The sequence below is a fragment of the Nicotiana sylvestris genome, chromosome 1, assembly GCF_000393655.2.
Source record: "Nicotiana sylvestris chromosome 1, ASM39365v2, whole genome shotgun sequence".
NCBI classification, from domain to species: domain Eukaryota; kingdom Viridiplantae; phylum Streptophyta; class Magnoliopsida; order Solanales; family Solanaceae; genus Nicotiana; species Nicotiana sylvestris.
The window spans coordinates 127,623,496-127,762,599 of NC_091057.1; the positions used below are offsets into that span (position 1 = coordinate 127,623,496).

Consider the following 139,104-nt stretch of genomic DNA (forward strand, 5'->3'; position numbering starts at 1 on the left):
CTCGGATAGATTTGTTTACAATCGTTGTTGTCGTTTCATTTCCGGTTAGTTGGTTTTTGAATCTCATTTATTGTCCGTAATTTTTGTTCGTTATTTTCGGATCCAAAATCAATAAGTGATTTAATTCTTGTTTGGTTTGTTCGTCGTTGAAATAATTTTCTAGTTTGTTCATGTTGTTTGTTTGAATTAATTTTCAGATTTCAAATGGAAAGTTAATTAGTGGTTCTTCATGTTTATTTCATGTTTGTTTTATTGTTTAAGTAAGAATTTGTTAGTTTGATGTTTGTTAGATTCAAATTGAAATTTAATTAATTGTTTCTTCAATTTGTTTCATGTGTTTATGTATTGTTAGAAATTGTTAATATTGTTAAGTTCAAGTTTAAGTTCATAATTGTTTCTTCGTCGATCTTGTTATTTGTTTAAAGAATTTAGTTGTGTTAGAGAAATATGTTGGTTTAATCGTTTAAATCCATCATGTTTGTTGTTTAAAATAGATTTAATTCATGTTCATACTTTGTTTGATTGTTCTTGAATCCGAAATTTGTATAGCTTGATTTCTTGTTTACCATTTGTGATTATTTCTTGAATTTGTCTCATAAAGTTTAATATAGGAATTGTTGGTTGTAATGTTGTTAGAATTGATTTTAAGTTCAATATGATTGAATTTAGAAATCTAAATATACTTGTTTGTTGTTGTTGTTGAATCCGAAAATAGGATTGTTTGTTGCTAAAATATTGTTCAATCAAATTTTAGTTGTTCTTTGTTGTTCAATTTGTGTTCATGTGATTTGTTGTTGAAATGTTGTTGAAATCATGTTCATGTGCTTTGTTGTTGAAATGTTGAAGAAATCATGTTCATGAAATTTGTTGTTTGAACATTGTTAGAAATTAATCATATTGTCTATATTTTGGTTAAGTTTGATTAAATGATGTGTTATAGCTGATGGGTAGTTTGGTAATTTGTAGTACGTTCAGGGGTAGTTTGGTAATTTCAGTAAGGTCGGAGGGGTAGTTTAGGAATTGTACATTTTGTAATTGTTTATATGAAGCATGGGGGACAAAATGAAATGGGGTGGGTTATGATATGGTTATTTAATATAAAGGGGGGACAAGACAAAATGTAGTGGGGAGAATCTTGTATTATTTTATGTTAGGCATGGGGGACAAAATATAATGGGGTGGTGTGATATGTTTATTTAATGTAATGGGGATGAGTGGGAAGATAATGGGTTGGGTAGAGAAAAAGTATTGATTTTAATTAATTGAAAGATTTATGGGATGAGTTATATATAAGAAGTCTTGAAATCAGAATAAGAAGACAGATAGAGAGAATACAGAGAGATACGTGAGAAAAAACACATATAAGAGAAACGAATCTGAGAAGAAAAATAGAAGAGAGAAAAAAAGGGCTGAACATTTAAGAGAGAGAAAATTCCGAAAAATATTTAAACTTTCAAATAAAAAAAACTAAAAAATATTCTGCTTTCTTTCATTGTTTGAAATCAGAATTAATTGTTGTTTCATCAAAGCTTGAAGCTTTTGTTTTTGGGATTACTGCTCTATTGGTTTGCAAACTCTTTTCCTGGGTTGGTACTGTTGCTGGGTTGTTGCTGCTGTGCTATACTGTTATTACTGTTGCTAATTCTCATCTTCATTTTTTTGCTTCCAATATCAGGTACACAACTGAAAAGCTTGTTATTGTAATCCGAAATATGAAGCATGAATACATATGAAGAATGAAATTTTGAAGTTTTAATTTCGTTTTTCTTTGTTTCCTTTTGTTGATTATATTTAAGCTATTCCATGTATTACTAAATAATAACTGGAATAAGAAAAAAAATAACTTAAGTTAAGTCTTTAATGAATCAGTTCGGCAAAATAGGTTAATTCACTAGTTATGAAGGTTTCAAGATTATCAACAGTAGGTTAATCATGAATAACTAGCTAAATTTAGCTAAGACATGAATTTAAATTAAAACTTCGTAAATTAGGCATTAAGGCATGACTTGAGTTCAAGCAAGACTAGAAGAACGTTTAAGTCTAATAAACTTTCTAATAAGCTTTAGTAATTATGGTTAAATCAAGTTTCAAATGGTTGTGAATAATTAATCTCAATAAATTTTTTTTTAACAATGCTGAGTTTTAATTTAGCTATATTTGATTCTTTTGGATATTAGTTGTTGAGCTTTTATTTTATTTATAATTTCGAAATTAAGAATAAAATTCCTTTTTCATCAATATTTGTATTAATCAAGCAATTAGCATGTCATGTTTTCTTAATAATAATAATAAATAAATAAAAAACGTAATTAATTAGGATTTTCTTTATTCATTTTAGAGACTAATTTTAAATAGCAAAATGTAGTCGCTTTAAGATTTGTCCATTTAAAATAAATGAGACGAGCCTCGCCAAATAAAACACACAAATTGCGGGGCCCTCGATAAAAATTTAATTGATTACTTAAACTTCGGGATGGGCCGTTTAGCAAATTTCACGGTCTTTCCCCAAAGTAATAAAGCGCTAATCGCTTTAGGCGCGATATAATAATAATACATTCTTAAACACGGGTACGCATTTATGCGACCCAAATCCAAATCCCAAAACATTGAATAAAAATATGTTCCGGATCGTGGATGCATTTTATGTAACGCAATCCAAAGACATGTTTTTAAACGATGTTCACATTCTTTAAAAATATAATAATAACAATAAAAGCGGTTAAAAGTTAAAATTGCACTATAGTTTTTGAACATGTATTAAAATCAGATATTTTAGCCATTACAACAGTTTAAGCGACCGTGCTAGAACCACGGGATTCGGGGGTGCCTAACACCTTCCCTCGGGTCAACAGAATTCCTTACTTAGAATTTCTGGTTCGCAGACTTCATTTGGAAAGTCGAATATTTTCCTCGATTCGGGATTAAATTGGTGACTTGGGACACCCTAAATCTCCCAAGTGGCGACTCTGAAATAAATAAACAAATCCCGTTTCGATTGTCCTTTAATTGGAAAAACTCCCTTCACCCCCGCGGGGGCGGAAAAAGGAGGTGCGACAAACCCTAGAGTTTACCGAATTTGGAATCTAGGGCTCAATCTAATCTCAGAACTGGAGTCGAGTTGACCTTTTTGCTCGTCAGGGTTCGAAGCTCGCCTTGACAGAGCACTCTTGTTTGAGGGAGTTCATTAGGGTGAGTTTCCCACCCTTGATGAAGTAGTTCGAGTTGGCAAGTCGATTCACCTCTGTTTCATTTGTTGTGGTTAGTCGTTTCATTTCTTTTGTTTGCATGTTTCTGTCTTCATCCTCTATTCCTCTTCCTCTCTTCTTTTCTTGTTCAAATCCGTATCTGTTGCATGATAGGCCTTTTAATTTAGAGATTGGTTAATTTAATAATTGTAGTTAGCATGTAGTTAATTTCATTCGTTTCTGCCTTGTTCCTTTTCACTTGTTTTTCTTTTAAAATGAGAGAAAGGGTCCGGAACCCCTTGTGAGTCATTGGGAGTCTAGGCTTGCTAGTGGAAGAAGCCCAAAGGTGTTAGAGTATACTAATGCAGAAGCCCAAGAGGCAGGGTGCATATTGGCTCAAAGGCCTATTTTGGTAGTTAGTAAATCTTTAAAGGTTAGTTTAGGAAAATTGGGCAGGGGAATCTTTTGTAACTGCCTAAGGAAGCTGCTAGGAAAGTGGGGGAAGGGATTGGTTTGTCAAACAGGTTAGAAAATCAGGGTTTAAAATGAAAAAATGAAAATTGGGGAAGGGGTAATTGATAAATGGGTAAAATCATTTCTGTTGCCCTAAAGCCCTCTATATAAGGCTTGCCTTCAATGAGAATGGGTAGAGATCAGAGGACCTAGAGCTAGAAATGACTGAAATATCTTCCAACATTACTTTCTTCACCTAGAACACTAAATACACACACATTGAGAGAGCCTCAGGATCAGAAAACGTACAAAAAGGGTCCAGGGGTACTGTTCCATTGGTCGATTTTCTAGGTTTTTTCAAAAGATCTTTCACTGTTTTTGTTGTTTCTGGGTTCCAAACATGGACTGAATTTTTTAACTTGTTGCTGATCTATTATTGCTTACTTCCTCCTAACCTCAGGTTGTTTTCTTGTTGTTTTTGCTGCATTCAGGTACTTCTTAGACCCCCATGAAGGTGTGAAATGCAAGTTTGAAGCTATGTAATCAATTGGAGATTTCGAGATGAACACTAGTTTCCTTTTATTGAATGGTAGCTGTGTCTTGTAGAAGTTTCTGTATTAACTTAGTATATTTATGGTTTATTGTGATTATTCATGCCCTTAGAGTTGTATCTCATCTTAGGGTTGGATTTTGGGCTCTAGGTTATCATTCTGGAATTGTTTTTTTGTCAAAAAACTTCTCTTGTTGAATGCCTAGTCCTTAGCTGTCACGGGCTGATTTTCTTTTGTTTAAAGTTGTTAGGTGTAGTGGTCTTGCTATACTAAGGGATCATGGTATCTATGGACTGTGTTAAGGTCTAAATTGTATGTTAACTTTGTATTTTGGTGAATAAAGTGTTTTGGATTAAACCCTGCTAAGTGTTAATATCATTTAAGGATAGTTTGTATGTAATAGATGCTGAACCATTTTATGATTGGTTAAGCTTGGTTGCATGTGCAAATGTCCAAGCCATTGTTGTTAATATCAGATGTTTAGGTCATTACTGTTAACATCAGCTGGTAATCTGGTTACACATGTGTATTTTTATATATTCGAACTGTTGTGTTATTTGCTGAAGGTGAATTAAAGGGGAAGGAATTAAATCTAAGAGGGCCTTATATTGAAGTTTTCATTTGATTAAGGTTATTGGGCCAACCTTGGCCCAAATCTTGTGATCTGTTGAAATCCTGTTCAAAAAACATTTCATGATTTTCTTTGATTGGCTTTGGGGTCAATCTTGACTCAGGCTGGGCTCATTTGCCACAGTTTGTCAAAGTTTGAATGGTGCAAAATGGAAATACACGTATAATTTCTAAAATTTGATTTGGTTCGTTAAATGTGGGCCTGTCATCGGTCCATAAATTCCTTTCAGGTAATCAAGCACTGAGTATGTTGTTTGAGGCCTTCTGCGTCTGAAAATTCCAAGTTAAGCTTTTAATTAGATAAAATCAAACCTCCTCAAACTCACCTCAGTAATTACAATGACTCCTTTAATTGGATTGAGGCATGCCATATCAACAAATCTATAATTTATGGCCCTCAAAAGAGTAGTTCAAACATCCTTTAAGACTAGACTTGAGGTGTGCCATAAACAAAATTAGATAACCCATGGCCCTCGGATAATTAATATTAACTCTTTAAAATCGAGGTGTGCCATCAATTAAACTTTTCATGGCTCTCACAAATGTTATAATTTAGATATTAAAAATGAACTTCTTAGTTGCTTTAGGCGCGTATATTATATAATTATCACGATTATTACTAAAACTTGGGGGTACATTTCATGTGGCCTGGTTCTAATTTCCAACAAGGTTAAATAGAACATGTCGTGAACCGCGGGTGCATTTCATGTGGCGTGTCTTGCGATATATTTTAAGTAACCTTGAATTAACTCTTTAAATAAATAAAAGCGGTTTTAAAGTTAAAAATACACATAGGTTTAAAAGTGTTTTAGAATCAGATAATTGAGCCAAAAATAATAGTTGAGCGACCGTGCTAGAACCACGGAACCCGAAAATGCCTAACACCTTCTCCCGGGTTAACAGAATTCCTTACCCAAATTTCTGTGTTCGCGGACTGTAAAACAAAATCAATCTTTTCCTCGATTCGGGATTTGAACCAGTGACTTGGGACACCATAAAATCATCCCAAGTGGCGACTCTAAATAAATAAATAATCTTGTTTCGATTGTCACTTAAATTGAAAAAACTCCCTTATACCCTTTTGGGGGGTGTAAAAAGAAGGTGTGACAACGACTAGTCTGATTTTGGATTGTGACAGTATCTACGGGATGAGATGTTTAGGATTCACCTATGTAAGTGTGAAGTGTTAGCCGCTTCAAGGAGAATTTTGCAAGGCCGGTTCTCTATGCACTTATGAAACCAAGTAGTGTTCATGGCTGAAATGAATATAACAATGAGAACAAAGACAGTTAAGGGTTGGTTGTGTGACTTATGGTTGTCTAGGTATACACCAAAGTTTGACGGTTCAAAGATATAAAATCTACCGATTGATCGAGTATATCCGACATAAGTTTACTACGGAAAGTTCAAAGGAAAAACTACTTATCCATATGCAATTAATCCTTTCTTGCGAATCACACAATTTTTCATGCATATTTCCGTGATATAGTCATTCCCCATTCATGTGGGGAATTGTTGGGTTTTAAGTAATGGTTAAAAGAGGGTGAATGGGAAATGGAGGAAAAATGAAATATTTGAGTTTCATTTGAGATTCTCTTCTTGATGAAGGAACATTGTCCCATATTGGATGAGGAAGAGGTTGTTAATGGGTATATAAGCAATTGCTCTTATTCTAGCTCTTAAAGAGTTGAGAAGAAGGCAAGTCTCGCGCTGTCGTCGCTCGCTCGGCTTCGGCTTCAGAATGGGATTTGGTTTTGGATTTGGTCAAATGATCGATTGATTGATTAATTTTTTGGACCAAATTTGTTTGTTAATAGTAAATATTAATAGAAATGTTATTAAATATTCGTTTTAATAACAAAATATTAATATTAAATCCAAGAATATTAATATTAAAATCCAATCATTTTCATTTTTCCGTTTTTTGTTTTGGTAATAGAAAATTAACTACGCTCTTCAATTTTCCCTCATTATTTTTCCTCTTTATTGTTAAGTAAATAGCCATTTATGTTATGGAACTTATGTTGTGGCCATTTTGCATAAACATCCATTCTGAAGAGTTGTACCTCTTCAGATTTCAGCCCAACGTTGGCTATAAATAGAAGTTCATTCTCTCAGATTTTTCATTCGATTTTCTGAGTTTCTCCTCCTTCTTGTGCATTGTTTTAACTTCAAAGAAAGCAACAATAAGTGTGATTTGCTATCGAACTTTGCCTTCGCTGAAACACTGGGGTTTGAAGTACCACTACACCAGTGTGTAATCCGTTCTATCTTGGGAGGAAATCATTCATAACCTTGGGCACTAGGAGGGGATTAAATTCCTTAAGGAAACACTGTGAATTTAATGGGCTCGGATTAACTTTTGTTTCGTTTATATTTCTGTTTATGTTATTTTATTTTCTCCAGAATTATTTTACAAATACTGTTTACTAATATTTCCAACTCATGTTGATGCACTTTGTCACCAACACCTAATTTTGTTGAAGCACCTGTCTTCAATACATGTTGATGCACTTTGTTACCAACACTTAATTTTGTTGAAACACATAATCAACTTCCAACTTTTTTAAACCTCTCTCCAGCTTTTAGAGAAGAGTTTTTTCATCTTGTGTCATATCTGTTTGCACCTCTTTAAACTTATTTTTTTTCTTGAATCTGTCTTGAAACTTTTCATCAAATAATCTAATTTTGTTGACAACAATCTATAATTTTGTCAACATATTTTTTGGCTAGACGGGCGCCACACGTTGCCTAGCCGTCGCCCGGCCGGCAGCGGAAGCTACTTGATTCTCCCCCAAGATCGTAGAAGCTCTGATACCAATATGAAGAAAAATATTTTATTATAAATTATAAATTTCTAAAAGATATCTATAAGTCTTTATTTTCTCCACACATAAAATAAGCTATCAATACCCCTATTTATAATAGTATGAAACTTATTTCAACTAGAAACATGAAATTTTATTCCTATATTTATTCTAACTGCAAATCCTATTAAGACATGAATTAAATAAATCAAATCCTAAATAATTAAAGTTTTCTACTACAACTTTGAATTAGTTTTCCATGGTTTAAGTATTCAACAATTTGAAGTATAATTTTTTTGTTTTTCTGTTCTTGATTTCCAATTTGATGAGCATTGAGCTTGCTCAGATAGGAGAAATGGTGTTATGTTTTGCCTTTCTGTTTCCAATTTCTCTTTATTGATCCTCTTTCGGCTTCATACATGCATGCCTTTGGTGGTATTACTTCTTTATGTGCTCAGGACCAAGAATGGTAATGTACTAGTTGTTTTGGAACTACATATGCAAAAACTACTGCTATCTTAAAGAAATTCCTGTATTTTATTATTATTATTATTATTATTATTATTATTATTATATTGGGGGGAAAGGGAAGTGGGAAGTGGGAAGTGGTGGAGAATAAAATACGGCAATATGAACCTTCACCAGCATGGTAAAAGGTGTGTAAACTCATCAAGGAAGCTATTAACTTGGAGTTTAAGGATCTTGGAGCCATTGACTCTAAATTCTGAGAGGTTTAGAGTTTTTAATTGTTGACCTGTCATAGCTTTTAAATAGGCTTTTGTGTATGTCGTTCCTCCTAGGAAAACTGTTACTCTCTCTATTCCAGTTTAGTTTATGCGAACCTATTTCCTTTTTGGTCCGTTCCAAAAAGAATGTCCCCTTTCTAAATTTGGTAACAATTTAACTTAAACTTACAATTTTACCCTTAACGAGAAGCTTTTATAGCCATACAAATACTATGGGCCACTTTTTGACGTGTTTAGGACCACAAATTTTAAAAGTATTCATTTTTTCTTAAATTTCATGTCCAGTCAAATATGTTCACATAAATTGGAACGGGGGAGTATCACCTTAATCATGTTTCTTTAGTACCATTATTAGGTTATAGGAATGCAGAATTTGGAGTCCAGAATTTTTTAGCTTTGTCTAGATTGATTTCTTTTCAGGGCAGAGACTCCGGGTTTGGAATTTTACAACTCAACGAGTCATTTGAGTCCACCAATTTAATTTGCTGACAAGTCTGAACTATAATGATACTTGATATAAGCTAAGTTCGGTGTTAGCAATTTCCTTCTTTCCATGTATTGGGATAGGATAGTGGGGGTAGATGGCTCAAAAGTTGAATCTCATTATGTCATGAGGAATCAGTGGTATAAAACTATAAATTACTTGGTCCCCACACTCTACGGCCAGTTTCGTTGCTTACCTTATGCAAGACCAAGATGAAACGGTATGTTCTTGGTTCTTGGTTGAGTAAATGTTAGCAGGTCCTTGTAACACCATAACTTGAAGGTGCTTGAAAGGGAAATGTCAAACCAAAATTTCCCGCCTCAACCACTTTAAACTTCTGGTCCGTGGTGTTGCTATTTATTCTTGGCGTTCTAAGGGAATAGGAGCACAACTTTTCCCAAAAGGAGTTTCGAGGTTGTTGGGACATGGCTCTTATCTTAGTGCTACTATGAATTCTGTTAAGGGATTCTTTTTTCTGGATAAGTTCCACTAATGGATTTTATGGAGAAGAGTACTACTCCCTTTGTTTTTTTGTGTAGAGAAACGTGTCTGTCTCTTTTGTCAATGTAGATGTACTTATGATGTTCTGTGGAATGGCGTTGTTTTTATTTTTAGCTATTGGCTGGTGATTCATTTTTTGGGGGCTTATTGAAAAAAAGGACCAGGTTTGGTATAGTTGGGCTAATCTGAACCAAGTTCAGTAAAAAATATGCTCATATTACGGTTTTAGTTAAGTTACCATTTCATATGATTATCTTGATTGGTAATGGAACTTTCCTTCCTTTTTATCTTTCATTATGATGCAATACGACCCACAGAATTCTGTATACGTATGAGAATATCTTCAGTCTCTATGAGTACATATTTTAATTTGTTCATCTGTCTTTTCATCTACAGGTTTCTGGTCAACAAATGATTCAGACAAAGCAAACACTAACCGTGAGAGTCAAGTAAAGGAAGACAGCGAGTATGTGAGGCTTGTTATAAGAAATGAAAGAACAGCTGAAGTTGAAACTTCACAACCCCAATCACTGTCCAGAAGAGAGTCTATTATATTTTCACTGTCATAATTCTACTAGTTTTCATAAAGTGGGGAACGCCCCTTCTTTTTCAGAAGGTACTCCTGATTTTTCTTTTTGATCATGCTATTATCTATATATATTCCATATGTCCCTATTAGGTCAGTGCTCTTTCATTTTTTTGTCCGATCAAAAAGATTAACACATTTCCATCAAGGTAGGGGTCTATCGGAAACAGCATCTCTATCTTTATAAGGTAGGGGTAAGTTCTGCGTACACACTACCCTTCTCAAACCTCATTTATGGGAGTATACTAGGTTCGTTGTTGTTGTTGTTGTTGTTGTTGTTGTTGTTTCGCTTTAAGGGGTCGTTTGGTAGGGTGCATAAGAATAATGTTGAATATGATATATTAGTAATGCTGGTATTAGTTATGCTTTCATTAGCTATGCTGGTATTAGTTATGCTGAAATATTTCTTATCTATTGTTTGGTTTGATGTATTAAAGCATTGCACAATTTCTAAAAGAATTACTTGTTTACAAAAATACCCTCAAAACCAGTCCATCACTCTAAAACTTTTTAAAAGAAACATATGTTGAGAAATATTTTTATATGAAAAAGTTTAAAAAAATTATTTGATTTGTCTACCTATATTGTAATATAGAACTAAATATTTATTTATAAAAAAGGAAATATGCTAAGTATTTATTTATTTACTAGAGATATAATTTTATTTCTCACTATTTGAATTATTTTAAACTTGCATATATTATAACTAGCATATTTTAATCAAGCATAAATTTTGAAGGACAATTTTGTCTTTAACTAAGCTAATGCATGCATTAAAACCCATTGCATTGCTAATACCATGATTTTCAATGCATTAGTTATGCATAGGATAATAACAAATAGGATGTATAACTAATGCTTGCATAACTAATGTATAAGTTCAAAATGTCTATCAAACAAGGTATTATTAATACACAAAGCTAATGCAAGCATTATTTTATCTAATGCATCCTACCAAACGACCCCTAACATTCCACTTGACATTGATATGACTTGTAGACTCAATGAGTATAAACTAAATTGTTTGGTACAAGGGTATTTTGGTATTTCATGCATATTCAGCCTATGTTTCAAAGGTCTCCGCCTTGTCCTTTTTGCATAATTTTGTATCCAGTCAAACAATGCCAAACAAATTAATATGGTTTTGCTTGAGTTGTAGGCATATATAAACCTCTTCTGTTGATTAAAATGACTGAATGACATGAGATTCTGGGAGATTTGATGTGTGGCTATAATTCATGATTTTTGCACATTTTATGCCTTGCGTTTTACATGCTTTAATGTTAAATTACACTTTGGTTGTGCGTAATGGAGTTTATTTTATGTGTAGGTATATCGGAAATGAAAATAGAGCTAAAGGGATGCTTGAACATCGAAAGTGCACTCGAGAACGGTGAAAAGGAGAAGTTGGCAAAAGCCAGCCAAGTCAGGCGTTACTCAGGCGAGGCCAGCTTAAAGCCAGGCGACGCCTGGCGTTACCCAGGCATTACCCAAGTGTTACCCAGGTGACGCCAGGTCTAAGGCCGGGCCCAGTCCGAGTGTTGTTGGTTTTGAGTGTTTCCTGGTTCGACCAGAAGTTAACCTGCATGTTTAGGGCTTGTCCCAAACATATAAATAGACCAAAAACGCCACTTTGAAGGACTTTTGCAACTAGAGGCAAGAATAGCTCGTGCCACACATACTTTGGAGTTGGATTCATTGATTTCTACATCTCTTTATCTTTACTCTGTAAATTAATTATGCAAATTACTCTGGATATCGTTCCTATGAACATGAGTAGCTAAATACCTAATCTAGGGTTTTGATGAACCTCTTGGAGGATGAATTTCTTGCTATGTTAATATAAATTTGCCTTAATATTTTCTCTATTTGTTCAACTATATTGTGATTGTTGTTGATTGAAGGGCCCTCTATCAGGTGTGCCTATTTAGTATGCATTACTCGGGAGAGAGTGTATATTTAGGTAGTTGTTGAACAACACCACTCCTAACGTATATGAGGGATCAATATGAAGGGTTTAAAGGTGGGATTAGGGATAACGAAACCTTGGGTGCGATCTAAGTGAACTGTAACTAAGGCCAGCTTGCGTAATTTGGGAGAATATATCTAGTATACTGTTGTAATTACTCGGGAGAGAGTTACAACAGTCAAAATGCTCATGATCGATAGAGAATACTTAGGCAAAATTATAGCCAACATAGCAGAAAGGATTCTGACAAGAAGGAAAATCAGAACCTTAGACCATTCTCATTCTTACTTACAACCAGTTTACAGCTAGTTCTTAATTATTGAATTTTTATTACGTAATATTTAGTTAATAAACACCTAATTTGTTAATCTAATATCTCTGAAGATTGAATACGTGAATTTCTGCGAGTCCAATAGCTGTGATTGATAGGTTAATCCCCTGTGGAATTCGACTCCGGACATGTTAACCGGAATATATTTGCAGAGACCGCTTTGTCTTTTTATAAGGCGTAGTTGGGCGTGATCAAATTTTGGCGTTGTTGCCGAGGAATTAGCGGTGTTATTGATTGCAGTTAAAAAGAAGTGTAAAAATTCTTAGTGTAGACAATTTTCTTCAATATAAATTTTTCATTGAAATTCTAGCGTTTGTAGTCTTGGGTGTTACAGGTGCATGCCTAAAAACTCCTCAAGAACTGGTAAATTTTTTGAAGCATTATCAGATCCTGAGAAAGTTTTCAAGGCATTGAATCGAGCAAACATGAAAGGCAATCAACCACAAAACTCATCCGAAAAATTTGAACCAGATATGGGAGACGAAGTAAACAACACGGACACCATGAATGACCCAAACAATAAAAACAACGCAAATGACCCAAATTATCAAGATGTGGCACCTCTTGTGCCAGAAGCAACACTATATGATTGGTCACAACCCAGAGCTGACAACTTAGCAATTGCTATTGTAGTCCCTCAGATGCAAGCAGATTCATTCCAGATCACAAACAACATGCTACATCTATTGCAGAACAAGGGACTATTCTTTGGGTCATACGTTGAAGATCCACAATAGCATCTCAAGAATTTCCTATCAATTTGTGCTACGCAGAGGCAACACAACGTGACACCGGAAGCAATACGCTTGCTGTTATTTCCATTCTTAGTAACAGGAGCAGCTCAAACTTGGCTTAATTCACTCCCCATCAACTCCATCACTACTTGGGAGGAATTAGTTAAACAATATTTGAGCAAATTTCATCCACCCAATAAGACTGCTTGGCAATATTGAGCTTCAAGCAGAAACCAACTGAGACACTACACGAGACGTGGGAGAGATTCAAGGGTCTATTGGTTACGTGTCCACATCATGGTATTCCGGAGCAGATGTTGGGGCAGAGATTTTACATGGATTTGGCAGATAGCTTGAAAGCCAATGTTGATGCTTCAACAGGTGGAGCATTTTTTAGCAAGACATTCAGGGAGAGCAAGATCGTGCTTAACAAGATGGCACTAAACTCAGGATGGACAACAAGGAATGCTCCAATCACTCATGTGGTTCACTCAGTGGCTCTAGATCCAGCTAACTCTATAGCTGAAAATATGGCTACTCTGATGACGTAAATGAGCATCCTCACCAAAAAAGTTGAAGAATCAGGCCATAAGCAGCAGGTACACATAGTTGATGCAACCAATGGGGGTCCATGTACATCATGCATTAATCAACCATATGTATGCTCATGGGGTGCTGAAGGTGAGAATCAACAATATCATGAGAACATGAATTATGTGGCTAACTACGGGGAACCGAGACCAGGTGGTCAGAATTGGGGTCAGCAGAATCAACAATACAGACCAGCTCAGTAGCAGTACAATAACAACAATAATCATGGGGCTATGCGACCACAGGGGCAAATGGCACCTTACTAAAGGCAACAAGGGTATAACCAGCAAAATCAGCAGCAGGCTTATCAACAACCTCCACAGCAACAGATTATGAGATATGAAGATGGGTTTGCTAAACTTGAGGGAATGATGCAACAAGTGATTGGGACCACTGGGAAACTAGCTGACGGAGTAGACTCACATGAGTCAGCAATTAAGAACATTGAGATACAGTTAGGACAGATTTCTATGGCCCTAAATTATCGTCCTCATGGGACGTTACCTGCAAACACCCAAATCAATCCAAAAGAGCAGTGCCCAAAGCAGCTGATGGCAGTGAGTCTCCAAAATAGTAGGGACTTAGATCTGGAGCAAGCAATTGCTCGCGAAAGTAGGCCAACTGAAATACTGGTGTCAGTACCCATTGAGATAGATAATCCAGCAGGTTTAACTGAGGTGACGGTACATAATGCGCAAGAGAACACCAACAAGGAAGATCAGGTTGAGAAAGAGACTGAGGCTACACCGGAACCGACAGTAGAAGCAGTGCCTGAACAAGAGAAAAACCAAATCACAGGGAAAAAGCGACCTCCAGCACCACTCCCATAGAGATTGGCCAAGTATTAGAAAGATGAGCAGTACAAGAAATTTTTGGAGATGTTGAAGCAAATTCAGGTAAATATTCCATTGATTGATGCTTTAAAGAAAATGCCTGGTTATGCAAAGATGATGAAGGACTTGATGTCTTGCAAGTTTGACTTTCAAAACTTGGCCATGGTTACACTAACCCAAACCTGCAGTGCTGTTGTGACGAGACCCATAGCCGAGAAGCTGTCTGATCCAGGGAGTTTTACAATCCCTTACATAATTGACAACTTTGCTTTTACTAAGGCACTGTGTGATCTGGGATCAAGCATAAACCTTATGCCCCTGGCTATCTATAAAAGGCTAGGCATGGGAAGAGCTATACCCATGTCTATGCTACTACAGCTGGCTGATCGAACAGTGAAGAAGCCCTCTGGGATTCTAGATGATGTATTGGTGCAGGTTGGGAAGTTTATGTTCCCAGTAGATTTCATCATCCTTGACTATCGGGTTGACGAGGAAATTTCCATAATTTTGGGAAGACCATTCTTGGACACTGGAAGAGCTTTAATTGATTGTGAAACTGGAGAGCTCAAGATGATATTAAACAATGAAGAGATAACATTCAATGTGCAAAAATCTATGCGGAGACCAAGTGAATATGCTAATTACTCTCTGATAGATGCGGTGGATGTAGTCCTGGAGGAGGAAGATAAGGCACTGAACATTAAAGGCCATCTAACAGCATGTCTCATGAACTTAGATGAAGCTAATGGAGAAGAGTTGGTTTAGTGGGTACTTGCTCTTGAAGGCCAAGGTTTTTGGAAAAGGGAGCTCGAATTTTAGCCTTTACAATTAGAGGAAAGAAAAACTTTTCCAGCTAAGCCATCAATAGAAGAGCCACCAACGCTGGAACTGAAACCACTACCATCTCATCTCAGGTATGCATTCTTGGGCCTCACTCAACTCTACCTGTTATTATCTCATCCAGTTTGTTAGATGTGTAGGCAGAACAGCTTTTGCAGGTACTGACTAAGTGCAAGACTGCAATTGGGTGGACCATTACAGACATCAAGGGGATCAGCCCGGCCTTCTGTATGCATAAGATTCTACTGGAAGATGGGCATAAACCCTCCAGAGAACATCAAAGAAGGTTGAACCCCAACATAAAGGAAGTGGTGAAGAAAGAAGTGATCAAGTGGTTAGATGCGGGAATCATATTCCCCATCTCTGACAACAACTGGGTTAGCCCAGTGCAGTGTGTACCGAAAAAAAGAGGTATGACGGTAGTGAAAACGAGAATAACGAGTTGATCTCTACACGAACAGTCACAGATTGGAGAATCTGTATGGATTACAGGAAGTTGAACTTGGCTACTAGGAAGGACCATTTCCCATTGCCATTCATTGATCAAATGCTAGATAGATTGGCAGGGAGGTCTCACTTTAGCTTCCTGGATGGGTACTCGGGGTATAATTAGATTTTTATTACCCCCGAGGATAGAGAGAAAACATCGTTCACCTACCCTTATGGAATCTATGCATTTCGTCAAATGCCCTTTGTCCTATGCAATGCACACTACATTCCAAAAGTGCATGATGGCCATCTTCAAAGATATGGTAGAGGAGATAATGGAGGTTTTCATGGATGACTTCTCAGTGGTGGGGAATTCATTCGATGATTGCCTTGTGAACCTGAGGCGAGTTTTGAAAAGGTGTATCGAGACTAATCTAGTACTCAACTAGGAAAAGTGCCATTTCATGGTACAGGAAGGTATAGTCTTGGGGCACATAGTGTCAAGTAAAGGTATTGAGGTGGATCGTGCAAAAGTTGATGTGATAGAAAAGCTTCCACCACCCACCTCCGTCAAAGCAATCAGAAGTTTTCTTGGGCATGCCGGTTTCTATAGGAGATTTATAAAAGATTTTTCCAAAATTGCTAACCCCTTGTGTAAATTGCTTGAAAACGATCACCCTTTTGTGTTTCCTGATAACTGTAGGGTAGCTTTTGAGGAATTAAAGAAGAGACTGGTAACATCACCTATCATAATTGCCCCCAACTGGGAGCAACCGTTTGAGATGATATATGATGCTAGTGACTATGTTGTGGGATCAGTTCTTGGGTAGCAAAGAGATAAAATCATGCATCCAATATACTACGCAAGTAGAACGTTGAGTGGAGCCCAGCTAAATTACACCGTGACTGAGAAGGAGATGCTGGCAGTGGTGTTCGCATTTGACAAGTTCAGGTCTTATTTGATAGGCTCAAAGGTAATTGTTTATACTGACCATGTTGCTCTTAGTTACTTAATTGAAAAGAAGGAGTCAAAACCGCACTTGATTCGATGGGTGCTACTGCTACAAGAATTTGATTTAGAGATCTGTGACCGAAAGGGAATGGAGAACCAAGTAGCTAACCATTTATCCAGGCTGGAAGGAGCTGAAAAGAAGGTTGAGGTAGAAGAGATTCTGGAAACCTTTCCAGATGAACAACTACTAACCATGAGTCTTGAGGAAGCGTCATGGTATGCAGACATTGCAAACTACCTAGCGAGTGGTATTGTTCCTTATGACCTTTCCTCTATTCAAAAGATAAAGTTCTTTCGTGATTGTTGTATATATTATTGGGATGAGCCTTATCTATTCAGGATTTGTATTGATAACATGATCTGGAGATGTATCCTCGAGATAGACCAGTCTTCTATTTTGCAGGCTTGTCACGCATCACCATATGGTGGGCACTTTGGGAGAGTGAGGACAGCTGCGAAAGTCTTGGAGTCGGGGTTCTATTGGCCAACATTGTTCAAAGATACACATCTATGGATAAAGGGGTGTGATGAATGCTAACGAACCGGGAACATTTCCCGCAGACATGAGATGCCCATGAACCCAATTCAGGAGGTAGAAGTGTTTGATGTATGGGGAATCGACTTCATGGGGCCGTTCATCAGCTCATATGGCAACAAGTACATACTCGTCACTTTGGACTACATGTTCAAATGGGTAGAAGTTGCAGCACTCCCTACAAATGATGCAAAAGGGGTAATTGCTTTTCTTAGAAAAGATCATTTTCACCCGATTTGGCACCCTTGGGACCCAAGGGCAATAATCAGTAACGGAGGCACTCACTTTTTCAATCAAACCTTTACAAAGTTGTTGGAGAAGTATGATGTATGCCACAAGGTGGCCACCTCATATCATCCACAAACAAGCAGGAAAGTGGAAGTCTCGAATAGAGAAATTAAGAGTGTGCTAACTAAAATGGTGAATGCAACTAGAACAGATTGGGCAAGGAAGTTAGATGATGCACTTTGGGCGCATCGAACCACTTTCAAAACCCCAATTGGCATGTCGCCATACAAGTTGATGTTTGGGAAGTCGTGTTATTTACCCGTAGAGTTGGAGTATAGAGCTTGGTGGGCATTGAGGCAGTTGAATCTTGATATTGAAGCTGCAGGCACAAGTAGAGTAATGAAGTTGCACGAGCATGATAAGTTCAGATATCACACCTTTGAGAGCACAAGATTGTATAAGGAGAGAATGAAGACGATACATGATAGAAATATTATTGAGCTGAATTTTAAACTCAGAGATACGATATTGCTATACAACTCAAGACTAAGGTTATTTCCGGGCAAATTGAAATCACGATGGTCAGGGCCATTTCGTGTGGTTGAAATCCACCCCACGGGTGCCGTAGAGATTGCTGCGAATAATGACTCTCGCACGTTCAGAGTCAATGGGCAAAGATTAAAACATTATGTGGGCATGGATGAAGCAAAGGTAGTGTCAGTGATCCATTTGATCGAGCCTTCGATGTTGAGCGTATTGTGAATGCACGTATCTGCGTCGTTCTACGCGTTAAATCAGGCGCTTTATGGGAGGAAACCCATTGATCTGTTGTATTCATCATGCCGCAATGTTAAATCAGGCACTTTTTGGGAGGCAACCCAATTCGTAGTTGATTTTTAGTGTAGTTAGAATTTTTGTTTTTGTTTTTAGATACTAACAAGTTTGCAGGTGAGTTCGGGCGAGTCATGCAAGATTTAAACATCACGAGAAGTCAGGAAAATGCTAGGGACATCCCGGCCTTAAGCTGGCCTCGCCTGACTAAAGCTAGGGTCAGCCAGGCCTTAGCCTGGCAACGCCTGGCTAACGCCAAGTAAGTGATTTTGCCTTATTTTTTTAAAGTTATAAACGAGCCTTTGGTCGAAAAACTCATTACAAACACACACTCACTTATTAATCTCTTTTCAAAGCAAACCCTAACCTCTCTCCCATCAACGCACACCAATCTCCACAAGAAATTTCACAAGCACACTAACCCATTGCACATATTGATTGTTCAACCACACACAATCACCATTCACATAGAGGTCAAGCTTCATCTTGCTAGCCCTTCACACTCATCCGAATTTCTAAGTCAATCTATTCCTCACAAAGCTTCAAAGGTATAATTTAATCTTGTTTCTTGGTAATTTCGAGTTAGGTACATATGTTGAGTAGTGGGTGTTCTTCATTATTGGTTATGTTTCATTGTTGCTTGTGCCTCATTAAGGGTGGTTGTTCTTCATGGTTTTATGGTGTTTGTGTGACCCAATCCCATAAATCCCTTAGGATTGGTGCTGAGTTTTTGAAAATGTGTGGTAATATGGAACCCCCAAGCCGATTTGGGAGGATGAGGCAATCCCTCAAGTCCACAAGAACTCCTAAAGCATTAGTGCTCGTCAAGTGTTCGATAAAATGCCTCAATTGCATTCCTAGTACCTTTGGAGCCCGAGTCTTCGGGATTGGTAATTTAGTGCTATGTAAAAGTGCACCACATTAACCTCTTAAGTGTGGGGTGGCTCACGAGTAGCCAAAACATTGTTGTGTGACTCTAATATTAAGCAAAATACAAGGTGAAGTCTGAGTAACCTTGGCAAGTTGAGGAAGCTGGTGTGTGTATTGTGTAAAGTAGCATTAACTGACGATTGCTCGCTTGTGCAGGAACGAAGATGCCGCCCAGAAAAGATACAGGCAAGGGAAAGGCCACTTCATCAGCCCAATCTAAAGTAGAGTCAACCTCTGCACCTCCTCCAAAGAAAAGAAATAGGGGAGAGGTTGCTTCAAGTATGACGGGTGCCCAAGCAGTAGCAGTTGTAGCTGCCATGCGCCGACAACCCCCAGGCCAATGGTAATTTGGCATGAACAGCATACCTATGCACACGAGGGATTGGTATAAACGTTAATCATGTCCATCCGAAGGGAGCTATTCAGGAGCGCAGTGTAAAGGCTAAGTATCCGACTATTTGGAAAGAGATTCAGGAGCTGGGGTTAAGCTATGTCTTTCAAAGCACAGGGGACATCAACCTCAACTTAGTAAGGGAATTCTATGTGGGGTTTGATCCTAAGGACACTGAGGAGCTGGTGCCAATCTGGGGTCGCTTGATTGATTTTTCACCCAAGGACATATGCCATTTTTTAGGTGCTCCCAATGTTTCTGTGGAGCCATTGGAACAATTCATTTACAGGCCAACTTATAGAGAGCTAAGGCACACTCTCTGTGGGGTAGACTCTACTGTTGCATGGGTTTGGGACAAGGAAACGAATCGTCACAAGAGGTTCTTTAAGAAGAAAATGAAGGCAGAGGCTCAGGTGGGCTCAGGTTGATAAATGCACGGCTCCTACCGTGCAATCATGACATGCTTATAAGCCGAGTGCGAACCTGTGTGTTATATTTCCTTATGACAGGGCAGAGAGTGAATGTGGGTCACCTGATTTGCCACTAAATGGAACAAGTGTGAATGAGTAAAAGGATTGATCGGATGCATTTCCTAATTTCCTGCCTCGATTCCTACAACATGGGTTGAGGTGGAGCCTGATTTTGACCACACTATCGATCAGTTCATCCGGCAAACAGACACCACGAACTTACGGCTGAAAGGCGAAGCTGGGTCACTGACAGGTGCTGAGCGCAATGTGCGTGATGACAGTCTCATGGCCCATCTTTATGGGATGATAGATTTGCAGCTGAGAATTGGGGGTCACTCGGCCACAGCTGAGGAGAGGGCTGATTTAAAGCATCTATACCCGCTCAATGCTCATGCTCAATAGATGGTTGGCATAGGAAAGGGATGCAAACTCCCCGATGATGAGGATGTCAACACACCAAAGTGCTCTGATGCTGAGCCAATGCATTCGGATGGTGAGGGAGATGGTGACAATGGAGAGGAAGAACATGATGAAGAGTGGAGAGCGTCAGATGATGACGACGCTGCTTGACTAGGGAGTTTTCTTGCACCCTACTCTTTGAATTTTTGTCATGTCTAATTGTGTATGCACTGTGGAAACTGCATGATTTAAGTGCGGGGTGAGAACTTGTAGCTATTGTTGGTTGATAGCATTGGTTTTGTTGTTATTGCTTTTGTGTGTTTTTTTGTAAGTGGTAGAAATTAGTAGTTGTTAGATTGTGTTTATTTTTAGAATTTGCTAAGATTGTTTTGTTTTCTCTCTAAAACAGAAATAGATTGGACTCTTCCGGACGATGGATTTCGTAGGCAGTTTTCTTGAGGGAAGTAAGTCTAAAGAAAATATCAAAAAGAGTTTTTTTTAGGTAGTGTAGTAATTGTCCCTTGGTTTTTCTTTGGGTCGTGGTTCTTTTTCAAGGGTTTTTAGTTGAACCAGGTGTAGGTAGTTTTTAATTTTTAGGAGTAGGAATCACGTGGCTAAGCACTTAATCGCAGCAATATCCCGACCTTGATGATGCCTTGAGAATAATCAGTACTCCGGTTGAGATGCTTAGGCTCAATTTTTGACTCTAGGATAAATACCTTAAATCAAACTCTTAAATTTGCTTAACTGATTTGACTGGAGTGTCGTGATAGAACCAATTCTGAATGAGTTATGTGTCATGTGTTTGTAAGGTTTTGTTGTATTCTGTGCAGTGCAATTGATGTCGAGTACTTGCCCCGTGTGTGCAAAGCGAAATGGAAATCTTGTTCAGTCTGAGAAGTGATATAAGAAGTTCTTTGTTGAGCCAGATATATATAAAGTACCCACCTGAATGTTATGTATCATAGTTAACTTCTTTGAGCTTATAATCATGTTTCTTTGGTAAGCACATTACAAGTCGTACCCTTTTGTTTGAATAAACCGTATATTTGAACCTTGTCACCTCTCGTAAGCACTTGAATTGTGATGAATTATTGAAAAGTTAAAGTGTGGGGTGGTGATTTGGCTTTTGAGTGGAACAATGAAATCAGGAGAAAGGTGCATCGAAAAAAAAAATGTGTCAATAAAAGCCATTTGGATAGAAAAAAATATATTGAAGGTTAAAGAATATTGATGGTGGTGGCTTTGGACATAGTGGTGCTTAAAGAATTAGGGGTAAAATATATTGAAGTTAAGGTGGAATCTTGGTTTGACATAAATAAGGGATTGAAGGTTGAAGTATTTGTATTAAAGTGCTTAAGGGAGGTGTAATCACTTATACCAAATGTATCCTACCCGACCTGCAGCCTATATTACAACCAATGAAAGTCCTATTTGATCTTAGACTGAATGAACTCGATTAGTAAAGTATTACACTAAGGGCAAGTTTATGGTACGTCACTTGGGGCATATGAATGTTATTTCTAAGAGCGAGTGAATTTTTCCTATCTTGAATTCCTACAGTCTTAAAATGCAAGGTGTGTGGAACTAAAGCTCTTTGATTGGGTGAGGGCACATGATTCATAAATGAAAGGTAATGTTGTTGACCTCCTTGTTAGAGTAAGTAAGTGAATTGTGAATAAAGCATGGTATTTGTGAGTCAATTATTGAGGCGAGGATGTCACGCCTTTGTGCTTAAACTATTTTAAAGATTCTTGGTATAATAAGTTAAGGGAATTGCTAAATAGGTGGTGTCCATAAGTGTAACTTGATTGCTCGAGGACGAGCAAATGTTTAAGTGTAGGGTATTGATGTGTGGCTATAATTCATGGTTTTTGCACATTTTATGCCTTGCGTTTTACATGCTTTAATGTTAAATTACACTTTGGTTGAGCGTAATGGAGTTTATTTTATGTGTAGGTATATCAGAAATGAAAATAGAGCTAAAGGAATGCTTGAACATCGAAAGTGCGTTCGAGAACGGTGAAAAGGAGAAGTCGGGCAAAAGCCAGCCAAGCCAGGCGACGCCTGCTTAAAGCCAGGCTTAGCCTGGCATTAGCTAAGCGCTACCCAAGCGACGCCAGGTCTAAGGCTGGGCCCAGTCCGAGTTTTGTTGGTTTTGGGTGTTTTCCGGTTCGACCAGAAATTAACCTACACATTTAGGGCTTGTCCCAAACATATAAATAGACCCAAAAACGTCACTTTGAAGGACTTTTGTAACTGGAGGCAAGAATAGCTCATGTCACACATACTTTGGAGTTGGATTCATTGATTTCTACATCTCTTTATCTTTACTTTGTAATTTAATTATGCAAATTACTTTGGATATCGTTACTATGAACATGAGTAGCTAAATATCTAATCTAGGGTTTTGATGAACCTATTGGAGGATGAATTTCTTGCTATGTTAATATAGATTTGCCTTAATACTTTCTCTATTTGTTCAACTATATTGTGATTGTTGTTGATTGAATGGCCCTCAATCGGCTGTGCCTATTTAGTATGCATTACTTGGGAGAGAGTGTATATTTAGGTAGTTGTTGAACAACACTACTCTTAATGTATATGAGGGATCAATACGAAGGGTTTAAAGGTGGGATTAGGGATAACGAAACTTTGGGTGTGATCTAAGTGAGCTGTAACTAAGGTCAGCTAGCGTAATTCGGGAGAATATGTCTAGTATATTGTTGTAATTACTCGGGAGAGAGTTACAACAGTCAGAGTGCTCATGATCGATAGAGAATACTTAGGCAAAATTATAGCAAACATAACACAAAGGATTCCGACAAAAGGGGAAATAAGAACCTTAGACCATTCTCATTCTTGCTTACAACCAGTTTATAGCTAGTTCTTAATTATTGAATTTTTATTACGTAATATTTAGTTAACAAACACCCAATTTGTTAATCAAATATCTCTGAAGATTGAATACGTGGATTTTTGCGAGTCCAATAGCTGTGATTGATAGCTCAAGATTCTCAGACACGGGACTCCGCCTGTAGCTTACAAGTGGATTACTCTTGCAATGGCTATTTTGTTTTTCTTCTTCTGTTTCTTTTGTGTAGAAGATGCATAAGTAAGGTTTCTTTGTTAATCATTGCATTCTTCAATTTACAGATTCTAATTCCAATCCTACAATGGGAAGCCACTGCATTTGGCCGTCCAGTGCTTGCTCTCGTACTGGTAGCTTCTTTGGCACTGTTTCCGGTATTCCTGATTCCTTCTGGACCATCAATGTGGCTCGCTTGAATGATCTTTGGATATGGTCTTGGATTTGTTATTATAATGGCTGGAACAACAGTTGGGATGACCCTGCCATATTTCGTTGGTTTGCTTTTCCGAGATAGAATTCATGTGAGATACCTTCATGTCTTGTCTAGTTTATTAGTTCATTGGTCTTGTGGACTGGTAATAGTAATTTCCTGTATTGTGCTTCATGCTGTTTAGTTGATTGCATCTGCAGCAATGGTTAAAGAGATGGCCTCACAAGACAGCCATGATTAGACTGGTGGGAGAAGGAGTTGGTTTCATCAATTCCGTGTGGTTGCTGCATTTAGGATTTCGCCATTTCCATACGCAATCTTCAATTATGCAGTGGTAGTGACAAAGATGAGGTTCTGGCCTTATTTTTGTGGATCTATAGCAGGAATGATTCCGGAATCCTTCATTTATATCTACAGGTAAATACCCCACACAGCACCCCTCCCTTCTTTTCTATGTTTATTTGCTTATGTTGTCTTCCTGCAATTTGTATTCAGTGGTCGGCTAATGAGGACATTTGCGGATGTGCAATATAGGAACCATCACCTGACTAGAGTTGAGATTGCCTATAATGTTATTTCATTCATTATAGCGGCATTCACAGTCTATGCCAAGAGGACACTGAGTCAACTTGAAAGTGAAGAAGAAAACAATGGTGAAGGCTCTGCCTCCGACCGTGGGAGGTTAGAAATGGAACCTCTCCCAACTGAAAACTCCAAGCGTCCTAGTTTTTGCTCAACTTTGTAGTAAGAGGAATGTTAACCCTCAACTCTGTCTAGGGAACTAGTGTAAATAATTTGAATTGGAGCGGCATGTTTTATATATCCCTCCATATTTGTATCTAGAAATCGAAAGATGCTTATTGAGAAAAAAACAGTGTTATGTAACTAGAGCTGATGCCTGACTAATTGATCCTGGAAAATGAAGACAACATTTGATTGTGGAGCATGAACATCTCTCCTTCTCTCTCAATGCAAAGACAACCACATATACTTTTAAAAGAATAGTTAATTGTTCATTCTTATTATGCTCATCAGAAATGCTAATAACTGTATAACTAAGGAGTTGTGTGATGATTGTTTAGATAAGAAAGTTCAACAGTTGATGAGATGCCTTCAATTGCAGGTCTCTTGGAAACACAGATGCTTTCTAGTGTTTCCATGGCCATCTTATTTTGGGTTGATGAACCAGCTCTACCACCTGTTGCCCAGAACTTGAGAAGCCCTTCTATTTGCTGATCAAATATTCCTTTCTTAAATCTGCTTCCCATCTGTGTCCATGTCAAATTTGCACAATCACACACAATTCTTATTGAAGAATCATCATCACAACAACAACAAACCCAGTGTAATCCCGCTAGTGGGGTCCGAGGAGGGTAGAGTGTACGCAGACCTTATCCCTACCTTAAGAAGGTAGAGAGGTTGTTTCCGGAAGACCCTCGTCATCATTGTAAATTATATTATATATATCCTTAAAGACATGTAGAAGAACTCTATACCTGTGTGACAAGAGCATATAAGGGCAAAGTACTGTAACTGCAAAGAACTTGGACAATCACCCTGACACAACAAAATGTACATGGTTACTTTAAGCCAAAAACCAATACTAGTGTTTCTTGAAATTAAAAAAAATTACTATGGGATGTGAGGGTTTTACCCAATAACAAGTCTTGGAATGATGAAACCTAATTCTTCCATGATGCATGATTTGAACCCATAAGTACACTGAAGAATTGTCAATTAACATGTTTCATGTTAGAGCACTCAGCTAGGGTGAGACAAGAAGAAAAAAGTGATTGAAGTTAAATAAAGAAAGTGAAGTTACCCAAATCCAGACAAAGAAAGCAATCTCAAAGGAGTTTTGGAACAAAATGAAGTGAATGAGGTAAAGAACTAGAGTTGGACTGTGAAACCAAAACAATTCATCAGAAGGTCTAACTGGTGTGGTTTCATCTACTACTGACGACCTCTCTGCTACTTCTTGAGCCAGTTCTGTTATTATGTGTTCCAATTTTGTTCCCACTAGTAGTAATAGCTGCATATATTTTTACACATGTCATAATATATATTGTTATATAAAGCAACTTGACAATGGCTTGTTTTCTTTTGTTATTGTTTTGTGAATTCTTGACATTAAAAGGGGGTGGGGGAAAGAAAGATTTCTCACTTACAACTAGAGGTAAAAATGATAGCCAAAAGTAAGTGTGCCATCCTGCAAATTTGAACATTTCATTACATTATTAGGAGCAGTTCATTGCTCAAAATTAGATATATAATTCCAGAAATGGGAAGAAAAAAAGAAGCAAGATTAGGACTAAGATCCATAGGCTAGGATAGAAAAATACCTGCAATGTTCATCAACAAAAAGAGAACGACAAAAAGCCACAAGTACCAACTGTTCAAGATCATTTTCCAAAATTTAGCTTGATATTATATATAATTGAATCTAAATTATCATCTTAGCTATAATTAGTATATGTATGCTAATTTACCTGATTCCGACAATCTTTTTGAAATCATGCTCTAGTGTCCGCATCATATATTTGTGAAAATCAAATTTAGGATTGGTTGGACAATGTTCCTATATACATAAACGAACGTATTGTAGTTAAAAAGCTGTAGTTCCAATAAAAACATAGAATTGACACAAATTGATAAATGAAAGATAATGGAAAGAATTACTGCTTACTCTGATAAATGCAGACCGCAAGACAATATAATCTGACTTGGTTACTGAACCATAAAATTGTTTTAAAAATGCCACCTATTATATACACATGAAAAATGTTAACTCTGGTACCAAGAAAAAAAAAAAGTTATGTTTCCACATTTTTCTTCTGAGGAATACTATAAATTTGTGGTATGAGAAAAATATTTTTCGGAAAAAAGTCATCTTGATATTTGGTCGTCAAAATATATTTTCAAGGAACATTTTTTTTTATCAAACCATGGAATTCTCACTTTGTGTGGAAGTCGTTTTCCTTCGCATCATATTATTGCTCCAAGCCTCCAACCAACAATTAAACATTATCATCAATCTTTAATACTATTAAATCTCGTTTGGTTGCACTTAATGAAGATCTGAATCTTAATTATTATTAAGTATGTTTTTTTTTACTTTACAGTCACTTAATGGGTTTGAATAGGTCTGTATAATTAATATCTATAACAAAGACTTAATTTCATTAAGATGATATCATCCACATTCATTACTAACAACCGTCACCGCCTACCATTATCAACTATTACCACCACCATCACTACCATCCTCAACTGTAACCGCCACTACTACCCTCACCCACCATCTCCACCACCATCATCCTCAACCATAACCACATTTTCACCCACCTCAACTACCACAACCAGTCACCCCATCACCATCCGACATTGTCCACCATTATAAACTACCACCACCCACCATTTCCTTCCTCAATCACAACCACCACCCACCATTATTAACTATCACCATCCACCACCACTATCCTCAATCAAAATCGTACATTATCGCTATCAATCACCACTAGTACTACCTAAAACCACCACTATTAGATTAATTAGTATTTTATTCAAATTTTATGTTTACTAATTTTTTTTTAAAAGATAAATTTTATATATTCAGATGTTAAAAAAACACTCAGTCTTAATCATTTATCAGATCTTAATACACATCTTCATATTCAGTTATGTATCCAGATTCAAACGTTTTAATCTTAAATAAACAAATGAGGCCTAAATTTCTTTATTAAAATATTATCCGATTTGCTAATATTATTATCATTATTTAATAAATATATTTTAGAAAAATTATTATTCACTCTCCAACCAAGCATCAAAAAATAATTATCATTCTTTAATAACTTATTTTCTATAAAATATTCTTCAGTACTCTCTAACCAAATACCGATTATTTAAAAAAAAATACTTTTTGAAAAATATTTTCAGTCATTCCAAATACACCAGGTCGATCAACTTACCGTCCAACTCACGACAGTGTATTTCCTCCAACGTCTACCAGCTCTATCCATGAATGATTTAAGATGGATAATATGCACTACACAAAGAGGAGATATCATGGTAATAATTAGTTAAAAATCCTATATTGACTTCAGAAAAATTTAGAAAAATGAATATAAACAAATACCAAATAAATATCAACACAAAGTTTACCATGGTGTGGCCTGGGTTCCCTTTGAATTGAGTGCTCCCAATGTCCCCATTGACGTTGTATCTATTTACACAAAGAAGGAGGTGCTAAGTGGTAAATTTTACATTACGTGGTTGCGTACTAATTATTGAAATATATTGTTACAAATTACAAGTAAATAAAAGGACAACACTAACTTAAGGTCATGATATTAATGAGACAATATAAGCTAAGTTATAAGCTTTTGAATAATATTATCAATTTATCATGCGGCATAATATATCCTTTTTCTACTGTCAATTTGGTATTTGCTCAATATGTTCCCTTCCAGAATTTTTTGAGAAGAAATTAAAGAAGGTTGTAATTTTCTGTCAAAAAGATTTAAAGGACACCTACCTTAGCAACTCCAAGAACCATGGTCGTGGCACAAAAGACCACATGTGTGAGTGCCAACACAAATATGAAAATGTGCAGTTGATGCAATGCCTCCAACGATAAAAGTGGAACTTGTCCCTACACAAAAAAAATCAATAAGATACTTAAAACAATTAGTGTGGATTGTGGATCACACTCTATATATGTATACAAATAGACTTAATTTGAGTCGCGCTAAGCACTATTTAAAAAACTATTTTAGAAATGTAACAACATATATATATACCTTATGACGGCTACAATGGTCTACACCGTTACCTCCAGCTAAAAGATGTCTCCCAGTTGTTGTCGTGAGATGATTAGAAGTACCAGATTCTTTCAACGTACATGGAAGCATTATTATGGATATATTTTTAGGAATGCATAGTTGGCTTACTGGCCCTTGGAACACCGTCAATAATAAGGAAATAAACCCCAAAAGCATCAATTCTGGAAATTCAAGAGCCAAAAGTTTTTTAAAAAAAATTAACTATATAATCGCGTTTTCCTCAAAATATTGTAACGAAAATGTAAGTGTCAAACCTTCTTTTAATTTCTGCAGGGCCTCAAATAATGCATCTTGTTTCTTGTCCCGGAAGAACTGTATGCAACATGGTATCATTAAAACAATAATAATATGATACTAAATGCTTTTAATTTTGCCAAAATGTACAATAAATTAGGCTCCGTTTGTCCATAAAAAAATCCTTTTTTAAATTTATTATTTAAAAAAAATGTGTTGGTCCATGAATTTTAAAAGCTTTTTACAAAATTTCGAAAATAAGTTTTTCAAATATTTCAGAAAAAAAAAAATTCTCCACTTACAAATGTGCAACATTTTTTCAAGTAAAATGCATGCATGTCGAAACATAATTTCAAATTCCAAATAACATTTTTCAACTGAACTCCAAATACCATTTTGTTTTCAAACATTACCATTTTTTATGTCCAAACGCCTACTTAATAAAACAAGTACCTTTCCAAGACGATGAAGGCCACGTTCGGCAAGAAGGGAAATAAGAACAATGACGATACAGACGACGGCGACCACCCATGTTGGTGTATACTCCAGCGACTGTGACTCTTCTTCCGCCATTATATTAATTAATTACTAAAGCTTAATTAATGCACTCATGCCCGCGTGATCTGCAAATCCCTGAACCATTCATTGTATATAAAGGAAAATTAAAGGTAGAGAAACAGCTGCCATGTCTGAAGCTAAGGCAAAGCATAAGTGAGAGAGAGGGAAAGTAAGTAAAGGTGCGCACGCAAAGAACAAATGCTATCACTGTGCTTGTGAGATTTTTCCAATTAAAAAAGACTTAGTATTTGATTAATTGTGACAAGAGGGGTTGCTCTGATGGTAAGCAATCTCCACTTTCAACAAGAGGTTGTGATTCAAGTCTCCCCAAGAGCAAGGTGGAAAGTTCTTGGAGGGAAGGATGCCGAGAGTCTAATTGGAATATACACCAACTAGAGGTGTGTAAAAGTCTCATCAGAAATATATTTTTGTTAATTAAGTATTTTGGAATACTCTCAAAAAATAACTTCTACTAGAAACTAGAGGTATGTAAAACATGTCTTTGCTTTGCACCATATCTTTCTAAGAAATTCTTAATTACTTCTCTAGAAAAAAAAGAAATTCTTAATTACTTCTCTAGAAAAAAGAAATTCAAAAGTACATTGTCCAAATGACACCTTTGTTTTGCTTAAAACAAAAGGCCTAAGGTACTACTCCTGTCATCTCATTTTTGGAACTTTGGGATACTATACCTTGTAAAGGCATATTTTAGAAAGACTGATATCTTCGGATTGATAAACATTCTCAAGATTTGGCATCACACAAAATTCTTGTCGATGGGTCTCGCACTCCTTTGTAGAGCAGTGACAAATGCGCTACAAAGACTCGCTTTCGCTATGGCTCTGGTGGGTTTCATTAACTAAGCCACTGTCTATAAGTCACCGTCTCGTTCTTCAAAAGGCACACGGTCATAGTCTAAGTTAGTAATGCTTTCAAGTTTCAACTATTGGACTTTCGCCATCTAGGGTGCAACATTCGGGTTGCTTCACCTAGTTGCACGACACTTGTATTGCTCTCCGATCCCACAACCCCCATTATTTTCACGGTGTAGGCAGCTCGCATTTCGCCCGCATCTACTACCAGAATCGTTTTTGATTTCTTTTCCTCTGGCTACTAAGATCTTTCAGTTCACCTGGTTCTCTCTTGCATGCCTATGGATCAGCAATCGAAAAGTTGCCCTATTCAGAAATCTCAAGATCTATGGTGACTTTCTAACTCCCCGAAACATTTCGTACTATGTGTGAGTGATAGCGTATGCGTCAAGACTTACTAATCATGGTCTAGCCTAAGCTATCCTCTAGGAACGTTTGTGAGAGACGAAGGGGAAGTCAAAGGGTGAAATGAAGGGGTAAATAGATTTGGGTAATTTATTTTCACATATATATATATATATATATATATATATATATATATATATATAATGAAATAGTTTGTAAAGGAAACCAAAGAAACATGCATATGTTTTAAAGTTTAAACGTTACACCTTAACACCCTCAAACAAGGATGCATAATCAGTGGGTTCTTATCATTGGGTCCCCAACAACACACTATATAAGTCCTACAATAGCCCAGTTAAGGGAATACTTCCTTATCAAAGAACCACACCCAAGGAAATTCGAGGAGATTGTTACTAACGCAAGCTCCTAAAAATATTCAAAACAATAAGGCAATGGATCAACTATAATAACAAAATAAATATAAGTCAAAAAGATAAATTTATCGAATAACTAATTAGAAAGAAAAAAACCTTCACCTAACAAAATTTACAACCAACTAATAATAATTACGATCTATTGATTGATATGAGGGGAAATATTTTTCATAGAAAAAGAATTCTCGAAAGATATTATTTTAGTGTATATAGATGTATGGGAGTTGGACGCGAGCGCATAAATACCAACACTATACACACTATCATATGCAAGAAAGCATATACGAGTCAGTCATGCCAACAAGAGCAATTGCCTATAGTGTCGTGATAAAATGTACTCCAGTTAAGTTCATGGAAAAATGGACAATAATTTTGTGATAAAATATGAGATTATTAATCTCGAATTTGGTTTTTTTTTGCCTCAATATAAATGATTCCAAAACCAATTATAACTTCGCTATTATTTTTATATCACATTCATGTGAAATAATAACCACAATGTCTCTCTTGATTCAAAGTTCTTTAAGAATACCATAATTAAAATTGAAAATAGAAGTTCCGATCCGTTTTTATAGCTCTTCTATAAGAGCGGGCCTTTTTCGAGTCCAATTCTTTTCTATTTTAAGACGACCTCGGGTTCCACTAATCCTGCTCTATCCAGTTTGAAGTCCTATAAACTATCCAAATTTGTATATTATAATTCAAACATATATATTTTTATTATAATCAGTGTATCTTTTTCTTTTTTAAATTTAATGAATCTATCTATCCAAGAATACATCTATTAAATAATCCGATTATTATTTATTTACTAGTAGTTGTACCCGCGTGATGTGCGGTCAATATTATAATTAAATTGTGATCGGGCTTGTTTGACATTAGATCGTATTGCTTTAATAAGTATCAATTGTCAACTTATTTGTTAATATAATATACTCAATAATAAAATCTCTATTAAATTAAAAGAACTTATATAGTCATTGAATAAATTTTTTGCTTTATATTTTCTTTATTAAATTATTCAATATTTAGTATTCTTACATTGTTAATATAAAATATTACTTTATTTAATATTTTGTCATATATTTTATTACTTTTGAAATATATTTTTATTTTGAAGCTAATTCTATTGTTCTTTATTTTTGCAACTTTTTGACTGAGAGCACAGTTAAACGGTTAATTTTTCTTTTCAAAATGACACTCGCTATCCATCTTCATCTCCTTTCTCGCTCGCCGGTCCAAGGCGCCCTTTAATCAGCCCCATAGTTAACCATTTTCACTGAACCGGCCAAACACTCCAACAACCACCAGCACCCGCCGGAAAAGATCCGTCATTATCATCTGAAATTGGGAAGACAGACACTTGGACAAAAAGCGCGATTCAGCACCAAAAAGCACAAAATACATGTACTTATAATCAGATCCATTTCTTAGTTGCTTGCATTTTCATAAAGCATTGGAAAAAATGCTGCGCCTAAGGGCATTTCGTCCGACAAACGATAAGATCGTGAAGATTCATATGCATCCGACGCATCCTTGGCTCGTCACCGCTGATGCATCCGATCACGTCTCCGTTTGGAATTGGGAGCACCGCCAGGTTTGTCTTCTCGTGAAATATTTTCGGTATTATGCTTTCTGTTTGTTGGATTAACAAATAATAGCAAATTGTGTTGCTAGATTATTTATGAACTGAAACCTGGTGGTGTTGATGAGCGGCGTTTGGTTGGTGCTAAACTGGAGAAGCTTGCCGAGGGTGAATCAGGTAGGTCTGCGTGCTTATTAATTTATGCTAATTATTGTTAAATTGGCATTTCAGTAACATTAGCAACATCTGTTACTACGCCTCAGTCGCAGACTACTAGGAGTCGGGTATATGTATCATCTTAAATTGACTAATTTAGGTGGAATTTAGATTGATGTTAATGTTGTATGCAGAGCCTAGAGGGAAACCTACAGAAGCCATACGAGGTGGGAGGTAATTGATTCTTACCTTGGACTTCCATTTTCTTTCAGTTTCTTTAGTGTCTTCGTTGAATCTTAGTATGCCATTCTGGTGCATGGTTCAAGTGTAAAGCAGGTTAGCTTTTACGATGATGATATACGCTTTTGGCAACTCTGGAGGAATCAATCTGCTGCTGCCGAGTCCCCAGCAGCTGCTGGTCATGTCACCTCAACTTTTACTTCTCCTGCTGCATCAACCAAAGGGCGCCATTTTCTTGTGATTTGTTGTGAGAACAAAGCTATCTTCTTAGACTTGGTGACAATGCGTGGCCGCGATGTACCAAAGCAGGAGCTTGACAACAAATCACTTCTATGGCAAGTCTTAAATCCGTCAATATCTTTTTTGTGTTATCTACTTTTTGGGACTTTTTTTGTTCTTAACGAATTAAATCTTTTTGAAGCTGCCTAAAAGCTAAACTATCTTGCTGCACTATTTTTTAGGACTACCATTTCCCTTGGAAATTAAGTTTTCTATGCCACTATTTGATAGAATCAGCGTTGCCAACTACCAGCCAAGTTAAAGCATCTCATGTTTGTCCCACTTAATCAACACTTCACTAAGTGTGCTTGCTATTTCTGACTGCTTTTACTCATTACAACAACCACTCCTCATTCCTTGCTCTCCAGTATACTCCTTTTTTAGTCTGGAAAAAGTAGATTTTTGGGACCAGCATCCAGACGATGCAAAAGCAATACAAAAACAGGTGGATCCTGTACACTCCTTTCACTCCTATCTAAAATTCAAGTGGAGTACAAAATCCAAAAACATTAGAGCATTATTTACATTACAATGGTTACACCAAGCAAAAGGATTCAATAAGCATGCATGAATTGGAGTTGAGACTCCATCAAAAGATTCAAAACACCTCAGGCTCCTCTCCTTCCTAAGGCTCCAATGCAACAAGATGGAACCACTTGCCATGTATTTCTGATGGATTTCCCAATTTTCGCCAGCTAATAAATACTTCCTTCAGCCTCATTGGTACTAACCATTGTACTCCCAAAATGCAGAAAAACATGTCTCACATGTTCTTTGTTATAGGACAATGCAAAAACAGATGATCTATGTTCTCATTCTTTGTCAAGCATAAGTAGAACCTGTTTCAGATTGCTATACCTCTTTTTGTTAAATTGTCTTGAATTAAATAAACCCCCAAATTGCCAACCAGCTAGAGATGCCACTTTTCGTTCCTCACCGCTAGACTTTATACATTGAAGTGAGGAAAAGTCTCAACAACAGTTGGGAAACCGAAAGTGAGGAAAATTACTATGTTTAACAAGCTCTAAGTTGAATTAGGCAGGTATGTCTTCAACACTTCTTTTTGTTTAGGCTAAATGGGATTATGAAATAGTGAGTTGGAAAGAACCTTTCGAGATGACAATGGAGATAACTAAATCATATATCAATGACTTATCACGCAATCACAGTGCAAGCAGAGGGGGGTGAACATGATGTAAACTGGGTTTTAATGGGGTGTATTGACTTGGTACAAGGAAAGACGAAAAATTCTATAGGAAGAGCCGTCTGCGTAAAGAGGGCTTTGGGATTGTTCATGGGTGATCGGTAGAGATCTTTGAATGCTAAATTTACCAAATTCATAAAAGAGTTTGTGGAGATGACACCAGACCTGTCTTTAGTTGATTTGCCTCTTCATGGAGCCAATTTACTTGGTTTAGAGACAATTCTGGCAATAGAGCTTCAAGAATTGAGTCAATAACGATGACTGGGTTCAAGTACATGAAACAGAGAGTTCTTGCCAGAACCATCTCAGATCATTGCCCAATTTTGTTGAAATGCGGACTGGGATAAATCGAGAATGACTTCAAATTTGATAATATGTAGTTGGATGTCAAGGGTTCATTGAATTGGTTGAAAATGGTGGAATTCCTACCAGTTGAATGACAGACCAGATGTTAGAATTGCTAAGAAGCCAAGATTGCTGAAAAAGGATGACTAATTATATAAATAATAGAGTTTAACTTTTACCTTATCAAAAAAAAATTATATAAATAATAGAGTTTGTTGGTTTTTGGTTTGAGCTAAAATGGATACTTCTTTTTCATACTGGTGTTTGGTCTTCTTGCTTACAAAAGTTGTTTTCTGGGTCATGGAAAGTTGAAAGACCATATCTGATTATCTTAATTTGCTTGTTCTTTTGAATCGCTTGCAGTATGGTGTTCCTCTCTAAAACAACTGCTGCTGATGGGCCTCTTGTGGCTTTTGGAGGGCCAGATGGTGTAATTAGAGTTCTTTCAATGATAACATGGAAGGTCTCATTTTAGGATATTTGGTTTCTCAAGTCTTTCTGATATTGTTCCATTCATTGTCAAAATGAGTAGATGAATAAGACTTCTTCTGCAGCTTGCACGAAGATACACAGGAGGTCACAAGGGAGCAATTTCTTGTTTGATGAGTTTCATGGCTGCTTCTGGCGAGGTACTTGTTATGCTTCCAGTGGATGCTTAGATCCTTTTTATCCCCTTACACTATGTAGTGGACTTGAAATTTTGATCCATAACCTAGTATCTCCCATTTATAATTCTAGAGATAGATTGTGTTTGAAAAATCTCTCCTTGATTTATACTTGGCTAAGGCGATGAACATGACTTGGTTAAAGTTGAAAAAAAGAGTATTTGAATTTGAAGTTGAAAAAAAGTTGAAGTTTGTGAGTTGAAACTTAAAATACTCTTGAACGTGTTTTTCAAACTTAAAATTCTCTATTTCAAGTTTGAAGTTGATATAATGGACCAGATTGTTAAAAAAACACTTATTTCAAATATTTGAAATAATATCTAAGCAGCAGATTTTGGTTAAGCTGGTTTCCTTTTTTGATGTGCTTGACATTTTCCTCTTCTCTCTTCTTGAAGAATAGAAGTGTTTTTCGAGAAAGAGATGGTACCATATTATGCCAAGATATGGTGCATCTCTGCAGCTTTCGTATAAGTTAAACCTGCAATTTGTTTGAAATTGATCTTCTGTGTGCGGAGGAATCAGCCAGTAAAGATTGTGAATCACATCAACAATAAAAAAAAATTGTGAATCACTTCTCTTTTAGACTTTGAAGGCTTGCTGGAGCCAAAATAATAATAGATTGATTGTGAAAAGTATGTTTTCCAGTTTTTATGATAAAACACAGAGAGCTTAAAGAGGATTTTCAACCTACAATATAGCTGTACTTCAACTTAAAGAATGGTGTCCTCTCTCTAACAGCTTAAACTTTCTTTTTTGATAAGGAACAACTTAAACTTTAGATTTGGTGGTTCACACAATTCAATAGAAGGTGAACTTAGGTTCTTCTGAAGTATTTCTTGTCTTAGTAATTCATTTACTGTCAGATTGAAAAATCTCAAATGGAGCATATAATTTGTTAGGACAATGTTGGTTTCTCTGTTAGAGAGAAATAAGGGGAAAAAGGGTAACATCGATCTGAGGTTCTTCGCTTGCGTGGTTGTATACCTAGTTCACTTTGTAGTTATACATTGTTAAATGAAACTGGATTACAGAAGTATATATGCTTGTTGTCCATCCATTCCCATCTGAATGTCCCTTGTGTTTCCCTCTCAATATGTTAACTGAGAAAAAGAAACTGAAGTTCCGAAAAGAAAATGAATTGTTGTAATGAAGAACATGGACATTTTACTCTATGAGATTTTTTACTTTAAACAGAACTGCTGTAAGTGTCAATTATGTGTTCTCGTATAATTTACATAAGAAAATTGACTAGGTTCACCAGGCAGAAACTGTTATACTTTTAATATTTTGTCTGTTTGATATCTCATTGCCATTTTCTTTGCTATCATGTGTATGCAGTCTCTTCTAGTTTCTGGTGGTAGTGATGGATTGCTTGTACTTTGGAGTGCAGACAACGCTCTTGATTCGAGAGAGCTTGTTCCTAAGCTCAGCTTAAAAGTATCTTCTTATTCCTTCAGTTTTATCTCCTTTTAAATTTCTATTGCAACTTAATTTCACAGTAAGATTTTCATTTGCCATTGCTAAAAGCAAAAATGAGAACAATTAAGCCCATGGAATGCATCTGGAAAATCACTGATAGATGAAATTTGATAGAACTGCAAGTCCTTACCTGCTTCTATCAAATCCTTGAAGCTTTTCTTCACCTTCCAATGTTATATTTTATAGGCTCATGATGGTGGGGTTGTTGCTATAGAGCTCTCTAGAATGATTGGTAATGCACCACAGCTCATTACTATTGGTGCTGATAAAACATTAGCAATCTGGGACACTGTCTCCTTTAAGGTATTGGTGCAAGATCTCTTTGTTTGTAGCTTTACTACGTGGGGATATATTCTGATAATAATAATTTCAACCCAATTGTAGGAACTGCGTCGAATAAAACCTGTTCCAAAACTAGCTTGTCACAGTGTAGCATCGTGGTGCCATCCACGGGCTCCCAACCTCGATATCTTGACCTGTGTCAAAGATTCCCATATATGGTAGGCGTACTTCACATGCCTCCCTTGGAACATTATTAACACTGCTTAAAGTTTTCCCTCTTCGGACAGAACATGATTTTCTGTTGCAACTTTGCAGGGCAATCGAGCATCCTACCTATTCTGCTCTTACAAGGCCATTGTGTGAACTTTCTGCACTAGTTCCTCCACAATTGCTTGCCTCTCACAAGAAGCTGAAGGTGAAACTACGGATAAATAACGTTTTTTATTTTAATGTTCTTCTTGCTGTATATCTTGTCTTTCAAATTCGACCTATTTTTCCTTATGCAACTTCTTAGGTTTAGGAAGATTGATTATTTGAAATGTTAAATCTACATTATGATGGCTGGAAAAATGAATAACCAATAAGAGTTTAGTGTTTAAGACGAGCAAAGCCTTCGTGTATCAAGTCTGGCAATTGCAATGGGAAAGTAATTTTTATCGTAGTTTCCTTTTTGTAAGAAGAATTTCCACTAGTTTCTTCTGCTAGATAATTTTGAGGATTGTTTACACACTATCATATCGTATAGGGTTAAAATTCTACATTGAGAGGCATCTAGTTATTTGACTTTTTGAAGATGAATTGACTACATCTTTTTCATGTTTTCTCTCTGGTCTTTTAGGTTTATTCTATGGTTGCACACCCTTTACAGCCACACCTTGTAGCTACTGGAACCAATATTGGCATTATTCTGTGTGAATTTGATCAGAAGTCTCTTCCTCCTGTAGCAGCACTGCCAACACCAACAGGAAGTCGTGAACATACTGCTGTCTATGTAGTTGAACGAGAATTGAAGCTGTTGCAATTTCAGTTATCCAACACCACTCCTCCAGCACTCGGAAGTAATGGCTCTTTGAGTGACACAGGAAGGTTCAGAGGAGAGATACCAGAACAACTCTATGTCAAACAAACCAAAAAGCATATTACTACTCCAGCTCCACATGATTCATACTCGGTTCTTTCTGTCAGCAGTTCTGGAAAGTAAGTGGTTCACAGATGCTAGTGATACTCAATCCCCATATCAGCCTTAGTGTAGCAGGCGGCATTTAGTATCTTCAACATTGTCATGATTTGTCTTATTGCCTCATATTGTTAAAAGCCTCATCCATTATCTCTATTATGCCTTTTTTAGGTTGTACCGGACAGTTTTACAAGGTTTGAACTGTAATGTTTTGCAGGTATCTAGCAATCGTATGGCCTGATATTCCTTACTTCTCTATCTACAAGGTCAGCGATTGGTCAGTCGTTGATTCTGGAAGCGCAAGGCTGTTAGCTTGGGATACTTGTCGAGATAGGTTTGCTTTGTTGGAATCTGCACTCCCTCCTAGAATTCCCATAATTCCAAAAGGTTCATCTAGAAAAGCGAAGGAAGCTGCTGCAGCTGCAGCACAGGCAGCAGCTGCTGCTGCTTCTGCTGCTTCTTCTGCTACTGTTCAAGTTCGTATATTGCTGGATGACGGGACATCAAATGTATTAATGAAGTCAGTGGGAAGCCGAAGTGAGCCAGTTATTGGCTTGCATGGAGGGGCATTACTTGGTGTGGCCTATCGAACTTCTCGAAGGGTTAGCCCTGCTGCTGCTACAGCAATCTCAACAATTCAATCTATGCCGTTATCAGGCTTTGGAAGTAGTTCTGTGTCTTCATTTAGCACTATGGAAGACAGTTCTCAAAAATCTGCAGCTGAAGCAGCACCGCAGAACTTCCAATTATACAGCTGGGAAACATTTCAACCAGTGGGTGGTCTTCTTCCTCAACCAGATTGGACCGCGTGGGATCAAACAGTTGAGTATTGTGCTTTTGCTTATCCGCAGCACATTGTCATATGTTCCTTGCGTCCGCAGTTTAGATACTTGGGGGATGTGGCAATTCCTTATGCGACTGGGGCAGTTTGGCAGCGAAGGCAGTTATTTGTTGCTACACCAACTACCGTTGAGTGTGTTTTTGTGGATGCTGGGGTTGCGCCTATTGACATAGAAACAAAAAGAAGAAAAGAGGAAATGAAACTTAAAGAGGCACAGGCAAGAGCTGTTGCTGAACATGGAGAATTAGCATTGATAGCAGTCGACAATCCACAAACAAATCCACAAGAGAGGATAACATTGAGACCCCCAATGCTACAAGTTGTGCGGTTGGCTTCTTTTCAACATGCACCCTCTATTCCTCCATTTCTGTCATTGCCTAGACAGTCAAGAGTTGATGGTGATGCATCGAGTGTGCTCAAGGAGATGGAAGCTCGTAAAACTAATGAGGTGGCAGTTGGTGGTGGTGGGGTTGCAGTAGCTGTCACTCGTTTTCCCGCAGAGCAAACACGACCAGTTGGACCTCTTCTAATTGTAGGTGTTCGAGATGGTGTTCTTTGGCTAATTGATCGATATATGTGCGCTCATGCAATATCCCTCAGCCATCCTGGTATCCGTTGCCGATGTTTGGCAGCTTATGGAGATGCTGTTAGTGCAGTAAAATGGGCCAGTCGACTTGGCCGAGAACATCATGATGATCTAGCGCAATTTATGCTTGGGATGGGTTATGCTACTGAAGCACTTCATTTACCTGGAATATCCAAGAGGTTGGAGTTTGATCTGGCCCTGCAGAGCAATGATTTGAAAAGAGCACTTCAGTGCCTTCTAATAATGAGCAACAGCAGAGATATTGGGCAAGAAACTCTTGGATTGGATCTGAACGATCTTATGAGCATGACAAAGAAGAAGGAAAATGTTGTTGAAGCTGTTCAAGGAGTCGTTAAATTTGCCAAGGAGTTTATGGATCTCATTGATGCTGCAGATGCTACAGCACAAGCTGATATTGCTCGTGAAGCTCTAAAAAGACTAGCAGCTGCTGGTTCCATAAAGGGAGCTCTACGAGGTCAGGAATTAAGAGGTGTTGCTTTACGGCTTGCAAATCATGGGGAGTTAACACGACTCAGTGTATGTCACTTGCTTTCTTTCTGCTTTTGTATCCAACTGGTTTTGCTGACACAACTTGGAGTATGTCACCTGCTTCTTTTCTGCTTTCGTTTCAGATCCTCATATACGTAGAATTTTACGAACTGGCTCTTGGCTGCCTTTATACCTTTGCCATTGATAATAAACCTCCCCAAGTCTGGATTGACCATCTATGTTATCAGATTTAAATTGATTTGACCTTCGGATTAACCATTGATTTACATTTCTACATTATATTCTTTTCCCATGCTTCTGGGTCTGAAGGAATAACGGAAGTAGTCAAACTCTAAGGATACATTCAGTTTTTTTCTGCTTCTAGTATATTTTGTCATCCCCCTTACTCGACTCTACTAACATTATAAGGGTTTTTTGTGAAATTTGAGATCGGTCGAATCAGCTGCATGTCAGGATTCAGAATAACTGATAAATCTTTTGCAGAACTTGGTAAACAATTTGATATCAGTTGGTGCGGGACGGGAGGCTGCATTTGCAGCTGCACTTTTGGGAGACAATGTACTTATGGAGAAAGCATGGCAGGAAACTGGGATGCTTGCTGAGGCTGTACTGCATGCACATGTAAAATTTCATTCTCTAAATGTTGGATTTCAGTCTATTGATTTAGTAATTGTTATTAATGGTCTCATTAATTTCAGGCTCATGGGCGACCTTCATTGAGAACCTTGGTCCAGGCATGGAACAAAACATTGCAGAAGGAGATGGAACACACTCCATCAACGAAAACCGATGCAGCAGCTGCATTTCTGGCCTCTCTTGAGGGACCTAAGCTCACAAGTTTGGCAGATGCTGCAAAGAAGCCACCAATTGAAATACTGCCACCTGGTATGGCATCTCTATATGGTCCTAATCCCGGTCAAGCCAAACCTCTTTTGGGGAAACAGGGCCTTCCACAACCTGGCAAACCACTACTTTTAGAAGGATCTAAAACGACAGCACCAATTGCTTCTGTTCCTGCTGGAAGTGATACAACTGCAACATCAGAATCAGGTGTTCCTCCTAAATCAGAAAATGGGGCTTCAACTACACTGGAATCAAGTAATCCACCTGTGGCGGACTCTGCTGCTGCACCTGCGTCAGAAACTGGTGCTGCACCTGCATCAGAAACTGGTGCGGCACCTGCGTCAGAAACTGGTGCTGCAACTGCTCCAGAAACTGGTGCCGCTTCTGCAGAATCAAGTACAACCCGAGCGTCAAACTCAGATGCTTCTGTTGCAGCTGAATCAGTTGTTCCTGCTGCACCAGCATTGAATGAAAAACCTTCAGACAATCAGGCCTTGGTCTTGTCGACGTCAGCTGCTGTAGAACCAACCACAACAGGTGAAATTATTCCATCGACTTCAGCCGCGGGTCAACCTCCTGCACCAGATAGTAAGAAACCAAGTGTTCCTGGTGAACTTTTGATGATTGATTTTTCTTGACGTGCTCTTGTATTCTCACCTCTCCTCATGCAGATTCTCCACGTATGAGCGGTACAGTTCCTTGCATTACATTTCTTATAATCTTGGAATAGAATCTCTTTACTCTTTCTATTCTTTTAAAGCACTACGCATGCTGCAGCCCGAAGCTGCGTGTTCATTGATAGGAATGTTACCTTAGGTGTTAGATCGGTTTTGTTGTATATTTGTTTGTCCCGTCCGTTCCTTATTCTTTGATTTGGTGAAATTTTGCCATTCACATTATTTTGTGCTCGTCTTCCTTGATTTTATAACCTTTTTCTTTTTTAAATTTGACTATACCCCTAATTAATTTTTTGCTCCGCCTTTTTTCTTTTTCCTGTTTCTTTTAATGGATGGAATTAATCTTGATTTGGTTCAAATTCTTAGGGGTAAACATGCTTGTGAGTTGTGACGCTTCGTTTTTGGGGTTTGGCATGCTTCTTCAATCACTCTCAATTTCGTGGTATTCAATGTGATCTCAAGGCTTTGAATGTATCACTCATCAGTTTCCTATTTAATGTGTTTGTGATTCAAACCAGTCAGATAATTAAAAAATCTCATTTCATGCTTGGTATACGGAAAAAAATGAAAAGAAAAGGAAATAAGTAGGTGAGACCTCGTCAAAAATTCGTAAATCAGATGGAGAAGTTTCTACTTAGGTTCGGAAATAATCAACATTTTGGAGCCTTTTATCAAGTTTGACCAATAATTGTACCAAAAAGAAGCAGTAGGGCGAAGTTTGAAAATGGCCTTTGGCGTTCGATTCACATGGTATTTCTGAGTTCCAACTTCCAACCAACATTGCACTAATTGCTATTTCCTGCGCATATATTTTAAGTACATATGAGAATAGACGTCAAACGTTGAATACTTGAAAGCGAATAAGACTTTAATTTGAACCAAACAATCAAACTATGATCCTAACCTCATTGATTAGTAGGATTTGAAATTTATCTTGCACTAATTAAGGTATTAATTTGTCCATTTTCTTTTTTTCTTGTAACTACTTTAAAATAAAGTTATGATAACAGTGATCTTATTTTCTTATTGAAGTAATTCAAATATCGTAGAATCAATCTCTCAATTGTAAAGTAATTAAATGTTTCCGTATTATAGTCTAACAATGTTGCGGATTATGTGCCGGCTGTTATGTTTCATTGACATAGGGAATTTTATCAAATCTTTATTTCTATACACCAAAAAGAGAAAAGAATCATCCATTTCTATGGGAATGTGATATAGAGTGGTCTCTAATTCCCCCCACTTTTAATTCAAAAATTGCCATACCATCTTTATAGAAATAAAAAGTTATCTCGTCATTAACATGGAAATAGAATATGAATAGAAGACTTTAAATTAAACAAAATCCAAAATGTAGGAGGATTTTGCTTTCATGTTTGACGGAGAGGGAAGAGGAAAGATAACAATGGGAAAGAAAAGTTATACCATCAGATAGAGCACTTGATTCTAGTCTGTCGTATCCCATTCTTTTTAAGGGGCAGAGAAAAGGATGGAATACCGATCGTATTTATTAGTAATAATTTCCAGGCAACTCCATCAATTACAACTTATACTAGAAGTTGATTTTCTTCAAGAGATAAATAAATTAATGTACCTAAGGTGTAAACGTAGCTATGCTGTTAATGAAGTGGGATGAAATTATTACTATAAATTTAGCGAAGTAAGTTGATAAAAGATAAACAGATATAGTCCAATATTACTGCCATAAAAAAAAAGGATAAATAGCTCATCTAAGGTATAGTTTTACGTCAAAAGAAATTCAAATTTCAAAAACAAAAAAAAAACTCGTGGTCCCTATTTCTTAAAAGATGGTGACACATATTAAAAGAAGTTTCTATTTTGAAATTTTCATTTGAAAGGGAAAAAAAAAAGAAACTGGAGACAATCTGGATTAGTTTTGCTTTAATTTTTTAACAAGTCCTTGAAAGAGGAAATGTCGCATACTTTTGTGAAACTTCAGTTACCACAACAACAGCAACAACCCAATATAATCCCACTTAGTGTGGTCTGGGTAGGTAGTATGTACGCACACACTGTATCCCTACCCTAGGGCAGAGAGACTGTTTCCAAATAGACCCCGTCATCCTTCCCTGCAACAACTTCTCACCTTGCTCTTGGACATACTCGAACTCACAACCTCTCGGTTGAAACTGACTTAATTTTAATTAAGAAAAAATCAAAAACAAAATGGTTTTTGTGAAAAAAGCGTAACTTGTTCTTGAAGAAGAAGCCAAATTAATAAACCAAAACGTGTTCCCATAACTCGAAAGTCGCTGGACTTGAATCGAACGCCATATAACACGTCTCCTTTCACCTTTATTATTATTCCGTCTTTTCTTCCCCAAAACAAACCCTCGTTGCGGCGGTGAAAGAATTTCTTTTTCTTTCCCCAAAAGCTCCGATGTCCAAAACCTAGCTCTTCTCCTCCGCCGCAGTCGCCGAACCGGGAGCCGAAAATTTCGGTTTTCTTCTGTTCCGTTGCTATTATGCCGACTTACACAGCAATAGCCTTAGAGAATCTTCTCGAACCTCGTGTTCGTAAATCCTACGGAAAGCAACAACTAAATGACGACAAAAAGGAAGAAGAAAAAGTGTTGGAGAATATTGAGCCAACGCCAGCCCCGGTGAATCACATATACATATCACCGGCTTTGTATATAACACCTGAGCAAGCTCCGATTCCGGAAACTGCTTCTGGCTCGCTGTCTCCTTCTCCGTATGTAGTCAACCACAAGCGACGTGGCGGTGGTGGAGAAGCCTCATTTGCGAACCGGAAACTTGATGAGAAATTGGAGGAAGCTGAGAATATTAAGGAGAGAACTGATTTGGATTTGAAATTGAAAGAAGAGGAGTTAGCTGAGGATAATTTGTTTGAGGCAGAAGATGAAGATGAGGGATTTTTGGATCCGAGCTGTGATGTGTTAAGTGTTGGAAGTGTTAATAATGAGGTGAAAGGACTTGATTGCCGCAGCTTTGTTTCTGTTCAAGGCGAGTTCTTTGATGCTGACGAAGGTATAAATATATTTGCTTCTGCTTTGCAATTTAATTCTTTTTTTGTTTCTATGGTTTTCATTCTGCAAATCTATGATAATATGTCCTGTTGTTAGGTTAAGATGTCTAGTTAATTGTCACTATGCATCTGTATTTTTTTTTTGTTAAGACCCTTGAGTTTTTTTAATATCTTATTGACAGCAATTCTTGAGGCTAAGTGTGTTGCTTTTTGCGGAGTCACTTTGAGCAACTTGTCACATACAATGCTCTAGTCTATAAACAGGGTGTAAGAGAAAAGAAATGGTTTGCCCCGTTCAGATCTGACTTGTTGAGTAGAATAGCTCAACCCCCCCCCCCCTTCCTTTTTTTTAGATTGATTTTTATTGCATAATCAAAGTTCTGTAGAAATGAGAACATTTCACAAAGGGTGCATGTGGCACGTAGAGGATAATGAGGTTTTCATACATGGTTTGGCCATTTCCTTTGTAGGCCTGCATATACACCTTTTCCAGGTGTGGCAATATATTTGAAGTGATGAAAGTTTATGAGGTAGACCTAAGCTTACACGGAGAGAAACTGTCTCCATAGACTTGAATTCTAAAATTATAGGTAAGAGCAGAACAAGATTGAAGGAAAGAATAGATATAGGCGAAACCAATTAGCTGGCTTCAAGGTTTTGTTGTTCATACTCTTAGATTAGGCTTGATTTATGTCAGGAGTCGTTCATTTTGATTTGAGACTTGTACGCCGTGTAGGTATAATTGTTATATCAGATAAGTTCGTTTGCCAGAATCCCTAATGTGACTTGATAGTCAGATTGGAATCGGGATACTTTATAATTAAAAAAAAAAGTCAGATTGGAACTAGAATGAGAATAGAGCGGGATGGATCGATTACAACTACTTTCGAATTAAGGTATATTTGATTAATTGTTGTCGTAGAAGCATATAATACTAGGGATTTCTACTAGGAGAAACAATACCTGTTAAAAAAAAAAAGTTGTATGCAAGAAATTCTTATGATTTTGACTTAACATAGTAATGTTTATCAAAACATACTCGAATGTAAGGTGACAATTGACGACAGGATATTCTATTTTGATGGTTGCTCAGACAAAACCTGTCATGTCTCCTCGATAATTCCTGTAGTACAGTGATGAATGTAATTGTTCTTTTGTGATAGCTGTCAGACAAAAGAATTCATGTTTCCTAGGTTATTCCTACAGTATTATGCTTGATTGTAATTGTTCAGTCATGGTAGCTGTCAGATAGAAGAAGTTGTGTTTCCTAGGTTATTCCTATAGTACTATGCTGATTGTAATTTCTTTATATGGTATCTCAGATTTCTCCTCGGAAGGGTCAGCGCTGAACTCATACGGCCCTAATATTGAATTTGAACTGCGTGCCACAAGGCTCAAACTCCTTGAGGAAATTGACAGGAGAAAAACTGCAGAGGATTCTCTTAATATGATGCAATGTCAGTGGCAGAGCATCAGTAATGTTCTATCTCAGGCAGGGTTAACACTTCCATCACCTTCGGATGTCATTGGTGGTATGCAGCCTGATAATCTTTCAATTGAGCAGCTCTCTCAGGAAGTAATTGTCACAAGATTTGTTGCTGAAGCAATAGCAAAAGGTCAAGCTCGTGTAGAAGCTGAACTAGCTGCAGAGGCAATACTTGAATCAAAAAACCAGGAAATTTCAAGGTTGAGAGACAGACTCCGATACTATGAGGCTGTAAATCATGAGATGTCCCAGAGAAATCAGGAAATTGTTGGTAGGTGTTGCTTCTCTTACTACTTGAATGCCAATTATAACAACTCTGATAAATGTCTTACCATCCAGACATCACCCTTCTGTAAGTAAACACCCGCATCACAGAAATCTGATAGGTTTCTTCATAATCGCTAACTAGCATCTTTGATATTGTTGTGGTCTTTCTTCAGCTTTAGTTTCTTATAACTGAAGGAATCTTATAATCCAATAGAAAAAGATTATCTAGGATAAGTGTCTTGCATTTACTTGAAACACTTCGCTGGCATCTTTTTCAGTCAGTCAGGCATCTTTACTTAAATAAAAGATATATCCTATTTCCCCCACTCAACCAAAAAGAAGTCTATAGACTATGCTTTATAATAAGCTATGGTTGTGGGATACCTCTGAGTTAGCACGAGCTTCATTTATTGTCATACACGCTTTTGGTTGATCAGAAGTTTCTGCATCATGTGATTATGAGAATGAGACAATAATGCTTACTTAAACATAGACTCTGCCCTAAATAAAGTTGAATGGGAGTGGGTTAGTTACTTCTGCCACAAGTCTATTTAACTTGTGCAAACAGTGGCACTGTTATTTGCACCATTGATGTATCTGAATGTTTTGATCAACCTTTTTCAAAAGATCTACCTCATTAGTTGCCCAATCTTGGCTTAAAGACCCTTGGTCAGGATTATTTTTCAGTTAAAGTCTGTTGTAGCTTGAGAAAACCACCAAATTTTCATTTATTATTGGCCTATAGTCCCTTGGTCAGGGTTATTTTTGGTTGGAGTCTGCTGTAGCTTGGTAAACCGCTATTTTCATTTAGTGTAATTTAAACATTAATCCCCAACTACTTGTTTTAACTCTCTCTCTCTCTCTCTCTCTCTCTCTCTCTCTCTCTCTCTCTCTCGCCTATAATTTAACTGTTATAATTGAATTATATGCTTATGTGCCACCAGGAATGATGCCATTTCTTTATCAGTTGACAAATTTCATTTCAAACATTCTGCAGATGTTGCTAGGAAGCAGCGACAGAGGAAAAGAATGCAGAGGAAGTGGCTATGGAGTTGTATAGGGCTCTCTGCTGCCATTGGCGTTTCAGCGGTTGCTTATAATTACCTGCCACAGACTAGTAAACATCAACCAATTTCAAACCCTTGTGATTCAACAGGTGCTGGCACTCATGAAACGGCCTAACAATATTGGTTAATTTGCTCGGCCAACACGCACACACTCCAGGGTTTTTAGACGAGTTATACATAGGTTAGGTATTGCGGCAGCTTCATGCTGCAGTTTTGCTCTAATAAAAGTTGGACGGGCTAGTTAATCTTTTTAAGATGCAACAGTGTTGCTGGTACTAAATCAAGAGGGTTTGCTTAGAGCCTGTGCAAATCAGATTTCAAGGTTGTTAGCCATCTTGCAGTTTGCTCACATAATAATTAGTGTCCTGAGTTTGTACTCAGGTCTGTTGGGCATTTGAGAACATAAATGTCTTTCAATGTTGATGTCTGTATTTGGTACTGTTGCAGCCTGGTGGATGATCAGATCAGTCATGTTTGTATACCATTAGCTTGTAGTAGGCGTATTCTGCCTTCTTTCCATCTGCGATATAAAGTTTTTAATCATTTTTTCTGCGAAGAGATTGAGATCTATATAATGTTGTTGCCAGTGCCGCCACTGAGAGATATATTTAAATGGTTTTTGAAGAGGACCAGGGTAAGTTGTAAAAAAAGTTAGATAACACTAGGTAGTAAGAACGAATAAAAGAGCTCTTCTTTAATACCAAGAGGAGTCTGCACATATCTTGTTTTTCTTTTTTATTGGTCAATGTGAAAAGTAATTATCTGAAAGCCGAACAAGTTACCTGTTAATTCGACTCCACTGTCAAACGAGTTTGGATTTCAAAATGTGAAATGTATCTTCTGTAGGTTAGTTTTATTACCTGTATCGTTTGGATAAAATGGGTTCCTCTCCGAAACAAATTATGACTTGAATAAATAATTTGGAGGCAAGTCTGAATATGATACAAGATAAGGTAGTAGTAGCATTGGAGGGCCATGAAAATAAAAAAACTGGTGAAATTCAGAGATTCTGTTAGCATAATAAAGGCGGGGCTGTAGTTCAGTAACAATGTAATAGAGCAATCAGGTACTTGTATCAAATGTCAAAATTATATTTCAGTAAAGAGACAGTTACCACAATAATGATGACAACTATCAGGGTCCAACTCATTTTGCAATCGCTTTATCCATTCCTTTTCTGAAAATGTAAAATCAAAGTGCAATTTGGTGTTGGTTCCCAAGACATGAACATTTTTCTAGAAGCTGTTACTTTTGAAAAAGGCGGATGGGGTGAGAGAGGCTCGAACTCTCGACCTCAGGATTACTCAGAAGCTATGAGACCTACGCGCTAGCCAACTGCGCCACCACCCCTGCTCTTCCTATATTAGTTGTTTATTTTCTTAAGGCAAAGTAGAACCCCCAAATGATAATGTGAATGTTGAGTGCTCCAGTCTAGACAAACAAGTTTGTAGTACCCAAGTCGAAATAGATGAGGAACAAACGTTTGAGAAAGCGCATTGGGAAGTACAATTATATGAAAAGTGTTATAGGTGAGCTCATTCTAACTGAAACACCATTGTGTTATGGGTTCTAGAATTATATTTGGTGAACAAAAAACTCTTGGAAAAGCAAGAGCGGTTGAGTAGGTTAATATCTGATACAAAAGTTGCTTTCCCCCAGATACAATTGGGCAAGTGTTAGTACCTTATAATATATAAAGCATATATGCTAAAGGTGTCAAACATATACTCTTTCCCTTTCTACTCGACGTTCTATTTGTTTAGGCTTACAATGGGAAGGAGCTTTTTGTTTTCCTTATCGGTTTGTAATATCAACAGTTTGACTTCGAAAGGAATATTGAGCAGCACCACACAAGTCTGGAATCTTTTGAAGAAACAAGAAAAGTAGCAAAACTAGCAAAGAGAACCATAAAGGCTTCTAACTAAACCTACCTCCATTCCTTCCACTGGTGAACCATAACGGAGTCTAATTCAGGCTTCAAGCAACCAATTCTTCAAGCGCTTTTACTAGCTTGACTTGACGATAAGTATGTAATTTTTAGCCTCGATGATGAACTAGGTAACAAACTCTTACTACCAAATATACGTATACTTGTAGTGGTCAGATCATCCAAATTGCACGGAGATTAACAATGAGACCCCGTAAAAGGGGAATTGAATAAAACGATAAACAAGATGAGCATATGTTAAGAGTGTTTGGATCACTCTCCCCTAGCAATTCCATTTACTACCCTCAACTGAAATGGATTACATTTGAGTGAAAACACACTTGGACAAATGAAAAATGCATATGCTGAGCTTCTAATACAACTGCAGTGCTCAATTTCAAATGATGAATGTGTTACCAAAGCACAACACTCGTTATCTGCCACAACCTGGTTAGTATGTGTCACCACATCAGTAGAAGGTTCAAGAAGAGCCCACAAGGAGTTAATTAGGCAGGGCTGATTATTTCTCATGTTTCCTTAAATGCACTGTCAATCCTCTATATGCCGAGGGCCAATCAAAATGCAACACATCTGAAGGCATTATCAAGTTCATGCTTCACCAGGAAAACGACCAGATGTGAGCAAAATCTGCCATCCTGGACACACTTTTCATCACTTGGCGGCAACTTCTAGTAATTCCTGCCAACTGGTAAGTTTTTCCCTGGGTTTGTTTTTCAGACTCCCTCTCCTTTTCTCTTCACTGTCGATCTTTTCCCAGCCACCAAATGGAACGATTTTGACATTCCTGCTATCTAGCAGTTGGAGCAGGCCGTCCCTTCCGGGCTTTGATAAGCCAGAACTTGAAGTTACCAATCCTCTCTGTATGTCTTCTGATATACTAGCGACCTGTTATGTCTTAATTAGCAAAGCTAACTATAATATTCTAGACTTATTGCCTGTTTGGCCAAGCTGTAAAAATCCGCTTATTGTGAGATGTGTTTTTTCTTAAAAGTGATTTTCTCAAAAGTACTTTTGGTGAGAAGCAGTTTGTGTTCAGCTAAGTAATTTGAAAAGCACTTGTGAACAGCAATTAGTGTTTGGCTAAGCTTTTAAAAACTGCTTCTAAGTGTATTTTTTCTCAAAAGTGCTTTTCAAAAAAGTGCTTTTGGAGAGAAACTACTTTTTCCTGCTTCTCCAAAACTGTTTCTGCTTCTACGCAAAAGCATTTTTTTCCTTTTAAAAGCTTGGTCAAACACTTCTACTTTGAGCAAAGTACTTTTTTTGAGAAAAAAATGCTTTTGGCTTTGGAGAAACTTGGCCAAACATGTTATTAATCCTATTAGCTTGTAAGAAAATTCCTTGGTCATGATGATGAGAATAGTAAAGCAGCAGGTTTATGAATGATTTGGACTTACAGTTTCTTCAGCACAGTAAAGATTTGTAGCTATTATCCCAGTTGGTCCTCTCTTCAACCACCCACATACATATAAGCCTTTCTCTACTAGTGCATCTCCAGAAGCTTCGCTTAACACACGTCCTTGAACATTTGGAACAATTCCTGGAAAAGCAGCCTCACTTAATTTGCAACAGTGATGGACCGCACAGCAATCAAAGTTTTCATGCAATTGAGGCGAATGCTGAAAACACTTACCCATGGGATGGGATAAAGAAGGGAATAAAAACATTAATGTGAACGGAAGTATTTGCAATTGCCAAATAGATATACAAATGATGAATTGGAAACTTAAAATTATAGAGAGATCTATCCAAGCGATGAGCTTTAAGGCAATCATACGTTTGTCATGATTTAGCACATACCTTTATGGAGATCAAAGGGCAAGCCATCAACAGGTCTCGACTTGTAACCAACGCTCTTCAATACCAGCCTACAAACAATTCAGTAAAACACATCAACATTCAGCACAGAACACCAAACTGCAGAAAAAAAATAAAGGAGCCCACTGGTGCAGCGACCAGTGACTGACCCAGCAATACGTATGCCTTTGGAGGCCAGAAGCAAAGGAAGATTAAAACCAAATAAAAGCTAAAAAGCATCTTTCTTGGTCCAAGAGGAGGTGCCCATCATAGCGTATTGAGTAATTAGTGCAAATAAATTTAGTTGAGGAATCTATCGAAAGCATGGGCTATCTCATTTTCTTTAACTTAAAGGTTTTTCTACTCACTATTATGTCACAGAACCCTACTGGATGTTCAACTACTCTGCTCGCTAGTTGTATCTTCTCAGACATTGCTTTCTTCCGATCTCACCACTTCATCTACTATATTCTTCTTCCCTCTTCTGTATTCTTTCTGTTTTTTAAAAAAAAATATATGATGGGAATCCAGCGAAAGATACGTTTAGCTGCAAATAAAAAAGGCTCTTCCTACAGCACAGCAATGTGAAATAAAATCTAGAGCTGATGGGTTTCATACATGTTATAAGAGTTGGTAAATTATTTAAGGAAGAAAATTTATGGGAAACAAAGGAAACTAAAGCAGTGTACCCGCATTCCATTTCATCAAAAAGTCCAGTACCAACTGCAATCTGCCTCCCAGAGCCAGCATCTTCTGGAGGTAGACAGAAGTTCAGAGTTAGAAGTGGTTATCTGTCATGAACAAGATCTGCAACATGCACATTTACTAAAATATAATTGTGGCATAATGCAAACACTAAGTCAAGTCTTTAACATTTTTTAAACTAGTTTTATGCGTGAATTACACAAACACGGGTTATTTGGTTTTCAACCAAGTTTTGTAGATTATTTCTTTATAGTTAGAAGTGGTTATCTGTATGCGAGATTCCCTCATCATATCAATAAATTTACAACTTTAAATTTCCTCACTGGACAATGTCAACTCCATGCTAAGACCATTAAATAGAACAAAAAGAGCAGAAAATTCCTAGTGAAGAAAATATACCCTCCCCAAAACAAAAAGGCAAGAAAATTTTTATAAGCATGCAGTCTCTTTAACAAGCTTTAACAGCAAACAGTTACCTTTAAGAATTGTCCTCTCCAAGCGCAAACCAGCAACATGACCACTTCTACAATCTGATTCCAGAAACCTGTCTGGTTTTCTGAAGAAGACAAAGTGCAGTTCTTTTTTACCTGGACTACATACGGAAGCTGCAGAAGTGGCTGCCTTGGACAGCAGTTCATGAATTCTCCTTTTAATCCGGTTACTCTTTAGTTCTTCCTTTGCATACAAAACAAAAGAACAGAATACTCAACTTGGGGGAGAGTTAAGCATAACATTAGTGCATCGAAGCAATAGTGAAATTCCTTTTTCTCTTTTTTGATGTCTGATTTGAAGCAATAGTGAAACTCTTGGAGCAAAGCTCATCAAATCCCTCTTAACTTTAGGGTGGTGTTTGCTTAAAAAAATGAAAAAACGTTTTTGGTTGAGACAGTTTTTGCAGAAATTGTTTTTCATATTTTTGACTTGCACCACCCACCGGCCAGTAGTGAAAACTTTTTTTTTTTGAGTAGTGAAAACTGTTTTAGTCTCTACCAAGATCGAAGACACCCCGATATCATGTGAAGAAACATGAGCCTTGGTTCTAACTCAACCTCGAAAGCTAGCTCATGAGGTGGAACTTTCCCAAAACTATACGAGGAGACAACAACTCACTCCGTCAACCAATTTGGACTCTTAACACATCCGATTAGTTTTCTCAGCCAGATAGGCTTCTCTTTTCTCAACAAGACCCGTCACCGCACATTATTCTTGGTCTTGCATTTTATTTACATATCTTTTACTTATCTGGACTCTTAACACATCCGATTAGTTATCTTTTTTTTCTTTTATTTACCATTGGGATATCATTGAAGAATCAAATTTACACTTACCCTTGTAGTTAGCCGACCATTTAGGTATTTCTCTCAATCATGTGATTGTATCCTCATTTTCTTTTTCTTGTTTTTTATATGGTAGTTGAGGCATAAAGGAGGGGCTAAAACGTTTCTCATCGAAGAAAAGCAACGGAAGCTACCATGCTACAAAAGAGTAAAGTTTAAGGGCTTCACAATTATACATCATTTCCTTAGGAGCCTGATCTAGTAATACAGATAGCAAGCGTACCTCATCTGCTGGGGTTTTACTTAAATCTGCTTGCTGAATTTCAATGAATAGATCCTTAATACCTGAAACAACACAGATTTCATCTAAGAAGTTAATTACTTTTGCAAACAATATTTGGATCTAATTATCTTGCGAGGGTAAAGTTAAACGAAGATGGTGAAGGAAGTGGGAGGAAGGGAACCACCAATCCTAGACAAAAAAAAAGTTGTATGAGCTCACCTAGAACTTCACGCAGCTCTTTTGCCGTGAAGGCTGCTTGTGCTGCTCCACGTCGTCCAACCAAATAAACTTTTCTGACAATATTCAAGCATAAGCTCATCATTTAACTACAACATGTGATGACACTTAAATTGCAAAAGCAGAAGACAGAAGACAGACCTAATGGAGCTCTCTTCTAAAGCTGCCAATGCATGGGAGGCGATATCAGTTGTTGCCAATTCTGAAGTTGGTCGTAAAAGGATACGCGCCACGTCAAGAGCTACATTACCCTTAACAGAAGTGCAAAAATCACTTAGCAAGGAGCACTATTTCCCTGTGCCTGTTCATATACAATGTTCTAAGCAAAATAATAAGTTCTAAGATTATTTCCTAGAGAAGACTTTGCTTCAAATAAAGCCAATATTTCATGAAAAAGATACCATCTCTGATGAAACAATTATGCATTTGCCAATCTCCCCATAGACATCTCAGAGTATAAACTGATGAGTTGATGCGCATACTAATGCAGTAAAGCATCCAATTTGGAGCAAGTTACAGTATGTATCAACTAAGCACCAGAAACTATCCCTTAGCCTCAGTTCTAAACATTAGCAGATATGATGTCTACAAAATAAACTTTGGCTGTGGTTAAATTATACAACAGGACAAAGACATACCAACAGGCATAGAGATAGAAGAAAAGATTTCATACGGCAATTATTAACCCAAAAAAAGAACTTGGTAATGCTATTTAAATTTAAGCAAATAGTGGTTTATTCTCTTGTAGAAGAATCCGCATGTCATTGAAAGTTCAATAAATGGAAAAAGAAAAACAACCAACTTATCCAATGAGATAATCTATAACAACAAAATCAAACTAAAAACATCGGTAGTGTTCCTTAGAAGTACAACTTTACCATAATTGCACTGCGGCTAACACATGTACCAGTATTATGGGCATTATAGTCATACCTGACCAATAATTACAGCAGTATCGGAGCTCTTCAAATCTGGTGCCAGATTTCGGCAGTCTGGGTGCCCATTATACCACCAAACAAATTCTCTGGCAGCGTATATACCAGCCAACTCCTACAAGACATGCAGTGGTAGATGGTTAAACAGAGACTATGTTTCTTTAAGAAATAACAAATGCAAAGTAGTAGCAGATTGATAAAATGACACCATCAGTAATATTTATTCCCTAAGACACGAATTATAAAGGAAAGAAACCCGTTGAGTACACATACCTCTCCTGGTATTCCTAGAGCTTGATCACTTTCAGCTCCATAAGAAAGCACCACCTGTGAAATGATATGTTAACTTTGAATCTGGTGATTAATACATAATACACTAAACAAGTAAAAAATGTCAGAGATTCAAATGCCTCCTCATCACTATGTAAAGTCTTACCACATCATATAATTCACGCAGCTCAGCCAAGGATATGGAAATTCCAATCGACACATTCCCAATGAATGAGCAACGTCCATTTTGAACAACCCGAGAAAACTGGTTTGTCACAATCTGTTGCAAGTATTCTGGTAAACTAAGCACAAATAAGAGCAGTATCTCATGAAGTTTTAAACTTTAAAATGTCCAAAAGGTTATTGTACAACGCTCCAATTCATTGCTTTCATTGTCTCAAATAGAAGCATTCTGTTAATTACTCAAAAATTGCTTTGATTTACTCGTATAGTGAAATACAAGATGGGAATTCGTTATTGAAAAAATATGGTCACAGCAAAATTTGTGTCCTCCTCCAAATAGTAATATGCCATTATTATTAGAGAACTGCACAAATGATATAACAAGATGCAAACTTGTGCATTTAAATAGAAAATAAAAAGATTTTCAAGCAGCTATAGCTAAATTTATTTCCCAGAAAGTAAAAGACCTTGGTATCAGGATGATCAGGAGCGACTCCGGACCTGACTAATCCAAATGGCGTCGGTAACCGATCCACTATATCTACTTCAGCTCTCTCGTGAGCTTTCAATATCTGTCAAATAGTAGTCGACAAAAAAAAAATCTAGGTTCCTAAATTCAGTTGCAACAATAGGAAATATGCGAAATTTGTAGAAAATTCAAAGCGATGATAGAGGTACGGTACCTTATCAGCAGTGTAGAAACCGGCAGGTCCGCTGCCGACGATGCAAAAGCGTAGTCGCTCCGACGAAACCGTTGAATAGGTTCTCCAGAACCTTCTGAGTGCTCGTGAAACAGCCATCTCTCCAGATTTCTCTATTCCGGCAAGGGAGACTATTAGCCACTTTTAGAGGCTGCTCTTTAAAACATAGCCTACATTTGTAATGCATTTAAAATATAGACAGATATGTTTCTTCCAATTCCATAGTAATAATTTTTAGACCACTGTCCTAAATTTCAATTCTCAAAAAAGATGTCTGATTTGCTTTTCCGGCAATGGATACTTTGGATTAAAAGTTAACATTAGCAGATAAATTAGCAAAAATAAAGAAGGATAAGGAAAAAAGAATTCAAGTAATTATCTTTTGTTCTCTCAATTAAATTTTAATTCAACTCGGCCAATACAATAAAAATTGTTTTGTATATACTTTGACTACGTTGTTTTCAGTAATCTCATATTAATCTAAATTTGATACATAATGCGTTTCTATTTGAAAATCAAAGTCACAAGAATTTATTCATTTTCTTCCTATACCAATTTTTATTGTAAACTAATTACTTTTTGTTAGGGGTGTTCAAACCGAACCGGAAAACCGCACCAAATCGAAAAACCAAACCAAATCGATTAAAAAACCCGACTAGGTTTGGTTTGACTTGGTTTAATATTGAGTAAAAAAACCCGAACCAAACCGATATATAAATATATAAATTTTATTTATATTTTTAAGACTTTATAGTGATTTTTCTTTAGAAAATATAGAAATATTTGGGATCCTCTCATGTATTAACCTTGAAAGCGTAAATTAACGAAAAATTATTGTTAGACGACTAAGAAAATAACTATCATGTGTTACTAAAAAATTTCTCCCATTAGAATATTTTAATAGATCATATGGTTGTCAATTTTTTCCATATTTACAAAACATATATTCACTTATCAAAATTTTATCTATAATTTTAATAAAGTAATATTGAAATAATATACATGTAACAAAAAAACCCGAAAACCCGACAAAACCGAATCAATCCAAACCAATATAATTGGTTTGGTTTGATTTTGATAAACACCGAACCAACCCGGTCCATGAACACCCCTACTTTTTGTCATGTGCTTTGTGTTATTATGGATGTTGGTAGTATTCGTGGCAATTATAAGGCGTAATGGGTTCCTGGACACTTAAATTTGTAGGGCTTTTGAAAGCTGATACACAAACTTTGGACTTTCCCATTTGAACACTCGAAGTCATGATTCCCTTAACTAATAAACACTTCTAACTCTTGAGCCTATGCGCGTGTATTACACATACACAGACGTGTCCATCCAGTCAGCAAATGACCAATGCAATTGTTACACGTCAAGGGTGTGAAAACAAACCCCAAGTGATTGGGGTCCCCCATCTTTTAATCAATAGACCGACCAAAATCAGCCATGAACTTACATAAAATCCACCATTTTTCACTTCTAACAAAATTCATATAATCCATATCCCAATTACAAGTCAAAGAATCGATGAGGCACCTTCTATAATTCCGTCGAGGCAAAAAAGAGCCGGCGAAGCTATGTCAAAGAAGAACACCAATGGTGAAATCCAAAAGAGAGAAGAAGTCGGACTGCATAATTAGAAATTTTCACCCAAAATTCGTATTTTTTTTATGGTCTTTCTCTTTTCTCTATCTGTCTTCCAGTTTGAGAGAGGGAATTAATGTGAGAGAAAAAATTGACAGAAAAATTTTGATAAAATTTATTGCTTTTCTTTGTTTTTCACCACTGCTGCCTGGGTTTGGAACAAACAGATGAAGAAGCGGGGAAAGATTGGAGTGGGGGAGAAATAAAAGGAGGGAGGGGGGAGCAACAGAACCCTACCGATAAATCCTCGTCAAAATCAAACTCCAAAACCGACATCCAATCTCTCAAGCAGGATTCATCATCTTCTTCGGCTTCCAGAGCACTAAGCGACGAGCAAAAAATCGATGATTTAAACCTTCCCCGACAGGAGGTGATTCGCCGCCTTAGGTTTCTGAAACAACCGGTGACTTTGTTCGGAGAAGTTGATGTGGCGAGGGGAATAGGGGTTTAATGATTTTGGGGCAGGGGCTTATTTTCTTTCTTTTTCTTTGTATTTTTTTTTATTTTAGATTTGTTTAATAAAAATCATTATAGTGACGGCTTAGTTTAGGTGATTTGCACATACTTTGTCCATATCACCTCTCTTAGTGTCACATGTGCATGATCAACGTCAAATATGTTTATTAGTTATCAAATACTATACAAGTTTGAGTGTTCAAATGGAAAAGTCCAAAATTTGTGTATCGACTTTCAAAAGCTTTACAAATTTAAGTGGTCAGAAAGTCATTACGCCCCAATTATAATTATAGAAACTTAACAGAACTTTAAGAAATGGATGTACTTAGTTCAGTTTTGGTTGAATGCTTCTTAATGGTGGCCACGTTTCAGTTCATTCTTAGACTCTTACTATAATAATAATTACTACGCCTCTTTAATTTTAAATTAATTAATTTTAGAGTACGCGCTTTACGCGTGTATCTATATCAATAAATATACAATTTTAAAGAATTAGATTAATATTATTCATATGCTTTAATTTAGTTTAACTAAATACGGAATTTTGAATCTTTTATTTTTATTGATTCTTGCCAACCACTTTTTCTCTATCTCTTTTATATTCTAAAAACTTTTATTTGTTCTAATTATTTAATGTAGTTTTAAAATAATGTCATATATAAACCAATGAATAAAGACTTTCTTTTAAATAAAAATAATTTGTTCTATATGATTATGTTAAGTATTTAATTCATAATTAAAGAGAATGTTGAACCATGAAATAGGCTTTGTCCAAAAATGAACTATTTTAGTATGTTCCTTCTTGTATTATCTTACTTTGTAGTATGTATGTGTGCTTTTTATTCCTTCATGTAGTTCCAAACTAATTTTATCTATTTGTTGATTTAGTGCTAATCAAATAAAGAAGGATTTAATAAATAAAATAAGTTATATAATACTAAAAAAATTAACGTGGAAGGAATTCAAATACGGAAAGGAAACAATTAAGTTGAAATCTTAACAAATTTTAAGGTCCTAAATTTTAGAACTTTCTACGTAATTCAAATAAGAAAAGGTTTAATACTTAAAATATTAGTTGCTTTTTAACTCCTAAATTTTAGGAAAAATTATCAAATTACAGTTTTTTAATGTGAAATCTAATTTTAAAGGGTAAAAAAGTCGGACGACATTTTGCTATGGAGCTTTTAATATAGTACTAGTCATACACAATATAAACAAGTCTATTGCAGTAAGTTCATTTCCGGGAAATAAAAATCTGCACTTTTCTTATGTTTGTGTTAATAACATAGGCCAACAGAAAAAAACCTTGGTCACATAATGAATCATGAAATACTGCTTTCAACCTTTAACTTTCCATAGTGCAAAAACATGATCATGGTTCTGCAACACGAATAGAAGTTTACGTAACATTTAGAGCAAGATTTCTTACACGAGGATCACAGAATAAACACACTGTTGCTTAGACATGAAGAACTACTAACAACTCCTTGGATACAGACAAGCAGAATCCTAACAATATCTATCAGCTACAAACCAGTGTCTAAATGAAATAACAGCTGTTAAGTACGTCGCAATCAATACAAACAAGAGGGCAAAAAGATTATCGATAACAAAAGACAACTGAAGCGTGCAAAGAGGATCTTGGAAAGCTTAGGAACTCTTGTTCCACTTCAACATAATCCCGGGGCACATCACTCCCTTCATATTTGGCAACAATGACCAACTTTTCTAGAGCTGTTGCATTCTCTAGCAAATATTTTACCAATCGAAGTACAAGATCATTTCCACTTAGTTTTCCATGAAAGTTAATGATCTTGATGGCCTTTAGGTGTAGCAATGAGCAGTTTTTATGTGCCTCAAACCTCCTGCTCTGTTCAACCTCTTTTGTGTAACTTAAGAGCCGGTCCTGCAGGAAAAATCCGCTATATTAACCAGTTATTCTCCTAAGATGGAAGTAGAAAGTCAAGGAGTTACTTATGGATAGAATTAAAAAGGAGATGAATTTTCAGATTTAAGGAGCATGTTAAGTGCTTAGCAAATGTTACAAAGTGCTACATGCAAACAACAAATGGAATGTTTGAAAGCTTCATTGAAGCTGATCTTTCATCTCCTCACGTGAAGGTGAGTACTACTACTACCCCTTGTTAAAACATCTTTATCTACAACTACAACAAAGTTGACTACAGAACTGGATGACACAGAGAATTGATAGTAATAAGATGAAGTTTCTGCCAAAGTACTATTTCCTTGAGGAAAATAAATTGAGAGCAGATTTAGCAAAGAGAAATGATCAACTTTTAAGACTAAAAGCAGATCCGGAACTTCTTGTAAAGTAGCTATTATCATTTATGAAATATACCACCAAGGTGGATCAAATTTTTATAACAAAAATTCAATGATTGTTTTCTCTTAAGTACTTTAGAGAAGAAATATATTGATATATATTGCCGTCTTCTACCATTAATAGTTGCTTGATAAACATGGAATAACGAGAATAAAGGTCTAAAAGGAACTTACTATTGGTTTGTGATTGTTCCAGTCAATGACCAACGTCTCAAGATCCGATGAACTCTGCAGAAAGCTGTAAATTCCAGTGAAGTCCAAGTGTTTTAATGTTGCGTTAAGTTTTAAGAATTTGCAGCCTGATGGTGGAGACCGCCACCCTCTCAACTCCAGTATGGGAAAGCACTTATAAACCAAATACATAAACCAGAATATGTCAAACAAAGGAATGTGATTCACCAAATAAATGACATGCATATTGTTGAATAATTTGTAAAAACAGCTTGGATTATACGACAGTGTTTTGCCACAAGCCACATCAAAGTGTTCAAGGTTGGTTGGAAATCTAATTTGATTTTTAATCACTTGGAGAAACCGATTTTAAATCAATCGGAATTTTAAGTATTTATGTCCATTGCAAACTCTTTATTCTCACAGTTCATCATTAAAAAAATTTGTTTAATAGCCAGTGTCCAACCAAATGGGCAATGAGAATGTTATTCTTCAGAAGTTACAAACTTATAGCCCGTTTGGCCAAGCTGCAAAAATCAGTTTATTTTGACAAGTGCTTTTTTTCAAAAGTGCTTTTCTCAGAAGTACTTTTGGTGAGAAGCAGTTTGTGTTTGGCTAATTAGTTTGAAAAGCACTTCTGAGCAGCAATTAGTGTTTGATCCAGCTTTAAAAAACTGCTTCTAAGTGTATTTTTCTCAAAAGTGCTTCTCAAAAAAATGTTTTTGGAGAGAAACTACTTTTTTCTGCTTCTCCAAAACTGCTTCTGCTTCTCCTCAAAAGCACTTTTTTTTTTCCTTCCAAAAGCTTGGCCAAACAACTCAAATTGAGACCAAAAGTGCTTTTGGCCAAAAAAAAAAAAGAAACTTTTGACCAAAAATAAGCTTGGCCAAACAGGCTATTAGTTACAAACGGATAAATTAATAGCAAATAAAAAGTCGCAAAATGAAAAAAGAAAATATGAATAATCAAAACTCAAGAGTATGAATAAACCTCGATGCACAAGGGACCCAATTCAAGATTCTCGACATGGCCAACGCTGAGAAGTTCCTTCAAATATCTAAACTCCTTCTCCAATTTCTCTTATTCATCTTCAAATTCAATAAAATCAACATTAAAATGAAGGACTGCAGTGACAAGTGAAGCCACATTGCTCTGCTGCAAGCGTATCTCATTGTATAAGAACCCCGAAAGTACCAAATTTTCAATATACCGGGCGAATATTTCGAGCGGATGGGTATCTTCGTCATGCCACTGGCTATAACAATCATTTTCATCATTTAATATGATCAATTTTCTCAGCTTCACAGAGCTGATTTCCAAACGACTAATGCCCAAAACACTAGCTAGTTCCAAGCTCTCCAAGTTAGGGCAACCCGACAATATCTTCTCCAACGTATTATACGTCAATTTCAGGTGACCAATTGAAAGAGAAACGAGACTGGTCCAGGTCACACTACCAGAAGGGGTTAGCTGGCAGCTGCCTAAAACCAAACTCTTCAACAACGTATTTTTATACGCAAATTGGGGAAACTTATACGCGCAATCTGGAAAATTGATAATACAAAATTTAAGTGTAAACTCTTCAACATTAGCAACTTTCATTGCAAAATATACCCAAAAATCATAATCTTTAACAAGATACTCTTTGTATTTAACGGGAAAAACCCTAAATGCTTTGATGTTCTCACAAGACCTCCAATAATGAAGCTCTCTATTGATGGAAGCTACGAAAGCAAGAATTTTCTTTTTGGTTCTTTCATCATAGGGGTAATCGGGGACGCCGAAATTGAGTGACACTGAAACGGACTTCCAAAGAAACTGCCATCGCTGAGATAATACGCTGGTTCTCACAACTTCTTTTCCCTCCCCCAACATAGAGAGGATGTAAAGTAGAATCGCGTCGGGCAAATCACTGAGTCGGTCTCGATCTCCTCTCGCCATGATTTTCCTCTGCATTTCCATGGAGTTTGAAGAGCAATGGGTAGTAGGGCCGGGCATAATTCGGTAAATACGTAATTAACGTACCGAAACCGAAAATTTGGGTATTTGCTATATGGTATTTTGGTATTTGGTATGGTATTTAGTTTATGTTATTTGATATTTTAAGATAAAATATCGAAATACCGGTATCATACCGAAATATATATTATATTACACAAAACACATATTATCACTTGGAGTATAATATAAATATAAAAAATCTAAAAGTTTACTTTCCTTTATTCTCAAAGTTAATCAATTAACTCTAAACAAGTAACAAGACATTTCTAATGATCAAATATTTTTTTGTGTATAATTTTCTCTACTTGAGTTGATATTTGCTAGTTTTGGACAAAAATTTTGTCAACAAGCATTTTCAGTTTTGTATTTTTGAGTACTTTAATTAGAATATTAGAGTGTATGGCTCTATGCACTAGTTAGTATTCAAATCGAATAAACCGAAGTTACCGAATCGAAAAAATCGAAATCGAAAGGAGAAAAACCGAACCATGCCGAATTTAATTAGGTACGGTATTGGTATAGGATTTTAAGGAACCGAATACCAAAAATACCGAACCGAAATGTCTAAATATCGTATTGTACCGACCGACGAATACCCCTGATAGGTAGAGAAGAAAATTGTAACTAATTTTGTATACGCGCTTTAGGCGTGTTTCCCTGTTAATAAGTAAATATTTTTTAAAAAATACACAAGTATTATTAAACAATTTATTTGAGTTATAATAAAAATAAAATATATAACTTTCTATATATATCCTTAGTGTTATAAATCCTGCAAATGGATCCATCCACTTGCAACGATGGATGTCTCCCATAACAGGTTTTAGATTGGTTATGTATTCATAACTGATTTTAGATTGGTTATGTATCCAAAACAGGTTTTAGATTGGTTACGTATTCATAGCAGGTTTTGGATTGGTTTTGTAAAAACGAAATGTCTCTATAAATAGGTTCACTGATGAAGTTATTCCACACTCAAAAATGAAGAAATAAATCCTCTCTTCTAATGTTATCATTCTCTTCTATTATTAGTCCTAATTAATTGTGTAGTTCTTGCTATATTGTTTTTATTTTATAACACGTTATCAACACGAGGCTCTAATCCGTTCCATTACCATTTTAAGGTTTATTTTCATATATCCTCCAGGTATGTCTTAACACATGTTACATTTTTATATTAATTCAAGTTCTTATAGACTTATAGTAGTTGTTATGTCGTCACGAAAAAGAAATTGGTAGACATAAAATAATGGCTGAATACATACGGAAACACTTAAAGTTGGCACGATTTTTTATTTAGACACCTGAACTTAGGGGTATTCCTAATGAGCATGTGCATTACACGAACTTTGTTCCAATTAGACACTCTTTTGACTATCAGTGAAACTTAAAAATTGTGTGCATACACTCGCTGCTGATGTGTCGAATGACGAATAAAATGAGGACAAATATTTTTTTGAGTTAAAAAAAAAGAAGGAAAAACTATGTTAAATCTATTTAATGTGTGTTCTTGGTGTTCTTCACTATCTTCATGTGTGCTCTTGTTCCAGCCAAGATTTTAATCCAAACTTTTAAGAGAAACTCCTCCAAATTTGTTATAACTTGATCTAAAGATTCTCCAAGACGACCCGAAGGCAACCCCAACATTAATTTCATAATCTTTCATCAAATCAAGTAACCCATTTTAAACCTTCAAGCTTTTTAAGAACCCATTAATGGTGTTTCGATTTGAAATGAAGAACTCGGACTCATTTTAGTTTTAATCAATAGGGGGTTGCTCCTGAAGATGAGTGACGTCTGGAGATGAATGGGGTGAAGAAGAAGGGTTCGGGGATGGGGTTAGAGAGGAGGGTGGCGGAGTAGTTGGTGGCGATGAAATTTTCAGCCAGATGGATTGTGTTGAAATACTCCAATCCATATCCTATCCTTTTTTGTTGAAATACTCTTAAGGCTGCAACAGCCAAATAAATGGGGCGTCATTCTTGTTGTGCGAAGCAGATGCTAAGGAAAGGATTATGATCACAAGAAGAAGATGAGAAAGTGGAGGAGGCAATGGTGGAAATGGTGGTGGACATAAACAAGAAGAAGAAGAAGAAGAAGAAGGAAATAAAAAAGACAAAAAAAGAAGAAAAAATCTGTTTTTGGGCTCTTCACGCGCTTATATGGGGTGAAATTCACTCTATGTGCCAACTCAGCAAAAAGTGTCTAATTGGAACAAAGTTCGTGTAATGCACGTGCTCATTAGGAATACCCCTAAGTTCATGTGTCTAAATGAAAAATCGTGCCAACTTTAAGTGTCTCCATATGTATTCAGCCTAAAATAATTATACAGTAATTCATTATTCACATGTATATCAGAAAGCATTTGGTTAGAGATATTGTAAAAATCTGCCATGATTTTTAATTGGTAGAAATACTCGTTAACTCCTCTTAATTGAAGATGACCTTAGTAATTTTATTTAACCGATTTCTTTTAGATCTATATTCGGATATAATATTTTTTTAAAAAGGATATATTTATGTGTAATTGAAATGACTTGATCAAGTGTTTTAATTCATTCAATAAGTATTGGACATGCATATGTTTCTCACTTGTCATGGAAATCTAACTAGGCTACTAATATATTGTGAAAACACTTAGAGTTGTCCAGTAAAAATTTTGTTTATGTGTTCTACAATATTTGTCAGATACCATCATAATTTATTACAAGTTATTTTCTGCAAATTTAAAGCCTATAAATACACTAATAATTCTGAAGATGGTTCTCTCGTTTAAAGAAGAGAATTTTAAGATTCATTTTATTTGGAAGATGAGAGGATAAATAGTAACTGGCATATGTGAATGCTTGGTTATACGATTTACTTGTCAATGAATCATAATGATCTCTTAATCAATTTCTACATGGTTGTTACTACTTTGCTGATGGTTTACCAGTACCTAAAATTTATCAACCAATAGTTAATTATTTGTATCAGAAGATATACTTGAACTATATTAAGTTTCATGATATACATGACTAGCAGAAGTGATTATATTCTTATAACTAATTTTGTTTTGGCTTATGACCACAAGAGTGATAATTGATATTTTCATAAATGCTCAAAGGTAATTCCCACGACACTCTGAGAATAATGCATCAAGTTCATGTGCACCGTAATAATAAGATGTTGGGTTCGAGTCCGGATGATTAAGGCATAATATGCATTTATGAAGGTAAGTCATTGGGTTCAAGTCCCAATGCACCATATTGATGATGATTTTGAAAAAAAAAATATAATTATCGTGGCCATATGAATTGGCGTGGTCGTGACAAGAAACGAAATAATAATCGTCATCCTGATAGTAATTATAAAAAGGAGAACAATAATGGTTCTCAATATATCCTTCAAAAAGTGAAGGCAATGTTTACCATCAAATTGGTATGGAAATATAATAAATCACGTCGCAATGATTATACTTCATTCCCTGAAAAGAATGTGACTTGTGATAAACATTTAGAATGCAGACTCATCTCTGAAGGTGAATGTAGCAATATGTGTATAATGAACAAAGACGTGTTGGATACACACCACAACTCACCTTTAAGGGAGGTTTAAGAGGAATAAAGATAATGAATATTACTGTGTGGTTACATGAATATGTCATTGGTCGCGTACATGTGATACGTCAAAAATATTTTGACATGCCTTATAAAAAGTTATTAAAGGCAAAATTCATGCAAGAAATAATTTTGCTTATGATGACTTTGACCATGACAATTTATTATAATATAACTTTCTTTGTGAAAGAAACATTCACCATATGAATGGTGTGACAAAAGATCTTGTAGTACAAAATCAATTAAGAGTTCCGGAAGAACTAATTTATTATTACCCGGATGAGTAAAATTGTTCATGACATTGATATTGTAGTAAGTCTCAAAAGAAACTTTTTGAGTTTCAAATGTATAAGCCAAAGTGGTTGGCATATTGCGACTATAAATGAAAGGAAAGTTGAATATATTCTTATTACCATAATTATACCGGGTAAATATAAAGGGTTATCCGACTTTCCTTCTATTTGTACTACACAAGTATAAGTATGATGATGCAATCATATTCCACAAGTAAACTAGAGGTTTACTGAAATAAATATTAGTTGGCATGACTAATAGGCCATCCTGGTTCAATTATGTTGGTCATGTTATTTCGAATAATTGTAATAGTTTTTGGCTCATGACTTAATGACACTCGAGGTTGGGATTATGTTTTTTTCCGCTGGATTTGGATTTATACTTTTATCTTATTCAATTTTTGTTAAAATTATGATTTTTCCTTAAGTATTTATTTGAAAAATGGAGTGTTTGGAAATAAGTGGCTGGCCTAGTATCACGATAGACGTCATCACGACATAGTTAGATTTTGGGTCGTGACAGGTATGGAGTGAGTGAAGATAGTGACAGACACACAGTGAATATAATAGTGAAGAGATGCATATGTAGGACGTGGGACCTTAATGGAATCCCATGTCCTCATGCAATCAAAGCAATACAACACAACAAGATGAATCCCCTGGTTGAAATATACTGGTGGTACACCAAAGAGGCCTATCTCCTAGGCTATTCACATAAGCTTCAACCAGTAAAAGGAAAAAGAATTTGGAAGGTAGAAACATCTCATGCAATGGATCTACCAGAATTTGTGAAGATAGATGGCAGGCCTAAAGTCAAAAAATAAGAGAAAAAATGAAACAGTCAACAGACAAGGTGAATGGATGAAGTTTAGGAAGGGGAGGATAATGAAGTGTTCCACATATAGTCAGCTTGGACACAATGTTAGGGCTGTGCAAGGGTAAAATTCTTTATTTTCAACTACTGTGTATTCTGTTTTTACTGATTTACTCGAACTATATCTATTCTATTTCTTTTGTTAAATATCATTCTAATGGAAAACAACCAATGACAAGTAAGAAAAAAAAGGGCAAACATGCAAAGAGACAAAGATGTTTAAGAGATGAAGACAATAATAATGAACAATTCATGTTGCCACTTGCTTCAAATACACCAGCTGAGGAGGAAATACAACTTTCAGCACCACAATTCAATCAAGAAGTAAGTCAAGTTACCTAGTTCAAGACAAAAAATTCAGTTTATGCAACTCCTTCAGTGCAAAGGAAACTTCCCAACAACAGTGTCCTTCTAAATTTTGAATTTCCTGATACCAAATATTAGTCCAAGGAGTTTTTTTTGAAGAAAGAACAAAACTGTTTATGAGACAGCAAGGAACCATACCAGCCATAATAAGGACCATCGACTTTGTTGATGACTTATTTGGTGTAAGTGTGCCCTCAAACCTATACTCAGCTAAGAATCTCAGTTGGAATGATAAGAAAGCTATAACAGGAAATCAACTTGAAAAATTAGCCAAGATGAAGACAAGAAAGGGTAATGGCAAGTCACAAAACTATTATAACTTGAACTAAAGGTAGAAAGTCAATTAAATGGTGAAAGTTTTTGTGAATTTTAACTTTAGAAGGCTTGTAATTATTGCTATGACAGTACAATTTTTAATTTGTTGGTTGATGTAATTACTGCTATGACAGTATATTCATTTTTGTATTTGGTGGTATGGATTTCCATGAAGTCCATTATGTGAATGTTATGACGGTTGGTGATATGAAGTTGGCGATGTAATATGGCAGTTGTTATTATGAATTTATGTCAATGTTAGTAAATTATGAATAGTTTGCGGTATGAATTTTCAAGTTCGCCATGTTCCCTTTATTCCGATATACTATGACATTGTCTTTTTGTTAATATAAATTGAACACATAAGGATATGATAAAAATGTAATTGCTGCTATAACAGGTATTTGTGCAGATTAACACCTACTAATTCAAGGTTAATAATGCTAAAAATTGAAGCCTCGTATTCATAAACCATTTCAGGCCAAAAACAGAAGCAATATACTATTACATCTCCAATTAGAGTATCATTCTAATGGCCTAAACCAATACATGCTAATAAACATACATCTCAAGATTCTTAAGAAACTAGTTCCCTACTTCACTAAGCAATACATATCAATTCACTACACAAAAAGAGGGCTGAATTAACACAGTAACAATCAACCAAATAAGGAAGAACCATAATGAAATCTACTTCATTATCCGGTCGGCAAAGAATCCAACAAACAGTGCCCAAGAGTCAATTATCACCATCATTAATTATACAACTCTTTCTTCCAACCTTTTGACTTTAGTAGCTTCAGATTTGTTCATGGCTTCCATAGCAATTACTTTTCCCCTCAACTTGTCTCTTTCAATTGCAATCGCATTCAAAGACGACGTCAATTATCTTATTTCAAGCTGGGAACAATCCGCGGATATTTCATATTCCCTTTCGAAATAACCACATGAATTATTCTATTAAAGAACCATTTAAAAGATTCAATTTTCAAATCAAAACAGCTAGATATAGTAGAAAGATTAGACAAATCCACATAAAACACTTACTTTAGGACGTGGACATTATAAAATTTCCTACCGGGGTTAGCTGGAGTGGTTGATGTGAAATGGTTGGCAATGACACCACATCAACGCCTTCTCTGAGAGGAAGTATTACTCTGCGACATTGAATCTCACCTGAGAAGACAGAGTAGAGCAAACGAGAGGAAAGAAAATTTTGTGCCTGAACCCTAGTTTTTCATCGACTAAATATGGTCTTATTTAATCGATAAAGGAGACTAATAAACATGTTATAAGGGTGGGGCGGGTTTCTAAAAGAATGGATCGAGAATTGCCTAGTTGGCAAATTATTATGGGCTCCCGGTGCCATGTTGGACATCTGTTAGGGTTAAGGACAAAGTTATACACTATATTAATGGTAGGTATGATTTTGGATCAAAAGTAGAAATGGATAAAAGCGTGACTAATTTTCAATAGTAGAGGGATAATTTTAGCCTTTTTCCCTTTATTAAACAATTGATACAAAAAGGGACAATTGGCGAAATTCTTACAAAATAATTTGAGGTAATTCACCTGAAATTGGGCTTCCACTATTTCATGGGCCAAAACAACCTAATCTTGGCTTAAGAGCGGGAAAAGGCGTTAACCCAATTCCAACTTCTAGACTCTTCGCTGCTCAAATCAAAACGGAGCTGCTATTATCACATTTAACGCTGTACTCCGTTAATCGTCGATGGCCGGAATTACCATTATCCGGTGGCTCAGCGTCTCTCCGGCGTCTTCTACCTCACTACTTCGCCGTCTGCTTTCCCCTTATTCCCTTCGTTACCACCACTCCTCTTTGCCAACACATTTTCCCAAAACAGTGTCCTCTTTTTCAGTCTCCACAATTAGCTCATTCAGAAGCAGACCATTTTCCACCACTACTACCACCCCTGAAACACCCATTTCGAATACCCCAACTCCAGCTCCTCCGAAGCGCAACACATTAGTCAATTTCTCATTATCTGATTCAGAGGACTCCGATTCTGAGGCGGATATGAACGAGGTAACAAAATCGTCGACTAAACAGATAGACAAATCCAAATTACCACCACCATACGACCCATTTAATAAGAAACCCGTAATTGAGGAACCTGAAGACCCAACGAACTTGCAAGAAGTGTTTCAGAAGATGCGTTCAGATGGGCTGATCAACAGTGCAGTGAAGATGTTCGACGGATTGTCAAAGGACGGCTTAACCCATGAGGCATTGGAGCTATTCTCTCAGATCAAGGACAAGAGCCAGATGCCAGATGTGGTGGCTCACACGGCGGTGATCGAGGCATACGCCAATGCGGGGCAGCCCAAGGAGGCTCACAAGGTGTACCTGCGGATGCTGGCAAATGGGGTGCTTCCGAATGCCTATACGTATAGCGTTTTGATCAAGTCGTTGGCAGAAAGTGGAGAAGGGAAGTTGGTGAAAGAGGCGAAGAAGTATGTGTTGGAGATGGTGGAGAAAAGGGGAATGAAGCCCAATCCTGCTACTTGTTTGGGCAGTTACGAAGGGTTGGTGAAGGCAGGAATGGAGGAAGAAGGGAATGAGTTATTGGAGATAATGAAGAGCAAAGGAGCTGTGCCTGAAGAGAGTAAGATGAGGGAGGTCTTGAAGAATAAAAGAGGACCAATTCATAGGACCATAATGCAGGTTTTCTATGGCAAGTAAAAGATGTTTTTTTTTCTTTTTAATTAATACTAGCTCTTTGCTGTGTAAATTGTTGTATTAGGAAGATTCTTGGTATTTGTCATATGGAAACAAATTACTACAAGAGATGCAGAGAACATTGTGATTGGGGAAATGGTTTTCTAGTTTTTGGCAATTACTTTTTTCGGATGAACTACCTATAATATTTGGAATCAACAAAATCTTCTACCAGAAAGACTCATGAAAGCTAAGTTCACATAGATCTAGCGGTATCTGTTAATGACCAAAAATGATGCTACTTCTCTATGAAGTATTTTGCTATAGTTTGACGAACTCCACCAAGCATAGCGACCACTTGCTCAGCTGGTGACTCCAAAACTCCTTAACTGATGTAGGACTAACAAATTCAAATTTGCACCTGTTTACCCTTAAAATTAGATAACAATTAAACTTATGATGTGGTTTTAAGGATATGTGTAACTGTGTAAGAGTAATAATAGAAATTAACAGTAATATAAAACAAACCAGTGTTTGAACAGGATTCAGCCCTCGAGCTTGAATACCCTTGAACTAGTTTGTGGGAGAACAGTTAAAATATAACAAGCTGATGAACAAGAAAATGAACTGTAGAAAAGGCGTTATATTGCTTTGATATCTCAGAGTGTCAGGTGCTTACAAAATGATTAGGACCCTCTTTATATAGTAGATGAATCTTATTTATGGTACAATTCTAATTACAGAAGTAAATCCTATGATTAACCTAAACAACTGCCTTTGATTTGATTCGTTCCGAGATTCCCGCCATGATCTTCGACCAGTCACGAATATCTCGCTTTCCTGTTATTGTGCTTTGCTCGGAGCCTACCCTTTTTGGTCTCGATCGCTGCTGGCCTCGATCTCGGCAGGCACTTCGATTTTCGAACTCAGTCCTTGCCTTCGTCACTTTGATCTGCTCCACTACGAGGCTAACCGTCGATGCAACTCCCTGGTCTCGATTAAATAGTAAAATCGGGTAAGCCCGGTGTTAGCGGAAACGTAAAAGAAAGAACACAAGATTTAACGTGGTTCGGATCAAAATAATCCTACGTCTACCAGAGAACAGTTGCCTTTTTCATATTAACAAAGGAAGTGGAGATTTCTCAATTACACTTAAGAGAATTTCTCTCTTAACTCTCTACTCACTACAATGTATTGTATTATTTTTGGGATGGTTTCTACAAATGAAGGAGGACATCTATTTATAGAGGTAAAGACCTCCTCTTGATATCATTGCTGACATCAAACTACCTCCTCTTGATGTCATGGGTGACATCAAAGGAAGAAGCTTTCTCCTAGCATCCACACAAACTCTTTCCACCAATTCTTCCAATTGGCATGCCATTGTTGACTAAACATAAACCAACACTTTCATTCTCCACCTTAGTTTGTGTTTCGAGTGTGCGTGTGAACAACTCTGGCCAAAATTTCTAAGCTTACTCGGCAACCCCGTTGTAAGAAACAAGAAGAATCAAACCATTGTTGAACATACCACCTCCACCTAACAAATGTTCTCTTCGGAGTTGCATCAGTTGATGCACACCCCCTCCAAGTCCTTGCAGTGTGCAAAGTTAGCGAGCGAGACTATCTTGGTCAATATGTCTGCAACATTATCGTCTGTGATAACCTTCACGACCTTGATAGTTCCCTCTTCAACAACATCTCGAATAAAATGAAATCTGACATCAATGTGTTTAGTGCGCTCATGAAATCTCTGATTTTTCATTAGATGAATAGCACTCTGACTATCACATCTAAGAGTTGATTCCAGCTGAACCAAACTCAATTCCGCTACTAAACTTTTCAACCAGATAGCTTCCTTTACCGCCTCCGCTGCTGCCATGTATTCTGCTTCTGTCGTAGACAAAGCGACAATCGACTGCAGAGTCGACTTCCAACTAACGGCACTGCCAACGAGGGTAAAGATGTATCCAGTTGTGGACCTTCTTCTGTCAAGATCTCCTGCATAGTCAGAATCTACATAACCGAGAATTGAAATACCTCCACCACTTTTTCGAAAGGTCAGACCAACACCAGAAGCTCCTTTGAGATATCTCAATATCCACTTGACAGCTTCCCAATGCCTCTTTCCTGGGCTGGACATGTATCTACTTACCACACTTACAGATTGAGCAATATCTGGACGTGTGCATACCATAGCATACATAATGCTACCAACTGCACTGGCATAAGGAATCTTTGACATATGCTCCACCTCATCCTCGGACTGAGGCATTTGTAACTCTGAAAGTTTAAAATGAGGAGCTAATGGTGTACTTACAGGCTTGCACGTATGCATATTGAATCTCTTGAGAACCCTTTCAATATACCTCTTCTGAGAAAGATGTACAACACCATATTCTCTTGAAATCTCCATACCAAGGATTTTCTTTGCAGCTCCTAAATCCTTCATGTCAAATTCCTTACTCAATAGTTTCTTCAAAGCATTTATCTTTGTAATGTTGTTAGCAGCAATAAGCATATCATCAACATACAACAGTAAATAAATCATTGAGTTACCAGACATCTTCTTGTGATACACATAGCTATCAAATGCACTCCTTAAGAATTCATGTGTAGTCATGAATGCATCAAACCTCTTGTACCACTGTCTAGGGGATTGCTTCAAACCATACAAAGACTTCTTTAGTTGGCATACATGATCTTCTTTTCCCTCAGCTAGAAACCTTCAGATTGATCCATATAGATTGTCTCTTCTAGATCACCGTGTAAGAAAGCAGTTTTGACATCAAGCTGTTAAAGCTCCGAGTCAAATTGGGCAACCAATGCTAGTAGCAAGCGAATTGAGCTATGCTTCACGACCGGAGAGAAAATCTCATTGTAGTCAATTCCCTCCTTTTGGCTGAAACCTTTTGCAACCAATCTCGCCTTGAACCTAGCATCTTCCACTTCAGGAATTCCCTCTTTCTTTCGGTAGACCCACTTGCATCCAACTGTCCTCTTCCCCTTTTGTCTTTTCACTAAGACCCATGTCTGATTCTTGTGAAGAGACTCCATCTCTTCAGTCATGGCTAACCGCCATTGTGCGGCATCCTTGCAAGAAGTTGCTTCAATATACGAGGAGGGCTCCAGATCTTTAATCTCTTCTTGTGCAGCTACGAACGCATATGCAATCAAGTTTGCTTGATTTATAAGGCGTTCCGGTTCTCGTGTCTGCCTCTTCTCCCTCCCCTTCGCAATTGTGTATGGTTCATTGACAGCAAGTTCTTCAACGCCTACATCTTCTGACTCATCTTTAACCTGAGTCTCTTGATCCTTTTCCTTGGCAAGCTCCACCGGAAGCTCCACCTGCTCGTTGTTCTTGTTTCCTGAAAACTCCACGGAAACTTTACGGGGATCAAGTATAGAGGATTCATCGAAGGTGACATCTCTACTAACTATAAATTTGAGTAAAGACAAACACCAAAGTTTGTACCCTTTTACTCCATCCACATACCCTACGAATATGGCCTTCTTAGCCCTTGGTTCAAGCTTTCCTTCATTAACGTGATAATAAGCTGGACACCCAAATACTCGTAAGTATGAATAGTTAGAGGGTTCACCTGACCATACCTCATTCGGAGTCTTAAAGTCAATTGCCGATGCTGGAGATCGATTGACAATATGAGCAGCAGTGTGAACTGCTTCAGCCCAAAATACTTTGGACATTTTGGCTTGTAGGAGCATACAACGAGCCTTTTCAAGAAGAGTTCTGTTCATTCTCTCGGCAACTCCATTCTGCTGTGGGGTATGCCTGACAGTCCTATGTCTTGAGATCCCATGAACCTTGCAGAATTCATTAAACTCTTCATTGCAAAACTCCAAGCCATTGTCTGTGCGAAGATACTTGATTTTCCGCTCCATTTGATTTTCAACCAAAATCTTCCACTCTTTAAATGCTTCAAAAGCATCACTTTTTGCCTTCAAAAAATACACCCAAACCTTTCGTGAGAAATCATCAATAAAAATGAGAAGATACCTCTTTCCGCCCTTCGATGGAAGTTTAGAAGGACCCCATAAATCTGAATGGATGTAGTCTAGCACTCCTCTTGTCTTGTGTTTGCCAGTGCTGAAGCTGACCTTCTTCTGCTTCCCTAGAACGCAGTGCTCACAGAAGTCAAGCGTGCTGATCTTCTCACCTTCCAAAAGTTTACGATTGCTCAACATCTCCAGTCCACGTGCGCTCATATGACCCAGTCTCATGTGCCATAGTCTTGCCTTGTCATCATTAGATAACTGCACTGTAGATGCATTTGCAGAGCCAACAATGGTGCTTCCGGCCAATGTGTAAAGGCCGTTCTCCAGCTTGCCTTTCAGCATGACTAAAGAACCTTTAGTCACCTTTATAGTTCCTGCTTCGCTCATGTACCTGTAGCCTTGTTCATCCAGAGTACTCAGGGAGATCAAATTCTTCTTCAGATCAGGAACATGACGGACTTGTGTAATAGTCCTCACGACTCCATCATGGCAGCGAACCCGAACTGAGCCAATGCCAACTATTGCACAAGTTGCATTATTGCCCATTACTACGGTTCCTCCACTTTTCTCATAGCTGCTAAACCAGTCTTTTCGGAACGTCATATGCAGAGTGCAAGCAGAGTCTAACACCCATTTGTTTCCATAACTACTATTATTATTACACGATGTTGTTAGTACATAATCATTATCAAAATCATGTACCTGTTCAACTGTGGATGCACTCGCCTTTTCCTTGGACTTTGACATTGGGCAGTCTCGTTCAAAGTGCCCCTTCTTGCCACAACCCCAACACTCTGTATTCTTCTTGTTCACACGAGACTTTGATCTGTGCTTTGATTTGGTCTTTCCCTGTTGGCTAGTCCGGCCTCTTACAAAGAGGCCACTTGCCTGGTCATCTCTATCTCCTTCAATGTGCCTCCGCACATCACTAGAGTTAAGTGCCTGCCGCACTTGCTCAAGCTTGATAGGCTCCTTGCTATACATCATTGAATTCTCAATATCACGATATCCTGAAGTCAATGAAAATAGCAAAGCACATGCAAGCGTCTCCTCCTCCCTTTTTAATTCCTGCAATCTGTAAGTCCATGACAAGTTTATTGAACGCATCTAAATGATCTTGTAACGAAGTACCTGACCCCATCTTAAATGTGTGAAGACGCCGTTGTAACAACATCCTTGTTGTCACTGATCGGTCTTGGTATAGCCCTTCTAGCTTTTCCCATAACTGTTTGGCCGTCTCTTCGGTACCCGTACTCACTTCACAAAGCACGTTAGGTGCAAGGGATAGTTGGATTGCACTCAATGCATCCCCTTCAATCTTCTCCTTGTCGGGAGCTGATATATCCGTAGGATACTTTCCGTCAATAGCATGGATTGAACCTTCCCTCCGCAGTAACGCCATCATCTGGATCTTCCAGATATTGAAGTTGTTGCGTCCATTGAATCTATCAATTTCAAACTTCATGGAACTCATATTTGCTTGTTCTTTCTCCTTGGATCGTTAAAGAATCCTGTCGCTCTGATACCAATTGTTAGCGGAAACGTAAAAGAAAGAACACAAGATTTAACGTGGTTCGGATCAAAATAATCCTACGTCCACCAGAGAACAATTGCCCTTTTAATATTAACAAAGGAAGGGGAGATTTCCCAATTACACTTAAGAGAATTTCTCTCTTAACTCTCTACTCACTACAATGTATTGTATTATTTTGGGATGATTTCTACAAGTGAAGGAGTGCATCTATTTATAGAGGTAAAGACCTCCTCTTGATGTCATTGGTGACATCAAACTACCTCCTCTTGATGTCATGGGTGACATCAAAGGAGGAAGCTTCCTCCTAGCATCCACACCAACTCTTTCCACCAACTCTTCCAATTGGCATGCCATTGTTGACTAAACATAAACCAACATTTTCAGCATGCCATTGTTAACTAAACATAAACCAACATTTTCAATCTCCACCTTGGTTTGCGTTTCGAGCGTGTGAACAACTCTGGCCAAAACTTCTAAGCTTACTGGCCTTCTTTAAGGCCTATAAAGTGGCCCTCTTCTAGTCTTTGGTGCTTCTGCTACCCTTTTCCCTTCTTTAAGGCCTACAGGATTTTTCTAATGAATTTATTTTGAAAAAACCTTTGTTTTTTCACATCCTAAACATGCAGCTGTCACAGACCAGTAGTAATACGAGGGTCTTTGCTCTTCTATCAGAAATTTACCACCAAAGGGAAAAGAAAAGAAAAAAAAGTAGTAGTGTACAATTGATACTCGCCTAGCATGTTCTGTCTTTGTGTCCTACCTCTTCTCTAAAGAGACATTTTCGACCTTTACCAAATAAGATGGTCTATAAATCTTAGTGTCATCTGTATTTTTGTATTGATATAGTAAGCTGTGCTTTGGAAAAAATAATAAGAAAGGAAATGTCAGAATCAAACAGGATTGTGATGTTATCCCGTGATAACAAAAGGGTATCAAACATCAAAATTCATTATATTTTTAATATTATGAGTCATATTTATTATTTTTGCAGTTTTAATAAATTTAGACCCAAAAGATTTTATTCCGCATCGAGAGTTATGAATTCAGTTGAACTCATAACTAGCACACAACATCCGCCCCTTGCGACAAGTTCTAGAATGTTAGAAAAATATTTGAGAATGTCCAATTGATTAGCTCAACTCGTCTTTTGACCTTTTAGCTTGTCTTCCTCGTTGAACATAGAATTAGTTTTAACAGTTAGTAGTTTTATACTGATGCTATGTTTCTTATTTATTTTATCTTATCAAAGAACGCACCTACTAAAAATCCCATCTGTAACTTTTTTAAAATCTATCTTTATTACCACTTCCCCAAAAAGCTTATTCTGTATCTTTCTCACGTATGAATGCTCATTCTTCATTTCCAAAGGAAAATAGTGAAAGCTGATTTTACATGATTGTCAAGTTTGGAATCACTTTTTCCTATGCACATCTTTGTGTATGAAAAATTACAATCTTCTGTATCTTGTTTTTATACAAATAGTCTGCTCTTAAAATTGCTACACAATTATAGTAAGCAGTTCTAATGGTTTCACAGATATTATCTTTTTCTTAGATTTAAGAAGAAAACATAATCCTTGTAGTTTGACCGACCAATTACAAGAATAATGATGCATAGTGCAAATTTATCAATGGAAAAAGTCAAGTCCAATTCTGTACTTACCATTTTATCTCCTTTTATTCTAAAAAAATATAAAATGTATTTCCCCAAATTCTATACTTATACTTGCAATTCAAATAGAGTAAAAAGCAAGTGTTGAATTTCGAATATGATTGGGAACCAAAATTAAAAAAATAAAAGAAAAAATATGTTACTAATGATTAGTGATTGTTAATAATTGATTTAATTATTTGAATAGTGGAATCAGAGACAACTCAACGAATATCTCTTAAATACAAAATTGAATGCCACCTGTCTCTTTTTACGAAGAATTACAGTTAAGAAAAAGAAAAATGAAGGAAAAAGATTTTATCCTTTGCTGGCAAGTTTTGTTGAAGCGATATCTGTTTTCCAATTCCAGCAATAAAATACGTCTCTCCGTGAAGCCGCCATTATTGCTTCCCTTTGTCCCACAAGCCCCCACAATTCACTTACAACGCTTTGGCCAAACCTTTTTTTTTCTTTTGATTTATTAAATCGCAGATCTATTTAGTTCCATCGTCTTCGTTGAACTTTCACTTTCTCTGATAATTCCCCAATGACCCAGTTTTGCGCACTTCTTTAATATCTTTCCCCCCCGATTGCATCGATAAGGTGAGTATTGCTTAACCCATTTCTATATTTTTTAACATATTTCGCGAACATACCCATTCTCTTTTTTATATAGGGAAAACCCCAGTTGGAATTTGAAGTTTTGTTTAATTTCTTTGATCATTAAATGAATTATGTACATTTTTATCGAATTACACTTTTGTTGATAAGTTAAATCTTAACATTTGTATTGAATTAGGGTTTCCTGATGTCCCGAGGTCGGTGTACATCCAATTAAAGTTAAACAAGCCCAAGTCTTGAATTATATCAACAGTTTCTTCTCTTTGGTGAAGCAGAGAAGTTCTCAGCTATAGGGGTTTTTGAGCTCTTTCTTTAGTTCTGTAAGTGGATTCTTTGTTTTTTCCCCATTTTATTGGATTTATTTATCTATTAATTTCATAAATTGTCTCAATTTTACTGATTTGGTTGTATTTCTAAAGTTTCAGAGAAGGGTGTTTATGTTTGATTTTTGGTAGCCTGCTGAACAAATGGCGCCCATATACTATATCCTCATTGCATTGCCTTGCACCGTTGGTGCCATTGGACTGGCGCTTTTGCACATATACAGACATCTTTTGAATTACACTGAGCCTACTTATCAACGATACATTGTCCGCATCATCTTTATGGTTCCTGTGAGTCTCTCTCTCTTGGCCTTTATTCTTCTTCCCTGTCAAACCTGCAAATGTAATATTATAGACTACTTGCTGTATTTGATCATCTGCATAATCAAAACTTGTTTGTTTATGTTTCCTAAAGAAGTTTTTGCAAAAAAAGATTTTAAGAATTTGGGCTTTGATACCAAGGTTATCCAAAAAAAAATTGTATTTCTTTGATGACGTGGTTTGAGTAGTTATTCTACTCACTAAATACTCATAATCTTCAAAGATTACGACTATCCAAACATATTTTCCTTTTGCATGCAACATGCACTTCTTTTCAAAAAACAATCTTAAAAAAGTTGATTAAACCGCTGCAAGTTAATTCATTTGGCTGTATGTAGGTATAAGATGACCAATAGACCTCATTACAACAACAACAACAAAAAAGCCAGTATAATCCCATCAAGTGGGGTATGGGGAGGGTAGTGTGTCCGCAGACCTTACCCCTACTTAATGAAAGTAGATAGGCTGTTTCCGATAGACGCTCAGCTCGACCAATAGACCTCATTGTATTTAAAAATAAAATTTTGTAGGTCCAGAAGTAGGGATCAAGTTGATTTTAGAATGGGTTCATACTGCCATTTTGTTGATATTAGATAAAACTTAAAAGAGTTGTCATCCTACTGGAGGGTAGGATGTCCACAAATTCTGACAGGAACTAAATTGGGAAGTCGGTGAGTTTAATCTGGGAAAGCTGGTGTAGAAGATATAGAAAATGAGAAACTGTGGTATTAGTTAAAAATTGAAGTAGGAGGAAATATGTGCATGTAGGGATTTCAAATTCATTGTCACTTAATGTTGTTAAGTTTGTAGATCATTGTCCATTAATGGAAGAACTAGTTTCAAAGGTGTCTATAATTGGAGGTTAAAATCGGGATGCGGTGCTCAAATGTGCAATTGTCCTATGACTTGTATCAACAATTTGCATTGACTAATAAATAAAAACCCCTGCGTTCTAGGCTATTTTCACAATGATGGTTACATTTTGCAACTGCAATTTTCACAATCCTAGTAGAATTTTATAATTTTTTGTCTTAGATAATACTAAGTAAAACTAAATTAAAGAAAACACATGCATTGAATGTACCCCAACAGGTTGGTGAATATTAGAGTTATGAATCTTTATGGATCTTGATATCAGGTGTATTTGCTCAAGTCTGGTTTTTATGGTGTTAATTTTTGTTAATAACATGAGAATGCAAATTTTTTATGTATGACCATGACAAATATGTTTTCAAAACTAGCTTGACTCTGGGCTGTATATTACATTGTGCGAATTTATAGCTATGTTCCAACTCTTTTACTTTTTGAAATTCTCCTTGTCTCCTTGACAGGTTTATGCACTAATGTCATTTTTGTCACTCATCCTAAATGAGAGTGCCATCTATTTCAATTCCATTCGTGAAATGTAAGTATTGTTCAAGTTTGTATTTTCGTGGTGTAATTCTTTTTCTTGATGGTATATAATATGACTGCTCATTGTTTGCTCCATGGAATGGTGCCCTGATTTTTCCCTCTTCGTTCTAAACTCTTGCAATAAGTAGCAATCATGAATACAGATGGAATGATAGTTTTCATGAGAGGGCTTTGTAGTGTGAAGAAACATGTATTTATTCTTAAAAATATCCTTTTTTACGATTGTGTTTCTATGTCGACCTTTAAAGCTTTGCATCATCGTAGATGGGTTATAGTCAAAAGTTTTGTGGGTTCAATGAGATTGCTTAATGTCAAAAACTTGTTGTTTCTCCTATGCTAAGTGGGGACTGGATGCCACTGTTGAGCTTGACTGCATGCTCAATTGTTGAGCTTCCAGTGCGCTAGATTTTATGAAATATGGATATGCATCTTCCAGTCGAGTTGCTTGACTTGGTATGCGTGTCTATACTTGCATTTGTGCTTTATATGTGCTATATTACCTTTGCAAAAAATATGTATAGATTGAAGATTTGAAGTTAAATCGGTTAATTGCACAATGCTGTAGTTTTCTATAAATTGAAGAATAAAGATCACTCCATGCTTTGTTCAACCACTAATGCATAGATGTATTCTGATATGGCATTCATACACCAAAGTTATTGAACTGTCAAGTTAATTACCCAACTTGTGGACTGCTACTGAATACTGATTTGTTACGTCAAGAAAACCAAAGAAGCTTATTGTTAGTCTTTTTTGTCTTTTTGTTGGCTGAGAATTTCCTTCTTTTCTAATCCTTGCATCTTCTTGATGCCTTTGTTAATGATATCCTACTTACTTCATGAATAAATAAAAAAACGAAGAAGCTTGAAGCATATCAAACCTAGAACCTTGAAGAATGTCGAAGGAAGCCTTAAAATTTGTCAAACGACGTAAAACATTGTTGACATACACTTGCTGAGATTGTAAAATAATTGCAAGTTATAATAGGTGATATCCCTCTGACTGAAGATCGACTGAAATATCCAAACCCTGAGATACAGATGTCCCGGGTGTCTTAAGAATCAATATAGTGAAAACTATTTGGAGAGAGACCTTGTCGGGGCGAGGAGACTCTTAGCTGAAAGTTTAAGATTTACTTAAAGACCCACAAGGAACCCTTATCCAACCAACCTCAGTTATGACATAGGCATCTTCTGCGATCATCATCATCCACCTAGACTTTCCGTTCAAGTGTTTCTGAAAACTACACTTCCTCTGTCATACTGACCTCATCCAACTAGACCATCTCTTCAAGTGTTTCTGAAAACTCTCAAGCTGTCTAACCCACCTCTTTAGATCACCGCAATTCTCAGAGATCAATCTTCAACATATTCCGAGTTTTTATTTCCTTTTTAGAATGGTCTGATTCACTCTGTGTTACCTGGACTATTTTTCTATTGCAGTTTTGCTTATGATTGCAGTTATTGCTGAAGATTTGATTCACAATAACTTAAGCCTAGTATATGACAATGAGACATCTGAATGAACCGTCTTTGTACAAAAATAGGATGGAGAGAATGTTTTTCTTGCTGTCAAAAGTTGTCTGAAATAGAAGAGGCGGCTCATATATTTAATGCAGGAGAACGACATTAGAGGAGGCACAAACTGTTATTTAACTTTAAATCGTACTTCATAAAAAAAAACTGTTGTTTGACTGATGGGCATGGGTAGCGGCATTTAGCGAGTAGGAATTTATAGGTTAAGCATGTGTGGACTACACTTTGTCGTCGTCAACTACATCTGTGGTGGAAAATGCTTTAAGATCATTGGTGACTATTATGGAGGATTATGGAGCTAGATGTAGAGACAAGGCACAAATTGCATTTGTGGTGGGCTAGATTATGTGAGATGGATGAAAAAGTCGGTTCCAGCCACAATTGACGTAGCTGCATGAGGTATATACATGGTTCCGACATGGGAAATATCGGCGACGTGGGTGGAAGAAGCCAGAAATTCAATGGAGAACCTCAGTGATGTAGATATTCGAAGTCGGTTTTATTTTGGAGGGTCTTAGAAAGATGTTACGTAGCCATGTAGATGAGGGTTCGTGTTGGAATGGAAGAAAAGTGACAACTATTTTTTTTTTCTTAGTGATTTGGCGGGCAGACAATTGTTGATATGCAAGAACTGCACCCCAATTCCATATTAGTTGGGATTGTTGTATGGCACCGTTGTATCCATTCGACATGATTTAGACAATTTTCATTCCATTATTCAATAATACCGAAGGTAATTTACACCTCACACGTTTCTCTATACTAATTTACAAATCTATAAACAAACAAAAATGATTTTTGTCAAACACTTGACGTGATGTAAATGTCCCAACACAGCCTGTTTTACTAGCTTTGCTTTTTTTATTTGACATCTTCTAACAATACACCTAACTTGTACACATTTCTGGTCTTAAGATCAATCATTAAGTTTAATAGCCTGTTTGGCCAAGCTTCGTTTTGGCCAGAAGTGCTTTTTTTTTTGGCCAAAAGCACTTTTGGGAAAATATTGATGTGTTTGACCAAGCTTTTGGAAGGAAAAAAAGTACTTTTGAGGAGAAGCAGAAGCAGTTTTGGAGAAGCAGAAAAAAGTAGTTTCTCTCCAAAAGCACTTTTTGAGAAGCATTTTTGAGAAAAATACACTTAGAAGCAGTTTTTTAAAGATTGGCCAAACACTAATTGCTGCTCAGAAGTGCTTTTCAAACTAATTAGCCAAACACAAACTACTTCTCACCAGAAGTACTTTTGAGAAAAGCACTTTTGAAAAAAAGCACTTCTCAAAATAAGCTGATTTTTGCAGCTTGGCCAAACGGGCTATAAGTCTCTCTAATATGCAGGAAAAAGTTCAACCTTTTCTTTTTTAATCTCTGTGCTATTAAATTGACACAACATATATTAGGTCGAGGGATTACTTGGTGAATGATTTGCATGAGTTTGCATTTGCATCTTTCATTATGCTTATGTTTAGACATCTCTTATGGTGAGATCTTTTCATTAATTTGTGAATATTTACTTTTAATTTCAGATACGAGGCTTGGGTCATATATAATTTTCTATCACTGTGCCTGGCATGGGTTGGCGGCCCAGGGTCTGTTGTTTTAAGTTTGAGTGGCCGAGTTCTAAAGCCAAATTGGTGTCTGATGACCTGCTGCTTTCCTCCACTTCCTTTGGATGGGTAAGTTGCGCATATGCATAAAGCTTCTTTTATTTTGTCAATTACGAGCAACTCCTTGAGGATTCTCCAGCATGAACCATTTTTAAAATTTATACATTACTCACACCTCTATGTAGGAGACTCATATTGATGGTTTATATGATTGGTTGCAGTGCGTTTCTTCACTTGAATTTGAGATGACTGAAAAATGTTTCAATGGATATTTTGAATAGTCTTGGTGCTGTTGAATTTATGATTCCCTTGATTTCTGTGACGAAATTATTATTACCTTGTTTTACATTTCAACTATGTAGGTTTCCATGTTGCAATGTAGTTAATTAATTTCATGTATTGACTTTAGGTCTCTTGTTTATTTTTTGTTTAAAACTGTATTTCTGATAATGTTCAAGAAATGCAGGCGCTTTATTCGAAGGTGCAAGCAGGGATGTTTGCAGTTTGTGATTCTCAAGCCCATATTAGTGGCAGTTACAATCATACTTTATGCAAAAGGAAAATACGAGGATGGAAATTTCAGTCCAATGCAGTCGTACCTCTACCTCACAATTATATATACTATCTCATACTCGATGGCACTTTATGCCTTGGCTTTGTTTTACGTGGCATGCAAAGATTTGCTCCGGCCATTTAATCCAGTTCCGAAGTTTATCATTATAAAATCTGTCGTATTCCTTACATACTGGCAGGTATTTTTTTTTTGCCTAATTTTGATTTGGAATCATATATTATCACTCACCTGGTTTGCTTATTTACACTATTTCTCCCTTTAGTGCTAAGTAAGCAATTTTTTTTTTTTTTTTTAAAACTATTGAACTCATTTTGCTTTCACAATTCCGGCATAATTTGGTGCTTTATTACTAATTGATTCTGTTAGCACAAAAAAATATAATAATAATTTTTTGTAACGTTTGCCCTATGGGGAAATCGGATAAAATTGGAACGATATGGAGAAGATTAGCATGGCCCCTGTGCACAAATAACTTTTTCATGATGTTGCCGTCAAGGTCAGCTTGCGCTATACCAATGTTACTTGTAGTTAATTGTTTGGTCCTAGTAGAGGTTGGCAGTTATTTGACTCATTATAACAAGCTGAAGAATTGTTCTTACAATGTGCTAATTGATGCACGTGGGTAAAACTGTTCTATACCTAAAATCTTTTGTTTTCTTTGAACCAGCTATTTTCCTTGATCTTCGTTTTTTTCCGATTTTGGTTCACAAGTTGAGCTATTTGGTTTTTGGTTCACAAGTTGAGCTAAAAAGGTGAATTGATGTAATTTTGACACACTTCAACATTTTCTCCTTTCAAGCCAAACCTAAACAGGGAGGAACAAATAGCTTTTACCTGTTTAGTTAAGATGTGGTAGTTTGCTTGCTGATGAAGTGATGCTGCCTTATTGATATATCTAAATTGGTCATATTTTTTTAATGGGGTTCAACTAGCTGAAAGATAGACTATCTTATCTTTATCTGCATTTATTTTAATATTTTTTGTTATGTGATGCTGTATAACAGAGCTTTTACTGAAATAATAGCAATTGGCTGGCTCTTGTTCTTTCAATTACATTTTTGCATTGAATTATTTGGCAAGTTCTCATAATCCTCTTAACTTCCGCTCCCAGGGTGTTCTGGTGTTTCTTGCTGCAAAATCTAGACTTATTAAAGATACCGAGGAAGCTGCTGAATTTCAGAATTTTATAATTTGTGTTGAGATGCTTATTGCAGCTTTTGCTCATCTTTATGCCTTCCCGTATAAGGAATATGCTGGTGCAAACATCGGTCCTTCTCGTGGTTTTACTGCTAGCCTTGGACATGCTCTTATGCTAAATGACTTTTACCATGACACAGTCCACCAGGTAAGACAATCACTTGCTCATTTTCCCTTGTGCTGTATTTTTACTCAGTGTCCTGACAGATTCTGTGTTCTACAATGGATGCAGTTCGCTCCTACTTATCATGATTATGTTCTCTATAATCATGGTGATGGTGAAGAAGGGGGTGCAACTAAGTACAGGGCAAGGACATTCGTCCCAACTGGCCCAGAGATGGATACTGTTAGGAAAAATAAGCACATATTTGGAAACAAACAGGAAGATGTACAATTATCTAGTCTCTCTCTCTCTGCTAATAACAACAATCCACAAAATCCTGGCGCAGGACACCAAACAGGGAAATCCGAAGCAATGAATTGCTCGCTGCTTATGGATGCATCAAATAATGTTTCAGCGCCCTATGACCTATCTCTGATCGATGTTGACATTTCAAATTATCCATCTAAGGTACCTGCAGCCAATTCTGGGACAAGGTGATAATGACATTGGATTTTCATTCATGTGTGAATTTTTCTTTTTTTCTTTAGTTTTTGTTGGGAATTAGATGTGCACTAGCGGTATCACGCAATCCAGATTGTGTTGCTATGGAGCTCAGAGTTGTAACTTAGTTTGTAAATGTAGGCAAAGCTAGTTTTCAGCCATTTCTTTTTGATTGTTTGATCCTATTTCCATATTTAGTGTAATTAGAGAAAACCTCAGTTATGTTTGCGCTGGAATGATTAATTCTAGCTCACTATATATTACACAAGGAACTTTTGTTCTCTCTCTCTCTTTGGAAGGTTCCTTTTCGTTCCTGATATTGGAGTCTGGAAGTTGTGTTTATAGAAAGCCGATGTTATGCGTTCTATATTTTCCATCCACATTTTTGTTTTTTAGTTAAATATCTGAATCATTAGCTCCTATTGGTTGACTTAGGACATTAGATCTGTGGGTGCTAACTTGTGTAGTAATGATTAGCTCCTATTGGTAGTCCACGGCCAAGCTTCTCCAAGTTAAAAAATAATATTTTTTCCCTAAAGTTTAAAAAAGTAGTTTCTTCTCGAAAGAACTATTTTGAGAAGCACTTTTGATAAAAATACACTAAGAAACACTTTTTAAAAGTTTGGTCAAGCACTAATTATTGCTTAGAAGTACTTTTCAAATTAATTAGTCAAACACAAATTGCTTCTCACCAAAATTACTTTTAAAGAAAAACACTTTTAACAAAAGCACATCTCAAAATAAGCTGATTTTTCCAGCTTGGCCAAATAGGCTATTAAAAGGGCTCTTTTATCTTTGGGAGATGGATTTTTTTTTTTTGTGATTTTCTTATTCCAACAAATTCTGTTAAAAAAAGGGTGTGGATTTCATTAAACAGTAAAGGAGCTTGGATTAAAATGTTTACTTCACCAAGTTTAAGAACTATTACTTCACTTTATTCATTCTAATGCTAGGCATGCGCTAATTCATACATGAAAGGTGTGAGGCATGTAAAAGAAACTTTTCAGAAACGTGATTAATATAAAACATATGCCGTCAGAAACATGATTAAAATAAAACATACTCCATTAGAAACATGATTAATACTATAAAAGAAACGCCATATATGTACTTGCGCGTTTTACCCACTTCTTTTATGTGCTACTTTTAATGTTTATAAGTAGGTGCAGCCAAACACGTCTCATGGAGGTCTCACAACGCGTTATCAAATAACAAGGGTTATATTACTTTCACACTGAATTAACTGTTGTCCCTTTGTTTTTGTAGTCGTCATATTTTTTATATAATATTGGTCATCAGTTGTATATGTATTTTATTTTATTTTCTTTTCACATCTATGATGGGCCATTTTATAAGGTGGGAAAATCACGAAACATTTTGTTTGTTTAGGTGAAATAAGATAAGGGGAAAAAACAAAAAGGGAAGGAAGGAAATGACATATTTTAAATGTGATAGGTCGTTTTTGTTTCCCTCGTTCTCTTTGTTTGAGCAACAGTTTAATCCCGCATACTTATTCAAGAGGATTTATTTATTTGGTTCTGTACAGGACTTCAAATCAAAGATATAGTATTATTTTTGTGAAAAAAATAAGTTAGAAGATACTACTCTAGCACGAGAAAAGATTATGAAGGTATTTTATGTACCTTCGATTCTTGTGCTGTGGAGTTTTTCTACACTTGGGACAAATAAATCACCTTGCTTTTTGGTTGACCAAATGACTGAGAAGCAATTAAACTAATACTACAACAAATCATACCTTCAATCATTATATGATTATCTCTACTTGTGATTGTTTAATTAGTCGTCTCTAGCTTGCAATATTAATTAATGAATAACTCAAGATATCTTCTTTTACTACTTTTTAGTTATGATTCACGCTTAAGGAAGCTCCAACTTGAGATCTCAACACTCTTATTATAATTAGGTCTGATTAGTAGATATAATTAAGTTAATCTCAATATTCTTGATTCTTCAAATTAATGGTCAATGTGGATGGCAATAATTAAGGGTCGGAGCTCGGCGGACTATGATGTCTTTAATTTAGAACACAACTGGGAACATCAAGAAAAGTATGGATATTTTTTATAGTGTTAAAGTACGTAAATTTATAATTGAAGAACATATTCTTAAAAGTTGAGAACGGAACAAAATAATTATTATGGATAAATGCCGGTTTGTTTATAGTATAAAGGTGGAGATTAATTAGAAATTAATTTAATAGAAGATAAATCATTATTTGATAGTTTTTCTCTCTTTAGCTATACTCCAATAATTTAGGGTAAGCGGCGCCTGCAATTCTTGGTGTAGAAGTTAGTAATTTGTTAGCTTTAAATACTTGTATTGGAAGACATACTCAAATGTAAGGGATTGGTTACACCTATTGCGATAAAATCTGAATTCTCTGATTTAATTTCATTGCTAACATTTGACTTATTTATTTTTCCAACCTGTCTTTCTTGAATTTCTATGTAATTCGTATTAAGATAATTAATGGCATTTCCTGGCGCCACCTTATCTTTATGTTAGATTATATTGGAAGAAACTTAGTTCAGTGTGTTTAAGGAATCCCGTTGTCTCTGATTCTTCCTTAAGATTCGTCTTCTTATCCTAATTGGATTATCTAAAGCACTATGACTATGTAATTTACAATTGAGTTGGTAAAGACATTCATAGTTATAGGACGGAATTATATGGTTTCAGTTTATACTTTATGCCAGGAGCGGATGTACCACTGTACTTATAGGTTTAATTGAACCCATAACTTTTGAAGCGGAGTATAAATCTGTGTAAGATTTCACTAAAATTGCAATAAATAGTAGATATGAACCCATAACTTTAAAAATATAATAGGTCTAATATTAAAAACTTTAAAGATTGAACCCATAGAGTTTAATTGGATCCAACTATGCAGTTATCCGACTAATTATTTGAGATAAATTTTGTAAAACTTAATCATATTTGATATAGTTTTGGAGTTTTATGTCTGGAATTCTGCATGTAATGCTTGAGCTTTGTATGTAGAATTTGGTTATCTTGTTGGAATCGAAGCTTCACAAATTTAAAAACTTAATGATTATATTAAGAAATGGAAAGCAAAGGAAGCTGAATTGTAAAGAAGATGACCGACACAAACGAGGTGAATGTCTTCTGTCCAAACAAAGCAGATGTATACGAGATTTGGATTTGGACTCTTTTCACAATTGGGCTCAAGGTATTTTTGGGATCAAAGTGCTTGCGCTGCTGATTTTTGATCTATATTTTATTGGGCCCAAATTCGTCTGAAGCCTCTTGGGCCTGCTATAGAAGAAGACAAGACAACGTGTGCAGATTTTTTGTTTCTTGTAGATAAATTATTCTTTCTGTTTCTATCCAATAAATTTGTTATAGAATAGCTAATAGTCATAGGCCAAGTGACATAGTTAGTTATTGAAAGATTCTTTTTATTTGTATATAAGGACAAGTTTTGTATAGATTTCATTATTAAAAAAATATACAGAAAACTCTCAACTACATCCTCATTCTCTTATTCTTCTAACATGGTATCAGAGCAGTAGTGCTCCATCCTTCTTCAATCCATTTTTTTAGTTATATTCTAATCAACCATGGGAGACCAAGTCGAGCTCCTTTCAGCATCTGTCACAGCAACCAGCTCTCCTCAAATGGCAACAACTGCTTCTGCACTTCTTGACTCCTCACATCCCTTTTACCTCCACCCTTCTGATTCACCTGGAATGCTTCTTGTTAACTCCCCTTTTGATGGAAGAGGATATGGGGGCTGGAGAAGGGGAATGCTCATAGCTTTGTCTGCTAAGAACAAAGTAGGACTCATTGATGGAACATTTCTTCAGCCCAAAATCTCTTCTGATGACTTCAAGTCTTGGACACGTTGTAATGACATGATCATTTCTTGGCTCTCTCTTTCCAAAGCAATAGCAGAGAGTGTTCTGTACACCAAGACCCCCAAGGAAATCTAGGATGAGCTTGAAGAAAGGTTTGGTCAGAGTAGTGGACCACAACTTTATCACCTACAAAAGGAGATCAGTGAGTCAACACAAGGAAATTTGGACATAGCAAGATACTATACTAAGCTGAACAGGCGGTAGGATGAATTGGACAGTTTGGATATATGGCAACACTGTACCCGTGACTGCAGTTATGGTGGTAAACTCAAAAACTACAAATCTCAACAGGATAACAGACTCATTCAGTTCCTTATGGGACTGAATGACACTTATGCAGCAACTAGAAGCAATCTACTTCTGCTATCTCCTTTGCCTTCACTGAATCATGCCTACTCCTTGCTTATCAAAGATGAGAAGCAAAGAGAAGTACAGATCTCTCATCATCCAGCTTAAAGTGCCTTTGTTGCAGCTCAACAGTCCTATGAAGGGCAAAAAGTCACACCTACTAAGAAGTTCAACATGGAAACAAAGAAGGGAACTCAGTTTTGCAACTATTGCAAGAAGCAAAATCATACCATTGAAAACTGTTATAGATTGATTGGTTTTCCCTCAGATTTTAAGTTTACCTAATCCAAAAGATTCAATGGAGCAAAGAGCAATGCAGCAGTTTCCATAGAAACTCAACCAAATAGTGCAGGAGACCAACCCATGACACAAGATCAGTTTCACAGCCTTTACCAGTTCTTCAACAAGTGAAAGTTGATTCTCAAATTGAGCAGACATATGAGGAGACTGTGTCTGCTAATTGTGTTGGTATACCTCATTCCTCTTCCTCTTCCAAAACATATATCAATGTTTCTCTTCAATCTATTTCTTAGATTTTAGATTCAGGTGCTTCTGAGCACATGACTTCTGATTTGCAGCTTCTATTTAATGCCAAACTCCTTCCTAAGCCAGTCTATGTAAAGCTGCCTAATTCTGCTAAGGTGTTGGTTTATCAGGCAAGATCAATAGCTATTCTACCTGGCTTTACCCTATATCATGTTTTGTTTGTGCCATGTTTTAATTACAACTTATTGTCAGTACACAAGTTGTGTTTGCAATTTCATTCACTTATGATTTTCTCCTCTTTTGGTGCAACATTGCATGCCCCTTCACTGAAGAGGCCAGTGGTGCTTGGTAAAGTCACTAGAGGGATCTATGTCTTCAATTCAGTCCACTCAAGCCAAGTTGGTCCATCTAAGTTCCTCAAGCCTAGAGTAGTTATGTCTAATTTAATCAAGGCTTTTAGCCATTCTTTTTGTAATCAAAAGTCTAGTAGATCAGTTTCCAATTCTAGCACATGTTTAGCATCCATTTCTAAAGATGTAAGTTTATGGCATAATAGACTGGGACATATGCCCTTTTCTAATATGAAGTGCATCTCTTCTATTTCTTATTCTTCTTCTCCTTCTAATTTTTAGCCTTGTGATATTTGTGCTAAAGTTAGGCAAGTCAAATTATCTTTCCCCTCTAGTTCTATAACAACTAAATAGATTTTTGATCTTATTCATGTCGACACTTGGGGACCTTACAAAGCACATACTTATGATGGTTACAAATACTTTCTTACTATAGTGGATGATTATAGTAGAGACACATGGACATTTCTTCTCAAAACTAAGTCTAATGCTTTCACAATTCTCAAACAATTCTTAGCCATAACTGAGAGACAGTTTCACACCAAAGTAAAGGTTATAATATCGGATAATGCCCTTGAGTTGGGATCCAATCCAGTACCTCACAGTTCTTTGCTTCCCAAGGTATTCTTCATCAAACAACTTGTATTTCCTCTCCCTAACAAAATGGGGTTGTTGAGAGGAAGCATGAACATTTACTTGAAACCTGTAGGTCATTACCCTTTCAATCTAACCTTCCAGTCAAGTTTTGAGGGATTGCTTGTTGACGGCAACCTTTTTAATTAACAGATTTCCCTCTACGGTTCTAAAGATGAAGGCCCCTTATGAAGTCTTATTTGGTCAAACTCCTAACTATGGTATATTAAGAGCCTTTGGTTGCTTATGCTATGCGTCAACACTACCTACACACATATCCAAGCTAGATCCCAGATAAGTTAAGTATGTGTTTTTGGGGTATCCTTCTGGCAAGAAGGGATAAGCTACTTGATCTACAAACTCACAAGGTCTTTGTTTCAAGAGATGTTGTTTTCCATGAACACATCTTTCCCTTTACCTCTTTCAATCCCCTGTCACCTATATTTCCAGTCAAATTGTCTTCCCATTCCATTGACACTCCTGATCAAGCATTACCCGCACCTCCCTACTCTATACCTTCCCCATCTCTAACACCTAGACCTATTTCTTATATCATTGCCTCTTTACCACCATCCCCTATTTATTCTACTCCTTTACCCTTTACTTCTCCCATTTTTACTTCATCTACTTCAGCCTCTAACTCTCCCCCTTCCTTACTTTCCTCTTGCTCAATCTGATTCATCCTTATTTCCTACCACTCTACCTTCTCAACCTGCTCTCAGAAGATCCACCAGAGAACATCATTTACCCTCTTATTTGGATGATTACATCTGTAATTCAGTTGTTTTAACTAATTTGACTACCCACTGTTTTGCTTCCCCTATGTCCCCTTCTATCTTATCTTTTTCTGCCTACCAACCGAAATATCCTAAACACCATTTCCCATATTTCTGAACCTACCTCATTTTCCCAAGCCTCCCTTCATCCTGGTTGGCAGGAAGCCATGAACCAAGAACTTTCAGCTTTAGAGGCAAACAAAACTTGGGAGGTTGCGCAACTACCTAAGGATAGGAAAGCATTGCCCTGTAAGTGGGTTTACAAGGTGAAATACAAGCAGGATGGTTCACTAGAGAGGTTTAAAGCTCGGTTAGTCATCAGGGGTGACATACAAAGGGAAGGTATTGATTTCAATGAGACCTACTCCCTAGTTGTTAAGATGACAACCATCAGATGTTTATTGACAGTGGCAGTTAAGAAGTAGTGGGGTGTTTACCAATTGGACGTCAACAATGCTTTCCTCCATGGTGATTTATAGGAGGAAGTTTACATGATGTTTCCAGCTGGACTTACCCCTCCCACCCCTGCTCATGTTTGCAAACTGCACAAATCTCTCTATGGTTTGCACCAAGCCTCTAGGTAGTGGTATGCCAGACTTACTGCTGCTCTAAAGTTCAAAGGTTACTACTCACTCTTTTTCAGTAGGCAACACTACCATCATTGCTATCTATGCCGATGACATTTTACTTACAGGAGATGACCCTACAAAACTTAATTCTCTTAAGGTATTTCTAGACTCTAAGTTCAAAATCAAGGATTTAGGTCAAGCACATTATTTTTTGGGTATTGAAATCATCAGGGAAACACAAGGAATCATATTAACTCAAAGGAAATTTACCTTGGATCTTCTTTCTGAATTTGGCTGCTTGGACTCCAAACCAGCTTCTTCTCCTCTTGATCCTTATTACCACTTGCGTTTGAATGAAGGTGATCTTCTACCGGATCCTTTTATATATCGCAAACTTTTGGGCAAACTCAATTATCTAACTCACACCCATCCTAATTTGTCATTTGCTGTTTAGCACCTCAGTCAATTCATACAATCGCCTCGTCATCCTCATTTTGATGCTGCTTTACGTTGTTTACGTTACCTTCTTTTGGACCCTGGTTTAAGGCTTTTTCTCTCATCTAATCCCTCCTTCAAACTTGTTGCTTTTTGTGACTCCAATTGGGGCCGATGTCCGGACACTCGTATGTCTATTAGTGACTATTACATTTCCCTTGGTTCTTCTCCCATTTCTTGGAAGTCCAAGAAGCAATCTTTGGGGTCCCTTTCCTCCGCCGAGGCAGAGTACCGTTCTATGCGCCGAGTCGTCGCAGAACTCACATGGCTTCTCCGTCTTCTTGAAGACATTTCTCTTACTCCTTCTATTCCTGTACCTCTTCACTCTGACAGTCAGGCTGCTATCCATATTGCCAAAAATCCAGTCTTTCACGAACGCACCAAGCATGTCGACCTTGATTGTCACTTTGTCCGACAGCAATACCTTGCTGGTCTCATCTCTTTATCCTTTGTTCCATCCTCTTCTTAGATTGTCGATGTTTTCACAAAACGCCTTTCTGGTCCGATCCACAAGACTGTTTTGGGAAAGTTGGGGGTTGTTTCACATCCCTCCAACTTGAGGGGGGGGGGGTGTTGGAATCGAAGCTTCACAAATTTCAGAACTTAATGGTGATTCCATGAAGAATTGGAAAGCAAAGGAAGCTGAAATTGTGAAGAAGACGACCGACACAAACGAGGTGAATGTCTTCTGTCCAAACAAAGCAGATGTATAAGAGTTTTGGATATGGACTCTTTTCACAATTGGGATCAAGGTATTTTTGGGATCAATGTGCTTATGTTGCTGATTTTTGATCTATTTTTTATTGGGCCCAAGTTCGTCTGAATCCTCTTGGGCCTGCTATAGAAGAAGACAAGACAACGTGTGCAGATTTTTTGTTTCTTGTAGATAAATTATTCTTTCTGTTTCTATCCAATAAATTTGTTATAAAATAGCTAATAGTTATAGGCCAAGTGACATAGTTAGTTATTGAAAGATTCTTTTTATTTGTATATAAGGACAAGTTCTGTACAGATTTCATTATCAAAAAAATATACAGAAAATTCTCTCAATTACATCTTCATTCTCTTATTCTTATAACATGGTATCAGAGCAGTAGTGCTCGATCCTTCTTCAATCCATTTTTTTAGTTATATCCTAATCAACCATGGGAGACCAAGTCGAGCTCCCTTCAGCATCTGTCACAACAACCAGCTCTTCTCAGATGGCAACAACTGCTTCTGCACTTCTTGACTCCTCATATCCCTTTTACCTCCACCCTTCTAATTCACCTGGAATGCTTCTTGTTAACTCTCCTTTTGATGGAAGAGGATATGGGGGTTGGAGAAGGGGAATGCTCATAGCTTTGTCTGCTAAGAACAAAGTAGGACTCATTGATGGAACATTTCTTTAGCCCAAAATCTCTTTTGATGACTTCAAGTCTTGGACACATTGTTATGACATGTTCATTTCTTGGCTATTAAACTCTCTTTCCAAAGCAATAGTAGAGAGTGTTTTGTACACCAAGACCGCCAAGGAATTTTGGGATAATCTTGAAGAAAGATTTGGTCAGAGTAGTGGACCACAACTTTATCACCTATAAAAGGAGATCAGTGAGTCAACACAAGGAAATTTGGACATAGTAGGATACTATACTAAGCTGAAAAGGCTATGGGATGAATTGGACAGTCTGGATATATGCCAACACAGTACCTATGACTGCAGTTATGGTGGTAAACTTAAAAACTACAAATCTCAACAGGATAACAGACTCATTCAGTTCCTAATGGGACTGAATGACACTTATGCAGCAGCTAGAAGCAATCTACTTCTGCTATCTCCTTTGTCTTCACTGAATCATGCCCACTCCTTGCTTATCAGAGATAAGAAGCAAAGACAAGTACAGATTTCTCATCATCCAGCTGAAAGTGCCGTTGTTGCAGCTCAACAGTCCTATGGAGGGCAGAAAGTCACACCTGCTAAGAATTTCAACATGGAAACAACAATGCAGCAGTTTCCATGGAAACATCATATACTCAACCAAATAGTGCAGGAGACCAATCTATGACACAAGATCAGTTTCACAGCCTTTACCAGTTGCTTCAACAAGTGAAAGTTGGTTCTCAAATTGAGCAGACATATGAGGAGACAGTGTCTGCTAATTGTGCTGGTATACCTCATTCCTCTTCCTCATCCAAAACATATATAAGTGTTTCTCTTCAATCTATTTCTTGGATTTTAGATTCAGGTGCTTCTGAGCACATGACTTCTGATTTGGAGCTTCTATTTAATATCAAACTCCTTCCTAAGACATTCTAGGTAAAGCTGCCTAATTCTGCTAAGGTGTTGGTTTATCAGGCAGGATCAATAGCTATTCTACCTGGCTTTACCCTTTATCATGTTATGTTTGTGCCATGTTTTCATTACAACTAATTGTCGTACACAAGTTGTGTTTGAAATTTCATTCACTTATGATTTTCTCCTCTTTTGGTGCAACATTGCAGGCCCCTTCACTGAAGAGGCCAGTGGTGCTTGGTAAAGTCACTAGAGGGATCTATGTCTTCAATTCAGTCCACTCAAGCCAAGTTGGTCCAACCAAATTTCTCAAGCCTAGAGTAGTTATGTCTAATTTAATCAAGGCTTTTAGCCATTCTGTTTGTAGTCAAAAGTCTAGTAGAGCAGTTTCCAATTCTAGCACATGTTTAGCATCCTTCTAAAGATGTAAGTTTATGGCATAATAGACTGGGACATATGCCCTTTTCTAATATGAAATGCATCTCTTCTATTTCTTATTCTTCTTCTCCTTCTAATTTTTAGCCTTGTAATATTTGTGCTAAAGTTAAGCAAGTCAAATTATCTTTTCCCTCTAGTTCTATAACAACTAAACAAATTTTTGATCTTATTCATGTCGACACTTGGGGACCTTACAAAATACATGCTTATGATGGTTACAAATACTTTCTTACTATAGTGGATGATTATAGTAGAGGCACATGGACATTTCTTCTCAAAACTAAGTCTAATGCTTTCACAATGCTCAAACAATTCTTAGCCATAACTGAGAGACAGTTTCACACCAAAGTAAAGGTTATAAGATCAGATAATGCCCTTGAGTTGGGATCCAATCCCAGTACCTCACAGTTCTTTGATTCCCAAGGTATTCTTCATCAAAAAACTTGTGTTTCCTCTCCCCAACAAAATGGGGTTGTTGAGAGGAAGCATGGACATTTACTTGAAACCTGCAGGGCATTACTCTTCCAATCTAACCTTCAAGTCAAGTTTTGGGGGATTGCTTGTTGACAACAACCTTTTCAATTAACAGATTTCCCTCTACAGTTCTAAAGATGAAGACCCCGTATGAAGTCTAATTTGGTCAACCTCCTGACTATGGTACATTAAGAGCCTTTGGTTGCTTATGCTATGCTTCAATACTACCTACACACAGATCCAAGCTAGATCCCAGATCAGTTAAGTGTGTGTGTTTTGGGGTATCCTTCTAGCAAGAAGGGATATAAGCTACTTGATCTACAAACTCATAAGGTCTTTGTTTCAAGGGATGTTGTTTTCCATGAACACATCTTTCCCTATACCTCTATCAAGCCCATGTCACCTATATTTCCAGTCAAATTGTCTTCCCATTCCATTGACACTCTTGATCAAGTACCACCTGCACCTCCCTGCTCTATACCTTCCCCATCTCTAACACCTAGACCTATTTCTTTTAGCATTGCCTCTTTACCACCACCCCCTTTTAATTCTACTTATTTACCCTTTACTTCTCCCATTTCTACTTCACTTACTTCAGCCTCTGACTCTCCCCCTTCCCTACTTCCTCCTGCTCAATCTGATTCATCCCTATTTCCCACCACTCTACCTTCTCAACCTGCTCTCAGAAGATCCACCAGAGAACATTATTTACCATCTTATTTGGATGACTATATCTGCAATTCAGTTATTTTAACTAATCTGACTACCCACTGTTTTGCTTCCCCTATGTCCCCTTCTATCTTATCTTTTTCTGCCCTATCTTCCACTTACCAAAATATCCTAACCACCATTTTCCATATTTTTGAACCTACCTCATTTTCCCAAGCTTCCTTTCATCCTGGTTGGCAGGAAGCCATGAACCAAGAACTTGCACCTTTAGAGGCAAACAAAACTTGGGAGATTGTGCAACTACCTAAGGACAGGAAAGCATTGCCCTGTAAGTGGGTTTACAAGGTGAAATACAAGTAGGATGGTTTAGTAGAGAGGTTTAAAGCTCGGTTAGTCATCAGGGGTGACATGCAAAGGGAAGAGATTGATTTCAATGAGACCTACTCCCCAGTTGTTAAAATGATAACCATCATATGTTTATTGACAGTGGCAGTTAAGAAGCAGTGGGGTGTTTACCAATTGGACGTCAATAATGTTTTCCTCCTTAGTGATTTACAAGAGGAAGTTTACATGAAGTTTCCAGCTGGACTTACCCCTCCCACCCCTGCTCATGTTTGCAAACTGCGCAAATCTTTCTATGGTTTGCTCCAAGCCTCTAGGCAGTGGTATGCCAGGCTTACTACTACTCTTAATTTCAAAGGTTACTCTCATTCGCTCAACGATTACTCACACCTTTTCATGAAATTAGCAGGCAACACTACCATCATTGCTGTCTATGTCGATGACATTTTACTTACAAGAGATGACCCTACAGAACTTAATTCTCTTAACGTGTTTCTAGACTCTGAGTTCAAAATCAAGGATTTAGGTCAAGCACATTATTTGTTGGGTATTGAAATCATCAGGGAAACACAAGGAATCATATTAACTCAAAGGAAATTTACCTTGGATCTTCTTTCTGAATTTGGTTGCTTGGACTCCAAACCAACTTCTTCTCCTGTTGATCCTTGTTTCCACTTGCGTTTGAATAAAGGTGATCTTCTACCAGATCCTTTCATCTATCGCAAACTTTTGGGCAAACTCAATTATCTAACTCACACCCGTCCTGATTTGTCATTTGCTGTGCAACACCTCAGTCAATTCATGCAATCGCCTCGTCGTCCTCATTTTGATGCTGCTTTACGTTGTTTACGTTACTTTCTTTTGGACCCTGGTTTAGGGCTTTTTCTCTCATCTAATCCCTCATTAAAGCTTGTTGCATTTTGTGACTCCGATTGGGGCCGATGTCCGGACACTCGCAGGTCTATCAGTGGCTATTACATTTCCTTTGGTTCTTCTCCCATTTCTTGGAAGTTCAAGAAGTAATCTTTAGTATCCCTTTCCTCCGCCGAGGTAGAGTACCGTTCTATGCACTGAGTCGTCGCAGAACTCACATGGCTTCTCCGTCTTCTTGAAGACCTTTCTCTTACTCCTTCTATTCCTGTACCTATTCACTCTGACAGTCAGGCCGCTATCCACATCGCCAAAAATCCAGTCTTTCACGAACGCACCAAGCATGTCGTCCTTGATTGTCACTTTGTCCGACAGCAATACCTTGCTGGTCTCATCTCTTTATCCTTTGTTCCCTTCTCTCATATTGCCGATGTTTTCACAAAACCCCTTTCTGGTCCGATCCACAAGACTGTTTTGGGCAAGTTGGGGGTTGTTTCACATCCCTCCAACTTGAGGGGAGGGGGTGGTGTTGGAATCGAAGCTTCACAATTTTCATAACTTAATAGTGATTCCATGAAAAATTGGAAAGCAAAGGAAGCTAAGATTGTGAAGAAGACGACCGACACAAACGAGGTGAATGTCTTCTGTCCAAACAAAGCAGATGTATAAGAGATTTGGATTTGGACTCTTTTCACAATTGGGCTCAAAGTGGTTTTAGGATCAAAGTGCTTGTGCTGTTGATTTTTGATCTATTTTTTATTGGGCCCAAATTCGTCTGAAGCCTCTTGGGCCTGCTATAGAAGAAGACAAGACAACGTGGTTAAAATAGCACGGTATAGCCAATTTTCGGAATGGTCATTCAAAAATAGCCACCGTTTACGAAGTCAATGAAAAATAGCCACTATTTTGTTGCAATAAAGACCGGTCCCGCATAATATACGTGAGTTCGGTGCATCTGTGTACGAACTCTAGCATATTATGCTGGACCGATATACTTTGCTGATTCCTGTATAATATACGGGAGACTGGAGCACCGGTGCTCCAAACTCCAGTATATTATACTGGACATTTATACTTGCTGGAACTCCAGTATATTATGCTGGAGTTCTAGTGTACTTATGCTGGAACTCCAACATATTATGCTTGGAGTTCCAGCATAGTTATCCTGGAACTCCCGTATAATATGCTGGAGTTCAAGCATATTTATGCTGGAACTCCAGTATAATATACAAGCGTATTTTTCGGGTTTTGAACAGTATTTTCGCTCAGATTTATCTTTACATGAAAAATGGCTAAATTTCGATTACTTTTGAAATTGGGCTATTTTTGAATGACCAGATGTAAATCTGGCTATTTTTAAATTTCTCCCGACAACGTGTGCAAATTTTTTTGTTTCTCGTAGATAAATTATTCTTTCTGTTTCTATCCAATAAATTTGTTATAGAATAGCTAATAGTCATAGGCCAAGTAGCATAGTTAGTTATTGAAAGATTCTTTTTATTTGTATACAAGGACAAGTTTTGTACAAATTTCATTATAAAAAAAATATACAAAAAATTCTCTCAATTACATCTTCATTCTCTTATCTAAAAATCTAGTGAAAATTAGTATCATAAATTAAATTACGATTTTTTCTAATCTAGTATAATTCATTTCCTGTTTAATTCTTTAACGTCTTTAGCGCAAACAATTAGGGCAATCTTTCATCGATTTTTCTAGTGTATCTTATCTTTTATATCAACAAACACTTAATTAAGCGAATATGATTGCCGATGTAGTATTTTTATTGGATTTGCATTATTATAATACGAGAGGAGATCTTAATTTGCGGGCATAAGTACTTCAAGTTATTGAAAACAAATAACACGACATATTTGTTCATACTTAAATAAAAAAAAAGAATCTATCCGCAAAAGTCAAAGTTTAATTATAATATCAGATAAAAAGGGAATTAGAGACTTAGAGCCCGTTTGGCTTAGCTGACGTAGAGTGGCTGATAAACATTAGGTGCTGAAAAACACTTTTAAGTACTGAAGTTGATTTAAAAAATAAGCAGTTACATGTTTGGATAAAAGTACTGAAATTAATAATAAGCAGCTGAAGAACTGGTTATACGAAGAGTTTTGTTTTAAAAAGAAGTACTTTAGAGATAGAATAGTAAATATTTTGGTCAAATCCAAAGTACTTATAAGCTGAAATTTGATAAGTTGGGGGAGATAAACTTATGACTTTTGGCTTATTTTTGGTTTATAAGCATTTAACTTATAAGCACTTTTAATTTTATCAAACGTGTAAAGAAGCCAAAAGTGCTTATAAGCCAGTTTGACCAGCTTATAAGCTTAGCCAAACACCCTCTTAATTTGGAAGACTAAAACATTTATTGTCTAACAAATAAATCGTGTATCTATCCACAAAAGTGAAAGTTTAATTATAATATCAGATAAAAAGGAAATTAGAGACTTAATTTGGAAGACTAATAGCCTGTTTGGCCAAGCTTTTTTTTGGGCCAAAAGTGCTTTTTTTGGCCAAAAATTGAGGTATTTGGCCTTTTTGGCCAAGTATTTGGAAGGAAAAAAGTGTTTTTGAGGAGAAACAGAAACAATTTTGGAGAAGCAGAAAAAATTAGCTTCTCTCCCAAACACTTTTCTGAGAAGCACTTTTGAGAAAAATACACTTAGAAACAGTTTTCAAAAGCTTGACCAAACACTAATTGCTACTCAAAAATGCTTTTCAAATTGCTGCTTCTCACCAAAAATACTTTTTAAAAAAGTACTTTTGTGAAAAACACTTCTCAAAATAAGCTGATTTTAAAAGTTTTGCCAAACGGGCTATAAAGCATTTATTGTCTAACAAATAAATCGTGTGTCATCCTCAAATTACATGCTTGAATAACTGATGAACGAAGAAAATTAAATGGGAGAAGATCCTATCATGCTTTCATTACTCTTGCAATAAATCAAAACAAGGAAAATATATAATCAAATTTTTACATTTTCCTCGAAAAATACAAAAAAGGAAAAAGAAGAAAGTGCAAAATCAAGAAATAAAAAATAACTGACGTGGGTGAGTTATCCCACGTCTCAAATAGAAAAAACAGATCCTAACTGCTTAAATTGCCAAACATGCAAAAATAACAAAAATAACCCCTTCCAAGTCACGTGACTCTCTCTCCATAATTTGCTCTAATTTCTCACGACACCCACAAATTCACGTGACCACTTAAAAAATATAGTAAATGAAAAAAGGGAAAAGAAGACTATAATTACTAAGGAACATAAGGTGATTTTTCATTTGTCCAAATTTCGATAATTCCTTGTGTTTGTGTAGCACCTAAGGCGTAATCTGAAGGGTAGTGAAATGATAGAAAATCATGTAAGGCTTAAGTCCAAATTCTAATTGAAAAAAGTAAGGTGATTTTTTATTTATTTAAATTTGATAAATAATATTATCAAACACTTAATAAGAGCTAAAGCAGATATCAAATCGAATTTTCGTGGAGATTCTAAGCCGATTCAAAATATGCCACCATTATTTAAAAAGAAAATTTCCTTGTCAAAAAATAAAGTAAGTATGGCAAAATTTTTGAAAAAAAAAAAAAAGTCGAATACATTTAAAATGTAGGCACATCCCCACGATGGCATTAAATTAATTAATACGGAGCATGGCCTAAAATATAAAGAGCATTCAGACTCCAACTAACCCTCTCTCTTCACCTATATATCACGACCATTATATACCGCTAACCCTATAATTCTTTCTCCCACTGCAAATTAAACTCCTATTTCTCTCTCTTACTTTCTCTCTCAACATATATATACAGAAGACCAGTATATCTATACATGTATTCTATGGACAATATGGCTGTAAAACAGATATCTTATGGGGCAGTAAACATGTTCAGAACAGAAACAGGGTACACTGATTTAGAAAAGAGGCAACTTTTCTTGAGAAGCTACCAATTCAGCAGGAAGCAGAGTGTTACTGAGAAGATGAAAAATTCATTCTTTAGAGTGAAAAGGGTGATATGGGTAAAGCTCAAATCAGCAAGAAAAATCAGAAAATTGGTTTGGTTGAGGCTCAAATATGGTATCTTTGGCTATAGAAGAAGAAGGGTTTTTCGCCGACTTCACAATTCCAGTTATAATTGTTATACTACTGGGTGTTCATCTTCTTGTTTCTGGTAGGATAAACTTTTTTTTAATATTTATTTTTAGTATTCTTTTGGTTTATTTGGGATTTAAGTAGTAGTAAATTGGGTGTGTTTAGACTTTAGTACTGAAGGAGAAAAAATAAATGGAAGTTCTCTGCTGATTTTGTTTTCTCCAGTTAATTACTTTCTACGTATGTATACATATATTTCATTAGTCTAGTCAAAGTGATGGTATCTCAGCTCTATTTTGATGTTTTTTTTCTGTTCTAGACAACTTTTTTGGATACTGATTCTAGTAATAAATTCAGAGTTTTATTCAGATTGGAGACTCAAGAAGTGAATAATTTTGTCTTTGGTGTGTTAGAATAATATGAGGAGTCAATGAGTAGATTTAATTCTTGTGTAAATCTATTGTTCTCCACACTCCAAATAATCCTCCCCAACCCACAAAATCCCCAAAGTCATATCTCACATTCCCATTACTCTATCCAGAATGCACCGCCATATGCTCTACCTCCTCAAGACCAGCAATGGCTTGCACCACCTCCATAAGCATATCAATCACTTACCGGCAAGAGGTTCCAACCGAGGCCAGAGGACAAATGAAAAGGCAGCAGCAAAGAGAAAAGTCTTCCACTCCTATTGGAGAATCATATGCCAGTTTATTCCAAAAGTTGAGTCGATTGGACATGTTGAAGCCGATTTATTTAAAATGTCGAACCCCTTCCAAAGAACCTTGATTATTTTCTGAGATGCGCGTATTGTCCTGATGTCTAAATAGAGCAGTGTTGACATTTGAAAAGAATAGTCCAGAAGCTTATTGATGCAGGTGACATTATCGTGCAAAATCCAGATGCAACAGATACTAGCCAAAAGCCATTACTTGTTCATGATGAGACGTATAAGGTGCGCATGATTTGTGTTGAAAATGGATACGAGAGCTCTTCCAAGTTCCTTGGCAAGCCATTTGCCGCGAAGTCGATCTTAAGAACGAGTTGGTAAAATGACCCAAAAGCCATTTGCTTAGGTAAATGTGATTGAGACCTATAAAGGTCCTAGTAGTGTCGATGTGCAACTCAATGGCTAAGATGTCGAGCTTGGTAATTGGAAAGACAATCATTTCTTGGCTAGTCAGGAAGGAGTCTTGGTAGTTCATTTTGTTGTCATTTATGTTATCAGAGTTATTTCAAGGTTGTAATTCGGATATTGTCTTGTGACTCAAACCCTTCTATCCTTTTTTTTGCCTAGTTCATTTAGTCTTATTAACTCGCTTAGTGCCATTCGGTTGTTCTAGGATTGTAACCCAGGTTTTTATTTTATTTGTTTTATTGTTCAAACCCTTTTACCATTTATTTAATTCAACCTCATGTTATTTTAGCCGTTTTTGTTTAGTTTTCTTTTCTTTTATAGTTCTTTTCATGTTGATTCAAGTGACATGACATCCATGTGAATTTTTAGCTTGATCTTAGAATTTAGTCTAATTATGGAACAATGAAACAACTTTTGACGATGATAAAGGCATTTGAGGAAATAAGTAAAGGATCAGACATTTTGAGATTATTTTAAAGCCTGAATTAAGTGAAATTGAGCCAGATAGTTTGGGAAGTTGAGGACGACAAGAACATGTGACAATCATGCTAAATGACTTTTACCATGACACAATCCACCAGGTCAGACAATCACTTGCTCATTTTCCCTTGTGCTGTATTTTTACTCGTGCCCTAACAGATTCTATGTTCTACAATGGATGCAGTTCACTCCTACATATCATGATTATGTTCTTTATTATCACGGTGATGGTGAAGAGGAAGGGGGGGGGGTGCAACTAAGTACAGGGCAAGGACATTCGTCCCAATTGGCCCAGAGATGGATACTGTCAGGAAATGTAAGTACATATTTGGAAACAAACAGGAAGATGTACAATTATCTAATATCTCTCCCTCTGCTAATAACAACAATCCACAAAATCCTGGTGTAGGACACCAAGTAGGGAAATCCGAAGCAATGAATTGCTCGCTGCTTATGGACGCATCAAGTAATGTTTCAGCGCCTTATGACCTATCATTGATAGATGTGGACATTTCAAATTATCCGTCTAAGGTACCTGCAGCCAATTCTGGGACAAGGTGACAATGACGTTGGATTTTCATTCATGTGTCAATTTTTCTTTTTTTCTTTAGTTTTTGTTGGGAATTAGATGTGCACTAGCGTCTAACGTGATCCAGATTGTGTTGCTATGGAGCTCAGAGTTGTAACTTAGTTTGTAAATGTAGGCAAAGCTAGTTTTCAGCCATTTCTTTTTGATTGTTTGATCCTATTTCCATATTTTGTGTAATTAGAGAAAACCTCTATTATGTTTGTCACCCCCTCTTTTTAACCTTAACCCCTTTAAAAGAAGATACGGTAATTTTTAAAAGCTCAAAAGGGTTTTCAATTTTAATGTGAAAAAGATTGTATTTCGAAAGAATTCCCAGAGTCGCCACTTGACATAGAAATTTGATGTACCAAGTCACCGTTTGAAAATAATTTTTCTTTCAAAATACATTTGACTCCAAAACTGATTTGCACCAAAAACTTTGACTCGCGAGAAAGTATTAGGCATTCTCGAAGTCTTGTGAAAGTCATAGTTGCATACATGATTTAGTTGGCTTTTAAGAATACTCAAATTAAGGTAAAACACACACAAAAAGAACATAAACATAAAACAGGTTCGAGGTTGTCCCTACCTAAATAAAGGAAAATAAAAAGAAAAGAAAATTAAAGTCCTAAACTATGCTTCCTGAACGTTCCCGTCTTCATTTACACGTACTTCGGCATTTTCGGGATAATAATATTTACAAGCTTCTCGGGGCATTTCCCGAATAAAACAATAAACTAAGGGACAACCTCTAACCTCAAAAGAAATATAAAATCCTAAAGTTTGCCTACCCAAGTATTATCGATCCTAGCTTGCTCCTATCGGTTCTAAGCAAATAAAATATAACAATAAAATAAAGTGGTAAAATATTTAAACTTCAATTTCTCCTAGTTTTGGTTAAGACTTGTATCACGCAGCACAATCATAACTCAACTAATGGCCATTCCAGTTTTTACCAGTATGTATGACGAGCCATATTTAATTAGAATTTTTACCTCATATAGCAAAGGTTAACACCTTATTTATTTTAAATAAATACCATTTAAAAAGAATTATATTCTATAGATACCTTTTAAGGTTTATAGCAAAATATTTAATTTTGGTTACCTCCTAGTCTTAAGCTACTAAATACGCTATTCAGTTATACTATTTTCTTTCTCTCTCTACTTTGATACATCCCATTCTCTTCCCCCATCCCATTAAAATTTCCGCTCTCCTCCTCCTTCTAACGGCAGCTTCTCAACTGAAAAATCCAGCAACCAGCAGCACAACAACAACAAACCCTAACCTGAAGACCCAATCATGCCGAAGCAAATCCACGAAATCGTTGGTGATTATCTCGCTGTATTCCGTCGCTGAAGACCCAATCTCACCAACTTTACAATGCTTGACTTCATCACACATTTATCTTTCATTGATGCCTGGATTTCATTCCATGCAGATAACTAGACAAGAAACCAATTAAGTTTCGATTTAATATTCTGTAAGTTCCGGTTCAACTAGCGTTCTGCAAGATCTTTGAAGATGGAAGGACTATTTGGCTACAAGGCGGAAATTAGGGTTTGTTCTTGAGCAAAGACGACGGAGTTTTGGAGCTGAGCAACTTGATTTTCTGTTAATATATTTCAATGTATTTTCAACGTATCACACTGTATTTTCATGTATTTCATTGTATTCATTGTCTTTTTTTCCATTATAATTCAATGTATCTCGCTGTATTCCGTGTATTTCATTGTATTCATTATCTTTTTATTTTTTATTTTTCAATGTATCCCGTTGTATTCTATGTATTTTATTGTATTCACTATCTCGCTATATGCCATGAATGTATTCATATGTTTTTTTAATTAATATAATTTACGTATTCAAATGTATTATATAATTTCTCTGAAGATTGCTATATTTTTGGGGTATTTTTCAGTTGAGAATCTTTTTTATAACCGGAAATACAAATTTTGTGTGTTATAATTGAGTTTGTTGAGTTATATTAGAAGTCTATTATGTTAATTGATACACTTTCCGTTTAAAAACAGTGTAATCCCCTGTTTCACACCGTGAATACAGTCGAATACAGTAATCTGTCCAGCTGTAATCCCATGTTTGACGCGATGAATACAGTCGAATACACTCGAATACAACAACTGATTAGTTGAACTTCCCTGATTCACGCCTATTTTTGCTAATGTATTCATGAATACAATAGCTTAAATGCATCAAATACATCTTATAACCACAGAAAATGTATCTATAATCCGTAATATAGCAAATGGTATCTATAGATGACTAATTACTACTAAAAGATAGTGCTTTATGAAAATTTCCCCTTAAATTTAACTTAATCCAATAACTTCTCGGTCTATTTAATTAATATGGCCCAAGACCCCACATCATTCTTATATGAAATTTTTACCTCCTATAGCAAAGGTCACCTTATTTATTTTAATTAAATATCATTTAAAAAAATTATATTCTATAGATATTTTTTAAGGTTTATAGCAAAATATTTACTTTTGGTTATCTCCTAGCCCTAAGTCACTAAATACGCTAATCAGTTATACTATTTTCTTTCTCTCTCTACTTTGATACATCCCATTCTCTTCCCCCATCCCATTAAAATTTCCGATATCCTCCTCCTTCCACCGGATTTGTGCAAAGCCCACTTCAGAAATTGCTCCGGCTCCCCGCATCTGGTTAAGAGAAACCCAGTTCAGAAACCTCTTTGTCTAAAGTTTCTGATCCTAAAATTTCTCTTCTTTAAGCTTTGATTTTGATAGTCACAACATATGGGGCTTATCCTGCTATTCACCGCAAGTTCCCTAAGATTTTATTGCAATTTGGTGGTTTTAGAAATTTGAAGCCTGTGGTGTGATTGGCCTTTGAGAATTTTGGTGGGTTACATCTTTGGTTTTGGTTGGATTCATGAATCAAGACAAGAATAATAGGTTTCGACTTTTTCTATGTTTTGGATTCTTCTAGGACCTTCGTCTGTGGTGGTAGTTTCAGCAAATACAGCGATGTCCTTATCAAAGTCAAACAGAGTGTACAGAATCTTCAAATACAGCGAGATACATTCAAATTACTTATGGAATCATGGTCGGAATCCGATGGGTCGTCGGAAAATTATCGACTAAAATAGGTCGTCTAAAATTTGGGGTTGAGCAATTTGAAGATTTGTTACCTTTTTTAAGAGCATTTCAATGTATCTCGCTGTATTTCTATGTATTTCATTGTATTCACTATCTTTTTTTCATTGTAATTCAATGTATCTCGTTGTATTCCATGTATTTCATTGTATTCAGTGTCTTTTTTTCTCATTGTATTTCAATGTATCCCTCTGTATTCTATCTATTTCATTGTATTTTGCGGTTGAGAATCTTTTTTATAACTGAAAAATACAAAATTTATGTGTTATAATTGAGTTTGTTGAGTTATATTAGGAGTCTATTATGTTAATTGATTCACTTTCCGTTTTAAAAATAGTGTAATCCCCTATTTCACGCCGTGAATACAGTCGAATACAATAATCTGTCCAACTGTAATCCCATGTTTCACTCCATGAATACAGCCGAATACACTCAAATACAACAACTGATTAGCTGAACTTCCCTGATTCACGCCTATTTTTGCTACTGTATTCATGAATACAATAACTTAAATGTATCAAATACATCTTATAACCACAGAAAAGGTATCTATATTCCGTAATATAGCAAATTGTATTTATAGATGGCTAATGTAAGCATGTGATTTTTGCCCTATATGAGAATTACTCCCAAAAAATTCAAAAAATAAAACAATTTTTTGATTGTTTGCAATTGTTGTGAATTTTGTGTTATTTTTCTTGTATTGTTTGCATTTGTCTGTGCATGTTTATTTGCTAAATTAATAATAATAAAAAAATACAAAAATATGTCGCATTTGCATTTAGGATTTAGGTTTGCAATTATGAGTAATTAAGTTTGTTTTACAAGAATGAAAATTACAGAAATAAACATCTTTTGCATTTTTAGCATTTAATGTCCAAATTGTGTGATTTTATTTTATTGATGATTAATTTTGGGTGATAATTACTATTAGAAGTTAATTAGTATTTTAAGATAATTTTCGTTTTTATAATTTAATTTCATACATTTTAGTTTTATCAAAAAGTAAAAGAAAAAAGAACAAAAAATAGACGAAAATCGGATTGGGCCTCTTCTTCAATTTTAAACCACAGGCCCAAAGATACCCAACCTTCCCCTACGACCCGGTCCATTTCGACCCGGGTCGACCCAGTCCATAACCCCAAAGACCCAACACCCCTATCTCCCTATCTTTCATTTTTCACAAAACAAAACCCTAAAAACAAAACCATCCGCCCCCCTTTGCTGCACCATCTTCCCCAAACACCCTCTCCACCTTCAACCCTCCCATGGCTGCCCTCGCTACTTCCCTTCCACCTCATGACCAGCTGCTCCACCAAGCAAGCATCCATGAACGTCGACCACCCTCCAGTCCACAAGCCTCCTCCTCACGACCAGTGCTGCCGCTGCTTCGTCTTCATTCTCCGTCGTGAAACTAACCACCATGAACGACGTCGACCACTGCTGCTGCTTCATCTTCTTCATCATCTCCCTGTCGTCAACCTCCAAACGACCAACCAGTGACCCCCATCGTTCTGCTTCTAACTCCAGTCAACTAGCGCGTCAAGGTTCCGTTCGAATCCGGGCTTCAAACTAGTAGGTTTCCATTATCTTGTCTCTTAGTTTTCATTCAGTGAATTCATCTTCCGTTCCTTTTCTTCTTGTGTTTGTGTGCCAATGGTTTGGTTTGAATTCGAACCTAGACCTTTGTTTGTATTAGAGATAATTTGTGTTCATTTTTTGTTTGAAGTTTGTTAGTTGTTCGTCAAGTGATTTAATGTCGAGTGTTCATTTTAGTTTGAATCATTTCATCCTTGTTATAATGTTGTTAGATTTAATTTGAAGTTTAATTGATTTTTGAGTTTAGTGATTTGAATTTACTTGTTTGTTATGATCAATTTGTTGTTGTTGTTGAATCTGAAAGTAGGTTTGTTGTTAAAAAATATTGTTCAGTCAAAATAATTCCAGTTGTTTCTTTGTTGTTCATCATTTAGTTTGAATTTGTTGTTTGAATTTGTTTAGGAATTGGTTATAGCTGTTGTATTTTGGTTAGAATTGATTAGGCGAATTGGTTATAGCTGATGGGGGTAGATTGGTAAATTGCAGTATATTCAGGGGTAAAATGGTAATTTCAGTAAGGTCACAGGGGTATTTTTTGAATTGAAAATTTGGGACAATTATTTAATCTGAGTGCTCCGCCCACTAGGCATTAATAATATTACAATAGTACATGGTTGGGGACAAGACATGTAATGGTGGGAATGAATACATTGTTTAATACATGGTGGGGGACAAGACATGTTGTAATGGGCAATAATTCATTGTTTAATATAGTGATGGACAAGACATATGGTGGTGAGAATTAATGTATTTGTTTAGTATAGTGGGGAACAAAGCATGCAAGTGTGGGGAACAAAACATAATGGGATGGAAAGATTAAAAAGGGATTGATTAAAGTATGTTGCCCATACCTGCTTTGGGTTTTAAATAGAGTCACTTAGGATGGTTTTGGGGAGAGGATTTTTTTGGAGGGACGAAGACATTCTGGAAATCTAGAGAAGGGTTGAACATTTCTCTGAAAATCTTAAGAGAGTGCTGGAGAGTTTAAAAAGAGAAAACAAAAACAAAGTGAGAGACGAGTTTAGTTTCGGGTTTAATACACGCGTGGTTGAGTCTGTTTGTGGTGATGCGGGTTGTTGCTGTTTGGTCTTTTACAAACTTTTGGGGTTGTTCTATCGAGTTTGCTTGGTTTTCTTCAAACTTTCCCGGGCCTCGAATCTGGTTTGACTTGCTGCTATTGGGTTGCTGTTGTCTTGCCGTGTTATTACTGTTGCTGACTGCTCTTTCATCTTCTTGTATTGTCATTTCCAGGTACACAGCTGTAACCTTGGTCATTTGTAAGCCGAAAATATAAGCATGAATATACATGAAGATTTGAAGCTTTAAGTTTGATCTAGATTTTCTACTGATTTGTATATTAGGATAGAATATCATGCAAATGCCTGCGGAATGCCTAAACTGGACTGTTGAATCTATTTCTACAAACATGTGAATAATGTTAGTAAACTAATATTCTCGAATGTTAGTGATTGATGTTAGCTTAATGTCGGTTCTTTAGCATTGACGCATTTCTTCGACAAATCGTAAAAAGAGTAAAAAATGGCTTTGTATTACACATAGTCAATTCCAATAGTTCAAGTCATCTAATAATGTTAGTTTAAATTAATCAATGAATAGTTGGTCTGTTTTGATATTACCGGGTGTCAATCTCGTGTCCTATTCATAATCTCAACTTTAGTGTTATTAACTAGTAGAATAAGGAACGAAATAATCTCCCTTTGTACAAGCCCGATTACAATTTCCCATTTTGCATTTTCGTCTTAGACTAGTAACTAATAAGTCACGCCCCCTTTTTAAGCATGTAATTAATTTGGAGATTTTCTTTTAGAGACAAACTTAATAAAAATGTAGTCACTTTAGGATTGTCCTTTTAAAATAAATGAGATGAGCCTCGCTGGATAAACACATAAATGGCGGGGCCCTCGTTAAATGTATGTATTAAATACTTAGATTCCGGGACGGGTCGTTTAGCAAATTCCACGGCCCTACCCAAAATAAAGATACGCTAGTCGCTTTAGGCGCGTATTTAATAATGTTATCTTCTTAAACTCGGGTGCACATTTATGTGACCCAAATCCAAATCTCAACAGAGTTGAAATGTGCCAACCACGGGTGCATTGATGTAACGTGGTTCGAGATGTATTTCCACGATGTTGCAATTCTTGATAAAAATAATAATAATGATAAAAGCAGTTAAAAGTTAGAATTCGCACATAGGTTCAACATGTATTAAATCAGATAATCAAGCCGAATATGACAGTTGAGCGACCGTGCTAGAACCACGGAACTCGGGAATGCCTAACACCTTCTCCCGGGTTAACAGAATTCCTTATCCGGATTTCTGGTGCGCAGACTGTTAAACAGAGTCAATATTTTCCTCGATTCGGGATTCAACCGGTGACTTGGGACACCATAAATCTCCCAAGTGGCGACTCTGAAATAAATAAATAAATCCCGTTTCGATTGTCCTTTAATTGAAAAAACTCTCTTTTACGCCCCTTTGCGGGGTGTAGGCAAAAAAGGAGGTGTGACAGCTAATTCTTACTAAAAGATAGTGCTTTATGAAAATTTCTCTCCTTATAATTTTATCACAATCCGACAACCTCAAATCAAATGAAACGTTAACAGAGGATAATTTCAAAAACCCATTTCAGTTAAGGTCTTAAGTCAATTCAACCAATCCATAGAAAAACACATCATGAACAAAGTCTCATACGCAATATTAAGTGAAAGGGGCAAGAAATGGACCTTTGTGAGCAAATCTTTTCAATTTAACAGTCTCCAGCCAAAACTTGTACAATCGCCACGGGTGAATTGTAAAATAAAGTCACTGACCAAATTTGAACCCAAAAATTGACTCAAGATGGAAATCGCGCACGGCCTCAACGAACCTCGACCACAAACCGATGAGATAACTCTTAGTTAAGCAGGAATTAATTTTAATACTCGACAGACCATGGACAAGACCTTAACCGAAGCTCCGACACATTCGACCTCGTCGGAAATTCGAGACTAGTCGGAAAGACAAACTTCGAACCCCAAACTTTAAAAGCCTCACTTCGACTCCATTGTGGGGTGATGCTCGATTTTTGTGGGTGGCGGGACGTTAGAGTTTAGGTGTTTGACTGGAGTTTTTTCGCTGGTTTTGATTGATTTTTGGATATGGTTTCACTGCTGATTTTTGATGGAAAAAGTGGCGTGTTTGGTGTTGAACTCGACTGAAAAAGGAAGATGCTACATGGCTTTGTTTTGGGGCTGGTTGAGGTCGCTTTTGAGCTTGATTTGGGGTGTTTTTCAGCTCGTTTTTTGTGATGACCAATAGGTCATCTAGAGCTTTAACCCTTAATTTTGTGTTTTGAAACCTCAAAAAGATCCTTTTAGCTATCCTGATTTTGCTGCACAGTGCCTTTTTTGGGAAGGCTTTTATATGAAAAATTGATTAGAATGTGAACTCGTGCTTTAAAACTCATTTGGGTTAACTTCGGTCAACTTTTTGAGCAAATGAACTCGGATTTGTATTTTGACGGTCCCGATGGATCCGTATCTTGATTTGGGACTTGAGCGTATGCCCGAAATCAAATTCGAAGGTCCCTAGCTTGATTTATCGTAATTTGTTGAAAATTTGAATTTTAAAGGTTTAAAAAAATTTCAAGTTTGACCAATGCTTGACTTTATTGCTATCGGGTCCGGATTTTGGTTTTGGAACTTGGTATAAGTTCATTACTATATTTATGACTTGTCTGCAAAGTTTGGTGCAAAACGGAGTTGATTTGATATGATTCGGACGTCCGGTTGTTAAAATGAAAGTTCTTAAGTTTTATTGAAAATTTCATTCTTTTTGGTGTCCAATTCGTAATTATAGGTGTTATTTTGGAGTTTTGATCGCTCGAGCAAGTTCGTATAATATTTTTGGACTTCTTTACATATTTGGTTTGGAGCTCCGAGGGCTCGGGTGAGTTTCGGATAGGCTACGGGTGTTTCGGACTTAGAGATTCTGGTTTTCTTATACTTTTGCTGTCATCTGGTGTTTTCTTCTTCACGATTGCAAAGGTCTCCCGCGATCACGAAGAGTAATATGGGCTGGGGTGATAGCTGGGTCGCGAACGCGGAGCAATGGGGATTTACCCTTCGCGAACGTGGCCAGCTTCTCGTGAACGCGTAGGCTTTTGACCTGGGAAGGGGATCAATGCTTTCTTCTATGTAAACGCAAGCATTGGCTCGCGAACGTGAAGGCCTTGGGGGAGAAGCCTTCGCGAGCGCGTATGCCATTTTGGCCGTTGTACATCGCGAACACGGGCCCGGGGTTAGCTTTTTTTTTTTTGAGTTTTTGGAAAAAGTATAAAAATCCTAGCTCTATATATTTTACTTGATTCCCTTAGCATTATTTGACGTTATCGAGTCGATTTTGGTTAGATACGATTGGTTTGGAGGCACATTCTAGAGGAAAGGCTGCGATAGAGCTCTGAATTGATTGCTGAGTGAGGTAAGTGTCGTAGTTAACCTTGACTTGGGGGATTAGGACTTGTTTTCATATTTGCTACGTGTTTAATATGTTTGGTGACAAGTACTTATACGTTGTTGTTGGGTTAAAGCATACAGATGTGACTTGTTTCCTTTTGATTTACTGCTTTTCATTATGACATTCATTCTTAGATTAGATTATTATTTATTTGATTGTTCTTTCCGCATTTATGAATTAATTGTGATGGTTGAGTTTTTTTTGGAAGTTGAGGTTTGGCATCTTGGAACTATTATTGACGTAAGGTTTATTCTTGCATTATCTATCTCCTAAATTTTTATATTTATTACTGCATGGTAAGGGAGAGTGTAAAGCACGAAAAGTGATACCGTACCGTTTATTGCATCATTTATTTATTAATACATAGTGAGGAAGAGAGTAAAAGCACGAAGGGTGATGCCATGTCATATTTATCGTTTCATAGAGAGGTTGAGAGTAAAAGCACGAAGGGTGATGCCGTTCCATATTTATCGTTTCATGGGGAGGTTAAGAGTAAAAATACGATGGGTGATGCCATTCCGTATTTATTCATTATGTTATCAATTTCATTGGTTGATGATTTATTTGACTGTCTTATGTTGTTATTACTATTGTAGTTATCGTATCTTATTCCCTTATCGCATGTCCCCTCCCAATTTTACGTATTGAATCTTTATTTATTACTATGTTGTACATATAGCTACGTTGTACATGTTAAATTATGTGAGTGTCCTGTCATAGCCTCGTCACTACCTCATCGAGGTTAGGCTCAGCACTTACGGAGTACATTGGGTCGGTTATACTCATATTACACTCTACACTTCTTGTGCAGATTTTGGTATTGATCCCAATTGTACGTGAGGTGTTTCAACTTGGATTATCAGATTTGGAGACTCGAAGTAGATCTGCTGGCGTTCACAGAACTTGAAGTCCCCTCCCTCTTTCCTAATTTACTGTTCATTTCATCCGAAATAGTTGTATTTATTTCAGACCTTATTTTTAGAACTTCTAGCAGCTCGTGCACTTGTGACTCTAGATCCCGGATTGTACTTAGATATTTTGGTTATTATGCCACTTCGTACTTCATTTTGGTTTCCTTTCAGTTTAATTGGTTTTAATTATTTGAATTGTTAAAAAAATTTGCTTAAGAATTACTCTAACATTAGCTTGCCAAGCGAGTGAAACATTAGGCGCCATTACGGTCCCGAAGGTGAAAATTCCGGATCGTGACATTTTTGGAGATGTTTTATGGGTGATTTCAGACTAAAATTTGGTAGCAGCGCCGCAGCTGTTTTGGGGCTGGTTCAGGGCTGTTTCGCAGCTATTTTTGTTGCATTTTTAAGGTGGGATATGAGCAGGTTTTAGGGGCAGTTTCAGCTGCGTTCGAAGTTTTAGAGGTGATTTTGGGGCTGTATTGGAGGCTAAAAGGCAGCTCTAATGGCTGGAATTGGAGGTGCGATGGTGCCAGATTTTGAGGATGAAATGGAGGTGCTTTGAGGAGGTGGTTAATGAAAAAATATAGTGCAAGAGAGGCTCTTAATTTCACATCGTAAATCTGGAAAATTAACTCAAATCCGTGAGTTTTTGAGCTACTACTATGAAGACAGATTCAAAAATATTTCCCTCGGTTTGCGACACTATTATTTTTTGCTTTCGTTGCTCTCGTTTTTGTTCCCCATTTTTCTCTGTTTCTGCCTTCTCTTTTCTCTGTAGCTAAATTCTATCTACGTATCTTTGTGTGTTTGTGTTTGGAGAAGAAGAAATCCTCTCCTTAGAAAATATGTGGACCCCATAACCAAAATAAAATCAGAAAATTCTATTGCTATATGCTTGTGTGCATGTGTGGCGCCAAGTTGGTTGGGATAAGAATTCCAAAAATGAGATGCAACATTTTATTTTTGCTTCCTCTTTTTTTTGGGTTCATTTTCTTTTCTTTTTGATTTTGTCTTTTGTGACAATCAAAAGTAGAAAATAAGAAAAATATAAAAGTATAGCAAAGTTAGCTAAAAGATGATAGTTAGACATATGGACCAAAGAAAATACTATATTTTTCTTTTCCTGAAATTAAACTAGTCTTAAAACAAAGCTAGAACTAATGTAATAAAAATTAAATATTTTAAAAATTATTTAAATCTTTTTTTTATTTTGTTATAATTAAGATAACTTTAAAAGCTAGAAAAAATACTAATTAGCTAGAACAAACAAAAATAATTTTTGTAGTTTTCATTTGAAGATAAAATTAAGTAAAAAGGTCGAAAATAGGCAAAGTAACAATATTAGAACTAAAAGAAACATCTAATCACTAAAAAGGTATAAAATTTTGGGAAGGGTAAAAAATTACATGTCTACAGCTGCCCCTCTTTGACTGGAAATACGAAGAGTTTTCAGACAAAGAACGACAAGACAAGTTTTTAACTTGGCCCTTATTTAAACGAGAATAGAACTAAGAGAAAGCAGAATGTGACTGAGTCTGGGCTTTAGACAACCTACATATCCCTGGTTATAAGGGAATCAGGTCACGTGTAGCTCAAAAATGAATGAAGTGATAGAGTATGATGAGATGATGAGAGAGTTGAGAGAGGTCCCGTCGAGGCTTCAGTCGTTGCTGTCATTACATCGAAAATAAAAACAAAAATTACCGCAAAAAAAATGAAAAATACAAGATCCTTTCTACTTTTGTCTTGAATCTTCCTCGAATCTCCACTTGAATCTTTAACACGAAACTGAAAATCGATCCTATTCTCAGGTGGGTTCCTGTTGACTTGTACTTGAAAACTAAAAGATTACCTTGTTCTTCAGGAGGGCTCGTGTTGCTTCTGATTTAAACTAAAAAAATTGGAGTTTGACCCTATTCTTTTGGGGGGACTCTCTTCCTCTGACTTGAACTTAAAACTGAACGTTGAGAGTTGACCCTATTCTTCAAATGGGCTCTTGGTGCTTCTAATTTGAACTTGAAAACTGAAAGTCGATCCTGTTCTTCAGGTGGGTTCCCGGTGCTTCTAACTTGAACCTGAAACTAGTTTCCAAAATATTGACCCTCGTTCTTTAGTTGGGTGCATGCAACTGGCTTGAATTTGAAATTAACTCTGAAATGAATATTCTCGTTCTTCAGGAGGGTGCCTACTACTAATGCTGAAGCTTGAAGTCAACTCTAGAATAAATACCCTCGTTCTCTAGGTGGGTGCCTGCAATCACGACGAAACAAGCAAAGCAAAGAAAATTTTCTGCGAGTTTGTACCAGAAACATTTGTAAGTGTTAGTTAACTCTCATTATCCAGGAGAGACCTGAAACTTAATAAATTAAATCATATTATCCAGGAGGCCCTAGAAACTAAAATTAAATCTCATTTTTAAGAGGGAAAACTTAAAACATTAAATTCTATTTTTAAAGAGCAAAAACTTAAAACTAAATCTCATTATCCAGGAGGGTCCTGAAAGATTGAAAGTTAAAATTTATTTTCTATAAGTAAAAATTTAAGACTAAATCCCATTATCCAGGGAGTCCTGAGCATTTTAAAACCAAAAATCTTATTTTTAAGAGTGAACCTCAAAATTAAATCTCACTATCCAAGAGGGTCCTAAATACTTGAAAGTTAAAGTGCATTTTCTATAAGCAAAAACTTAAGACTAAATTCTATTATCCAGGAAGGTCGTGAAAACTTGAAAGTTAAAGTCTCATTTTCTACAAACTTAAAACAAAATCCCATTATCTAGGAGGGTCCTAAAACTTAAGAAATTAAATCCATTTTCTAAGATCAGAAACTTAAAACTAAATTCCATTATCCAGGAGGGTCCTGAGCATTTTAAAATTAAAATCCTATTTTTAAGAGTGAAAAACCTCAAAAATTAAAATCCCATTATCCAGGAGGGTCCTGAAAACTTGAAAGTTTAAATCTATTTTCGATTAACAAGAACTTAAGACTAAATTCCCTTATCCAGGAGGGTCCTAAAATCTTAAAAGATAAAATTTATTTTCTACTTATAAGCAAAACTTAAAACTAAATCCCATTATCCAGGAGGGTCCTGAAGAGTCAAGAATAAACTTACCTTAGACCTTGCTTTCCTCGTAGATGATTTCTGCAAACGACACTAAATTCCTTTCCCCTGTTGCAAACACGAAAATCTTGTGAGTTTGGAAACATGGTGGTTAGCTTGTGACATCATTACTAAAAATATCTGCTTCTGCCACTGTCATGCTTTATTCTGCTTAGTTGCTTCAAGCTAGCAAGGAATTGCTTGACCCATTGATCAAACCCTTAAAAACAGGCGCCTCTAGATGATTGTGATCTCTTACCACTCATTTGTTGCATTGCACTTTGAATTTGAAAATTGTCAAACCTTATGTTTTCTCAAAATTCAAGAATCACTTGATCATCTGAACTCATATTATTACCACATTGATCTTTCTGAATCATGTCACTTGTGATATGCTTGGCCAAACTTCGCCTTGTACAATCAAGAAGTTGGTAGTAGACTTTGAAGTCCTTTATTTCTTGTTTAACAAAGAATGCCGAAAAGGACTTAAAGAAACAAAACCAAAAGAACAAAGCGAAGTGATTTTAGGCAATAGGAATAACAAGGAAAATTTTGAACAAAGATGTCTATTTGGAGACAGGAAAAAAAACCCTATCTGAGTGAAGTATCCGGCACCAATGATCATGACATACATTTTGGATTGAACAACATGATCCTCCAAACCAATATAACCTTTAGTTCATGACATGCCTTCATACTTTGAAACCAACCTTCAATGATTCAACTCCTCTGTACAACTTAGAATCCTCATTCGACTTGTAGTGCCCCGAAGAATTTTCACCATCAAGCCTCTCTCATTTATTTATCTCTCAACTCACTGTCGCCTTATGGTGCCTGTGAGGGTTTTCACCAATAAAACTCATATTTTATTTTCAATCATTTATTCATTATGTCCGTGAACAAAGTACTACCAATAATGCAAGAAAATCATACCTTTGACATCCGCTTGACTTGGCATCTTTAAATATTGATCGGAAGGTCTTTGTTTGGACCGTAATGTGAGATTTTCAACAAGGTTAGAAAGAAAGGATGGCATGTAGGCTTAAAACAACCAATAAGAAAGGGTTCAAAATTACAACTTTTAGAAGCATATCTTTTGCAAAACTAAAACTTCTGCCCCAGTTTCTTTGAGTCTGAGGAATATTGTATTTTTATTTTGGTGGGACAGAACCTCAGAATAAGGTTGCCTATGTATCCTATAAAGAAAATAGGTCGAACGTAGTTCAAACACAAAGTTGGTTTGTTTTGTTGTTTTTCTTTTTTCTTCTTATTTTTCTCTTTTCCTTTTATCTTTTTCTTTTTTATTCTTTTATTTTTCTATTCTGACTCTATTTCTGACTTCAAAAGAGGGGTATGAAAGAAAATAAATTAAGGCTCAAAAGGTGTAGCAAATGATAGAAGTGTTTGGATATCAGAATGAAATGTCTTCGTCATACCAAACTTTGAAAATGCCAAGTGTAGAATATGCAATTAAAGATAAGCAAAGAAGTTATACATAGTATCTCTTGACTGCATCCGAATTAATAGTCATATCCACAACTTTGTCTTCTATGTTTATCAAATACAAAACACCATTGGGTAATGCTCTTGTCACAATAAATGACTCTTGCTAGTTCGGGGGGCTTTGACCCATTCATCATCATCAATTTCAGCTTCCACAATAATCCGAAGGGATGAGATCTAAATTTAATCCTTTACTTATTTCCTCAAATGGTGCTTCTTCATCATATTTAACTCCTTGGTTCATTATTTCAAGATTAGACTGGCTTTTAAGATCTGGCTCAAAATTCTTCACGCATGTCATTTCATTAGAACCAGCGTAAAAAGAACTGGACAAAAGAAAAATTAAAATGAAACATTAGGAATAACGAAAAACGAAAAAATTGCATTTCATCGAAAATAAAAGGATAGAAGGGTTTGACTATCAAAACAAGCAAAACTAAAAATCTAGGTTACAACCATGGAATAACCAGTTAATAGAAAGAAAAATAAAGCAAACTACCAAAACTCTTTCCAGGTGGGGAAATGAGTAGCTTTTCAATTGCTAAGCTTCACATTCTGTCCAATGAGCTGCACATCTGCGTTACTAGAACCTTCCCCAATTCCCACCATATCAACCTCAACAAACAGACTCTGGAACCTCTTGGTCAGCTCTTCAACAACATCAACTGTAGGTTTCAGGACTGATAATATTGAAAGTTTTGCAACCCCCACATTGACAAAAGACTTAGATATATGCGGACATGCTTGGTGAAATTCCTAGACTCCCCATCTTTACGAACTATTTCAACTATGTGCGCCTCTACATGTACTAGCAAAGGATTTTTGTTGATAATTGACGTATCCGAGCTCTGTACTTCAATTTGATCTGTAACAATAAGCTCTTGGATTGCTCTTTTCAAATGTAAATATTTCTCTATATCAAGCCCCGGGGCATCAGTACAATTGGAGCACCTCAAATATAATCAAGGTTCTTTAGGGGTGGATTCGGTATCTTTGCCTCAATTAGCCTCAACACTCTAATTGTCTCAACTTTTGGGACAAACTGACATAAGACTCTCCAAGAGGGGTGAATGTTTCTTTTTGTTGTTGACTTTCTCTTTCATACTCTGGTCTTGGTTGAAAGTTCGGACCAATAGGGTTTTAGTAGGGTTGTGGTGGTGAATAAGAGTTTTGTAGAGCTATTGCATGCCATTACAGGTAAAGAGGGGTTTCATCATATGATTGTACGTGGGGAACATGGTATTGGGGAGGTCAGGTTGAGTATTGAGCATCTTGTGGGGGGAACTAATGTTATGGTGGATTATATGGAGCTTGGGTGTAGGCTTGGGGTTGGGGTCGAGGCTGAGTCTATTGGTGAGGCGGACACCTTGGGCCACACCATAGTCTAAAGACGAACATAGCAACATCCTCCTTTTTCTTATTATCAAATAAGCTTACTGTGTCATTCTGGATTGCCTTTGTGATTGCTTTTAAAGCGGAGTAACTCATGATCTTGCTTAACTTAAGTCCTTCTTCTACCATTTCTACCAACATTACCACATCATTAAAAGGATTATCCATGACCGAGATCAAGTGGCCAAAGTAAGTAAGCTCCTGGGCTTGGAGAAAATACTTAACCATCTCGTCTTCTTCCATCGGAGAATTGACTCGAGCAACTTGTTCTCTCTATCTGAGCCCGTACTCCTAAAGCTATCATTAGGATTCTTTTCTATATTGGTCTGGGACTGACAATCCGTGACAATATTTATATTGTACTGAAAGTGTTGGGCGAAGGCCTGAGCCATATCATCCCATGTGTACCACTTGTTATCATCTTACTGGGTGTACTATTCCAGGGATGCCTCACTCAAGCTCTGACCAAAATAGGCCATTAACAACTCATCTTTCCCGCCAGTGCCTCTCATCTTGCTACAATAACCTCTTAGATGAGCCACGAGATCTACATGTCCGTCATACAAATCAAACTTCGGCATCTTAAATCCAGTAGGCAGTTGGACGTCCGGGAACAAACATTAGTCCTTGTGAGATACACTTACTTGGCTCCCTATTACTTGCATGTTCCTTAAAGACTGCTCTAAAATTTTTACCTTGCTGGATATCTCGTCTTGCTCCACATTCTTAGCAGACTTTTTAGTTTCAACGGGAGGCTCAAAGTGAAGAGTATAGCAATAGGGATCCAGGATATTGAAAGTTGGTTTTGGAGCATAGTATTGGGCATCAGGATTTTTGAACACAGGTCCACTAGAAGATCGAGGGATGCTGGCTTGTGGAGGAGCTACAAAAATAGGAGTGGTTCATGGAGCGAGATATAAGGTAGTTTTAGCAGGTGTAGCGTGAAACGGTTAGGACGAGGTGCCAATGTAGTTGTAGTAAGGGATAAAACCTGGTGCATGTTGTGGGAAAAAATCAACAGTAGTGGGAATTTGGTCTTGTGATAGCGGTGGGATGGAGGCAGCGTTTTCGATGTAGTCAGTCGGAAATGAGGGTTGGGGATGCCCACTAATCCAATCTTGGTACATCTCTGCTATCTGCTGTTTCAATCTCTGGAGCTCTTCTTTCAACTCAGATTCCGATTCCACAATCTCCCTAGATGGATCAATAACACCTGTGTCTAATTCCTTACTAGCTATGACTGCCTTGTGTTGACCTAGTATTGCATGGATGACTCCCCAGAATGCCACGAACTAACCACCTTCCTGAATGATACTAATGAAAATAACAAAGGGGAGCAAAACAAAGCCAACATGTTAGTGTTAGGACATTTAGCAGATAATAATATCACGTTACGTGTAATGCACCTATCAACAATTAACGGTTCTAAAATAACTTTGAGGGTCACAAGGTCATTTGGCATCATCCCAACTTACGCTCATTATGACCTCCTCTTTTATTTCCTCTCTAGCACTCTTTGGTTTACTCATTTTCTTTCCTATCTTTTTCTTTCTAATCATCACTTTTTCTTTCCTCTCAATTCTCACGTCCCACGATTTTATTTTTTCATTCATCATTTTTTATTTAAAAATGACTCGATCAAACCCAATGTAGGTTGCCTACATATCATACTGAGACATGAATCAGATCAAGTGTAGTTCTGGAAAAATTATGGGCAAAATAAATAAAACAAAAATCTTTTTGAATTTTTCATTAATAATTTTTTTTTGGGTTTTCAAATACAAAATAGGAAGTACAGTAATAAAAGACTCGACAAACTCAACTAGACTATGGCAGACTCTGACACCTTCTAAAAGACTCAACACTATTGGACAAGACTAGAAAGTAAAACACGACATAAAAAACAGACTCAAAATACAAAAATCCCCTCAAGCAGCTCCTGAATGCAACAGTCTTGGATGAGATGGTCCTAGAGTGTCTGTCATACTCAAGCCTCACTACGACTCCATCACGGGGTGATTCTTGATTGTTGTCGGTGGTAGGACGTTAGAGTTTAGGTATTTGACTAGAGTTTTTAGCTGGTTTTGACTAGTTTTTGGATATGGTTTCACTGCTGATTTTTTATGGAAAAAGGCGGCATGTTTGGTGTTGTACTCGACTGAAAATTGCATCTGCTACATGGCTTAATTTTGGGGCTGGTTGGGGTCCCTTTTGAGATGGATTTGGGGGTGTTTTCCAGCTCGTTTTTGGAGCTATTTTGTCGGTGATTTCAGACTGGAATTTGGTAGCAGCGCCACAACTGTTTTGAGGCTGGTTAAGGACTGTTTCGCAGCTATTTTTTCTGCACTTTTAAGGTGAGATTTGAGCTGGTTTTAGGGGCCAGTTTCAGCTGCGTTCTTGGCTGAATTATTGGGTTTTAGAGGTGATTTTGGGGCTGTTTTGGAGGCTAAAAGGCTGCTCTAATGGCTGGAATTGGAGGTGCGATGGTGCCAGATTTTGAGGGTGAAATGGAGGTGCTTTGAGGAGGTGGTTTATGAAAAAACGCAGTGTAAGAGAGGCTCTTAATTTCACATTGTAAATCTGGAAGATGAACTCAAATCCTTGATCTTTTGAGCTATTACTATGAAGAAAGATTCAAAAATATTTCTCTCGGGTTGCGGCACTATTAATTTTTTGCTTTCATCGCTCTCGTTTTTTCCCCCATTTTTTCTATTTCTGCCTTCTCTTCTCTCTGTAGCTAAATTCTATATGTATCTTTGTGTGTTTGTGCTTGGAGAAGAAGAAATCCTCTCCTAGGAAAATGTGTGGACCCCATAATCAAAATAGAATCAGAATAACTCTACTGCTATGTGCTTGTGTGCACGTGTGCGGCCAAGTTAGTTGGATAAGAATCCCAAAAATGAGATGCAACGTTTCATTTTCGCTTCCTCTTTTTTTTTTTGTCCATTTTCTTTTCTTTTTGATTTTTATCTTTTGTCACAATCAAAAGTAGAAAAATAAGAAAAATATAAAAGTATAGCAAACTTAACTAAAATGCGATATTTAGACATATGGATTAAAGAACACACTATATTTTTCTTTTCTTAGAATTAAACTAGTCTTAAAACAAAGTTAGAACTAATGTAATAAAAATTAAATATTTTAAAAAGCATTTAACTCTTTTTTTGTTATACTTAAGATAACTTAAAAAGCTAGAAAAAAAATACTAATTAGCTAGAACAAACAAAATAATTTTTGCAGTTTTCATTTTGAGATAAAATTAAGCAAAAAGCTCAAAAATAGACAAAATAATAATATTAGAACTAAAAGAAACATCAAAGCACTAAAAAGTATAAAATTTTGGGAAGAAAATATTTGCAGTGGAATGATTAACTCTAGCTCATTATACATTATACAGGGAACTTTTATTCTCTCTCTTTGGAAGGTTCCTTTTTAGTTCATAATATTGGAGTTTGCTGGAAGTTGTGATTACAGAAAGCCGATTTTGTGCGTTCTATATTATCCATCCACATTTTTGTTTTGTTAAAGTTAAGTATATGAATGATTAGCTCGAATTGGTTGACTTTAGAGTATTGGTCTAGGGCATTAGATCGGAGAGTTCGAACTTGTGTAGTAATAATTGTCTGTGATGACCCAAAAGGTCATCAGTTGTTTTAAAAATAAATTCTGTATTTCGAGGCCTTAAAAACCTCCTTTTGTCTCACCTTGGTTTGCGTGCGTAGTCCGTACGCATTTCCGGAAAGCTTTTATGTGGAAATCTAAGAAAAATAAAGAAATTGGCCTTTAAACTTGATTAAAGTTGACTTTGGTCAATATTATAAGAGCCGTGATTCGACGGTCTCGTAGGGTCCATAGTAAAATGTGGGACTTGGGTGTATGCCCGAAATCGAATTCCGATGTTCCAAGCTCGAGAAATAAATTTTTGAAAGAAATTGTTTAACTGAAATTATAAGAGTTTTTGGAAAAGAAAAGATGTTTGAAATTGATGGTATCAAGCCCGTATTTTGGTTCCGGATTCCGGTACATGTCTTATATAATAATGTCACGACCCTAAACCCGAACCCGATCGTGATGGTACCTCTCGTGAAGACAAGGCCAGCCGCCACTTCCCAGTTTTTCAAATATTAATAATTTAGCATTTAGAAACAGTCTAAACATGAATAGATAATCCAAAGTAGCAGATAATATCATAAATATGCGGAAGAACAACCCAACACAGCCCTAACCGGTATGTCACTAGTCATGAGTATCTATAAAACCTAATACAAGTCTGAAAGGTCTACAACTAGTACAAGAGTCTGATATGAGATAGAAATGATAAAGAGGGAGAAACACGGGTCTGCGGACGTCAAACAGCTATCTCGTGAACTCCGAATATCCGCCGGGAGCTCTCAACTCGCACTGGCAAGATCAACAACGCTTGAATCTGCACACAAGGGTGCATGAAGTAAAGTGAGTACTCCAACTCAGTGAGTAACAAATGTAAATAACGACTGAAAGTATGAAAACACGTAAGGCACACGACATTCTATAATGAAGCAGTAAAATATCATTTAAAAGCAACAAACCAGTGAAAAATCAAGTAAAACTTCTTTCAACAAGTAAACAAGTAATTGACAGGTAATTAAGGTAAAGTAAAGAAATAAAAGTTCGCCCCTCGGGCACAGTATCAGCAAATCCGCCCCTTGGGCAACATCTCAGAACAATACTAGCTCCTCGGGCTCAATCTCACATCACAATGGGTACCCATGCTCACTGGGGGTGTGCAGACTCCTGGAGGGGCCCCTTACGGCCCAAGCGCAATAATAAGCCATCTCATGGCATCAAATTTAGGCCTCGGTCTCATATCAATAAAGCCACCTCGTGGCGTACATATCTCAGGCCCTCGGCCTCCAATCAATATCAGTGTTTCCTCACAATATAGGCCCTCGACCTTACTCAGTCAAAAATCATCGCAAGCCCCTCGGGCAATGGTAAAACAGTGTTTCTCAGCCCAAACATCGTTTAAAATATCATTTAAGTCTCAAAACTAAGTAAAAATGGATGAGTAGTAAAACAGCGAAAAATAACATGGCCGAGTTCAAGTAATAAGTCAAAAAATGGAAATAGTAATAAAAATCCCCGAAGGGTTCAAATAGTTGGCACGAAGCCCAAATATGGCATTCAGCCCAAATAATGATGATAGCAATTAAGTTTCAGTCAAATACGCGGTAAAATCATCAACCAGGACGAACCAAGTCATAATCCCCAATAGTGCACGACTCCACGGTCGTCATTAAGCGTGTGTCTCACCTCAACATAGCACTATGATGTGCAATCCAGGGTTTCAAACCCTCAGAACATCATTTACAATCATTACTTACCTCAAACCGGCTAAATCTCTAGCTCGCGACGCCCTTGCCCCTCGAATCGGCCTTCTCGCACGTCGAATCTATCCAAAATCAGAACGAGGACGTCAAAATATGCTAAGGGAATAAAGCCCAAGCGAAAATGATCAATAAATGGCACAAATCCCAAAATTACCAAAACTCGACCCCCGGGCCCACATCTCGAAATTTAGAAATTCTCGCACCAATAGATTCCTTATCTCCCCACGAGTTCATACATATCAAGAATACTAGAATCGGAGTCCAAATGACCCCTTAAATACTTCTTTAAAGACTTGTTAAACTCAAGCTCTGATCCTCCATTTTTATCCCTTTAATTCCTTTAATTACAGCCTTAATCTATGAAATACTACTATAGAAATGTTTTTTGGTCCAAAATCCTTACCTTAACGAAGTCTCCTTGATTTCTCTCTTCAAAATCGCCCAATGCTCCTGAATCCGTGTTCAAAAATGGTGAAAACCTTCGAAAATCGTGAAGGAAGCCCAGGGACACCCGCTTCTGCGGTACCGCATTTGCGGTTAATTCCTCCACTTATGCGGAAATCACTAACAACCCAAAAGTCGCATCTGCGATACGCCTTCCGCATCTGCGGCTCCGCAGATGCGACCATCCTTACCGCTTCTGCGGTCACTGACAAATCCTCATAATCCGCTTCTACGGCCACTCCATCGCATATTCGGCGCCGCACCTGCGGTCCCTAAACCGCAAGTGCGAAAATACCAGAAGCTCCAAAACTTCAGCAACTGCAATAACATCTCAACTCCTCCGTTAACCTTCTGAAATCACCCCGAGGCCCCCGGGGCCTCAACCCAAAGCACAAACATAACCCAATACCTTATTCAAACTTGTTCCAATCATCAAAACAGATCCAACAACATCAAATCTACCAAAACACATCGGATTCAAGCCTAAGTTTCTAAAATCTTCCAAATTTTGCTTTTGATCAAAACACAACCAAACCACGTGCTAATGACCTTAAATTTTGCACATACATCCAAAATGACACAATGGAACTACTGCAACTCTCGGAATTCCATTCCGACCCCTATACCAAAATCTCGCCTACCAACCGGAAATCGCCAAAATATCAACTTCGCCAATTCAAGCCTAAATCTACTCCAAACCTCCAAAACCTATTTCAATCACGCTCCTAAGTCATAAATCACCTCCCGAAGCTAACCGAACCATCGAAACTCACATCCGATCCCTCTAACACCTAAGTCTACATCCGGTTGACTTTTCCAACTTAAACCTCCTTAAAAGAGACTAGCTGTCTCAAACCTTACCAAAATCATTCTGGATTCGATCCGACTAACCCGATACCACAAAAAACGGATAACGAAGCATAAAGAAATGGGGGAAATGAAGCAGTAACTTATGAGACAACTGGCCGGATCATCACAAATAATTAAGTTGAATATGTGAAGTTTGGTAAGAATCGGAGTTCGTTTAGTATAAACCGGACCTTTATTTGAGAAAATGGAAATTTGATGTTCTTGAGTGATTTCATGAATATGAGGTTTAATTTATAATTGTTGATGTTATTTTGAAGATTTGATCGCACGAGCAAGTCTGTATGATGTCTTTGGACTTGCGTGCATGTTTGGTTTGGAGCTCCGAGGGCTCGGGTGAGTTTTGAATAGGCCACGGAGTGAAATTGGACTTAGGATAGATTGCTGGTATCTGGTATTTTTGCCTAGGCCTCTGATCTCACAATTGCGAGGCTAGGCTTTGCAATTGCAAAGTTTTCATGCTTGGTAATTGCGACCCAGGCGTCGCAAATGTGAACCAAGCCTGGGAAGGCCTTGATCACAAATGCGAAAAGGGCTGAGTCGCAAATGCGACTAATTCTTTGCAAATGCGACGATAGCAGGTTTCAAAGGGGTTCGCAATTGCGAACCCTGGTCACAATTGCAATATCTGAGACCAGTTAATTGGGACTTTGACGAGATTTCATTCATTTTTACAACTCTTCAAACCCTAAAAACAACTTGGGTGATTTTTCAAAGACTTCAACTTCTCCAATTCATTAGTAAGTCATTTCTAACTCATTTTCTTCAATCCATAACATCTTTTCACATGATTTCAATGATTGATGTGACTCCATTTTGTATTGTCCATGCTTAATATGATGATTTATAATGTTGAACAAGGCTTGTGGAAGTATTATTGGTAATTGGGAATTGTAGAGCGTTGACTCAAGTTGAGAATTAAGTTGTGAAGTAATTGTTGAAAAGAGAAGAGGTTTATGATATTGTCTCCCTTGTCGAGATGTTATTTCTTTTGATATTGTTTCCCTTGCCGGGATGTTATTGCTTTTGATATTATTTTCCTTGACGGGATGTTATTGCTCATGACATTGTTTCCCTTGCCGGGATATTATTGTTATACTATTGTTCCCTTGCCGGGATTCTATTGTGATTTTATTTATTCCCTTGCCCGAATTGCTTTGTGATTGTTGCTTGGTTAAGGATGAGTGTAAAAGCACGGAGGGTGATGCCGTGCGTGATATTGTGAGTGAGTGTTAATGCACGAAGGGTGATACCGTGCCGATTTTGTAAATGTAAAAGCACGCAAGGTGATGCCGTGCCGATTATATTGATTTTTATGGAGAGAACGAGAGTAAAAACACGAAGGGTGATGCCGTGCATTTGTCATTGATTTCCTTATTCTTTCTTATAGTTGAATTTTGGTGTACTGTACGCTTCTTTACTGAATTTCTGTTTGAACATGATATTTCCCCCGAGCATGTTTCCCCTTCCCATCTTAAACTGCTAGTTTCTGTCGTTATTACTTGTTGTATATGATATAACTGCACATGTTTATTTGGTAGTCTTGTCCTAGCCTCATCACTACTTCGCCGAGGTTAGGCTCGACACTTACCAAAACATGGGGTCGGTTGTGCTGATACTACACTCTACACTGTGTGCAGATCCCGGTGCTGGAGCTTTTGGACCACGGTGAGGTTGCTGCCTTCAGTCCATCAGGAGGCCCGAGGTAGTCCTGCAGGCGTCCGCAGGCCTTGGCGTCCCCTTTTATCTTTTCATTCTGTTTTTATGCAGTTCAGAGACATATTTGTATTATTTTCTTTCAGACCACTGTTTGTAGTATTCGTAAATAGTCCGTGACATTGTGACACCAAATTCTGGGTAGAGTTGTATTTGGATTTCCGTATTAGTATCTAGTGATATTATCAAATTTTGTCTTCCGCATTCATTTTATTATTATGGTATTTTCGCTGTTGATCGCATGTTATATTGAACTGTTAAAAGGCTAAGTAAAAAGGGTAATAAAATTTGTAACTCTCGGCTTGCCTAGCTTTCATGAGTAGGCGCCATCACGACTCCCGAAAGTGGGAAATCCGGATCGTGACATTGTCACAATCCCTTTTTACCCAAAAGATAAATACGTTATGGATTGTTGTGGGTTAAAGGGTTTTTCCAATTAAAGTGATATATTTTAAGTATGGATTATTATTATTCATAGTCACCACTTAGAATTGATTTTTGGGTGTTCCAAGTCATATTTTATTTGAATCCTTATTCAAAGGAAGATTTGACTTTTTTAATGTTGGTCTGAAAAAATAAAGCTCGGGTAAGGAATTCTGTTGACCGGGGAGAAGGTAAAAGGCATTCCCCGAGTTCCATGGTTCTAGCACGGTCGCTTTTATTGACTAAAATATGCTTGAATTAATTTTGAATAAACTATACTTTATTTGATTTTCATGTTTTACCTATCCGATTTTATATTTTGATTAAGAATTATTGAAGAATGATTTGGATACGCAAGAGAATGCGTGATCGAAAGTAAAATTAATTAACTTATCATAATCGCGCCTCACAAGCAAATCCGAAATCATGACAATCAATTATTTGTAGTACATTTGAGAAATTACTACATTCGTGCTTGAGAAAATTAATTTTGAAATTTATTAAAGGTTACTATCATGCTACGCAAGCGAATCCGCGATTATTGGGATTAATAAAATTAGGACTATTTAAAGCTATTGGATATGGTACAAAATTATTGATTTAAAATATTGAATGTTAGACATCACGCTACGCACGTGAGTCCGTGAATAAAGAAGTTAAAGCGCGCCTACTTGTTTCTTAGCGCATAAATTAATTACTAGAAGTGATTAAGTTATTAAATTATTTATTCGAGAGGCAAGAATATGATTGTAGGCATCTAAATTTTATTGGATTTTTATTCATATTTGACTATATTATTTTAAATTCAAGATATATAGTTCAAGTAAATATTATGGGCTAATATAATTAAGTTATATAAGTCCAATACATATGGATTAAATAAATAGTTCTAAAGTTGTTGGGTTAACCCATTTAATTGGGCTACAAATGATGAGCCTACTTCATTAGACCCAAGATGTCATCTTCCTAGAGGCGTAGTACCATGTGTCAAATAACGTGTTACGCCAAGTAAAAAAGGAACATCTAATAGGATCATGCCACGTGTCAAAATAACAAGGCTTGCCAAGTCAAATTAAAAGACTAATGAAATCGCGTCATATTTGCAAGTGACATGTTCTGGTCAATTAAATGCGGCCTTGTCGCGCTTCACTTTGATTGGTCGGAAAGAGTTTGTTCTCATCACAACTCTTCTCTCTACAACTATAAATAGGGGTCTTCATAACTCAAAAAAGGGACCAGAAGTTATAACAAGAAGTAAGAGAGAGTTCGTGGATCAAACGCTGTAAATTTCTTTACAAGTTTCAAGCTTCAAACAATCAAGTTCAAGTTCAAGAAATCAAGTTCAAGCTCAAGAACGAAGAACAATTCAAGATTCAAGAAGTACAAGTTCAAATCAAAGTTCGTGCTAGTTGAATTCAAGATCATCGTTCGTGGCAACAAGTATATATTCAAGATCAAGCTTAATAGACCTTGAATTTATTTACTATTGGAAAGAAGAATCGGAGGATTCAAAGATATTGTACACTCATATTATTTGAAATCAAATACTACGATTGTCGCAAAATTTTTCGGTCTTGATTTTATTTTCTCGATGCAATTTATTGTCTACAAAGTCTGGCATGCCCAGTGATACAATCTCTACCTCTCATCTCAACTTTTCAGTCACAAAAATTCAAGAACATTGAAATAGCTTCAAAGAAAATAAACTCCAGATCAACTTCCACCAAGGCTGCTAATTTCAGATTCTATGCTGATGTGGAAAGCATCCTCGAAGTTATTTAACGACCCAACAGGTCGTTTTGCTTTCTTGAACCCTTCCCGTATTTGTTTTTATTAATTTATGACTTGCAAGGATGGTCAGTTCGGGATTTGGGAGAGTCCGGGGTTAAATCGGAACACTTGGTTCTTTAAGGTTGGCTTAAAAGGGCAAGTTTGACTTCGGTCAATATTTTGAGTAAACGATCTCAGAATTAGGATTTGACGGTTCAAGTAGGTTCATATGATGATTTCAGACTTAGGTGTATGTTCGGATCGGGTTTTGGATGACTCGGGAGCGTTTTGGCGCCTAATTGTGAAAGTTAGTTCTTGAAGGATTTTAAAGTTCTTTAAATTTGGTTTGGAGTGGGTTTTGTGATATCGAGGTCCGAATTGAATTTCGAGATCGGGAATAGTTTCTTAATATTATTTAAGACTTGCACGCAAAATTTTGTGTCATTTCGGGTAGTATAAGTACATTTCGGCGCATTGAAAGTAAATTGAAGAACTTGGAGTTCTTAAGTTTGATTCAATTAGTTTAAGGGTGTGATTCTTAGTTTTAATGTTGTTTCGGGTGTTCCGAGAGTTCGAGCGAGTCTGTTTTATGATTTCAAACTTGTTGGTATGTTCGGGCAGGGCCCTGGGGCCCCGAGTGTCAATTGAACGAGGCTCGGACCAAGTTAGAAACTTGGAGTATGAGCTGAAGTTCCCCAGATCTGTCATAACCGCACCTGCGCTTGGTCGGCTGCAAGTAGATCTTGCAGGTGCAGGACCCGCATCGCAGAAGCGGCCAAGGAAGGGCAACCCAGGTTCCGCAGATGCAGCCCCTCCTCCGCAGAAGCGGGACCGCAGAAACAGTTAACCGACCGCAGATGCGACCCAGCCGGCCCGGGTTATTTTTGCAGAAGCGGACCTTGTCTGCGGAAGCGGGACTGCAGATGTGGCCCTATGACCGCATATGCGGAAATCGCTGGGGGAAGTGGCCTCCATTTAATACGGGACTTAGGCATTTTTGACTCATTTTATTCCATTGTTGGGCGATCCTTGGAGCTCTTAAGGAGGGGATTTCACCCAACACTTTGAGGTAAGTGATTCCTACACAATGTGAGTTAAATATATAGTTTATGGGTAGATTATAACATGTGCATTGGTAGAAATCATGGGTTTAGGTGAAAACCTAGGGTTTTGATAAAAATGAGATTTTACCACTAAAATGATTATGGAACTTAGTGAAAATCATATATTTATGTTCCTAAGGTTATGCGTAACAATTTCCTTCGAAAATTTCCGGAATCTTTGAGATTTAGTGTCACAACCCTAGTTCTCCCTCCGTGAACCGTCATGACGGCACCTAGTCTCTACTACTAGGTAAGCCTAAAATTTGCGGATAAAAGAACAAAAATATAAAAGCTATCAACTAATAATTAAATTTAAACAAGGAAATGCGATCGCTCGGCATATACAATAATCACTTTCGGACAATACATAAGCTCTCACAAAACCCGAAATGTCATAAGTCACAAGCTAAAGAAAGAAACAGTACTCCCATACTCCAGAGTCTAATAAAAGAAGAAAATATAAGAAGGGTTGACATGGGGTGGAATAGATAGGGACTTCGAGGTCTGCGAACGCGGCAGATATACCTTGAAGTCTCTACAGTCATCTTGTCTCACTGGTAATGCAACTACATGAGGTACCTGGATCTGCACACGAAAAACATGTGCATGAAAGGGCATGAGTACACTACAACGATACCCAGTAAGTGCCAAGCCTAACCTCGATCGAGTAGTGACGAGATCAGGTCCGAGCTCTACTGGTTTAAATATAATGAATTAAGACAGAAAGAATATTACAATACAGTAAATACGAAAATCTAACATGGATAGAACTCAATGGAAACCAACAACTCAAAATACAATAATAGCAACAGAGGGATCTCCTGGGATACCTTCCCATAATCCCAAAAGTAAATGTGTAGGGGCATCTCCCGAAATACTGTTCCGTAGTTCTAAAGTAAATATGCTGTGCTGGGGGATATCCCGGAATACCATTTCATAGTCTCAAATTAAATATACAGTACAAGGGAATCTCCTGGAATACCATTCCATAGTCCGAAAATAAATATGCAGCTCAACCAAATAGAGATAACAGTTACAACAAGAAGCCACTATTTAGACTAAGTCCGAGCAAAGAAGAACAGGAAATTTCACTGAAACATGTTGCATAATGTTCAGATAGACAGTTAAGGCAATTAAGGTAGTTAAGGCACGTAAGCATGTTTTCCTAAGCTATACAGAATAGTTACATATGCTAGTGTTGCTCAATTAAAGGAAAAACAGATATTTTCTTAATGAAAATGGGGATTTTCAACAAATAGCCCGTGTACACACTCGTCACCTCACGTACACGGTGCTCACATATCAAACTGTACCAAATTCTAAGGGGAGTTACCCACACAAGGTTAGGCAAGCCACTTACCTCGAATCAAAGGCCACTCACAACTCAATCACAGCTTTGGCTTTCCGAACCAACAATATCTAGTAAATTACCAACCAAACGTTTCAAAATAAGCCTTAGGAATCACCCACGATAACAAAGGATTCAATTTAGGTCATTATTGAAAAAGACAACAAAAGTCAAAACTCGGGCCCGCTTGGTCCTAACCCAAAATTTGGACCAAAATCCAATTACTCATTCACCCCTGAATCCGGATATGCAATTAGTTTTGGAATCCAACCTCAATTTGAGGTCTAAATCCCCAAATTTCGAAATCCCAAATTTCTACCCAAAAATTTCCAATTCCACCATGAAAACTTAGATTCTAGGTTGAAATCTTGTAAAATGAACCGAAAGATTGAAAGAAACTAGTTAAGAATCACTTACCTATGATTTGGGGAAGAAGAAGTCTATGGAAAATCGCCTCTTGTGTTCTAGGTTTTGAAAATTTGAAGAATGAATGAAAAATCCCATCCAAAATCATTTTGACCAGTTGCAGGTATCGTATATGTGATATTTGCGAACCCCGCAAATGCGAAGATTTACTTGGGCCTGCTAACATCGCAAATGCGACCCATGGTCCGCAAACGTGAACCGCCAGGATTGCAAATACGATCAGTTTCTTCTCAATTGTGAAGCTACTCCTCCCCTTCCACTACTCGCAAATGTAATAATTTCTTCACAAATGTGAGGCTCACATTTTCGAGCCAGACCTTGCAAATGCGAAGTCTGCAGACCTGAAGCACACCAGCTATGATTCCTAAGTCCAAAACACTCCATAGCCTATCCGAAACTCACCCAAGCCCTCGAGGCTCCAAACCAAATATGCACACAAGTCTTAAAATATCATACGAACTTGCTCGCACGATCAAATCACCAAAATAACACCTAGAATCACGAATTTAGCACCAAATCAAATGAAATTCTCAAGAACACTTTGAAATTTCTATTTTCTCAACCGGACGTCCGAATCACGTCAAACCAACTTCGTATTTCATCAAATTTCACATACAAGTCTTAAATATTGTATTGAACCTGTACCAGGCTCCGGAACCAAAATAATAACCCGATACCAACAAGATCAAACATTAAGAATTTCTTTTTTTTTATCAACTTTCAACACAAAAGCTTTTCAGAAACACACTCGGACTACACACGCAAACTAAGGAGGAAAAAACGAGGATTTTAAAGCCTCGAAACACAGAATTTGATTTTAATTCATAAGATGACTTATCAGGTCATCACATTCTCCACCTCTAAAACAACCGTTCGTCCTTGAACGAACATAAAAAAGTACTTGGGCTAGTAAAAGGGTGGGGATATCTACTCCGTATGTCCGACTCGGACTCCCAAGTCGCCTCCTCGACCGGCTGACCCCATCACTGAACCTTTACTGATGCAATGTTCTTTAACCTCAGCTTCCGAACCTGCCTGTCCAAAATAGAAACTGGCTCAACATAATAGATCCTTGTCCAACTGGACTGAACTGGAATCCAACACGTGAGACGGATCACTGTGATACTTCTGGAGCATAGAAACATGGAATACCGTATGAGCTCCTGCTAGGCTGGGAGGTAAGGCAAGCTCATAAGCAACCACCCCAACATGCCGCAACACCTCAAAGGGGCGAATAAACCTTGGGCTCAGCTTTCCCCTCTTTCCGAATCTCATAAAGCCCTTCATAGGCAAAACCCGAAGCAGGACCCACTCTCCAACCATAAAAACATCGCGAACCTTCCGATCCGCATAACTCTTGTATCTGGACTAGGCTGTGTGAAGTCTATCCTGAATCACCTTAACCTTCTCCGTGGCATCCTAAACCAAGTCCGTTCCCAATAATCTAGCCTCGCCCGACTCGAACGAACCCACTGGGGACTAACACCGCCTACCATATAAAGCCTCATACAGTGCCACCTGAATGCTGGACTAATAACTATTGTTGTAGGCAAACTCCGCAAGTGGCAAGAACTGATCCCAAGAACCTCCAAACTCCATCACACACGCATGGAGCATATCCTCAAGAATCTGAATAGTGCACTCGGACTGTCCGTCCGTTTGAGTGTGAAATGCCGTGCTCAACTCCACCTAAGTACTCAACTCATGATGTAAGGCTCTCCAGAATCGTGATGTAAACTGCATGCCCCGATCAGAGATGATATATACCAGAACGCCATTAAGTCTGACAATCTATCGGATATAAACTCGAGCCAGCTGCTCGAAAGAATAGGTAGTCATCATAAGAAGGAAATGAGCTGACTTGGTCAGTCTATCCACAATCACCCAAAATGCATCAAACTTCCGTTGAGTGTGTTGGAGTCCAACAACGAAATCCATAGTGATTCGCTCCCATTTCCACTTCGGAATCTCTAACTTCTGAAGCAACTCAGCCGGTCGCTGATGCTCATACTTCAGCTGCTGGCAATTTAGACACCAAGCAACATACTCCACTATGTCCTTCTTCATCCTACGCCACCAATAATGCTACCTCAAGTCCTGATACATCTTCGCGGCACCCGGATGGATAGAGTACCACGATCTGGGAGCCTCTAGAAGAATCAACTCACGCAAACCATCAACATTCGGCACACATAGCCTGCCCTGTATCCTCAATGCACCATCATCCCTAATAGTGACTTCTTTAGCATCGCCATGTTGGACCGTGTCCCTAAGGACAAGCAAATTGGGGTCATCATACTGACGCTCCCTGATACTATCATAAAGAGAGGACCGAGAGATCACACAAGCCAATACTCAACTAGTCTTAGAAATATCCAATGTCACAAACTATTTGGCTAAGGCCCGAACATCCTATGTCATGGGCCTCTCTGCTACTGGTAGATAAGCCAAACTCCCCAACTCTCTACCCGGCGACTCAAAGCATCGGCTACCACATTGGCCTTTCCCGGGTGATACAGAATAGTGATATTATAATCCTTAAGCAGCTCTAACCACCTCGTCTGATGCAAATTAAGATCTTTCTGCTTGAACAGATGCTGCAAACTCCGGTGATCAGTATAGATCTCACAAGGGATACCGTACAAATAGTGCCTCCAAATCTTCAAGGCATGAACAATAGCAGCTAACTCAAGGTTGTGGACAAGATAGTTCTTTTCATGTACCTTCAGCTGTTTGGACGCATAGGTAATTACCCTACCGTCCCGCATTAACACCACGTCGAGGCCAACTCGTGACGCATCATAATAAACTGTATAAGACCCCGAACCTGAAGGCAATACCAATACTGAGGCTGTAGTCAAAGTTGTCTTGATCTTTTAAAAGCTCTCCTCACACTCTTCCATCCACCTGAACGGAGCACCCTTCTGGGTTAGCTTGGTCATGGGTGCTGCAATAGATGAGAATCCCTTAACAAATCGACGGTAATAACCCACCAAACAAGGAAAATTCCAGATCTCTGTAGCTGAGGATGGTCTGGGCCAACTCTGCACTGCTTCCACTTTCTTTGGATCCACCTTGATCCCTTCACTCGATACCATATGACCCAAGAATGCCACAGAATCTAACCAGAATTCACATTCTGAGAACTTCACATATAACTTCTTCTCTCTCAAGGTCTGAAGCACAGTCCTCAGATGTTGCTCATGATCTTCCCAACTCCGAGAGTATACCAGAATATCGTCAATAACGATAATGATGAATGTATCAAGATAGGGCCAAAATACACTGTGCATCAAATGCATAAATGTTGTTGGGGCATTGTACATCCCAAATGACATAACAGGGAACTCGTAATGACTATACCGAGTCCTAAAAGCAATCTTCGGGATATCTGGCTCCCGAATTTTCAACTGATGATAACCTGAATGCATGTCAATCTTGGAAAACACTCGGGCACCCTATAACTGATCAAATAGGTCATCAATACTAGGCAAAGGATACCAGTTCTTCACTGTAACTTTGTTCAACTGGCGATAATCAATGCACATACGCATAGAACCATCCTTTTTTTCACAAACAAGATAATAGCACCCCAAGGTGACACACTGGGCCGAATGAAACCCTTATCAAGCAATCCCTGTAACTATTCCTTCAACTCCTTTAACTCAGGAGAGGCCATACGATAAGGAGGAATATAGATGGGCTAGTGCCTAGCAACAAATCAATGCCGAAATCAATATTTCTATCAGGCGGCATGCCCGGAAGATCATCTGGGAACACATCAGGATAATCCCTCACTACCGAGACTGAATCAACTATAGGGGTATCAATAATGACATCTCTCACATAGGCTAAATACGCATCACACCCATTCGCAACCATTCGCCGAGCTTTAAGAAATGAAATGACTCTACTGGGAGTGTAATCTAAGGAACCCCTCCACTATAATCGTGGTAAGCCTAGCTTGGCCAACATCACTATCTTGGCATGACAATCAATAATAGCATAATGGGGTGACAACCAGCTCATGCCCAAGATAACATCAAAATCTACCATGCTGAGCAGTAATAAATCGGCTCTGGTCTCAAAACCACTAAGAATAATCAAACACTACTGATAAATGTCGTCCATAATAAGAGAATCTCTCACAGGTGTAGACACATAAATAAGGGAACTCAAGAAATCCCGAGATAGCCTAAATGCAGGACAAAATAAGATGACACATAAGAATAAATAGAGCCTAGATCGAATAGAACCGATGCATCTTTATGACAGATTGGAACAATACTTGTAATGATAAAATCAAAAGCAACAGCCTCTGTATGAGCATGAAGGGCAT

At 37.0% G+C, this 139,104-nt stretch overlaps 7 protein-coding genes, 2 long non-coding RNA genes, 1 other non-coding gene and 2 pseudogenes across 12 annotated transcripts; 8 read left to right on the top strand and 4 right to left on the bottom strand.

Moving 5' to 3' along the window:
- The first annotated feature begins 21,699 nt into the window (after window positions 1-21,699).
- On the top strand, window positions 21,700-24,656 carry LOC104228468 (uncharacterized; annotated as a pseudogene).
- LOC104228456 (MLO-like protein 13) lies at window positions 24,582-29,483 on the bottom strand. Its single transcript, XM_009780918.2, has 14 exons — window positions 29,300-29,483; window positions 28,867-28,924; window positions 28,571-28,773; window positions 28,306-28,422; window positions 27,933-27,993; window positions 27,740-27,816; window positions 26,455-26,529; window positions 26,258-26,346; window positions 26,111-26,160; window positions 25,937-25,977; window positions 25,591-25,800; window positions 25,423-25,490; window positions 25,265-25,325; window positions 24,582-25,036 (listed from the first exon to the last, which is right to left on the bottom strand). Exons 1-14 carry the CDS (start codon window positions 29,417-29,419, stop codon window positions 24,824-24,826), a joined length of 1,443 nt encoding a protein of 480 aa, XP_009779220.1. The 5' UTR covers window positions 29,420-29,483; the 3' UTR covers window positions 24,582-24,823.
- Window positions 29,484-32,273: 2,790 nt separating this feature from the next.
- LOC104228457 (uncharacterized) lies at window positions 32,274-42,218 on the top strand. The gene is made up of 14 exons (XM_009780919.2): window positions 32,274-32,652; window positions 32,733-32,817; window positions 32,991-33,030; window positions 33,123-33,371; window positions 35,228-35,327; window positions 35,419-35,493; window positions 36,868-36,966; window positions 37,195-37,311; window positions 37,393-37,508; window positions 37,606-37,705; window positions 38,129-38,487; window positions 38,685-40,431; window positions 40,888-41,025; window positions 41,103-42,218. The coding sequence occupies exons 1-14, from the start codon at window positions 32,521-32,523 to the stop codon at window positions 41,883-41,885; spliced, it is 4,140 nt and encodes a 1,379-aa protein (XP_009779221.1). The 5' UTR covers window positions 32,274-32,520; the 3' UTR covers window positions 41,886-42,218.
- A 1,977-nt stretch (window positions 42,219-44,195) lies between these two features.
- LOC104228458 (uncharacterized) lies at window positions 44,196-48,310 on the top strand. Its single transcript, XM_009780920.2, has 3 exons — window positions 44,196-44,936; window positions 46,257-46,691; window positions 47,685-48,310. The coding sequence occupies exons 1-3, from the start codon at window positions 44,411-44,413 to the stop codon at window positions 47,867-47,869; spliced, it is 1,146 nt and encodes a 381-aa protein (XP_009779222.1). The 5' UTR covers window positions 44,196-44,410; the 3' UTR covers window positions 47,870-48,310.
- A 709-nt stretch (window positions 48,311-49,019) lies between these two features.
- On the bottom strand, window positions 49,020-49,104 carry TRNAM-CAU (transfer RNA methionine (anticodon CAU)). The gene is given in 2 exon segments: window positions 49,020-49,055; window positions 49,067-49,104. It is a non-coding gene; the product is annotated as a tRNA-Met (tRNA).
- Window positions 49,105-49,879: 775 nt separating this feature from the next.
- LOC104228460 (NADPH:adrenodoxin oxidoreductase, mitochondrial) lies at window positions 49,880-56,247 on the bottom strand. 2 transcript variants are annotated; one of them, XM_009780923.2, is made up of 13 exons: window positions 56,070-56,247; window positions 55,854-55,958; window positions 55,370-55,483; window positions 55,207-55,260; window positions 54,932-55,048; window positions 54,140-54,249; window positions 53,981-54,054; window positions 53,762-53,823; window positions 52,678-52,876; window positions 52,186-52,246; window positions 51,500-51,567; window positions 51,097-51,239; window positions 49,880-50,587 (listed from the first exon to the last, which is right to left on the bottom strand). In XM_009780923.2, the coding sequence occupies exons 1-13, from the start codon at window positions 56,184-56,186 to the stop codon at window positions 50,354-50,356; spliced, it is 1,458 nt and encodes a 485-aa protein (XP_009779225.1). In that variant the 5' UTR covers window positions 56,187-56,247; the 3' UTR covers window positions 49,880-50,353. The 2 variants fall into 2 exon arrangements, with proteins under 2 accessions (XP_009779225.1, XP_009779223.1); XM_009780921.2 differs by having other exon boundaries at window positions 52,186-52,249.
- A 3,258-nt stretch (window positions 56,248-59,505) lies between these two features.
- Window positions 59,506-62,677, bottom strand: LOC104228462 (uncharacterized). The gene is made up of 3 exons (XR_011402968.1): window positions 61,692-62,677; window positions 60,705-60,875; window positions 59,506-60,093 (listed from the first exon to the last, which is right to left on the bottom strand). It is a non-coding gene; the product is annotated as an uncharacterized lncRNA (long non-coding RNA).
- Window positions 62,678-69,625: 6,948 nt separating this feature from the next.
- Window positions 69,626-70,986, top strand: LOC104228463 (pentatricopeptide repeat-containing protein At4g38150-like). Its single transcript, XM_009780930.2, has one exon. It carries the CDS (start codon window positions 69,882-69,884, stop codon window positions 70,851-70,853), a length of 972 nt encoding a protein of 323 aa, XP_009779232.1. The 5' UTR covers window positions 69,626-69,881; the 3' UTR covers window positions 70,854-70,986.
- A 7,447-nt stretch (window positions 70,987-78,433) lies between these two features.
- Window positions 78,434-86,502, top strand: LOC104228465 (uncharacterized). Of its 2 annotated transcripts, XM_009780931.2 has the most exons (8): window positions 78,434-78,633; window positions 78,830-78,971; window positions 79,071-79,265; window positions 80,627-80,700; window positions 83,766-83,915; window positions 84,313-84,598; window positions 85,532-85,765; window positions 85,850-86,502. In XM_009780931.2, the coding sequence occupies exons 3-8, from the start codon at window positions 79,119-79,121 to the stop codon at window positions 86,216-86,218; spliced, it is 1,260 nt and encodes a 419-aa protein (XP_009779233.1). In that variant the 5' UTR covers window positions 78,434-78,633; window positions 78,830-78,971; window positions 79,071-79,118; the 3' UTR covers window positions 86,219-86,502. The 2 variants fall into 2 exon arrangements, with proteins under 2 accessions (XP_009779233.1, XP_009779234.1); XM_009780932.2 differs by lacking the exon at window positions 78,434-78,633 and having other exon boundaries at window positions 78,840-78,971; window positions 79,077-79,265.
- LOC138882047 (U6 spliceosomal RNA) lies at window positions 84,821-84,885 on the top strand (annotated as a pseudogene).
- A 3,321-nt stretch (window positions 86,503-89,823) lies between the features above and the next one.
- On the top strand, window positions 89,824-94,246 carry LOC138874494 (uncharacterized). The gene is made up of 7 exons (XM_070152981.1): window positions 89,824-90,167; window positions 90,375-90,549; window positions 91,002-91,490; window positions 91,659-91,925; window positions 92,875-93,055; window positions 93,360-93,439; window positions 93,737-94,246. The coding sequence occupies exons 1-7, from the start codon at window positions 89,824-89,826 to the stop codon at window positions 94,244-94,246; spliced, it is 2,046 nt and encodes a 681-aa protein (XP_070009082.1).
- A 10,558-nt stretch (window positions 94,247-104,804) lies between these two features.
- On the top strand, window positions 104,805-105,297 carry LOC104228466 (uncharacterized). The gene is made up of 2 exons (XR_711341.2): window positions 104,805-104,877; window positions 104,971-105,297. It is a non-coding gene; the product is annotated as an uncharacterized lncRNA (long non-coding RNA).
- Window positions 105,298-139,104: the final 33,807 nt, after the last annotated feature.

Excerpts from the sequence above, each read along its gene's own strand:
- LOC104228456 (XM_009780918.2), bottom strand. The coding sequence starts at position 29,419 with ATGGCGGAAGAAGAGTCACAGTCGCTGGAGTATACACCAACATGGGTG. Across the intron at positions 26,530-27,739 it reads ACACTGTCGTGAGTTGGACG|GTGGCATTTTTAAAACAATT; the intron begins GTAAGTTGATCG and ends TGTATATAATAG. Across the intron at positions 25,326-25,422 it reads ATTCCAAGACTTGTTATTGG|GGTGATTGTCCAAGTTCTTT; the intron begins GTAAAACCCTCA and ends TTGTTGTGTCAG.
- LOC104228457 (XM_009780919.2), top strand. The coding sequence starts at position 32,521 with ATGCTGCGCCTAAGGGCATTTCGTCCGACAAACGATAAGATCGTGAAG. Across the intron at positions 35,328-35,418 it reads TTTCAATGATAACATGGAAG|CTTGCACGAAGATACACAGG; the intron begins GTCTCATTTTAG and ends CTTCTTCTGCAG. Across the intron at positions 37,706-38,128 it reads CCTCTCACAAGAAGCTGAAG|GTTTATTCTATGGTTGCACA; the intron begins GTGAAACTACGG and ends CTGGTCTTTTAG.
- LOC104228458 (XM_009780920.2), top strand. The coding sequence starts at position 44,411 with ATGCCGACTTACACAGCAATAGCCTTAGAGAATCTTCTCGAACCTCGT. Across the intron at positions 44,937-46,256 it reads GTTCTTTGATGCTGACGAAG|ATTTCTCCTCGGAAGGGTCA; the intron begins GTATAAATATAT and ends ATGGTATCTCAG. Across the intron at positions 46,692-47,684 it reads GAGAAATCAGGAAATTGTTG|ATGTTGCTAGGAAGCAGCGA; the intron begins GTAGGTGTTGCT and ends AACATTCTGCAG.
- LOC104228460 (XM_009780921.2), bottom strand. The coding sequence starts at position 56,186 with ATGGCTGTTTCACGAGCACTCAGAAGGTTCTGGAGAACCTATTCAACG. Across the intron at positions 55,049-55,206 it reads CTCTAGGAATACCAGGAGAG|GAGTTGGCTGGTATATACGC; the intron begins GTATGTGTACTC and ends CATGTCTTGTAG. Across the intron at positions 51,240-51,499 it reads GCCCTTTGATCTCCATAAAG|GAATTGTTCCAAATGTTCAA; the intron begins GTATGTGCTAAA and ends CTGCTTTTCCAG.
- LOC104228463 (XM_009780930.2), top strand. The coding sequence starts at position 69,882 with ATGGCCGGAATTACCATTATCCGGTGGCTCAGCGTCTCTCCGGCGTCT.
- LOC104228465 (XM_009780931.2), top strand. The coding sequence starts at position 79,119 with ATGGCGCCCATATACTATATCCTCATTGCATTGCCTTGCACCGTTGGT. Across the intron at positions 83,916-84,312 it reads CCTCCACTTCCTTTGGATGG|GCGCTTTATTCGAAGGTGCA; the intron begins GTAAGTTGCGCA and ends CAAGAAATGCAG. Across the intron at positions 84,599-85,531 it reads TATTCCTTACATACTGGCAG|GGTGTTCTGGTGTTTCTTGC; the intron begins GTATTTTTTTTT and ends TTCCGCTCCCAG.
- LOC138874494 (XM_070152981.1), top strand. The coding sequence starts at position 89,824 with ATGGGAGACCAAGTCGAGCTCCTTTCAGCATCTGTCACAGCAACCAGC. Across the intron at positions 90,550-91,001 it reads AAGATGAGAAGCAAAGAGAA|ATTTTAGATTCAGGTGCTTC; the intron begins GTACAGATCTCT and ends TCTATTTCTTAG. Across the intron at positions 93,056-93,359 it reads GGGTGACATACAAAGGGAAG|GCAACACTACCATCATTGCT; the intron begins GTATTGATTTCA and ends CTTTTTCAGTAG.